This window comes from Neofelis nebulosa, chromosome 4, assembly GCF_028018385.1.
Source record: "Neofelis nebulosa isolate mNeoNeb1 chromosome 4, mNeoNeb1.pri, whole genome shotgun sequence".
In the NCBI taxonomy this organism is placed as follows: Eukaryota; Metazoa; Chordata; class Mammalia; order Carnivora; family Felidae; genus Neofelis; species Neofelis nebulosa.
In genome coordinates, this window is record NC_080785.1 from 5,963,417 (window position 1) to 6,101,684 (window position 138,268).

Genomic DNA, 138,268 nt, shown 5'->3' on the forward strand with positions numbered 1-138,268 from the left:
CCGGGGGAGTCGCACGTGGGGCGGTGGGTCCGGAGGGCCGGGTGCCGGGGTGGGGGCTGGGGCGCCGGCCGGCCGGGAAAGTGGGAGGGGACAGGTTGGGGGGTGGTCTCTGAGGAGGAGCCAGGCCGGACCGTATTGTTCCACACTCGCCGCCCCGAGCGCGCGGCGCCGGCCGGGGAGGGCGTGCGGGGCGCGGGGCGCTCGGCTTCCCGGGCTCCCCCCCCCAACCCCCGCCGCGGGACCCCGCCAAGAGGCCCGAGCCTTCCGGCCTGCCCGGGGGTCCTCGGAGGGAGGGGCCTGCCCAGGTGGGGCGCGCGGAGCGGAGGCGGCCGGCGCCGGTGGGGGCCGGGAAGTCCCAGCGGGTCGCCCCCCTGCAGCGCAGCCCCCTCCCCCCCACCGCCGGGTCCGCGGGCCCGGAAGCCGGGCGGGCGGCGCGGGAGCGGGGGCCCCCACCTCCCCTCCTCCGCACCCCGTGGCCCGCGGGGGGCCATGGCCGCGGGTCTCGGCCGCAGCGAGCCGCCGCGCGGATGCCGGGGCGCCCCTCCCTAGCGGGGCGCTGCCTCCGGGGCTCCCGGCGGGCCGGCGGCATGGGGGGCGGGGGGTCGGCCCTGAGGGTCTGCGCCGACCACCGCGGGGGCATCAACTGGCTCAGCCTGAGCCCGGACGGGCGGCGCCTGCTGACGGGCAGCGAGGACGGCACGGCCCGGCTCTGGAGCACCGCGGACGGCCAGTGCTGCGCCCTCCTGCAAGGTAGACCCGCCTCGCCGCGCCCTCCCTCGCCTCGCGCTCGCCCGCCTTCTGACCTCAGCCCTGCGGCCCCCAGACCCCCCCCCCCCGCGCCCAAGCTCCGCCCCTGCCCGGGGCGCTCGTGGGCGGGGGGAGCGCCCGCCCGGGGCCCCGCGCGCCGCGGGCTGCGCGCGCGCACAGGGCAGGGGGGCCCAGCCGGCCGTGACCCCGACGCGTGGGCCGAGGGGCGCCCGCTGCGTGGGGCTTCCGTCACCTGTCAGCCCAGTGCGGGGAAATCATTTCCGGTACCACGGCTGTCACGCCCCACCGGGAATCGCACCTCGGCGCGCTCCTGTGGCTAGGCAGCGCCTTCCCCTGCCTCTCGCTGTCCCTGGGGCGTTTGGCCGGGACATTAACTCTAGGAGCCATTGTGGTCACCACCAGGGCTTGCCAAGCCCCCCCACCCCGCCGCACGGAGCACTGCAGTGTGCAGGCCTCACGCGGCTGTTATCCCCCTCGGGCAGACGGGGAAACCGAGGCATTCCGGAAATAAGTTGCCCGGGGTCACGCAGCCTGTGGGGGAGGGAGGGGAGGGTTGAAATGTGAACCCCCCTTCCCTTCCCCATCTGACCGCCCTGCCCTGCTCTCCCTGCAGCCTCGTTTCTTCTGCTGGAGAATGAAGGGGTGTGGGAGAGGAATGGATCAAAGTTTCTCAGAAGGGGGTTAGCATATTTGGAAACACGATGCGGGGGCAGGAGGCACACGTAGTAGGTGGACATGTTGTTTTGTAGAAGTTTCACAAACGCACACGTGTTGGTTTGTATCTGTGTACTTCGTCACACCGGAGGCCGATGCGTTTCTTTCCGTGGGTCCCTGTGATGTGTCCGCACTGCAGGACTGTGAGGTCCCTCTCCAGCCCTGTCGCTGTTGTCCCGAGAGCAGGTAGTAGCCCCTTGAAGCACAAGGCTCTCCAAGCGGCGGTTGTTTATAACCGCCTGGTTTTTCCACCATAACCAGCAAGTCCCGAGTGGCCTCCCCGGGCCTTCCAAGCCATGTAGGCACAGGGAGCTTCATTAGTGGCAGATGATAACCCTGTTGGTTTTAAATAAAAGCAGTTATGGGAGATATTTCAAAGCCTGGGAGAAATGGATTTTGGATTGCCTGTTACTTGGGGGTAGGTGTGGAGACAGGAAATTCTGGTACAAACCAACACATTCCTGGCCACCCCCTGCCCCCAACATCGCACAGATTGACAGGCACTGACCCAAATCTGGAAGAGCTAAGATCTATTCAAAATGGTTTTAAATTTTTTAACGTTTATTCATTTTTGAGAGATGGAGAGAGACAGAGCGTGAGGGGGGAAGGGGCAGAGGGAGAGGGAGACACAGGATCCGAAGCAGGCTCCAGGCTTCAAGCTGTCAGCACAGAGCCCGAGGCGGGGCTCGAACCCACAAACCGCGAGATCGTGACCTGAGCTGAGGCCAGGCCGATTGAGCCACCCGGGTGCGCCAGATCTGTTCAGAATTTAAAATCTAGCTGCATTGCCCCCCAGACACGAGACTCGTCTGGAGGGCTTTCAGAAATGTACATTTCCAGGTTGCAGTTTCAGTGGGCCCATAGTGTAGGACTCTAGAATTTGCACCTCTAACAAGCTTCTGGGTGGGTCTGAGGCACACTGCCCCTGGGGAGACCTTGGGGCTGGTGCCCATGGTGGGAGTCCAGTTCGTAGGTGCGTTTCCTCCCTAGTTGAGCTCCAGGCCTTTCCAGGGTGGTTCTGGCCTGGTGGGCAGTTCCAGAGCCTGGGCCGAGCCTCCAGGGCCCGCCCTCCTGCCCAGCTCTGCCCTGTCCTCACCACCCAGCTCTGTGCCTGGCAACAACCGAAACACCCGCTTTGTGGCCCTCACAGTGGCTTGTCCCCAGAGGACCCCAACAGCCTCTGTGCCCTGGCCGAGAGCCATCCCCCTCAACAGGAAAACTCCATCAAACGGAGAAACTGCTGAGCACTTACCCGAATTGTTTCTGCTGCTATAAAGATCGGCACTTCAAGAATTTTCATGGACAGAAGGGACAGAATAACCTTGCCTTATCACGAAGTCACACTAATAGTGACTTAGAAAAGAGTCAGTTCGGATGTGCACTAGTCCTTGCTCCTAGCTTCTGACCCGCAGCAGCTCTGCTTTTTCAGAAAATGGAACTGAGGGCGCCTGGGCGGCTCAGTGGGTTAAGGGTCCGACTTTGGCTCAGGTCGTGATCTCGCCGTTCCTGGGTTCGGGCCCCACGTCGGGCTCTGCTGACAGCTCGGAGCCTGGAGCCTGCTTCCCATTGTGTCTCCCTCTCTCTCTGCCCCTCCCCCCCCCTCTCTCTCTCTTTCAAAAATAAACATTAAAAAAAAAATTTATTTTTATTTTTATTTTTTTTAATTTTTTTTTCAACGTTTTTTATTTATTTTTGGGACAGAGAGAGACAGAGCATGAACGGGGGAGGGGCAGAGAGAGAGGGAGACACAGAATCGGAAACAGGCTCCAGGCTCCGAGCCATCAGCCCAGAGCCTGACGCGGGGCTCGAACTCACGGACCGCGAGATCGTGACCTGGCTGAAGTCGGACGCTTAACCGACTGCGCCACCCAGGCGCCCCAAAAAAAATTTATTTTTAAAGAAAATAGAACTGGCTTTCAAAGGCGGTCGGTGACCTCTAAGTGAAGAAAGGCAGGTTTAAGGGGGAAAAAAGCAGGTTTAACTGACAATTATTCTGTAAAGGGAAGAATTGTATTTAATGTAATTTTCCTTTCCCCTCTTTTTCTCTTATCCATCGGGTACCTACTCATTGGCTCAATGGGGTAGGCAACATTTCCCAAAATGGCGGACCCCGCCCTGGTCTGTTCCTGCGTGGCAAGGGACCCGGCTTGAAGGTTCCAACCCATTGTGGTTGTCCCACAGCGTCCTTGTCTCCCAACAGCATCTTCTAGCAAGATAGGGGTGCTGTTGGGGCGCCTGGGTGGCGCAGTCGGTTAAGCGTCCGACTTCAGCCAGGTCACGATCTCGCGGTCCGTGAGTTCGAGCCCCGCGTCAGGCTCTGGGCTGATGGCTCGGAGCCTGGAGCCTGTTTCCGATTCTGTGTCTCCCTCTCTCTCTGCCCCTCCCCCGTTCATGCTCTGTCTCTCTCTGTCCCAAAAAAAAAAAAAAAAAAAAAAAAAAAGATAGGGGTGCTGTTTGTTTTTAATTCCATGCGAACAAACTGTACACCCCTAATTACTGGAAGCCTTGGTGGGCGTCTGCCCATCTGGTTGACCCCTACTCACCACCAGGGAGCAGGAGGATCCATTACTAGGAGGTGGCTCTGGAGCTGGGCTGCTCCTGCTCAAATCTCATTACTTCTCTTGCCTTCGTTTCTTTATCTGTGAATTGGGGGTGATACAATAGTCATCTAGCCTTATGAGGTTTTGTGTGTTTTTTGGGGGGGTGGGGATTAAAACAATGAACAAATAGTTCCTGACTCGTACTAGTTGTCTTACCTTCCATGCCTACATCAACACGCCCGAACCAAATAAGAGGGTCTCGTTGGCACTGTACCTGGCCAGCTCCAAAGCTCTTCTTCGTTTGCTTCTCACAGCCTTATTATCCCCGTTTGTGGGTGAGGAAACTGAGGCTCCAAAGGGCTAAGCAGTGCTCCCGCATTTACGCAGTCAGGGCGGCATTGGCCGGAGCCCGCACCCCTCCCTTGGCTCTACTGGGTGCCTGTGTGAGATTCGGAGATGGCTGCCCCAGAGAATTTGCAGGTTGGGTTGCTAAACTCGGGGGGCTTTGTGCACTTGAACTTCAGATAAAGCAGGAAGTCTGCACGCTGGGGTAGTCAGGGCTCGCCTCTTGGCCCAGGTGGGCCTGGAAGGGAATGGGCAATCTTACTTATTTTTATTTTTTATGTTTATCTATTTTTTTGATGTTTTATTTATTTTTGAGAGAGAGACAGAGCACAAGCGGAGGAGGGGCAGAGAGAGAGGGAGACCCAGAATCCGAAGCAGGCTCCAGGCTCTGAGCGGTCAGCACAGAGCCCGACACGGGGCTCAAACTCACAAACCACAAGCGCATGACCTGAGTGGAAGTCAAACGCTTGACTGACTGAGCCACCCAGGTGCCCCTTTTTCTTAAACTTTTTAAATGTTTATTTATTTTTGAGAGAGAGAGAGAGAGAGCGTGTGTGAGCAGGGAAGGGACACAGAGAGAGGGAGACAGGATCTGAAGCAGGCTCTGTGCTGACATCAGAGAGCCTGTCGCGGGGCTCGAACTAAGGAACCGAGAGATCATGATCTGAGCTGAGGGTGGGTGCTTAACCGACCGAGCCACCCAGGCGCCCCAATTTTTAACTATAATAGAAAACATGTAGCATCAAATTTACCATCTTGACCATTTTTAATTGTACGGTTTGAAGATACGAATCTCTCATAATGTCCTGCCATTACCACTACCCGTCTCCAGAACTTGGTCATCTTGTAAAACTGAAACTGTGTCCCCTTTGAACAATAACCCCATTTCTCCCCACCCCCCGCCCCCCACATTCATTCTGCTCTCTGCCTCCGTGGATCTGACTGCTCTGGGGACCCCGCACAGTGCAGTCATTACAGTGTTTCTCTTTTGGTGACTGGTTCATCCCACTGAGCATGATGTTTTCGAGGTTCGTCCGTGCTGTAGCAGGTGTCAGGATTTCCTTCCTTCTGAAGGCTGCGAACTGTTTTGTTGTGTGCATTTTTTTTTGCCCGTTCGCCCGTCAGGGGACACTTGGGTTCCTTTCACTTGACTATCGCGAGAGTAGCTCACTGCCGTGAACTTGGCCGTGCAAACATCTCTTCCAGGCCCTTTGTGTATATACCGAGAAGTGGGCTTTCTGAATCGTCTACGTATTTTTAAAGAAGCATGTGGGGGCACAGGGAAGGCTCTCAGACATGGATCATTAGTAACTTTGTCAAAGAAGAGTTCCATCAAAATGCGTTTTTAAGGATGGATGTGAAGGAAGCCCGGGCTGGGTGATTTCATTTCTGCAGCTCTTGGGAGACCACTGTCGGGGGGAGGGGGGGGGTGGGGAGCTCCCTGCGGGTGTGGAGTGAGGAGAGGAGGGCACAGGTCAAGGCCGCCTGGTTGAGGGCGTGGGCTGACAGAAGCCAGGCGGGACGACAGCGCCGACAACGCCGGTGGCAGCCTCAGCGACAAGAGCACCAGCCCGTCCTGGCTGGGAGCTCGGGGCAGGTGGCCCGAAGCGGACTCTTTGCTGGTTTTGTCCGACACTGTCCGTTTCAGCCACCCCTTCCGTGCTCTGGGCTCACTGCTCTGGCCCCATCGCCAGGCGGCTCCGTGAGGCGGGTCCCGGCAGGAAACAAAATGGCACCCTCAAGATGGTGGCTCAAGGAGAGGTCAATAGAGACACTTGCCAAATGTGGGCATGGCCTAGGGGAACCGCAGGACCTGTGGTTGCACCAGCAGGGGTCAAGGGGTCATCACTCCTAGCCCCGAAGGAGCAAGGCTGGGAAGTTCACCGTAGCGTAGCCCGGGAAGGCTGCTGCCGAGAGGCCTCCCTCCAGGGAGGTGAGGGCATGGCTGCAGGCCAACAGATCCTGCCCTAAAGCCTCCTGCTGGGGCTCCCAGCTGTCTGAACCCTGCGGGCAGCTGGGGTGTGGGGGAGCCACCAGGGGGTGGGGGAACCGCAGTGAGCAGCCTGGAGCCCTCCCCACACACACCCCCACACCCCCCTCTTCCCCCCCCCCCCCCCCCCCCCGGGAGATCCAAGACTTGCCAGGGACACAGAGGGGAAAGCGGATCCGCTTTTCAAGCCAAGTGAGTAGGACGCACGTTCCAGCTCCGGTGGGGCCCACACCAGCCAGCCCACCTCTGCCACCTCGGCCCCTGGGTGGCCGGTGCCCTGAGCGTTCTCTCCAGCACGTGGAGGGGCCACTTGGAGCCTCCAGCGAGTCTGAGGGGCGCTGCCAGGGAGGCGGGGAGGGCCGGACGACATTGGCAGAAACGGAAAACCCCTGGCCTCAGCCTGTCCTTTTGAACATAATAGTTGCGTCTTATCTGCATTCTTTATCCCTTCAAAAATGTTTATTTTTAGTTTGGCTTTGTTTTGCTTATTCTACACAATTCCAACAGCTCGTGGTGGTGGTGACAGCGCTGTGGACCCTGGAGATTTGATGGGCCCTCCTCCCCAGCCTCCCTCATCTTCCCCCCCCCCCCCCCCCCCCGTGACCCCGTAGGCTGGGGGCGGTGGACCCTGTCACACAGCCCGTGGGTTGCAGGCAGAGACACGCTCTGCAGCGTCTGCGGGCAGGGCTCGGAGCTGGGACTCGTTCAGTGGGTTTTCAGATGTGGGGGTGCCTGGCGCACAGGAAGGGGCTTGTCCCTGGGAGGGCCTTGACCGCCGCGGGGATCCTCAGGCAGCCCAGGGCCAGGCGCCCAAGAGGGCAGAGGGTCAGCCTGGCCCGGCTTCAGACATGAGATTTTTTTTTTTTTTTTTTTTACATCGAAGAAATTCTTTTCATTATTAACTCTTTTCTTCAAGTCTTTGTTTCTAGGTGCTTATATTTTTATTGTATATATCTTTTTTTTTTTTTTTTCTTTTCTTTTTTCTTTTGTCTTCCACGGGTCATATAATCGGTCCCACATCTCATGGCCTTCCCGTGCCTGGGCTAGTGGCTATGGCTTCATTGAGTGGAGATGCCATGGTTTACTCGCCACACTGTTTTCCAGTGCTTTTCTTGGCCTCCTGTACACTTGGCACTTTGCGTTCCTGCTGTCAGATGCTGTTGAGGCAGGACGGAAGCGGCCAGAAAGGGGCCGATGCCCCTGCGGAAGCGTCTCCTGGCTTGGCTGGCGCCGGGCTGCACGGGGTGGGTAGGAGACTGCGGGGTGTTCCCGCAGGGGTCGCCTGGCCCACGCCCGCCTGCCCTGGGGACACCGGGCTGCCTTCCAGCCACGCTGAGCAAGCCAGGTGGTTCCTCAGACGGCGCTGAGCCCTCCCCACGGCAGCTCTGGTTTCAGGGAAAGTTTGTTGACAATCTTAAAATGTTTTATAAACATTTTGGGGTTGGCAAAAAAGCTGAGCTGTGTTTTGCCAAACACATTTTGCCCTCGACTTTTAAACTGACGTGTATTTTAAGGGAAACATAATCTGCGCCCTCTTCAAGTGTTTACTTAATTCACACAAACGTCGTTCTCTTAGAGGCCTGGTATATGCTATCCAAGAAGACTGAAAAACATGTCTTCCTTTCTTTTTTTTTTTTTTTTTTTTTTAATTCTGTTTCCTAAAACCCAGGGAGTTGGGTTCTTCCAAGAGCAACTAAACTAAAACCCAGGGCCGCCCAAAAAGCGCAAATCAGCTTGAAACTGCCCAGGAGATTCTGAATCCCTAGCTGATACCATTTTATTCATTTGACAGAGAGAGAGAGAGAATCTCAAGCAGGCTCTATGCTTGGCACGGAGCCTGACACAGGGCTCGACAACCCTGAGATCATGACCTGAGCCAAAATCAAGAGTTGGACGTTCAACCGACCGAGCCACCCAGGCGCCCCTTGACCGCAATCTTCAGCGTAATTAATATAGCCCACACGTGTAGATATTTGAACTCATCAATTTCCTTCTCTGTGAAATGGATCTTAGGTCAAACATTCCTTTGATTCTGTTGGTTTTCTGGTCCCTGGATTCTTCTAAAAATACACTCAGGTTCAGTTTGCTATCAAGAGTGGTTATCCGAGGTGGAAACGTGTTGACCTGAGGGACAGGCCTCCTATGACGGGGCACCTGACAGCTTCCAGAGCTGCTCTGTGAGCCTTGATCCCACAGCCACGGTGACAGTCAAAAGACTGACAATTGCACTGTGAGCAGCTGGATGGGCAGGTGCACTTTGCCAAGACCCCAGGCTCTGTGTGGCCCTCCCTCTGCCCTAGACCTCCACCCTCGCTGTATCCGTGTGGGATCCACCATTTCTGCCAAGCACCTAAATTCTGGCCTCGGGGTTCCTTCTTGCGTTGGTATGTGACATCTGTCGCGGGACATTCTGCTCTCTCTTCCCCACATAGGCACTGCAACACCCAGGCTTCTGCTCTGTTGACCCCGTCATGCTCTGTCCAGCACGTGTCCTGTCGCTGTCTGTCCTTCGGGGCCAGCACTCTCTCCGAGGGCAGAGAAAATGCCTTAGTCGTTTCTGCTTCTGTATCAGTTCCCTGCGGCTGCTCTGACCACTGGTCACACTGGGCGCCCTAAGACACAAGTTTATTCCGGTCCGGTTCTGGAGGCCAGAGATCCAAAATCGGTGTCGCTGGGCCAAAGCTGAGGTGTTGGCAGGGCCACTGTTCCTCTGAACCCTGCAGGGGAGAGCTGGTCGCCTCTGCCAGTTTCCGGCGGCTGCTGGGTGCTCCTTGGCTTGGGTGGCATCAGCCGTGTTCAGGGCACCTCCGGTCACTGCTGTTTCCACAGTGGCTTCTCTGTGGGTTCCTCACATCTCCTTCTGCCCCTTCTTACAGGGACACTTGTGGTGGTATTTCTGGCCACCCTGAGAATCTAGGATACTGTCCTCATCTCAGAATCCTTCATTACATCTGAAAATGTGTGTCCCCCGCCCCCCCCCCCCCCCCAAGCAAGGTAACGTTTCATTTCCAAGAATCAGGGCCTGATACCTTTGGGACCAGTGTCTCTTCCCAAACATAAGAACAGCCACCATCCAGCATGCACTGCGTCTGCACAGCCGCCCCGGGAGGCGGGCACTGGTACTCTCCCCAGGGCCCATCAGGAGATGGGGGTGCGGAGGGATGAGACCGGGCCTGCGCCAGGAGCTAAGCCAGGCATTCTGGGCCCGCAGGCCAGGTGTGCCCTGGGTCTCCTTGCCTCCTGCCTCCGGGACACCAGGTTGTTCAGTGACTAAGTGAATTCAAACACCTGCAAAGTTTGAAGACTGAAAGGAACCAGTGAGGAAGGGGGAGGGAAGAAGAGGAGGGAGGAGGAAGACAGAGAGAGAGACGAAGAGGAAGGAACAGAAGGATGGGGGTAGGGGCGCCTGGGTGGCTCAGTGGGTGGCGACTCTTGATCTCAGGTCATGATCTCACGGTTTGTGGTTTGTGGGTTTTAGCCCTGCCTCAGGCTCCGTGCTGACAGGGTGAAGCCTGCTTGATACCCTCTCCTTCTCTCTCTGCCGCTTCCCTGCACTCTCTCTCTCTCAAAATAAATAAACGTTTTTTAAAAAAGATTGGGGGCAGGGAGAGTGCCCCGGAATTTCTCCTGGTGCCCCATCGCTCCCAAGACTCCCAGACTGGACTCGTCGATCGTCCCTGCAAAGGGCCAGTCGCTCCGGACTCCCCTGAGACACTCCCTGCCCCAGCGAGAGTTACCACGCCCTGGAACACTCACGTGTCCGCCTCGTCCACAGGCCACGAGAGCTACGTGACTTTCTGCCACCTGGAGGATGAGGCCGCCTTCACGTGCAGTGCTGACTGTACCATCCGGAAGTGGGACGTACGGACCGGGCAGTGCCTGCAGGTGTTCCGGGGACACACGTCCATCGTGAACAGGTCAGCGTGGCCGGGGACCCCCTGCCCCGGAGGAACTGAGCGCCGGGGAGGCCTGCCCGTGGACGTGCACGGAGGTCGTCGGGAGCGCGTGGCCACGGAGGCTCAGGACAGATGTCCCCCGGCTGCATGTGGGGGTCCGGGAAGAGGTCGGGGAAGGGATGCCCGACTTGGGGGCCCCACTGCTAGGCACGGGGAAAGGTATTGTAGGCCACGGCCCCTCCTGATGCGAACAAATTCCAGACAAAGTGGCTTAACAGGTACCTGATGGTGGACCGGGGGCTTTGCTTTGGAGCAAAACGGGTTTGGTTCTGAAGATAGAGCCCAGAGTGGTTTTAAACCTCTCCTTTCCGTGTTATGGTTGAAATATGCCACCCCCTCCTTCTCAAGGAGGTTGGAATTTTTCCTTCTTGAATTTGGGTCTGATCTGAGCCGTGAAAATTCCTTTGCTGATCAGATCAATTTGACACTATTTATGCAACTTGTGGTGGCTGTCTTAAACTCCGGAGGGAGGGCCCGGTATAACCAGGGGGGACGGGCACCTGCGCACAGGCCCTCGAGGCCTCTCTGATGGGGGTGGGGGCTTCCTGGGGGGTGTGCTGAGTCAGTCAGGGAAAGGGGTCAGGGGCTGGGCCAGGGCAGGTGGAGAGGGAGGGCTGTTCTCAGTCACAGGGTACACTGCTTGTGTGATTCACAGGCTGGGTCAGCGTGAGAAACTGGCCCAGTGGTTTAGGGCTCGGTGGGAGGGAATGGGGGGCCAGACCGACCATTAACTGACTGGGGTACCAGCTGCCTGCGGTCAGAACCTTATTACCCGGCAGGAACCAGGTAACATCTCAGTAGAAAGACCGGGGGTTGTGTTGGCTCAGGATGCTTCTGAGTGGAGAAGAAGGCCTGGAGGGAGCCCTCCTGCCTTCCAGCATCTGCATTGCTTTTTAAATTTATTTTAATTTTTTTTAATGTTTGTTTATTGTTGAGAGAGTGAGAGCACAAGCAGGGGAGGGGCACACACACACACACACACACACACACACACACACACACACACAGAATCCAAAGCAGGCTCCGAGCTGTCGGCATAAAGCCCAACGCGGGGCTCGAACCCATAAACTGGGAGATCATGACCCGAGCTGAAGTCGGACACTCAACCGACTGAGCCCCCCGGGCGCCCCCAGCATCCGGGCTTCTATTCTCCTGCCTCTTTAGCTAGAGCAAGTGAGGTCCGGACACTGAGGATCAGGGCCCAGATGACACAGGTGGCCGAGGGGGTCATACCTCCTGCTGGCCATTTCCCGAAGCTCTTCCTTGAGGAAGAAGTTAGTGACGGGGCGCCTGGGTGGCTCAATCGGTTGAGCGTCCGACCTCAGCTCAGGTCATGATCTCACACTCGGTGAGTTCGAGCCCCACATCAGGCTCTGTGCTGACAGCTCAGAGCCTGGAGCCTGCTTCGGATTCTGTGTCTCCCTCTCTCCCTGCCCCTCCCCTGCTCATGCTCTGTCTCTCTCTGTCTCAAAAATAAATAAAACATTTTTTAAAAAAGTGACTAAGGAAAAACACGGGTCTGCGGGATTCTCCCGCTGGGGCTGGGGCGGACAGGACAGGCCACATCTCAGGTGACCAGCTTGCTCTCAGGTTGTAGCTGGAAACTATTGGCTGCTCCTCAAAAGCAAACCTGGACAATGAAGGCTAGAAATTCTAGTCTGCCAGGCTTAGGCTGAGCACACACGCACCACTTTTGAGAGGTTGCTGTTCCAAACTGATAGTTCTGGGGGCGCCTGGGTGGCTCAGGTGGTTAAGCGTCTGACTCTTGGTTTCAGCTCAGGTCATGATCTCACGGTTCGTGGGTCTGAGCCCCGAGACAAGGTCTGTGCTGACAGCACGGAGCCTGCTCGGGATTCTCCCTCTCTCTCTCTTTCTCCCTCTCCTCTGCCTCTCCCCCGATCTTTCTGTCTTTCTCTCTCTCTCAAAATAAAGAAATAGACTTAAAAAAAAACAAACAAAACCTGATAGTTCTGGATAGATACTAAGTCTTAGTGTATTGCATCACGAAGTAAGTGCTCACGACTGTGCAGTATCCCTGGGGCCACCACGTGGAATTCACTTCTTCCCATGTTTTCAGAGCCTGGCCGGGTGCGTGCGTTTGGCCGGGGTTGGGGGGGCGCCGACCAGGCCTTGAGGTCCCTGTCTTCTCATGCCGGGCCGACGGGGCAGGACTCAGGCCCCCAGGGCATCACCTATGATGCCATGTGGTGTCAACTCGTCACTTTCTGTTATACGCGTGTCATGAAAACCATACCTACTGGGTGTCAGGGAAGAAGGGAGTCGGACACAGAGCGCGTGTCACGGTGTGCTCGGCCTCCCTAATGACCCGTGGGCCGTGAGGACCGCCCAGCGGAGAGAGGCGTGGGCCGCGTGCAGGCGGGACGTCTGCTCTCCTCGAGGTCCGGCCCTCCCCCTACCTGCGCCAGGCTCGCCGGCAGAGGGAGCACCGGGCGCCTCTGAGGGTGAGGCGCGGGGTCCTGACCGCTCTGCCCCCACACTGGCCACACACGCCGGTTCCAGGTGCTCCCTCAGCCGCTCCCCTGGGCGGCCTCAGGGCTTCTCCAGGCGGGTGTGCGGACAGAGCCCAGGACATCACGCGGAGCGCCGCGTGAAGACAGACGCGTATGTTCCGAGGGCTTCTTAGCATTCACCAAAATGAGACGGCGCGTCGTGGCCACCTCCCGCTCCGGGGGGCCCCTCTGCTCCTCCCACACGAGGTTCCCTGGGCTCCCTGGACACGCGGGACGGCAGACAAAGGGCCCCTGGGACGGGCCGTGGGGCCGCCCTGCACGGTGTGACCCCTGCCCTTCCCTCTTCCTTCCAGGATCCTGGTGGCCGACAACCAGCTGTTCAGCGGCTCCTACGACCGGACAGCTCGAGCCTGGAGCGTGGACAAGGGGCAGGTGTCCCAGGAGTTCCGGGGCCACCGCAACTGCGTGCTGACCCTCGCCTACTCCGCCCCCTGGGACCTGCCCGGGGCCCCCTGCGCCGAGGAGGCGGGGGGGCTGCTGGTGACGGGCAGCACGGACGGCACGGCCAGGGTGTGGCAGGTGGCCGGCGGCGGCTGCTGGCAGACGCTGCGGGGCCACACGGGCGCCGTGCTCTGCCTTGTGCTGGACACGCCCAGTCACACGGCCTTCACCGGCAGCACCGACGCCACCATCCGCGCCTGGGACATCCTGAGCGGGGAACAGCTGCGGGTGTTCAGGGAGCACCAGGGCCCCGTCATCTGTCTGGAGGTGAGATCCGCCCGGCCCTTGCCTGTCCGCCAGGGAGGCATCCTCCCAGCTGCCACGGACCGGGGGAGGGGGGTGGGGCCTAGACAACGGAGATGGAGGGTCTCACGGTTCTGGAGGCTGGAAGGCCAAGGCCAAGGTGCCAGCTTGTAGCCAGACATCTTCTCCCTGCGTCCTCACGCGGTCTCCCCTCCGCATCCAGAATTCCTCTGCTGACAAGGACGCCGGTCCGACCGGATGAGACGCCCACCCTAGTGAATCCAAGTTCACTTAGCCACCTCCTTCGAGACCCTGTCTCCAAATACAGTCACGTTCACAGATCTGGGGGTTAAGGCTGTGCTCCACACGCGAATTCTGGTCTCCTCACACGTTAGGTGAGGACTAGGTCTACCAACCCACGAGCCCCCGGTCCACGATTCCTAAATGCAAACGTTCCAAAACCTGAAACCTTCTTAAAGATTTAGGCTCGGCAGCAAAACTTAGTTGGTGGCAAAGCCTGGACAGAGAGGAGGCTCGTCGCAATTTGCTTTTGCCTGCTTCCTGGGAATATGCACCCTGTTGCTGTAGAGACAGGAGCGTGCTGCTAAAATCCAAAAGCTCCTGAAACACCGCCGGCCCCAAGATTTTGGCTCGGGGCCTCTCAGCGTGAAGTGGCGCCCACCCCCGGGGGGTTGAGAGGATCCGATGGATTCGCTGTAGGCACAGCACGGTGGCTCGTGCACGGCTTGTTCTGCTTGTTTCTGCTGCTGTTAAGCATCTAACAGACGTGCTTACGTTTTCTCATGGGGCACGTGCGAGGACAGAGGCTCAGAGAGGGTCAGCAGCTTGCCGCACGCCTCACAGCTGGTAAGGGGCAGAGGAGGATTGGGACCCGGGGCCGAACACGTCACCTGTCCTCGTGACCAGCAGCTTAGAAAGGTGCGACGGGGCCTGAACCGTGGGGCAGTCAGGGGGCCTCTTCTGGCAGTTCCGCCCAGGAGGCGGACTGTCCAGAGCCCCGCTGTACCCCGCAGCCTGGCCCGGTGGCTCCTCTAACCCCCGTGCTGGTGCACCTGCTGCTGTGAGCTGAGGGGGGAGAGGCGTGCACCCCAGGGCCTCCACGGCAGAGTCCCAGGCTCGCAAGCCTCATCCTGCCGCCTGTTTGGGTGGATCCCGTGGCAGGGGCGTGGCCCGTGAGCCCCACCCCCTCGGAGCTGTCTTGGCTGAGGGAGGTCTTGCAGGACCTGCGTCCTTTGTGATAGGCCCCCGTCAGGGTCTGTCTGCTTCCCCATCTGCGTCGGGCCTCCTCTGGCCTCCCCAAACTGCCCCGCTGTTCCCTGTGGGCGTCCCCCCGGGAAAGCAGCCCAAGGGAACGGCGAGGCCCCAGGCCGCCAAGGGCGACACGCTTGGAGGGTTTCCTTGGCCTCGGATTTGTGCTCTGAAGTTGTGCTGCTGGGTCACTTTTAAACACAGCGTGGCAGGCCCCACGTTGTTGGGACACGCTACGTGGGGAGCAGGAGATAGCTCCCCTCCGCCCCGGCAGCCGCGGGGTCTCAGCGCCTCCTCTGCCTGGGCTGAGCGGCACGCAGCCGCGGATGCTGGGGACAGCGACAGATGCCGGGGAACGGTCAGGAAACACGGGGCAGGGGGCAGGCACAGTGCGGGGGGCGGCGTGAGGAGGCATCCCGGGGGCGGCTTGCCCACAAAGAAAGAGGACAGCACAGGGGCGCTGGAACATGGGCAGGAACTGAGCCCCTGCAGGGTGCTGCAGGTAGCCAGAAGACTGAGTGACGTCCTGAGCCCTGCTGGAGCCCCTTGGGCATGTGGGTGTCACACGTGCCCCTGTTCTTGGGGAGGGGACAATAAGAGAGGCCAGAAGTCAGGCTCTGTTGGCCGGGGCGAGTCGTAAACTATCAGGACTGTAGGGCAGGGCCGGGGAGAGGGGCTGTGTCTGTGTCCCCCTTGTGTCCTCCGGAACCCAGTGGCAGCCTCCGCCTCCAGGAGGCCGAGTGTATTTCTCGAGGTCCTGTGAGTGGCCCAAAGGCAGGTCTGACCTGTGCCGTGGCCGCGGGTGGAGCTAGAACCTGGGCTAGCGAGAGTCCTGTCTTCTGGGATTTAAACTAGGAGATGACGTGGGGAAACCGGGTCAGCCGTGGGGGCCGGAGTGGAAAGCGGCCCAGAGCGGAAAGCGGCCCAGAGCGTGGCCGGGATCGGGCTCTCAAGCTAGGAGGGCCTGGGGCAGGTGGAGGAGGCCAGTGGCCAGCCTGTACGTTCTCCCGGCCAACTGCCTGCTGCCCACCCCCCACCCCCCCAAGGGCCTCATCTTTCCTACGCCCCCAGGGGTCTCTGGGCCCCAGCGCCATCAGGAAGAGCTCTCTCCAGGGCTTCTCGCCCGCCCTCCTCGCCCAACTTTCGCTTCTCTGCATCACTGCTACCCAGAGGTGTTGCGTGGGGTTTTGTCTAGAGGAATCTGCAGGGTTCTTTTAATAGTCTTTCTTTGCAGTTCCTTGGGCCAGTACACTACCTTGGCAGGGGGTGCTCCTGGGAGGGGGCCTCCCCAAGCCCCTTCCCTTCTCTCCCAGGCCCTTTCCTTACCTCCCACCACACCAAGCAGGGCTGGGAATGCCACTCTAGTGAGCCGGGGCGGGCGGGAAGTGGGGGAGCCTGTCTCCAGGGCCTCCTCCCTCCCCACCAGGGCAGCCTCAGGCGCAGGAGGTCAGGACCCAGGGACGGCCCCCGGGTGGCGAAGATCTACCTTGGACATAACTGCGGCCAGTCAGGGTACCTCTAGACCTTTCTCTTTCCTGTATGCACCTCTGCGTGCAAAGGTGCAGAGTGAGAGCCCCGCCCCGGGAGCCCTTGGAGCCGGAAACCCCTGGGGCCGGTGGATTCGCGTTAACCTTCCCAGGCACTGCCTCTTCTTCAGTAGGGAGCTGCTGAAGCCGTAATGACAGCACCGCGAACCTTTCGTGGTCCTTGCTCTTAGGGTGCCGAGCGCTGTACAGGCTCGCTCTGCACCCCCCGAGGGAGGCGCGGGCAGAGTCAGTGACTTGGCCCAGGGCAAAGCGACAGGATTCTTGGGCGCCGGAGGGAGTGGGCCGCTGGGTGGGTCCCGCAGGCCGGGCCATTTCCTGCCCATCCGGTTTCCAGGGAGACCCGGACACGCCCCTCCCCTGTTAGCCAGAGAGATTTGGAGGGGGGCCTCCGAGTCGCCTGCTGCCGCCAGCAGGACCGGAAGTCTGGTGCTGACCCGCCCTTCTCCCCCCTCCCCCCAGCTCGTGAACCGGCACGTGTACTCGGGCAGCGCGGACAGGACGGTCAAGTGCTGGCTGGCAGACACGGGGGAGCGCGTGCGCACGTTTGCAGCCCACGGACACAGTGTGAGCGCCCTCAAATACCACGCGGGCACCTGTAAGTGAGCCTTGTCCCCGGCGGTCCCCACGCCACCCCAACCTGCCTGTGCCCTCCACTCCTCACCCTACCAAGTCCTCCCTCACTCGGGGCCTCTCTGCCTCTCTACTTCTTACTTGACTGTTCCCCTCGTGAGCCTCAGCGGCCAGTCGGGAGGACCAACAGCCCACCCCCCTCCACGCACATGTGCCTGCGGCGTTATTTCCAAAGAAGGTCCAAAAGAGGGTGTGGGGATTCCTCCCCGACTGCACCCCACAAGAACGTGCAGCAGCCTGAATGGTCGGAAGTCCCAGGGTTAAGAGCACTGTCTCACGGACACATTCTAATTCTCCAAATGAGACAGAGACTACTTACTCCAGCCAGACCTGAGGGCCGCGTGCCTTTGGCTTCACCTGGCATTAGGTTTGACTACAGACAAGAGCCCAGATAACAGTGCTTTAAATGAAACCGTGGTTTATTTTTCTCAGGTAGAATTTCAGAGGCTGGCAGTCTAGACAGGAATGGATGGTTGCACCAAGTCAGTCAGGCACCCAGCCTCCTTTGATCACTTTGCACATCACCCTTAGCACATATCTTCTATCCTTTAGGGGACTTCATGGTTTAAGATAGCTGCTGGAGCTCCAGCCATCATGTCATGTTTTAGACAGGAAGAAGAGGGAAGGGCAAAAGGATGCATCTCTTAGCTGAGTAGATCCTTTTTTTTTTTTTTTTAAAGTTTATTTATTTTGAAAGAGAGACAGAGAGAGCGTGCAGGAGCAGGGGAGGGCCAGAGGAGAGAGGAAGAGAGAATCCCAAGCAGACTCCACACTGTCAGTGCGGACCCAACATGGGGCTCAAACCCACAAACCGTGATATATCATGACCTGAGCCAAGCAGCAAGAGTCAGATGCTTAACCGACTGAGCCACCAGGTGCTCCAGCTGAGGAGGTCCCTTTAAAGATTTTTCTTAGGGGCACCCGGGTGGCTCAGTCGGTTAAGCAGCCGACTTCAGCTCAGGTCATGATATTGAAGTTCATGAGTTCAAGCCCCGCATCCGGCTCTGTGCTGACAGAGCCTGGAGCCTGCTTCAGATTCTGTGTCCCCCTCTCTCTCTGGCCCTCCCCTGCTCATACTCTATCACTCTCTCAAAACAAAATAAAACAAAAAAAGATCTTTCTTGGAAGCCCTGCCCAAAGGCTCTGTGCATATACCTCTTTGACCACAGCCTGCAAGGACTAAATAATAAAATCTCTTATCTGGGATATTGCTTCCAGGATGAATCAGGGCTAGTTTGGAAAGAAAGACAGACACACTGGCTTATCGGGTAGGCAACAAGCCGTCTGGCCCCCAGGTCTCAAACTGACACACCTGAGCTTTGCTGGCTCTGTCCCGCGGGCTTGGCACATGTTCACCCCCAGACATGCCCAGAAAACAGACACTGTTCGAAGAAGCAATCGCCCTCCGCCCCCAACCTCATCACATCACACCTGCATGGGAGTGGGGCTCCCAGGTTCCTGAACGTATCTGTTTCCCCAAACAATCCCCAGCGTTATGTGTTGCCATCAGCACCCCCTTCCCCCCTCTTTTTACACACACACACACACACACACACACACACACACACAGAGGGAGCAGAGGGGTGGGAAGAGACACAGCAGAAAATTCCAGTTGATTTCACAGCACAGGTGTTTGATGAAGGCAGAATGTGGATCTCTGAAAATAGAGCCTGAGATGCCCTCAGGACTTAGGTGTCTGACACGGAAAAATTATTTTTTCCTTTTTCCTGTGTCCAAGCCTGTAAGTGTGATTATGGCTCTGCTCCCAAGTCAGAACCTCTAATGTAAAAAGATGAAAGCTGTCCAGAGCACCTCACCTTGGCAGCAGCTGGGACGGCCCCTACCTGCTGCCCGCTATTAAGGAAATTGGTCCGTGGTCTTTGCCAACAGGGTGCAGGCTGATCAGACTTAATTCCTGACCCTCTTCTCACCCACAGGGTGCCCAGCAGCCACACTGGGTTGGGGGAGGGGAAGCAGAAAGGAACAGAAGAGACCCAGGAAGGAACCCGCCCTCCCCCCAGAGCCACATTCACCAGTGGCTTTAGCAGCAAGGCTGGGAATAGGCAGGTGAAGCAGTTAGTGGGGTAAGGAATAGATCCCCGAGGCTAGGGAGGCCCCATGGCTCGCTAGGCTGCTGGGTGGGGGTAGCAGGTGCCGTGGGTAACTTCTGCTGCTGCAACTGAGGTCCTCTGTGCTAGGGTGTTTTCCTGTGAGGAGCAGGTCGGAGGAGGGCTGGTTCCTGGTACCCACAAGAGAGGCCCTCAACCAATGACTGATGGGAACTGTGGATTAGTCGTCCAGCATCCTTGTCCCCCCCCCCCCCCCCCCGCCGCCGGGGGACAACTCTTAGACATGCTCTGCACCCTCTCCCAAGGGCCCCAGCAGTCACCTGCTCACTAATACACCTGTATGGGCCTCCTTCCTTCTTGTTTCTCTCCCCACCTCGTGGAATGCGCTCACAAAGTGTTTGCACCCAGATCCTAGTGTCATGGCTCACTTCTGGGAGAACCCAGGCTAAGACAAAAAATAAACGAGGGAGTTCTTATGGTCAGTGTCCTCAGTGTGGTCCCTGACCAGCAGCAGCAGCAGCAGCACCTGGAACTGGTTAGACATGTAGGTTCCCAGACCTTTTAACACAGACACTCAGGTGGGCCCAGCAATCGGTCTTAGCCAGCCCTCCAGGTGATCACCGGAGTCTGGGAACTCTTGACCTAAGTTCTAATGTAGGAAAAGGCACAAGGAAGGCGGAATCCCGGGGCTTCCCCTGTGAGGGGTTGGGCGGGGGCACTCTAGCGAACCCCAGAGGCTCTGTTTGGAGGGCCAGGTTCATTACTGAGGAGGCGGAGGAACGAATTTCTGGCTGGTCCTTGCCCCAGTAGGCTGCTCAGATGGTGGGGGTGTATGACTGCCCCCACCCCAAGGCAGGGAGGGGCTTTGTAGCAGGGAAGCCACGCCTCACCAAAGGCTTAAAAGGCTTCCACCAAATGGTCTGAGAGGGAACGTGGGTCGAGGTGGTTGGTACTCAGGAGGAGTAGGAGCACCTGAGAGGGCGGAGCTGGCCGCGGCGCAAGGAGGGGGTGGTCACCCTGCCTTGCCAGGCACGTGGTAGGATAATGAAGGTGCCGCCTCCTTCCTTTCAAGGGGCTTCTGCTAGTTCCTATTTGGACCCTCTGGCTTCCCCGTGAGGCGGGCGGACGGGCGTCACCGTTCCCGCCCCGCCCCTCCCTGCTCCCCGCCCCGCGGCGCCCGGAGGAGGTGGAGGCAGCGTGGCCCTGTGTTCGCAGTGTTCACGGGCAGCGGGGACGCCCGCGCGCGCGCCTTCGACGCCGAGTCTGGAGCGCTGCAGAGGGTGTTCCGCGGTCACGCCTTCGTCATCAACTGCATCCAGGTAGGCGCTCCCGCCCGGCTCCCGGGCTTGGAGCAAGGGCGAGCCCGGCGGCCTCGGCGGGGAGGGGGAGGCCGCCCCCGGCGCCCCGAGGCCCGGCTCCCCCGGCGGAGTCGGCGAGGTAGGTGGCGTTCGCGCCGGCGTCCGGCGTCCGGAGCTGCGGGCCCCGCGGCGGGAGGGCTGGCCCCGCGCCCCCGCAGCGCCGCCCCACGCGCCGCCCCGCGCCCGCAGGTGCACGGCCAGGTGCTCTACACGGCCTCGCACGACGGCGCGCTGCGCCTCTGGGACGTGCGCGGCCTCCCGTGCGCGCCGCCGCGCCCCGCCGCCCCCGCGCGCGGCCGCTCCCGCCTCTTCAGCAACAAGGTGGGCTGCGCCGCCGCGCCCCTGCAGCCGGCCTGAGCGCCCGAGACCCACCCGCCGGCGGACCGACGGACCCCCGCCCGCGACCTGGGCAGTGGGCTCTGCCCGTCCTCCGTGTCCGTGGACTTTGGCAGCCCCGTCCCGTGGAGGGGGGACCGTGCTCGCCCTCGGGGACGGAGTCTCCTCCGCCCTCCCCTCCAGCCCGATCCTCCCCCCCCCCCCCCCCCCCCCGGCCGAGTGGCCCCCGCCCTCAGGTCTGCGCCTCTGGCCCGCGGGACCCTCCCGACCCAGGGTCTGCGGCCCCGCAGAGGTCCCAGAAGCCAAGCCTTTCCTGGGAGGAAACGGGGATTTCTTCAAAAAGCCACCGAGCCGCAATTGTCATTAGTTTGACAAACTGTCTGGAGGACACTCGCGAAGAACCGAAATACACGCCTTTCAAAGCGCCCTGAAATATGTCTTTTGTTCCGCAAACTCTCGGCTTCCTCTCAGGAGGAGGAGGGGTTCCCGGAACCAGGGGGCTCACGCACCCGGCCTGGGCCTGCCCCTCCTCCGGGGCGACGTGAGGGGCTGAGGCCTGATGGCCCCTACAGTGTCACTCGCGCGGGGAGGGGCCAGAGGGCGAGGACCCGGCTCTTCAGCCTGTCTAGGTGGCAACGGGGACGCGTCACCCCTGCTTCGGAGCTCCCGCTCTGCGTGAAGGGAGGAGGGTCCCTTCCCTGCGGTCTGGCGTGGGGCTCGGCGCGTTCTGCCCGCTGTGTCTGGGAGCCCTCGCTCCCTAGCCCTTCTCGGTGCCGCCGCTGCGGCTGCAGGGGCCTGCCGGCCATGGCAGCTTCCCAGGGAGCGGAGGTGCATTTCAGGGAGGACGGGGGGAGAGGGACCACCTCGAGTACCTGCGCCTGTATCTCTGCGTCGCTGGCAGAGAGAGGCCGCTCGAGTGACCAGACGCTCCCCGGTGGCACAGCCGATGCCGTGTTCCTGCGTCTACAGCTTTGGCTCCCGCGTCATCTCAGGTCCCCCGTCCCGTCCAACCACAACAGAGACTAGAACACAAGAGCTGTGATATCCCCGGAGAAACAGCCGCTGGGCGCAGATGGGAAAACAGGAGCTGCCGCATTTTTTGTTCTCCCGCCTGCCTCTCCCTCTCCGGGAAGAGAGCAGGAAACGGAAAACTGTCATTTTGTATTTACGTGGCAGAATATGCTCAAGGAATTTGTTTCTACAACACACAAGCCTTTGCTAGAGACGTTGAGGATGTAAAGACCAGATAACCAGGTATCCTCTGCCTTTGATAAATAACATTGAATAGGGAAGGACAGAGGTACTTAGGGACATGGGCAGGAAATAGGGTCAGGACCCGGATCACCAAAGCCAAGAGCGGGTGGCATTTCACTGGAGAAGGATGAGCGTCGGATGTGGTGAGGGCGGCACGTCTAGCGGACACACACCTGCACCCACTGCTGCCCGGAGTTCTCGAACCCCTAATGGCCCGCGTATTCGGCCACTCAAATCTAGACCCCCTGCCCGCCTTTCAGGGCGCTCTGTGGTTGCACTCGGCAGTCCCTCCAACCTCTCTCTGCCCCCAGTCCATCCTCTGGTGGGTCTAGAACGGCTGTAACCTCACGAATGTGGTGCACTTGGCCTGTGCTGCCTCCTCATTGGTCCCAGGTCTGGAATGTTCTCCCTTCTCCTCTGACTCTCCAGGGAGAGCCTCCTCCAAGGCCTACCTCCTCTGTGACTCAGCCTCGCCATACTCCTTAAAGACTTGGGGGCAGATTTTCATCACAAGTGTCCTTTGTGGCTTCTCTTGCCCTCCAGAGCGGGGAGTGGCACTCACTTTCTGTCTAGTTTCACACCACCAGCTGGAGGCAAAGCCAGGACCGTAGCCTGTCTCCCAAGTCCGGACGGGCCGCCCTCCTTACGTGGTATGTACCCAGGACGGTCCCTCACTCGAGAACTGGCTTCTGTGCGTCTCTTCACGAGAAAATGAAGCCGTGTCCGAGCTCTGCCCTGCTCGCGTGGCTCTGCTTCCCTAGCCTGTTTATGACCGTTAAAAGAGCCCTTGGGAAGCTAGAAGCCATGCCTGGCCCAAGTCCAGGACAGTGATTGGCTAAAAGCTGCAATTCAGACCCGAAATCCGAGTGAGACGGTCTCAGGCGAGGCTGAGAGACCCTGACAGCCCAAACTCCCCTCCCCCCTGTGTCGTCCTCTTCCGCACCGTCAGCCTCTGCCCTGCTCTGGACGTCCCATCTTTTTAGAGGACGTCGATGGCAGCAAGCACCTGGAGTCTAAAGGAAACTCCAGACCACCCAGACATTTTCAGCACATAGGGCAGCGTAGGGAGTTTGAGCAACTTATTGCAAAGTTAGGCTGACGATTTTTGAATACCTTTTCCACCTTTTATTTCCAACCGTATCATCCACTTGAAAAGAATGACAGAAAAGATTCCCACCCATCCAAACTGGACGGCTGTTGAAGCTCTGTGAAAATGATTAGTGAAACAGCTGAAGCATTTCCCCCGGCCCGTCGATGGCAGTGATGTGACCCATCTGCCCTCTGGTCACAGGCGCTTCCAGAGACTTCCGGAAGGGCAGGAAGAGAAGAGGCTCAGGAACACATCTGGCACGGCTGCTGCCAGCCGTGTCCTAGTGCTGGGACGGGTTTTCATTTAACACACATCTACAGGGGAATGTGCGGTGCACCGAGAGTGGACACGTGAGCCATTAAGAGGCCAGCTACGTACCTCTGGAAGCAGTCTTCTGTAACACAGATACACCAAAGAAACCCACAAACCCGGAGAAAATATATCTTAATAATCTCTGACAGGTATCTCAGCCGGCAGTGAGTTTAATATGACAGCACAGCATCTGAGAGTACTAATGAAAAATAAGGTGCTTTGGTCAGCATTTAAGGACTTTCCTGTTTAATAAAAGGATTTTATTTTTGTAAAGAAGAATTTTGCACGTCTATAAATTCTCAACTTCAACCTTGAATTACAAGTGCATATTTTACTAAACTAAGAGCACAGAACCCGAGCTTTCAGTCTGCCACAATGCGGTATGGCTGCTGGAGGGGATGCCTCCTCCCGAGGTCCCCAGGGCACTTGGAACGGTTGAAGACTTTAAGGATGTTTCAGCGACAGGGCAGCGAGGCTGAAGCTGAAAGGCAGAGCTGCATGGTGGGAAGACGGAAGAGAGCAGCAGTGAGCTGAGGAGGGCAGGAGAGCCGGGCAAAATGAAGAGGAAACAGATCTGGACGCTCCCCCCCACCCTCCCCCCGACCCCCACATCTCCTCTCACCTTCACGGCTGGCCCGTTCCCTGCCTGCCCCTCCTATGCCCAAGAAGGACGCACTCTTGGAGCAAAATCAGATAAAAAGAAGGAAAACAAGACGACCTGCATTGGACTTTTCATAATGACAGAATTTATAAGCAGAAACTCAGTACTTATTTCTGCCCATTATTCCGTTTTTGTTGCTGACTTTATATTTTCTACATAGGATAAGTACTCTGCGATAATAATTTCTTCATCTTCCAGCGTTGAGTCGAGATAGTCTTCTTCATGTTCTGGAATATCTTCCAATATTTCATTGACAGCTTCTGTCTCCATATCTTCATCTGTGGAGGCACTAGAGGCCCCTGCAACAGAGGGGCGTGGGAACAGCTGAGGTGGGGGGGGGAGGAGAAAAAGGAGAAAGTGCCACAGAGAGTCGCAAGGGACCCCCGGCGACTTCCACAAAGCCCGGCCGCGCCCTCCGGGCAGCCCAAGCACAGACCAGGGCCTACGCCCAGTAGGCGCGTCAGTCCCCACGACAGCTCGTCACGCCCCTCCCCCGCCGGCTTCCGGTTAGCAGGCCTCTCTCAAGTCGGCATTCGAGACCTCAGACCTACCTGCGGAGTCAGAAGGGGACGTGGATGGTGTCGACGAACAGCCTTCCAGCGAGAGATGCACGTCAGGAGGAAGGCTTCCTCCGTTGTGGGCAAGGGTCTGAGCTGCCAGCTGGACGTTCCCCCTGAACACTCTCAAGGCAGCGTCGGCTGCTGCCGCGTCAAAGCCCATGTACACCAGCTGGGGGAGGACACAGGGAGGGGGCAGCCGGCGCTGACGGGCCTCGGCTGCACACGGCCGACACCCGTCCCACACCCCTAGCCAGCCCCCGCCCCCGCCGGGACGGCCCTAGCGGGAACACGTGTTTAAACCCATGGCACGCATACAGGCTGCCCTACTGTGCGCACTGCTCTTTAGCACCAGTGTGCACACGAGGCTGCCTGGAAGGGACCGAGGAAGACACGAGCCAGACGTGCCAGTGCCCAGCCACAGCGGGCTTGTGGGCCAGCAGGGAAGTGATAACCCTCACCACCAGGACCGTTAGTCAAGCAGTCACAACATACTAGGTGTACTACCAGGGGAGGGAAGATGTGGACAGAGTCGCCAGAGTGACGTCTCTTTAGGTCACAGGCAGAGAACCGGGCTGAAAGAAGCGTGCCTGGTGTGTAAAGTACTGTATGCACACACAAGGAGAAAAGCCCAAGAACTTCCAGTTGCTTCCTGACGTCCTGTTCTTGAAGGAAATGCCTTCTACCCCACTTCCACCCGCTGCAACTGCTGCGTGCTTGGCTGGCCTCCTGGGGTGGGCCTGAGTCACGCCTGGAGCCCCGTCCTGCCGCCAACCTTGTCACCCTAGGCAATCCCACGCAAGGCTGTGCAGGCGGAGGGACGCGGATCCATCCTGACTTACTTGGTCGATGTTTTCCTGGGAAGGACTTTCTTGAGGGTTGTTGGTGTCAGGATCTGAATCATTCAACCACCACATCTGAGGATTGCTGAGAAGAATCTACAAACACACAGGGGCATGCTTTACTCATCACGAACACCTGCTCACTTAGACAAACCAAGCACCTATTCTGTGCTAGGCAGACACGGCCAGGGGACACACCAACACGCAAGTTCGCGGCACCAAGGACGCCGCGGGGGGGGCCAGGCAAAGGGTGCTGAGAAAGCAGAGAAAGGGGGCCCCGAACGCAGACACGGGGCGGGGCGGGGATGCTGGTGTTCAAAAGCTTCCTGCCCCAGGTAACATCTGCAGGATGAGCAAGGTTAGCCAGATCAAAAGATCCCTTCTGAGGACCCAGGAAGGGACGAGAGCGCCCGGTGGGAAGCTACCAAGGAGACCCCAGCTGCGTTAGGGCTCAGCCTCCGGGGCGACAGGCCACAAAAGGCTACACACGCCAGTGCTTCTCACACAGTGCAGGGCCAACCAATGTAATTTCTCTTTGGAAAGTGTCACGAGCTAGATCTCACATGTCGTTGAGACGAGCATAAGAGTTCTTTTGACCCCTGATTTTCGTATCACACGGTGCTTACTCAACCCTAAAAAAACCCTGTTGGGAATTTTCCCTTTAAACACTTCCGTACTGGTGGCACGCATTGATGCACGACTTGGTGCAGTTCAAACCTGCCGTGGTGCCCCACCGGTCCTGCACATGTTCAGAATTCCCTGCCTTTTATAGTTCTCCAATGTGAGAAGCCAAACTAGATATTCAAATTCATTTATATATATATATATATATATATATATATATATATATATATATACTTTTTAATATATTTACACATATATACGTTTTTGTACATATTTACGTATATATTTATATATATAATATATAGGTAAACATGTACTTGTGGAAACCTCTGGGGAACGGACAGGAGGTCTTGACAATAAAAGGCAAGGGCAGGGCAGGCTCCAGCAGGAACCCCTCTGCAGGGCGACAAGGGGACGCCCGCCCTTCCGGCCCCAGCCTCCGGCAAGCACAACCCCGGCAGCTCCCCGGGGCTCCCGCTCCCCTCAGGGTGCCCCACATCTGCTGGAGAGGCGCCCCCGGGGGCGTGATCCCCCACAACGCAGCTGCAGGCCCGCCCCCGACGTGCTGTGCTCGCACACGGCGGCCGCGCTCCGCTGTGTTCTGTCTCCCCAACACTCTGCGCTCCCTGAGGTCAGCGTGTACTGACTGCATCAAGAAACAACACGATATTCAAATAAAACGTTTTAATGAAAAGAAAACTATACTGCAACTTTCATCACCGTCCCCTTCCTGCGTCACTGCCAACCCCTGGTGCTGCAAACAGAAACCTCACGCAGAGTTCTGCCCCACGGACGCTGCCCAACAGTGGGCGGGCACCGAGGTGGGGTCTGTCCTTCTGGCCCCGTCACTGGGTCCGAGAACAAGAACGGACCCTGAAATCCATGCCAGGACTGGGGACAAAGGCCCTGGGAGGGGGCTCCGTGTGCCGCGGGGGGACACCGGAGAGGAGGTCAGGGGAAGAAGGGGCCCCGCGGCCACACCAGGGGCACTCAGGGCAGGCCGAGAGGCCCCGGGGGATGTGCTACCTTCAGAGCTTCATCCAGGTTCCCGCTGGCCTGATGCAGGGCCTGCTTGGCCGCGTGAGTAGAGTAGCCCATTCCTTTCAAAGAGTTTATGTTCTCCAGCCGGCGTCTTTTCTTCTCTTTTTCCTCTTTCCTTATTTGGGCCAATTCCTTTAGGAAAACAGCAAAGTCACCGAGTTGGGGACTGGGATTCCGTAGGGAGACCTCTCGGTATGCTCTGTAGGATTCTTGGGGTCGACGGGCCAAGCAAGTAACAAAAGGGGAGTGAACCGCTCTCCGCATGTCTTACCCAAGCAAGAGCATGAGGGCTGCAAGGGCAGGGGGCATGCGCTGCCCCTGGGGCAGGGCCCGTGGGGATTGGAGACCTCCCTCCAGGCCCGGAAGACAGTGCCTCTTAGTCACTGCCATCCCGACCAGAACAGGCCACTCGGAACCAGGGAGCTCATTGCCGCCAGGCCAGAGAAGCGGATGGACCCTCTCTGGGGGGCTGGTACTTCCTGGCCCCTGATTAATCCCCGGGGATCTTGTTAAAATGGTGGACTCTGAATGGGGGTTGGGGGCAGTGTCCCAGGTGACCGCAAAGCTGCAGACCCTACCCACCCCACTCCAGCAGCAGGGACTCAGATGCCTCCTAGGGCCTATTAGCCTATTTAAAACCTCCAGAATGGTCAATGTTAGGTGACAAAGGTCATCTAGTCCCACAGTTCTTGACCCCGGGTCTCGTAAGTGCCTGCTGTTGCCGCGAGAGTCTGAGAAGGGCTGTGGAGAGTTCTAGCCTCTTCTCTCCCATCCCAGCCCCACTGAAGAGAGTTCAGAATTTTTGAAAACAAATGTAATTTTTAAAAAACGGATTTTGCTGACAGAAGACAAAACAAGCTAAAACAACTCTGAAAAGCACTAGTTTAATCCAACCTCATCATTTTGCCAATGAGAAGACAGAAAATCTCTAAAGAAAGTTAAGTGGCCTGCGGACCAAGGTCACAGTTGACCGCAGAGCTGGGATGAGGGCTTCTGCACAATTCTGGACATGGCCAGTTCTCACCCGACACAGAGAGAACAGCGGAGAAGATGGCTCTTTCTCCTCTGTTAGGTCTGTTCCTACCTCCGTGGCTCACCCCAAGCACCAAGTGCCCCCCATCTTCTTGCACACGGGGGGGCCGCGGCCTCATCTCTTAGGAAGAAAGGAGTCCTCACGGCGCAGCCAGAAATTCCCGCAGAGTCAGCAGGAGGACTCACAGAACCGAGTGACTCCCCCAAACACCCCCGGGGACGAAGGCGTCCTTAGACCAAATTCCTGTTTCAAAGCGGACAAGGTGCCGGTAAGCACCTGCATCACCAGGGGCATCGCGGTGGGCCAGCCCCCTTCACCTGTGTTCATCTGGAGCGAGTCCCCCACCCCAGCACTGCCCGCGGCGCCCCGCGCAGGCCGAGGCCGAGGCCGGGCCATCTCACCCCTGCTCCGAGCCCCACCCGATCGGGTGCCGGTGCCCCTTCCTCGCTCCCCGGCCCCCACGCCCCCAAGCTGCCCCCATCCTGCCGGCGCCACAGCCACGCAGGCCAGCAGAGCGATTCCGCGGCCCTCACGTTTCCACCTTTGTTCGCGCCTCCCCGCCGCCCAAGCTGCTGCCTTCACCCTGCCCATCACCACTCCCGATTTCGGCTTCTTCCACTCGTATTTCAAAGGGCTAAAAAACATGCATGGTGTCGAACCCAGAGCAAGACGCAGCCAGCCGGGAGACACGGGGCTCACGTCACACAGACCTGAGACTGAGTTGGAGCCTCACGGAGTTCTGTTTAATTACAAATGTCTACACCAGCTCTTATTCGTATCGGTACACAAGAGGATACACAATCTTTTCTGACGTTTCTCTTTATACTAGAAACCGGAGACACAAAGCAGACCAACTGGAGGACAGTGGGCACTGCACTGTGTGCCGAGTACCCGGCCCAGCCTCCCATGCGGAGCGGGCTCGGGGGCGTCGGGGGAATGAGGACATCCGCCTCTCCCTGCCACCCAGCCCTTCAGCACTGCGGCCACCTCAGCGTCTGCTGCTTTGGCCCGAAGGGGAACCAGCCTGTACTCAGGACGAGCCCCAGGGAGGCCCCAGGAAGGGTTGTGGGGGTGGTTCTAGTGTCTTCCCTCCTCCACCCCCACAGTGACTGCTTAGAAGGCAGCCAGTCAGCGAGCAGCTCAGGGTTGCTCAGATGATTCTGAAGCTCAGACCGAGCTCCTGGGGTGAGGAGAGGACCCTGACTAGACAGTGGACAGACCCGGAAGCCAAGCTCTCCGCCCCAGGGGGAAGCCACTGGCCCAACTAACCTGAGGGAGACTCATGCTGCCTCTGAACAGCGAAGCAGGCCAGTAATTTCCTGCCCAGAGTTTAAGCCAGCTTGGATTGGGGTTTTTATTGCTCTCAACCCAAAGCACCCTGAACACGTCCACCGGGTCCAAGAGTGAACCGGATCAATCGCTCTGCATACACCATTTTGCCCTTGATTTTCTCCAAGGGCTTAGGACTTGGTTAAGTAAATGCACTATGGTAGGACTCCACTGTTCTTTAACATTTATTTTTGCTACTTATAAAGTCAGGAATGGGGCGCCTGGGTGGCGCAGTCGGTCAAGCGTCCGACTTCAGCCAGGTCACGATCTCGCGGTCCGTGAGTTCGAGCCCCGCGTCAGGCTCTGGGCTGATGGCTAGGAGCCCGGAGCCTGTTTCCGATTCTGTGTCTCCCTCTCTCTCTGCCCCTCCCCCGTTCATGCTCTGTCTCTCTCTGTCCCAAAAATAAATAAAAAACATGGAAAAAAAAATTAAAAAAAAAAAAAAAAGTCAGGAAGTGGTCATTTTTGCCCCCTCACAGTATCTCTTGGCTTTTCAGAACCTTTGGTAAAAACTCATCAGAATGCTGCTGTCAGATGGGCGTGGAAAGTGCATGAGAAAACCAGAGTCTTAGTTCAGGTTTTACCACTGATTTGACCCACAACCCCAGAAACGTCAACTGCTGAGCCCCAGTTTTCCTCATCTGTAAAACTGATAATTGTCTGCCCCAGCGGCCTCAGGCGATCACAGGCAGAACTGAGTGACATCATGACCCTGAGAATGTTTTTTATAAACTCTAAAGTATATACAAATGTAAGGAAAGATTATGAGAAATATTTTTCAGTGTCTCATTTTAAAATGCTGGCTTTCCAAATGCTAGTGAAATCTTACAATCAAAATTAACGTAACAAATGCAGTCTCAGCAATGCTTGCTTTTCTCCTAGTACTGAACTTATTTGTTTATTTATTCATCTACTTTTAACCCTTATCCCCAATGTGGGGCTTGAACTCACAACCCTGAGATCAAGAGCTGCATACCCTACCGACTGAGCCACACAGGCGCCCTAGTACTGAATAAGAACTGTGTGAAATGCAAAAACACACAAAACTTGCTTTTCCAAGTCTCTGCCTTTACCCACTCACTGACTTCTACAGCAAGACCCAACGGACCATGATCAGGAGGGCAGTCGGGCAGACTGGCAGACAGAAAGGTAGCTACCAGCTGGGGTCTTAAAAGGTGAAGCCAAAACAGCCCTTCAGACTGGCTGCTGTGTAACTGGCCCACGGATCCACTCCCGCTCCAGCACCAGGCAGGCCAGGGACCACACTGGGCTTTCCCAACCAAATACTCTTTTACTGAAAACTAGCATATTAGATGTGGTAACATGCCCCCCAACTCCAAAATCTACTTAATTATTTTTGTTAATGTTTACTTTGAGAGAGAAAGACAGAGAGAGAGAGGGAGAAAGTGGATGATGGGCAGACAGCGGGGGAGACAGAGAATCCCGAGCAGGCTCTGCACTGACAGATGTGGGGCTCGAACCCACAGACCGTGAGATCATGAGCTGAGCCGAAGTCAAGAGTTGGATGCTTAATCCACTGAGCCACCCAGGTGCCCCTGAAAATCTACTTATTTATAATTGTTCCAAATTATTACAGTTTTGTCCCTTTGCCTTCATAATGTTAACTGCTCCTATGACTTGACTCACGTTTCCAGCTAAGAATGCCATCCCAAACTACAGCTATGGCTCCAAGGGAAAACAAAGCCCCCCTTTAAACTGGTTTCCGGAATCTACCATGGTAAGCAAAGAGAGAGAAAGAGAGCAAAGACCCGCACAGACAGGCTACCTGGACAACGCACTTATGAGCTACTGCCGCCACAGCAGAAAATAAAACTGAGGAAACCACGCTGCCTGAAGATAAATTCAATTAAATGACACAAGTTTCTCCTGTTTCTTCCCAGTCCGAAGTATAAAGAGCTCCTTGTTGTTAATAACTACCACGGAATAATCTTTTTCTCTTCCTTCCAATCCAAGAGCTATAGCGTTTTGGAAACAGGCTTGCTATTGCCTCAAGTTTCACACCTACGCAAAGGCGGAGCCCCAGTGTCGCCGAGACCACGTTAAGGTACCTCTCTGCGGTTGGTAATGTGGGCAGCCGCGTGGTCCACGTTCCCGTCACATGCCCTCAGGCCAAGCCGGGCCTCCTGGGCAGTAAATCCCAACTGCAACAAATTGTGAACTTTTGATGGATCAATATATAGCTCTTTAAAGAGTTGACGTGCCTGCAGACAAGGAAAAAATACACGAATCATTAACTATAACAACATTAAAGCTGAACACAAGGCTAAAGCCTGAAAGAAATTAGCTTGTACCCTATGTGATTGAGGGGTGTGTCAGATTTTAGATAAAAACTCTTCAACTCTACCTGTCATCAACTAGCTCGAGTAGAATACAGATCCCTACAGATCCCTACAGATCCCACGCTGTGCATGTGATGTATCCTAACGTAACAGAAGGCAACAGGCCTCTGGAGTATCATGGGAGGGGCCGGTATCCACCATCTCCCCCGTTTATGTAATCAAATCCCGAGCTGGAGCTGTGCACACGGCATTTCTCACCCCCTCCTGCAACTGGGTGTAGCCAGGGGGTTAAGTCCCGGCCAGGGGCACGTAGCAGGAGTGACAGCCCCAACTTCCGGCCCTTCCCGAGGCCGCCCTGGACTCTCTCTTGCCCCCTCTGCTGGCTGGAAGGGGACTGACAGGAGCATCCTTGGCTGCCGCACACAGGCCGGCGGAGCTGCTCTACTGACCCCGCCTGCTCACCTCTCCACTGCCAGATGGCAGACAGGCATGGAAACTTCTAGCCAATTACAGCCACTGTCTTGTTGAGGTTTCCTTATCACAGCATCTCACCTACACCCTAACGGATACAAGTATGTTTGTGGTATGTACGAGGCAGAGAACACGGGAGATACATGCATGTCCTTTACAAGTCACAAACTGCTGAGTTTATGAAATACTTAACTTTGGGGGATGAAAAAAAAAAGGTAGGTGAAAACGGCCACCACTTCGGAGTATTCACTTTCTTACCTTGTTGAGATACTCACGAGCCTCTTCACCGTTTCCACTGTGATAATTTCGGATACCTTGAAGCAAGTAAAGTCTTAAAAACAGCACCTTCTCTTTCCCACAGTTCCCCTAAAATTATTGGGGAAGAAAAAAGGATAAAATGGTCTTGTTTCTAATTACAGAGCTGTAATGTTCACCCTTGTGATCCCTTTCATCCCCACAGGGGCAAAACAGCGTAACGAAAACGTTTATTCCTCCTGGAGGGGAAGGAAGTACACAAAAACCCAAACCAGGGAGGTTTTATGCTGCCCTGAGATTTCCAAGCAGAATTCTGCTGACCTGTGGAAATCACCTTAGAAAAATCCTATTCAAATCACAGTTCTCGAGCTGTGACTCATTCGTGGGAACTGTTACCATTCAAAATGTCTATTTTGTTCCTGCATTTAAATCTTCCATGAGACTCTACTGAACACAGTCACCAAGCTCTCTTGGGGTGACTATCAGCGGGGGTTTTGTGGCTGGAAAACTGTGTTCCTCTGGCTACACGCTGAGCAGCCCACCTTGTAGAACATTTAACCACCCCACCGAAAAAGCGCATAAAACGAGCACCATGCATGCGACCATCAAATCGCCTTTTGGCGGCCATCTCCAACAGGAATATTTATTTAACGGGAATAGAGCTCAAGTTCTAGACATGGGCTCGATGATACATAAACAAAGTACAGTAACATACTTTTATGTGGACCAGCCTCTGATGGTTTTCTCCGTAACAATTTTTGAAGCATTTCTGAGCCAAGTTTAGTTTTTTTTCTGCGTCATCAAGGCATTCCAGTTGTTCCAAGCGGAAGTAACACCACACTATGTCCAGCTGGAGCACTGCATAGTTATCTACCGTATCCAACAGCTCCCTGCAGCACTCACTGTGGGGGGGGGGGGGGGGGGGGGGGAAGCACACAAAGGGAGCATTAACAACCTTTTCTGAATTACTCCAAGTCTTTTCCAGGTTTCGCTGTATTTCCAAAGACCGGCTACTCTAAAGCACAGACCCCTATGTTTGTGAAAGGAGCTGTATTTATAAGCTGAATCCTCCCAATAGGGAAAAAGCAGTTAGGGCTCAGGAATAACGGTCTAATACCATCTGCCCTGGGCATAAACACACGCACAGCCTTGCTGTGCCGGGAAAGACGTTCAGCAGAAAGTGGAAATTGGGGTCACCGTGTCAAAACCCGTCAGCAAACAAGAGGAGACCATGGTTTAAAGCAAAGGTTTCCAACCCTGACTCCAAATCAGAATCACTTGGAAGTGAGAAATTTTTTTCTTTTCTTTTTTTTTTTTTTGTTTGGTTAATACTGATGCTGAGACCCCATCTACATCAAGTTGTAATAGAAACGTCTGGAGATAGGGCCTGGAAGCTAGCTGTATGTCGAGTATCTCCCTGGGTGATTCCAACATACAGCCAAAGCTAAGAACCAATGCTTTAAAGACACACCCCAAAAAAATCACTGCTTACTGGGAATGCCCCAACTGGTGAAAACAAGGTATTCATATGCAATCACAGGCAAGGTGGGAGGAAAAAGGATCCAGAAAATGCCAGGCTCTAAAAGCTTACGGATGTGGGGGCCCAGGTACAGGCTAAATGCTACTCTGTAGCTGTCGCAGCAGGGCTAAACCCAGGTCCAGAGAAAGGGAGAAAACAAGACAATGATATGTTGACAAAGATGGACATCAAGATTATTTATTTTAAATGTGATTTTTAGAAATTCATCATGCAAATCCAGACCTGAAATCTGAACCTCCTCGTCAACAAGGAAGGAAAATATTTGGAATCGTGTGTTACACCTAGACAAACTTGGGGGGTGCCTGGGTGGCTCAGTCGGTCAAGCGTCTGACTTGGGATCTCACGGTTTGTGAGTTCAAGCCCCACATCAGAATGCTTCGGATTCTATGTCTCCCTCTCTCTTTGCCCCTCCCGCTCACACTCTGTATCTCTCTCTCAAAAATAACATTAAAAACGTTTTTTTAAAAGAGAAAGGTCTTGGCTGTTTGTTTTCACGGGTATTCTATCAAAAAAATAAGACTGCTCTTGTATCAAACTGCAAAATCCACATGCCCTCAAGCTTCCCACCTTGCCCATCAAAATCTGCCTGAAGAAAAAAAGAAAAACCCATGAAATGCGACGGCGGCATTTACGCTGTAAAGCAGGAGTCTCCTAAGTGGAATGTCAGGCCTCGGGGGTGCGCCCAGGACAGTCTACACGCGTATGCAAGAGAAATATGCCAAAGCAGGCTTCTCTCTCTTTGTGAAGGTTTTGTAACATACACACCGTATCTTACACACACGCACGCGCAGCTGCATGGCTGGGCATGGGCACTTTTTTTTTGTTTTTAACTTTTTTTTTTAACATTTATTATTGAGAGACAGAGAGACACAGAGCGTGAGCAGGGGAGGGGCAGAGAGAGGGGGAGACATAGAATCTGAAGCAGGCTCCACACTCTGAGCCATCAGCACACAGCCCGACATGGGGCTTGAACTTGCGAGCCCTGAGATCATGACCTGGGCCAAGGTGGAGGCTCAACCAACTGAGCCACCCAGGCGCCCCCTCTGGGCAGGGGCACTTTCTCAGAATGCCTGCTCAGCCTGAGAACTTGCCTTTGAGGGAAGAGGAAGGATCTCATGTTCAAGGTGATCTTACTTTCTAGACTCCCTCTGTCTCTGTGACAGAAGATTATCCTGCCATCCCTAAGAAAGCGGGGGACATTCTGTCACAGTTTTCAATATCTTGTATGCTCTTGTATGAGCACAGGCTCATTCGTGTTTAATAAGCATGAAGGGCAAGGGCAGGAACTGCCTCATTTCAGGTAGGCATAGAAGCCTGTGTACGAGTTCAAGCCCGAACGCAGTACTGTGCAACATGAAAACAAACACCAGTCTCACAGCTGAGAAATACATTTCATTCTTTTAGTTTTAAAAACAACACTTTCTATTCATAGAGAGGCCTATAAGAGACCACAAAATCATTGCTTATATGTAGTAATTCTGAAACTCTTAGGCCTGTCATTGAACCTGATTGGGTCCCTCAGAAAAAAACAAAATTTTCAAAGCCTTGTATCAAATTGTACCATAGAATATATTTTTATTAATACCGCTTCAGCTTGTGGTTTTAGTGGCTTTCACAATCAGCAGTCAAAAAGTTCTCATGTTAAAAAACATTAATTGAAATACCTAAATGAGCAACGTTTATTTAAATAAAGCCTACTGAGCCTACCTTTAGAAAAATTAAATCCCATTTGGGCTGAAGTCAGTTACTTAACAGAAACTTATTCTATTTGCCTTATGAGTTCAAAATTTTTACGTAAAATAAAGATACTAGTTTCAAGAAACGTAACCTAAGCCTACGTATCTCCGTTTTCTTTCAGGGAAGGTTGGCTAAGTCTTTTTTATCACTGGCCTTAAGGAACCGGAGTACCGTATGCCCTGGGGTAGTTTTTCCATAGTTCTTTTACTTAGGATTCATTATGGTCCTTTTATCTGGGGGTTTACGGGTTTTCATCAAACTGGGAAAATTTGGGGCCATTAGTCCCAGCTGCCTTTTTCAGGGCCTACAATTAGCCACAAACAGGGTCATCTGAGGCTGCTTTATAACTTGTGGATGATGTACCTCCCCCCTCCCCCGCTTTTTTTCTTTTTTTAGTCCTTTCAGCTTCCTGTTGGATCATTTCTGTTGCCTCACCTTTACGTGTACCCATCTTTTCTTCTGTGGGGTCCGATGTACACTTAATCCCACCCGATGTTTTCCACCTCAGACATGGGGTTTTTCATCTCTGCAATTCCAATGTGGGTCTTCCAGGGGTCTATTTAACATGCTCCGTCCGTCCTTTACCTTCCTGAACATACGGAACGCAGTTCTAGTAACCGTTTCAATGTCCCCGCTTACTAATTCTGTCTTCCGAGTCTGTCTTCCAGTCCATTGACTGGCTCTTTCTCCTTAGTGTGGGGTTCTGTTTGCTTGCTTCTTTGCAGGACTGTTAGTTCTTAATTGGCAACTGGATGTTTCTGTATTGCTGGAAGTATTACTGAGCTTTGTCTGAGAGGCAGTTACTTGAAAACCACGTGATCCTTTTAAGTCTTGCTTTTAAGCTTGGTTAGGTGGGACCACAGCAGCCCTTGGAGAGAATTTTGGCCTACTGCTGAGGCAATACCCTTCTGAATTCTGTGCGACGGCCTGTGACCAAAAAGATTCCCACTGTGGCTGGCGGGAACGCAGATTATTCTCGGCCCTCCGAACTCTGAAGACTGTTCTCTGTTCCACTCGGGCAGGGTTTTCCCCTGCCTTGGGTAGTTTCCTCAAACACGTGTGCTGATCGTTACTCAACAGAATACTCCAACGAGACCCGCTGAAGCTCTCTGACATCCTCCCTCAGGCAGAGGCAGCTCTCTCCTCTCACATCTTGGCCTCCTTGGATTCCTGGCTTCGACTCCGGTGGGACCAGGAGGCTGCATCTGGGTTTCTCCTCCCTGCACTGCAGTCTAGAGATGCTCTGGGCAGCCAGCTGAAACAATCACAGGGCTCCCCTAGTCTCTTCCTCCACCTTAGCAACCGCTGTCCTGTACTGCCCGGAAACTCGAGTTTTCAGACACCTGGCCCAAATTTTCAGTTGTTCTGGGTGACAGGGTAAGTCCAGTCACTGTGACTCCATCATGGCCCAAAGCAGAACTCTCTCACTTGTAGTTTTAAACAGGGGAAGAAACTACTCGCGGTCATACTACCTACCATCCTTCCAGATGTAGAACAGCGAGCTGGGACGGGACTTTTGGCCACCGTGAAGGTGGGAAATCATCACGTGGGAAAGGAAACAACACACGCACATCCCTGACCTGTGTCAGCGCTCGTCTCCTTTACCAAGAGGAAGAACTCGCACCCAACGTATGCCAATAAGGTAGCCCGAATAAACAGAGCTTCGGGGAAAAATGTCATTCTCTGCTGAGGCACTGACAATCATTCCTGGATTAGTATACCTACTGCTTACTGAACACGTTAACGTACTGTGAACTGGAGATACGGTTATTTTCATTCAGGGGTTCCTGGAGACCCGAAAACCATTTCAAGGATTTATATGGGATAAAAAGATGAAGAAAGGCTCATGCAGCCAAATCAAGGTCAACCACGTCTTGGTAACTGCTGAAGCTGGATTAAAAGTACATAGGAATTCACTATACTAATCTTTATGTGTACTTGAAATTTTCCTAACCAAAAGTTACAAACAATTATGGAAGGAAACGAGAAACCGTATCTGAGTTTGAGGGACCTAACTTACCGCCTGCACCGTGTCTAGTCGAAGAAAATGAAACCAGCATAGAAGCAGAGACCAGCAGAGTAAGAAAACCCGAAAGGCACCAAGCCCTCGTTCTAGTTATTTTCAGATTCGCCTCCTTCTCCCAAATATTCGAAACAACAAATCCCCTTTCTTGCTTAAGTCAGTTTAAATTGGGATTTGTTCACTTAAAGCCCGAGGGTGCTAGTACGTTTGGCAAACCGTAAACATCTGTATTCATTTTCTCGACGTGTAAGATACATCTTGGGGGAATTCGTCAAAATGGGGGAAAAATTACCCGAACGTTGTTAACTTCGGACCATTCTTAAATCTCAAGTCTAATTTTCAAATGTTTCTTCCTTCAGGATTATAGTGTCTCAGTGCCTTTTCCCATTAAGAGGAACTAGGAATCCTTGGGAAACGGCTGCTTCCTGGCCTGGGGCAGGGAATGGGCAGGAGGCCTCTGGAACACCAGAGACCAAGACCGCGGGGATCAGGTCAAAAACATGAAAGACAGCCAGGACCCACTTGCTGGCCAAAGACGGTCAATTTAAAGCACTGAGGTTTAGGGGCGCCTGGGTGGCTCAGTCGGTTAAGCGTCCGACTTCGGCTCAGGTCATGATCTCGCGGTCCGTGAGTTCGAGCCCCGCATCGGGCTCTGTGCTGACCACTCAGAGCCTGGAGCCTGTTTCGGATTCTGTGTCTCCCTCTCTCTGCCCCTCCCCCGTTCATGCTTTGTCTCCCTCTGTCTCAAAAATAAATAAACGTTAAAAAAAAAACTTTTTTTAAATAAAAAAAAATAAAGCACTGAGGTCTGAAATACATCGAATGTGCTAAAGTCCATGAGTTCACACTGATACTTTAAAAAAAAAAAAAAAAAAAACCCAGTTCACTGCTGATATCCCCTTTGGAGAATTCTAGGGAAGCCGCTCATTTATTCTGAAAACAAGAGGGAAGAACCGAGCTTTTTATTCTTTCTGTACAAACTGTACCTGACTGTAACCCAATTAGCTGATGAGGAAAAATATTTCTTCCCAGGAAAATCCCGGCAATAAATGCAGCAGGTATCACTGTTTTGCAGCCCCTGATAAAACAACAGATTTGGGGAATGATCATCAACATCCACACCAAAACCAAGAGGGGAAAAGCTGATGGGGCCTGCATGACGGATGGGGCAGGCTGCCGACGCATCACAAAACCCAGACCTATGTCCCGCATGCTTGCCGTAAGGACAGTAAGTGCGTATGTCTATAAAATTCTTCACAGGGAAGACCTTCCTTAAAACCGGAAGACCTTCCTTAACTGGGAAATCTTCCTTAAAAGTGGTATTCACCAAATACAAAAGCGCCTACCAGAAATATTTGTCAGCATCCAACAGACATGGCAAGGCTATTCCATATTCTTTTCTTTTCAGGAAAGCTCTGCCCTTCTCATGATATCCCATAGCTAACATAAGGGCCTAGAAAAAAATACGGATTTAAAAAAAACATCACTTTAAACTATAATAAAACAAATTCTATTAAAAGCACATTAAGTCTAAAGAAATCAAATAAAGATTAAAAAAAACAATGACAACAAGATCACAACTGAATCTAAAAGCCGAAATCAAGAAAAATATAATCAATGCTTTCATTTCATCAAAATGCTGAGATCAAGCACTCAATTCAATGTGACTGATACAGTCACAGCCAGCACCTGCCCTCTTTGTTTCCAGCAGTTTATTTTAGTACCTGGTGACTTAGATGGATTTCTGGTAGTCTTGAAGACTGAACACATAAAGAAGTAACCAGAGATGCTTGTTTGTATCCTTTTTAGAAAACATATTCATTTCACTTCCTAGTCTTGACGAAGTTTTTTTCTGAACTGTCAACTCTAATATTTCTAAAAAAAGTTTTATTTTTTATTATTTTTTTTAAATATTTATTTATTTGGGGGAGAGTGCAAGCAGGGGAGGGGCGGAGAGAGGGGGATGGAGGATCTGAATGAAGTAGGTAGGCTCTGAGCTGACAGGCTGACAGCAGAGAGCCCCCATGTGGGGCTCGAACTCCTGAATCGTGAGATTGAGACCTAAACTGAAGTCAGATGCTCAGCTGACTGAGACACCCAGGTGCCCCTCTAAAACAATTTTTAAAAGGCAATCCAGGGGCGCCTGCCTGGTTTGGTCAGTAGAGCATGCGACTCTTGGTCTTGGAGTCATGAGTTCCTACCCCATGCTGGGCGTAGAGCTTACTTAAAAAAAAAAAAAAAAAAAAAAAAAAAAAAAAAGTAATGCAGAAAATGCTTTAAGTTCATTGATATTTAGATTTGAGTTTACAATTCAGTCTTGTAAATGTTTTGGAAAAGATCTGGATATCGTCATTTAATGTAAGAGAGCTGTGGTGAATAATCACCAACATTTAAAAACAAACACCGATCAATCCACTGATGGCTACAAAGTCCTCTTCTTAAAACGTGACTTTAATTGGGGCGCCTGGATGGCGCAGTCGGTTAAGCGTCCGACTTCAGCCAGGTCACGATCTCGCGGTCCGTGAGTTCGAGCCCCGCGTCAGGCTCTGGGCTGATGGCTCGGAGCCTGGAGCCTGTTTCCGATTCTGTGTCTCCCTCTCTTTCTGCCCCTCCCCCGTTCATGCTCTGGCTTTCTCTGTCCCAAAATAAATAAAACGTTGAAAAAAAAAAAAAACGTGACTTTAATCCTTCACTTTCAAGGGAGTAATTCATGTCGTGAGACCTACACAAACTTGTCTTTTAAAGACGGAAAAATTAGGGGGCGCCTGGGTGGCTCAGTCGGCTAAGCTCCAACTTCGGCCCAGGCCACGATCTCACGGTTGGTGACACAGAGCCCCGCATCGGCCTGTGAGCTGACGGATCCCGTCTCCCTCTCTGTCTTCCTCTCTCTCTCTGTCCCTCCCTTGCTTGTGCTTCCTCTCAAACGTAAATAAGCATTAAAAAAAAAATAAAGACAAACATTAAAATGGACTTGGCCCACCGTCGTTCTAGCTCTTCTTTCTAAGAAGGTCCTGGACTCTAGCTCTCTCATCTCGGGCTCGCAGCTGTAGAACGCTGCCATAAAAGACCGGCTTGGGCATGTTCCAGGGGACAACCACCTCCTGCCTATTCCAAGCTAGCGAACACGGAAAGGGGGACTGGGGTGAGATGGCAGAATCGCCTGTCAGACTCTTCCCAAGTTACAGAGCCCCCACCCCAGCCCCCCACTCTGATCCGTCCCTTGGGGGACATGGCCCTCTAGTGAAAACACCACATCGAAACTACCACTGCCCCGGGAAGCCACTTATGCTGAAGGCAGTGCGTCACATTACTCGGGAATGTTCCAAGTCACCGCCGCGGGACAGTGCAATCACGCCGTCCCGTTCCACTGCACTGAAAATCACAGGGTGAGTCCGCTGTACCCAGGTGCTCACCATACGGTGACATCCCGTTTGTATGCTCAACCAGAAAGCTATTTCTAATCCTTTCTAATAGTCCAAGGTAAAAGAACTAGCACACCACTTCTGTTCTGGACAGCCAGTCGAAGCGCGAGCCACAAATTTCTCTAGTCCTTACTTTTCTTTCTGAAGGGGGAATTCTGATGGATCTGCCCGTCTGGTTAGCTATGTCTAAGTACGGCGTGGCTTCTGGATCCACCACCATCTCAGCTGCAACAAAGCCAAAAGGAGCCCCGTTAGTTCGACGCTAAAAAGCAGTGATGGGGACACTGAACTACTAGACCGTGGGGCACAAGAGCCCGTAAGAATGGTGAGCCTCCCCCCCCAGGTCTGATCCGCCACCGCCTGTAAGACCCTGAGTGAAATAGAGCCCAGAGTGCTGTGTACCTCTCTCCGCCAAGATCTCCAGGCCTCTCTTGGTCCTCTGGATTCTTTTTTCTTTTAGTTCGGCTTCATTTTGCTCTTCTTCTTCAACCTGGAAGTTTTTCCTCACGTCCTCTTCAGACTGTTTCAGTTCAAGCACCATTGCTTTCACGTTGTGCGTCACTCCTTGTTCTTCGAGAGTTTTCCCTGCACAAATCGGAAATGCTCGTTACGAAAAGAGCCGCTGGAGCTGGAAAGCGGTCCATTCTCCGTGTCCCTACGTGAGCTCTTAAACCTGCCGGAGTACTTGCGAGCCACTGCGCAACGGACTCGTTGACAGCACGTGTAATTCAGCTGCTGCTAGGCAGGGGGTAAAAGCAACCGGTGAAGTTTCCTCCCCTGTAGCTGGACGAACCACAAACCGGGTTCGCAGCAACGGGCGAGAAGCCCCGGTGCAGTGGGGCACCGCGGGAGATCTACGGTGGCGGTTAAAAGCAAACCTCCTGGGTTCTATCCCTTTATAGCTCTGTGACCCTGAGTAAAGTGCGTATTTCCTAGGACCCAGGTTCTGCACACATAAAATGGAAATAAAGCTACTGGCAGAGGGACATCTGGGTGGCTCAGTCGGTTAAGCGTCCGACTCTGGGTTTCAGCTCAGGTCACGATCTCGCGAGTTCGAGCCCCACATCGGGCTCCACACTGGCAGCGCAGGGCCTGCTTGGGATTCTCGGTCTCCCTCCCCTGTTTGCGCGCTCTCTCTCTGTCTCTGTCTGTCTCTCTCAAAATAAATAAACAAACGTGGAAAAAAAAGTGGCAGAAATCAATGAACCAGAATAAAAGAGCTTATTAAACTAATCAAAACCTGGTTCCATGAAAAAGTAATCAAATACACAAACCTAACAAAAACTAAGTCAAAGATGCAAATGGACCACCATCAAAATGAAGAATAAACACACATACATACGGATTTTAAAAGAATGAAATATTATGAACTATAAACATACAAATTGGAATATTTTTCTGGAAAACTCCAGTTGGATTTTTTTCTTGAGAAACTCGGCAACCATTCTAATGTAGAAAAATAAACATACACCAATGGCCAAGTCACCTTAATAAAAAAGAGCCAAGGGGCACCTGGGTTGGCTCAGTCCAACTTCAGCTCAGGTCATGATCTCACAGTTCACGGGTTCGAGCCCCACATCAGGCTCTCTGTCAGCACAGAGCCCGCTTTGGATCCTCTGTCCCCCCCCCTCTCTCTGCCCCTCCCTGCTGGTTCTCTTTCTCTCTCCCCAAATAAACTTAAAAAAAAAAAAAAAAAAAAGAGCCAAGAAGGAGACTCCTTTTACCAGATTTTAAAACTACAACAAGGGGGGCGCCTGGGTGGCGCAGTCGGTTGGGCGTCCGACTTCAGCCAGGTCACGATCTCGCGGTCCGTGAGTTCGAGCCCCGCGTCAGGCTCTGGGCTGATGGCTCGGAGCCTGGAGCCTGTTTCCGATTCTGTGTCTCCCTCTCTCTCTGCCCCTCCCCCGTTCATGCTCTGTCTCTCTCTGTCCCAAAAATAAATAAAAAACGTTGAAAAAAAATTAAAAAAAAAAAAAAAAAAAAACTACAACAAGGGGCGCCTGGGTGGCGCAGTCGGTTAAGCGACCGACTTCAGCCAGGTCACGATCTCGCGGTCCGTGAGTTCGAGCCCCGCGTCAGGCTCTGGGCTGATGGCTCGGAGCCTGGAGCCTGTTTCCGATTCTGTGTCTCCCTCTGTCTCTGCCCCTCCCCCGTTCATGCTCTGTCTCTCTCTGTCCCAAAAATAAATAAAAAACGTTGAAAAAAAATTCTTTAAAAAAAAAAAAAAAACTACAACAAAACCACGGTAATAGAACCCTATGGGTGAAGGTGGTCAAAAGGTAGAAACTTCAGTTACAAAGTAAGTCCATCCTGGGCTGTTTGATGTGCAGCCTGGTGACTACAATGAACAATACTGTGTTTTATATTTCAATGTGGCTAAGAGAGTAAAAGTTCTTCTCACAAGAAAAAAAAAATTTAATTACGTGAGACGACAGATCATTGTGCTCGTTCCACAATATATACGAACATCAAATCATTACTCTGTACCCCTGGAACTCATATAATGTTACATGTCAATTACACCCCAACAGAAAACCCTCTATGGTTCTGGCCCAGGAATAAACCTATAGGTCAAAGGAAAGCACAGGAAGTGCAGAAACAGAGCTCTGACAAAGGGGGCACCGAAGGGCAGTGTGGCAACAGCGAGGTAAGTTCGATCTTTAGCCTTTAAATATAAACGGGGCCTCCGGACAGATTACAGACCTCACGCAGATTAAACTAATACAAGAAAATGTAGAAAACTGTGTGGCCCTGGGGTGGGGGTGGGGAAGTAACTATTAAAACACAAATGATAAGGTGGAAATTGATGGATTTGATAACGACAAAATCAAGGATTTCCAACCGATGAAGAATACCACAAACAGCAGTGTCACAGAAATGACAGTGAAAAGCTGTCTATGGCACCTGCAAGAGACAACGGGGAATAGCTCGCGGAGACGCTGGAAAGGAAGCCTAGGGCTGTGTGCAGGCTGTGCTCCATCAAGCGAGGATGTGAACCTGCTCTCTAGGCCAGAAGAACTTACTGGGAGCAGACTGCAGTGCCCGCCCAAACTGCTGCAACAGTGAACGGGTCGCCCAAGTCTATTTGTGCCTCCTTCAAGTCCATCTCCCTAGGGCAGCCAAAGGGATCTTTGAAACCCAAATTCATCGTGGCGCACTCGCCACCCCCCTCTGCCCCGCCCCAGCATCCATGGCTTCCTGCTTCTGTTAGGAAGAACATTCTAACACTGCACAAGCTCACAGGGCCCGGGGTTTCTCACAGCAGCACTACCGACATCGTGGGCCAAGTGAGTCTGTCGTGGGAGCTGTTCTGTGCCTGATCTGATGTTCAGCAGTGTCCCTGGCCTCTACTCCCTATGTGACAGGAGCACAAGCCCCCACCCGCACCGCACAACCAAGTCATGACAACCAAAATCGTCTCCAGACAGTGCCAAATGTCCTCTGGGTGGCAAAATCGCCCGGCTTGAGAACCACTGCCACCACCTTTTCGCCGTGGCCTCTGCATCTCCATTCCTTAACACTTCCTCAGACCTGTGATGAGTGTCTTTCTTCCCGCCAGCACAGAACAGATAGTAGATGCTGATTAGAAAACTTGCTTTCTGCTCTACGTGCTTATTTTAGCGAACACTACAACGATCGGTTTTAGACTGTGTGCCAGAAAGCCGCTTGAAATTTGTGAACAGAAAAAGAGGGAGAAAAAAGATGCAGCGTCATTACATGAACCCGATTTAAAATTCTGCACTTTGCCATGACATACCTAGTTGAAGCTGTTTCTTGTTGATGACAATTTTGATGTAATTTTCTTGAAATCCGAAGGTTTCAGCTATTCTGTAAAATAAACCAGTACCCGCTGCAGGCCATCAATTTGTCATGAGCCGTTAAACAGAGTTTAATCGTGACAGCTATTTCATACATTCCACTCAGAAACTCTGGTATTTCGATTTACTGACTCACAAACACCACTTCGTGGTTCCTAGGTGGTTATTTGAGACTGTGTAAGAGGCCATGTCCTTTTTAAAAATATCTCTTTCCTCATGATGTGGAGACCACTTGGGCGGGACATCCATTTGAAGAGGAGGGCCCTGGCTGCATGTCAGGAGCAAATTCATTCTCTACACCTTCTGCGGACTCCCTGGAGGAGCCCATAATAGAGGGGTGCTCCCAGCAATCTTCTGCGCATGTGTGCTGAATGAATGATGCTTCCTGAATCCATCCCTGACGGCCCTGATGTAGACCAGAGGAAATGAGAAAAATCAGCTTCACAAACAAGGACTGGCTAGCCCTGGAGGTAGTGAAGACACTTACCATTTAAAAATCGAGAAGTGGATGACCTGACCAACCGGGCCTCAAAAGGTAAATTTCACTGGCCTGTGACGGGTATTTTTTCTTTTTACAGATGGGCCGACAGCCTGAAATCGGCTAGAACACCTTGCTGAATGTCACAGCAAGTTATCAGTGCGCGAAGAAATAAAAGTCAAAGCTAGTGATCTGGTGAACATCAGGTTATTTATATCACTCGTTCGCTGATTAGGACATGTTGGCCAGTTCCCACGGACCTCAAGTTCCACCAGGAAATGAAGGCGAGTGGTGCCAGTCTTGAGTTCTTGTTTTGCCCTTAACTGGCAGTGTGAGCCTGATCAAGTTCTGCGGCCTCGAGGCCTGTTTCCCTTCCACTAAGCGAGCGTAAATAACACCTGCCCTGTCTCTCTGACGGGACTGTCACAAAGGATCAGTCGAGCTAATGTAAAAGGGCCGAGAGCAGCCGGGGCACCGGGCAAACAGATACTTACTTTGACCTCAGTTCTCTGCCACTGATGTGCAATCGGGTCTCCAACAGGTTTTTCCTATCCTGTTTTAAAAAAGGCAAATCAAAGAAAATGTACTTCAATGTGACACTTTTTGGTGCTATTACTCTGTCTATAAAATCAGGAAGGCTGGTATCAGACGATGTTAAGCCCTGAAATGACACGTGCCTAGCGAAGAAGCTACTGAACATGCTGACCCTGTGACCTAGATGCCCTCAAGGGGGTGGCAGTGTGCGGGAAGTTAGATGTTCAGAGGGGTTTGTGATGCGTCTTTACTCAAGGGAGCTGGCCTATGCGACACAAGGACCCAGCCCAGCACCTCCAGCACTGCAGCCACCCTCAGTGAACAAGACACGGTGCCCACTGAGCAGGGAGTGGCAAGACATGATCTCGGAACCTCTTCGTTCTCCACTGGCTGGGCTTATGAGGAAAAACTGCGATCAGCAGGAAAGCCTACGAGACCATGCACATCTGCTCAGGTTGTACACTCAGCTTTCTGACCGGTGAGCTGGTTTCCCCGGTGCTTGATTCTAGCAAAGAGGAGCCCTGTATGTGTGTGTATATATATGTGGATATAGATATAGATATATGTGAACTCATGAACGGGCATCCTGAGGTAGTTACATATGTCATTTTCTTTTTCTCATAAAGCTCTTCGTTTTTCCTAGAAATGTGTTAAAGCTTTAATGAGATAATTTACATTTCATAAAGCTCACCTGTTTAAAAGAGAAGTGAGGGGTTTCCAGTATGCTTGTGAAGTTATACAACCGTTACTGTAACCAAATGTCAGAACGTTTTCATCATCCCCTCCAAGAAATATCGTAATTCACACCCCCAATCCCTCCCTTTATCCCCCAAGCCCCAGGCAACCACTGATCTAGTCCCTGTCTGTATGGATTCACTCGCTCTAGACGTTTCATATGAACGGAACTGTACAACGTGTGGCCTCTGTGTCTGGCTTCTATCATGTTGCTAAGGTTCAGCCGTGTCACAGACGTGTCAGGACCTCATCCGTCTTCACGGCTGAGTAACATTCCACCGTGTGGCAACCTTCCCTCGTGGATCGTTCACCCACTGACGGACATGTGGGCTGTTTCCACCCGGGAGCAAGAGAGGGCTTTTCCGTGAACACAGCTGCTACAAACATTCACGTACAAGTTTCCGCACAGACATGGTTTTCTGGAGTAAAACTGCTGGGCCCTACGGTAGATCTGACGCTTATATATTTTCAGATCTTCTGAAAATAATTAACACTGATCAGTCCTCAGAGGCCAACAACCTTTGGGTACCCTGCCTCAAGAACCTTTCTGGACTTGCACTACTGAGGACATGGCCCTGACATGCGGTGGCCCTGCCCGCATCACTGTGGCCCTGCTGGAGCACTCAGTCCATCACACTCTAACCTCCACCAGCACAGAGAAAAGGGAGAATTCCCGATTGACGTGTCCAACTGCACACAGCTTGGCAAAAAACCTGAAGTATTCCTTTGATTCCCCATTATTTCTAAATTGTTTGTCCGAACTGCAGAAAAGGTAAGCCATGTGATGCACAGCCTTGTGACGTTTTGGAGGTCCGTGAGGGACAAACCCACCCTGTAAAAATGTTCCAGTTTGAAAAACCTACAAAATTAACTTGGAAGTTGATAAATATTCAACATGTTAAGTAACCGAAAAGAATTTTAACTGTGGATTGTAGCTTTAAAAAAAAAAAATCACAGGGCGCTGGGTGACTCAGTCAGTTAAGCATCTGACTCTTGATTTCAGCTCAGGTCATGATCTCACGGTTCGTGAGTTCGAGCCCCTCATCGGGCTCTGTGCTGGCAGTGTGGAGCCTGCTTGGGATTCTCTCCCCCTCTCTCTCTCTCTGCTCCTCCCCTGCTCACTCTCTCTCAAAATAAATAAATACACTTTTTTTTTTTTTAAATCACAATTTATCACTAAGTTAACAAAGCATTGGTACCTATGTACTCATTGAGGGAAATTACTCACTTTTCTTAGTCGGGGAGGTAAAAATATCTCAATTGTCGCAATTCCTGTTGTTTTATAATTTTCATTTCCCGTGCCACGCTCAATTGCTTTGCAACGTATTTCTTCTATTATCTTTTCCACTTCATTTTCACAGCAATCTAGCTTGTCAGAGTACTTCTTGGCAAGGTCCTGTGAAGCCAAATCAGAACACAGGTCAATGTAGCACCGACTGCAGAAAAGGGGCGTAATACAGGACAGTGTGTGAAGGGCTCTGATGAGTAGTGGTCAGCCCATCAGAGAGAAACCCAGACGGGCTTGACATCTTGAGAGGGAGAGAGGCTAGAAAGGATCCAGGTAAAAATAAAGCGAAATAGAAACAAAGGATGGATAGGACGCCTGGGTGGCTCAGTCGGTTAAGCTTCTGATTTCGGCTCAGGTCATGATCTCGGGTTAGTGAGTTCGAGCCCTGCATCCGCCTCTGTGCTGACAGCTCAGAGCCTGCAGTCTGCTTCGGATTCTGTATCTCCCTCTCTCTCTGCCTCTCCCCCACTCACTCTCTCTCAAAAATGAATAAACGTTAAAATAACAGTTAAAAAACAAAAACAAAAAACAAAGGATAGGAAAACGGGACCGAATAGAAGAAGTGTCAATTATAATGGGGATTATCCTGGGCTAAAGGAAAGGTGGGCAGTGACCTACGTGGACTGTGATACGTTATAAGTTACTTTAAGGAACAGTGAAGTGGTCAGCTCCACTGGAGGGGATAGAAAGAAAAAAAAAAAAGAAAACATTCCCATTTTTCCAACTTGTGAGAACAGGTCAGGTGAAACTTAAATAACTATCTTACCAGAAAATTCTGAATCACTGTACTGGTTGTAAAACCATAATTTGCTAGAATGACTCAACAGAACTCAGAAGAACGCTGTACTCCCAACGATAGTTGATTGTAAAGGATACAAATGAGTGTTTAGGTGAAGAGGTACAGACGGCAGAGCGTTGAAGGGTCCTGAGCGCAGGCGCCTCTAACCCTGAGGCGGTGGGGCATGCCGCCCGCACAGCACTCGGATAGGTCTGCCAATCTGGAAGCTTTCAAGGGAGTTCCCTTCTTTTTTTTTTTTCAACGTTTTTTTTAATTTATTTTTGGGAAAGAGAGAGACAGAGCATGAACGGGGGAGGGGCAGAGAGAGAGAGGGAGACACAGAATCGGAAACAGGCTCCAGGCTCCGAGCCATCAGCCCAGAGCCTGACGCGGGGCTCGAACTCACGGACCGCGAGATCGTGACCTGGCTGAAGTCGGACGCTTAACCGACTGCGCCACCCAGGCGCCCCCAAGGGAGTTCCCTTCTGAAGGCATGACTGATTACGTCATTGGCCTTTGGTAATTAACTCAATCTCCAGCCTTCTCCCCTCTCCGAGGTTGGAAAGGGGAATGGAAGTCTAAGCTTCTAATCCAAGCTTGGTCTTTTTGGCCAGCAGCCCCATCCTGAAGGTATTACCAACAGTTGCCTCATTGGAACAAATGATGCTCCTATCACCTTTATCACTGGGGACATTCCAAGGGTTTTAGGAACTCTGCGTCACGTCCTGGGGGCAAAGACCAAATAGCTTTCTTATTCTGCCATACCTAGCTTCTGAGCCAAGAGACGGTAACAAGCAAATTCAGAAAAAAGGTCAGAAAACGGGCTGCAGAAAACACAAAGTGGGGCCTGTCAGGAACAGGAAAAATAGGAAAACTCTTTTCTCCCAAGTGCATCCTTGCGTCACCACACGGGGCAATATGATGCCCTGGTGACAGTCCTCAGTCCCTGATAAACATTACATTATTTGTCTCAGGGTACTCAGACTAAGAAAGCAGAAAAGGACACGCTATATTCCAACATGACAGAGTTCTATCAGAAATGATTAATGAAGGCGCCTGGGTGGCTCAGTTGGATAAGTGTCCGTCTGTTGGTTTCGGCTCAGGTCACGATCTCGTGGCTTCATGGGTTCGAGCCCCGCACTGGGTTCTGCACCAGCAGCACGCAGCCTGCTTGGGATTCTCTCGCGCGCTGGCTCTCTGCCCCTCCCCTAAAACAATGCCATTTCTGACGTTGCCAAAGAAAGCTGAGACGTAATTCTTAGAAAAATGTCTTTTGAACAAACGAACAGATAGCCATAGTATAAAAATAGCTGGCGGAAGGGAGCAACTATTTTATAGTGAACCACGCTAGCAAGGAGAACTGAGAACCAACCCAGCCGCTCCCCCTGGCCACACAATAGAGGCATCAGTACTGCCTCACCAGCAGGTCAAAATTAGTTCCCCAATTACCACTGTTACATAACACCAAAGGTATTAAAAATAGTATGTGCCTCGCAAATTAGAGAACACTCTCCTATGAATAAAACCTTATTAAACAAAAAGAAGCTTGTCAACTCCTAGTGAAAAGTGGGTACCTGCTTATCCCTAATGCTTTTGGTTAGGCCAAAAGTTACATGGTTACACCCGGCAATTTCCGGTGACTCCAGAACCTTATTCACCAAGGAGACTTACAACATGGCTATTTATTTAGGTCTTAAAAGAAAATACCTTCAATGCCAAGCCAACTTCTTTATTTTCATCTGTATACGGAGGTTTCCAAAGTTGAATTCGGTCTTCCCTTAAAAACTGGGTCAGTTTTGCTTGGAGATATTTCTTTTGCGCCATTCTTGAAAGCAAAACAGTATATGAAGGATACTCCACACTGTATTTCAAGGCATTTTATAACTCACCTGTGTGGTAAGAAGAGCTCCCCTCCATTCCTTCCCCTCCTGTTTAATCTACATTACTTTTATACTAGGTTTTAACTAGCTCCAGATTTCTCTTAGGTATTTTATACATACACTAAAATATACAGTTGCATGTTACTGTTACATAAAGTATGTATTTCCAAGTTGCTAATATGTAGCAAGGCTTATAATACTTTTCTATTTCTTAATCTCTTATTCTCTGATCTGAAAGATAAAATGAGGGGAAGGTGAATCCCTAAAGCTGTTAACTTTCATAAACAACTCAACAGAGAGTTTATACATTCTCTTGTACTTGTATTTTGCTGAGTTTAACACAAAGACCAACCACCTTGGAAGGGTAAACATAAAAGCCAGCTTGAACTGTGAACTAGCAACATTCCCGATAACTGAATTTTTTAAATACAAAAGTTTCACTAGAAAAACTGTATATATTTTGTGATAAGCACACCACAACCCATCTATGTGCACTGTTCAAATCGAACGCTGGTTGGATCATCATTTTACAGCCGAAAACACCCAGGCCCCAGGTTTGTACAATGACTTGACCAAGGTCACAAAGTTAGGTCTGCCTACGACACTGGCCTTTGCATTCTGGCACGCAATCCTTCACTGCTTATCTGTCTCGTGTATGTAACTAGTGTTCCCCAAAGAAACACCTGCCAGCGATGGAGAGGTCCACTCACCTCTCATGAGCACAGCAATTTGAAGGGATGGCTAAGGCTGCTGGAAATGTCAACCGACCAAATTAGACAAGGAGTAAGAAAAGGAAAAAGATAATTAACGTCTGAATGACGAAGACAAGGTCCACAGAGTAAAAAAATACATATATAAGGGTTAATATAATCTTGATAAGTAACTTTCTTTTTTTATGAAAGGCCTATATTCCACACCCCCCGAAACCCAATTCACCTAATTTTAAATCAAGTCTGTTCACTTAAGTGTATTCCATAAATACATATCTTAAAGTTGAAATCTATTTTATATCAGCGTGGGGGGAAGAAAGAGGTCATCAGGATACGGAGGAGGAAAGGGAGTAAGGAATAAACACATCAAAGAGGGGCTTGTGCATCCAGGTGACCCACAGGAGAAACCCAGATTTTTAAGCATTTAAGGAACCACTTCTCACACGGAAAAGCATGCGTACTTATGAGCATTAGCTTTTCAAGCATAAATAACTCACACAACCACTGTATCTAGTTCCCTACTCAAATCTTCAGGAATTCTGAATAAAATATCAACAGGTGGGGGGGCGGGGAGTGATCATTTCATGGGCTGCTTACTAAGGGAGGCAAGCTATTTGTAAGGCCAGGTGCACAGCCCTCCGTGGCCCATCCTAGCCACTGCCTGATTAAAGGCCCAAAGGGTTTCACAAATATAGTGCGTGTCCCACAATCTGCCCACTGAGCAAATCAACAGATGGCGGTCTGTAGGCACAAGACTTAATGTTTACAAAAGAATAGTCTGCTGTTTTAAAATGTACAAAAATTTCAGTTATAGACAACAGAATCAAAGAGGATACGTACTTCACATCAAATCGTTTAATAAACCAGTTTTCAGTTTTAGCTGGAGAACTGAAAGTTTCACGCGTGCGGTACAGCGTTTCACGTTACAGCCAAAAAAGCAGTGATGTATTTCAAGTACTTCTCAAGAAAACGGGGGAGGGAAGCCCAGAAATTCATTATCACTGCTTCAAACTGAAAGTGAAACGTTTTAAACCACGCCTTTAAAATTTTCACTTTCACTTTAGTAACGATCAATCTATGCTACCTTTCCCCAGAGCTTTTCAAATACACATATGTACACGTATATTCAAAATACACTACATTTGCTCTTAGATGGAATAATAAAAGATTCTTGTCTTAAAAATTAAGAGTAAGGGAAGGAGATGAGAAACGCAGAACCAGGTCGTCAGAGAAATGAAGAATCAACCATGTTTTCTCATTAAATAGCAAAGAAAACCTAGCTGTGACTGCAAACACAACCCAACGGCTTATTTGGAATAACAGTGTTGTCTCAAGCTTTTTGTCTGGCTAATTAGATACATTTCTTTCTCTGCCCCCCGCCCCCAACAATACTCCACATATTTTTAAACACCCCCCCCCCCCCACCACCCCGGCCCAGCCCAGCGCAGACCCAGGGCCGCTCGAACCGTCGGGTCCCGAAGCCCCGGCCGGCCTCCGCGCAGGGCGCCTTCCGCCCGCCGCTGTGGCCGCGCCCCCGCCGGCCTGGGGATGCGTCGGGGTGGTGCCGGGAGCGGGGGCCGCCCGACAGCGCCGCTGAGACCCAGGTCGGGGACTGGACGCTCGACCGCCGCCGCCGCCTCACCTGCGCCACCACCGCGCCCGCCGCGACCCGCCGAGTGCCCGGATGCGGCGGCGGCCGCCGTTTGTTTTCATTCCGGGTGAGGCTGGCCCCGCCCCCGCCGCTGCGGCCCCCGCGCCACCCTCTCGAGGCCCGGAAGGAGGGTTGTGGGCGGGGTTAGCGGACGGGTCCGTGTGGGCGGAGCCAACAGGGGCGGGACCGGTATTGCTTGTGGGCGGGGCTAAGGCGTGTACGGGGTGGGCGGGGTGGGTGGGGCAGGGAGAGGGCGGGGCGGGGCTGAGGGGAGGGCGTGGGCGGGGCAGGGTGGCGGGTGAGGGGGCGGGGCCTATGGGAGGACCCTAGGCCCGGGCGTTGGAGTCTCGGGGCCGTTTCCGTCCGGGTGGAAGTGGTGTCTCGGCCCTGCCGCAGGCTCGGCCCCGTTTGCTCGACTTCAGAGGAAATTGCGCCTGGCTTCATTTCACCTAAAGCCTTGAAAAAGACCAGCGGACCTGGCAGGGAGTACCCTTTCCCCCTCGGTCTAGGCCGGACTAAACAGGTTGTCCCCCTAAACGCCAGGGTTTTCTTCCCTGTCTCCGTCGGGCCTCCGCCCAGGGTGACATTTAGGTTGCTTCACCTGAAACTTACCGGCTGGTTGCCCTGGCGCTTCCCGCGACCCTGGCCCTGCTAACCAGGTATCCATCGCACTAGCAACCTCAATGGTCGATGGAGAGCCGCTCTCTGCCCAGCAATGTGGTAAATACAAATAAAGTTTATGGTCTGGGTTCCGTCCTCATGTCTAGGTGAGAAAATAAGACAAGTGTGCATAAAAATTAACGGCAACTTGTGAAATGTTCTGGGAACGTGGGGTTGAGCACAGGCTCTGACAGAGCGTTGAGCGATGGGTAGATGAGCCTTTGATAGGAGAACCCGGAAATGAACCATAGAAGGAGTAAATCTCAGACGGCAGAAAGTTTTCTCGGTTGAGGCCCTTGGCCCTTCCTGTCCGAATCCCAAAACCATCCTTGGACTTGCTCTAGCATTGTGATGGCGTGCGGCTTGAGAGCTTCCAAAGACAAATCTCTTTGGTATATAAAGAGCTCTTAGAATTCAATAGGAAAAGGACCAAAATAGAAAACTGAGCAAAGGCTCTGACAGTATGGTTCCCTGAAGAGGAAATACAAGTGGCCCATAAACGTATGACACATTACTTAACCTCGCTCACAATGAGATAAATATAAAACTACACCAAGAAACCACCTTGTGCCTATCAGACTGGAGAATAACGTGATAGCCTGTGATGGCAAGACTGTGTTGAAATAGGTACCCTGTTTCGTACCTGCAAGGGCAATGTGGCACCGTCTATCAAAATCGAAACGCATATTCCCTTTTACCCAGTAATTCAACTTGCATCATTCTTGTTGTATTTTATTACCCTACCTCCTTTCTGTTATTCCTAACGCTGACATTTAGTGGCTTCAACTGCAATTTCGTAGGATGACGAATTCTTCCTAATTTGTGTTTGTATTTTTGTTGCCATGGGTTTCATAGTAACAAGGAATCAAGCAACTTCTGCATAAGTGATTTTACTTTTGCTGGAGTGGAATCAGAAAACCCTCAAACATCCTTAATAGGACAGTGAAATTTCATGTAAACGTTAAAAAAAAAAAGAAAGAAAACCACTTCATTCTTGATTTTTCTATTTATAAATGAGAATTTGAAGGAAGTGGTTATAAATAGGAATTTTCAGGGAATTTGAATGATGACTCACACTTTCTGTCTGGTAGGTTTTTAATTACTGATCATCTTATTTGGAGACGTGGTCATTTTATTTAGCATCCTAGCTGGATGAGAAAAACATAGAAGGACAAAGAAACCAAGCAGGTGGGGAGGGAGACATAGAAGGACAAAGAAACCAAGCAGGTGGGGAGGGAGATTTTGTTCCCACCTGATTGAAAATACATCATTTCAATCCCCCTGGAAGATGAGAGAAACTGAAAGAAATTTTGAAAATGTAAAATAGGAGAGTTACTCTGATTCCCTGTGAAACGTGGAGGCTGGGTCTCAGTCACTGCCAGAAGGGGTTTGGTGGCCCACCCGACTCAGGTAGAATCATTCTGAAAGCATGTAGTCCACAAGTTCTGCATCCTGGTTTCGAATTTCTAGCATGTTCTGCTCCCAAATGTTTAACCCAGGTACCTCTGATCATCCCAAGAGGTGGGTAGGTGATGTTCCAGCTCTGAAAAGATAAAGGAGGAAAGGCAGAGGTGATGAATAAAGCCGACCATGGTAGTTATACTATTGAACTAAGTTCACAACAATCTGTGTTTTGTCGTTTAACCTATTATTAACGTCAAAGAGAACTTGATCTACAATATTAGTTTTGTGATTTTAAGTCCAAGGATGAATGAAAACTAAAAGCAAACACGGAGACCGGAGAGTAGGTAGTCATTGCTGTAGGCTTATGGTTTGAGACACTTCCACGGAATGCTAAACTACCTTTTTTTTTTTTTTTTTTTTACTTGATTCCAGAAAATCATTACAAATCGATAGGATGCATGGCAGTTAAAAAGGTAAAATCAGACCTCTCTACCATCCTGTTTTCTAAATAAAGCCTATTGTCTAAAACTTTGGGGAAGTTTTAATCCGACGGGTGTGTTTTCTTTCAGCACGTTAAAGATGCCCTTCCATTATCTTCCGGCTTGTTTCTGAAGTCAGCTGACGATCTGGGGTGACGTCTGACGCTTCCATCTGGCTTTTCCAGTTGTTGTGAGTGGGAACCTTGATCTGCCTGCAAGCGGCTCCATCGCACCCGAGAGCGGACACTCCCGTCTGTTGATGGACTACTGGCGAAATAAGAAAGAAAGGCAAAACCAGGTATCTTTGTTATTCGCCTCAGAGAAAGCCCTCAGAAATACCGTTACATCTGAAAAGACTGTCCTTGTCATCCCTCTACCTTGCTGCGGTTATTTCATATCACCTGTAGTTTCCCAAGGATTAGGATTCTTGGCATTTTCCTAATAACTGAATTGTGTTAAATTCGGCTGAATCTGTCAGCATTGTGGCCAGGTGCATTTAGCAGAAACTAACTGTCACTTAAGCAAATAGGGTTTTGTTTTTCTCGCTTAGAAGGGGTCTAGGGGCGTCTGGGTGGCTCAGTCGGTTGAGCGTCTGACTTCGGCTCAGGGCACGATCTTGTGGTTCGTGGGTTCAAGCGCCGCGTCGGGCTCTGAGCTCAGAGCCTGGAGCCTGCTTTGGGTCCTCTGTCTCCCTCTCTCTCTGCCTCTCCCTCGCTCGTGCTCTGTCTCTCCCTCTCTCAAAAAATAAATAAACATTAAAAAAAAAAAAAGGAGTCCAGAGGTCTGTAGTCCAGAGCTGATGTCACTGGAGGAAAAACGTGCACTCTGATGGAAGACTGCACTACCCGTGGCACAGTCTTCCAGCTGATAAGACTGATTCCATGCCGCTCCTTCCCAGCTGTAATCGAAGGTCACGAATAGCATCGCGAACTTCTTGTCTGTAACGAAGCAAATTCTACCCTTTCAGGTAGAAGTTGCACTGTCTCACCTCCCACCCTGCGGGGGACCAGTTTCACCTCTACGTCCCATTCACCTTCACCTTCCTTTATTTCATAGGAGTGTGTGCTTCTTGGCTCCTCTTTTGAGCTGGTTATAACATCTGCCTTGTTCCCTGTTTTGTTGTCGAGTTCGACAAAATCTTGAACACGTGCTCATTTGTGTCTCTCTGCGTGGGAATCGTGATTTTACTTTTATCCTGAAACTTACCTTGTAACACTTTTTATGCCCTGGAAGAAGATGGCGGCCGCACCTCCAGACACTGTGTCTGTGGTCCAGACAAGGAGAAGGGGGAGCGCAAAGAATGAAAAGCGTGTGTCAGCTAAGTCTGCTTTTAGTGGGAAAACAATAACTTTTCCAGAAGCCCCACCCCTTCCATTTCTGGCTAGACTGGAAAAGAATGTCACTAGAAAGTCACTAGACTTGGAGCGCCTGGGTGGCTCTGCCGGTTAAGCGGCCGACTTCGGCTCAGGTCATGATCTCATGGTTTGTGGGATTGAGCCCCACATCGGGCTCTGTGCTGACAGCTCGGAGCCTAGAGCCTGCTTTGGATTCTGTGTCTCCCTCTTATTCTGCCCTTCCCCAACCCCAAAATACAATAAACATGGAAACTTTTTAAAAACAGAAAGTCGGGGCGCCTGGGTGGCTCAGTCGGTTGAGTGTCCAACTTCAGCTCAGGTCATGATCTCACGGTTCGTGAGTTCAAGTCACGCGTTGGGCTCTGTGCTAGCAGCTCAGAGCCTGGAGCCTGCTTCGGATTCTGTGTCTCCCCGCCCCCCCAGCCCACCCCTGCTTGTGCTCTGTCTCTCTCTGTCTTTCCAAAATTGAATAAACACCAAAAAAAACTTTTTTAAAACAGAGAGTCACCTTTCTGCCCGTGGACGCCGCCGAGTAAGCATCGTGAAAGTCTCCCCTCCCACCGCCGTCATGTCTAAGTCAGAGTCTCCCAAAGAGCCTGAACAGCTGCGGAAGCTTTTCATTGGAGGTTTGAGCTTTGAAACAACCGATGAGAGTCTGAGGAGCCATTTTGAGCAATGGGGAACGCTTACGGACTGTGTGGTAATGAGAGATCCAAACACCAAGCGCTCCAGAGGCTTTGGGTTTGTCACCTATGCCACTGTGGAAGAGGTGGATGCAGCCATGAATGCAAGGCCACACAAGGTGGGTGGAAGAGTTGTGGAACCAAAGAGGGCTGTCTCGAGAGAAGATTCTCAAAGACCTGGTGCCCACTTAACTGTGAAAAAGATTTTTGTCGGTGGCATTAAAGAAGACACTGAAGAACATCATCTAAGAGATTATTTTGAACAGTATGGGAAAATTGAAGTGATTGAAATCATGACTGACCGAGGCAGTGGCAAAAAGAGAGGCTTTGCTTTTGTGACCTTTGACGACCATGACTCTGTAGACAAGATTGTCATTCAAAAATACCATACTGTGAACGGCCGCAACTGTGAAGTAAGGAAAGCTTTATCTAAGCAAGAGATGGCTAGTGCTTCTTCCAGCCAAAGAGGTCGAAGTGGTTCTGGGAACTTCGGTGGTGGTCGCGGAGGTGGTTTTGGTGGGAATGACAACTTTGGCCGCGGAGGAAACTTCAGTGGGCGAGGTGGCTTTGGCGGCAGTCGAGGTGGCGGGGGACATGGTGGCAGTGGGGGTGGCTATAACGCATTTGGTAACGACGGAGGCAACTTTGGAGGTGATGGAAGCTATAATGATTTTGGCAATTACAGCAATCAATCTTCAAATTTTGGACCCACGAAAGGAGGACATTTTGGAGGCAGAAGCTCTGGCCCCTATGGCGGTGGAGGCCAATACTTTGCCAAACCACGAAACCAAGGTGGCTGTGGCGGTTCCAGTAGCTATGGCAGTGGCAGAAGGTTTTAATTACTGCCAGGAAACAAAGCTTAGCAGGAGAGGCGAGCCAGAGAAGTGACAGGGAAGCTACAGGTTGCAACAGATTTGTGAACTCAGCCAAGCACAGTGGTGGCAGGGCCTAGCTGCTACAAAGAAGACACGTTTTAGACAATACTCATGTGTATGGGCAAAAAACTCGAGGACTGTATTTGTGACTAATTGTATAACAGGTTATTTTAGTTTCTGCTCTGTGGAAAGTGTAAAGCATTCCAGCAAAGGGTTTTAATGTAGATTTTTTTTTTTTGCACCCATGCTGTTGATTGCTAAATGTAATAGTCTGATCATGACGCTGAATAAATGTGTCTTTAAAAAAAAAAAAAAAAAAAAAAAAAACAGAGAGTCATTCGACTAGAAAAAAATAGCCACTACCTGCAAGGCATGTTGGGGAATCATTCCTCACCCCTCAAAAAAAAAAAAAAAAATTGGTCATCAGGAAGAAGAGGAGAGTGGACGTTGAGTAGACAGCAGCATCTGGCTCAATGACTCATTTAGGCAAAGCTTTAGGTTGATGATACTACCTTTTGCTGTTCCCTACCCACCCCTTCTTTGCCCTCCTACCTCCACCCCTCCACCCATGCCCACCTCCTCACAGGCACGAATTACGAATCTGCTCCAGCCTAAGTGATTCATCCTAATGCGTCAGATACTTAGTGTGTTACCCCCAAAGGAGGGATTGGATAGCCGCCATAGAGGTTAATAGTGAAGAGATGTTAGTAATGGAATTGCTGTCATCAGGAATAATCTTGCAAGGGAGCCTGTGGGGGGAGCCGGAAGAGAGGAGCCCTTCTCCTCCTTCCCTGTTCCACTTGCTGATGCCTATGTTACCTGCACAAAAAGCCAAGCCTGGGGGCAGCCAGTCCCGGGAGAAGAGAAGACTGGCTGAATAGTTTAGGAGTACCACTTAACAAATTTTTCTTATTTTTCTCTTATTAGAAAATTTTAAATCATAAAGTGAGGGAAGAATAAATATAAATCTCCTGATGTTTCATTACCTACACTATAACCATTGTTGACATTTCAGTGTAAATATTTCCAGTATCTTTTTCTTTTTTCTTAACTTTTTTCAATGTTTATTTATTTATTTTTGTAACTTTTTTTAATGTTTTATTGATTTTTGAGAGAGAGAGAGAGAGAGAGAGAGAGACCGAGTACGAGTGGAGGAGGGACAGAGAGAGAGAGAGGGAGACACAGAATCCTAAGCAGGCTCCAGGCTCCAAGCCCTCAGCACAGAGCCTGACGTGGGCCCAAACTCGTGAACTGCAAGATCATGACCTGAGTCCAAGTCAGAGGCTTAACAGACTGAGCCACCCAGGCGCCCCAGTATCTGTTTCTTAATAAGAGCCTTTCCTCAATATATTAAGAATCCACGTATGCAATTTTTAAAAAAAAATTTTTTTAATGTTTTATTTATTTTTGAGACAGAGAGAGACACAGCATGAACGGGGGAGGGGCAGAGAGAGAGGGAGACACAGAATCGGAAGCAGGCTCCAGGCTCTGAGCCATCAGCCCAGAGCCCGACGCAGGGCTCGAACTCACGGACCGTGAGATCGTGACCTGAGCCGAAGTCGGACGCCCAACCGACTGAGCCACCCAGGCGCCCCTCCACGTATGCAATTTTTAACCGTACTTTTATTTTTTTTTTATTTTATTTTATTTTTTTAATTTTTTTTTTCAACGTTTTTTATTTATTTTTGGGACAGAGAGAGACAGAGCATGAACGGGGGAGGGGCAGAGAGAGAGGGAGACACAGAATCGGAAACAGGCTCCAGGCTCCGAGCCATCAGCCCAGAGCCTGACGCGGGGCTCGAACTCACGGACCGCGAGATCGTGACCTGGCTGAAGTCGGACGCTTAACCGACTGCGCCACCCAGGCGCCCCTTAACCGTACTTTTAAAAATTAATATGGCTTAGGGTGCCTGGGTGGCTCAGTCAGTTAAGCGTCCAACTTCAGCTCAGGTCATGATCTCGCGGTTTGTGAGTTCGAGCCCCGCGTCAGGCTCTGTGCTGACGGCTCAGAGCCTGGAGCCTGTTTCCGATTCTGTGTCTCCCTCTCTCGCTGACCCTCCCCGTTCATACTCTGTTTCTCTCTGTCTCAAAAACAAATAAACATTAAAAAAAAATAATAAAAATTAATATAGTTTAAGAGTTTTAATTATTATTTCATACCTTCATAAATATAATTTCAACAGCTACCTAATATCTCAGCAAGTAGAAATACAACAGGTCAGCCCATCATCTCCTATTGTGGGTCATTTGCATGTGTATCAGGATACAGACTTGCCAGCTGGAACAGACTCAAGAGAAATTGAAATTTTGTTTGCTTGTCTAACAGCCCAGAGCGGATACGGTGGCTCCGTGGCTCAGCGACGCAGGCTCGCTCCATGTCGTTGCTCTGACATCTGCAAGATCCTGCCCACCTCTGCGGAGTACCTGGTCGCTCATGACTACGTCCACATTCTAGGCAGAGAGAAGGGAAAAGGTGAAGGGGGCTGCAATCAGAAGTCACATGCTTCCCGCCTTACATCTCCATTGGCCCCGTGCTTGGTCACATGGTTGCACCTGCGCAAAGGAGGCTGGGAAATGTAGAACTCCATCTGGATAGCCTTGCGCCACGTACGTCAGGGAAGGATTCCATTACAATGAGAGAGAAAGAAAAAAAAAAAAATAGATCTTGACTCGGGAAGACTAGCCACAAGGTTGTTTCTAATTATTCGTTATTTATAATGGTGAAGGTCATCTCTGATGTAAATCTTTTTCTATATTTAGGGTGTTCTGTTGTGGTTGTTAGTAGTTGTTTGTTTTGTTTTCTTTTGTTCAGTGATATTCCTGTAGAGTACTCCATAAAAGGTACAAATTCTAGACTTCCTATACTTACTGATAAATTTATGGCTTTACCTTTTCAACAGAATTAGATATTATGGTTTTTGAAATTTGCCCTTTTTCAAGGGAAAATGAAAGAAGAACAGGGGAAAGAGGAGGCGAGATGAGGAGGAGGGGAAAGGAGGCATCTTATAGTTCTTATGATGTTCATTATGCTCACCAGGGGAGTGAACGCCTTCCCATGCTTGCTTCCTGGTTATTTACATATTTTTGTTTATAAAACGGTTTGTTTATGTCTGAGTTAGACCTGTTGGGGTCAAGGATCAGACGCACACAGGAATCTCAAAATATGAGGATTTATTGTCATGGTTCATATGGGAATAAGAACAACGGAAACTTCAGCCTCTCCCTGGTCTCTGGATGACACTGATGGAATTTGATGTGGAGTTTGTCAGCAAACGCTAAGAAAGAATTCTAGAGACTCTTTTGGTTTTTGTTCGCTTGTTTTTTTGTTTGTTTTTTTTTTTTTATTTTGGTGCAAAAAGCTGATTTTATTAAAGCACAGGGACAGGACCCATGGGCAGAAAAAGCAGCTGCGGGTGTGGGAAAGACTTATTGTATATTTTGAGTTTGTGGAGGGGAGTTATAGATAACATAGGTCTCCAAAGAATTTCTGGATGCTGAAAGCAAGGTGTCAAAGGACCCTGAAGATTTAGCTACTGTCAAAATAAGGTTGCTTTTAATTTTTGAGGAACTGTAAATACTAAGGCATTAAGGCAGCCATAAACTTCTTGGGGAGTGTTACACGCTACAAGTCTCTGGCGTCTATTAGCGGGCTGCAGGCTGTAAGGGAATTTAATTTAAACCACATATTTCTTGCCTTTGTTTCCCTCATCATCACCACTGGTCTCCTGGTGACACCACCAGACCTCATAGAAGCTGGACTGGAGGGATGTGCAGTGGCCCCAAGTGCTGATAGCTTTACTGCCCCTTTAGTGACAGAGTCTGTTCCTGCTTTTCCAGGTCGTTCTGCCAGAGAACCGCTTCAGCCTTGTGGGGAAGGGCCACCCTTCCCCAGAACTGGTGGGTGCAAGCCTGGCCTCATAAGCACTGTTACCAGGGAGACCCGAAGCGCTAGACAGGCTTAGCCCAATGTCTCTGGGTCCACGAAAGCACATCCACAAAAATGCCTTTAAGTTTTGTTACGTCGCAAGTCTCACGATTTAGAGGGACCGTTCGGATTGTTTGTAATCGTACTATTGCCTGGCTCAAAAGCTAAGTCGAAAAGAAAAGAGGACAGGGGCTTCTTCCAGTGGCAGAGTCTGGAAAAGATGGGCCGAAATGGCACCTGGCAAGGGGAAGGAAAGGAAGGAAGAGCAGGTCCTCAGCCTTGGACCTCAGGGGGCCGTAGGGGAAAACATATTTGGTGCCCGCCACATCTTTGCGTCCTTCAGTGACACTTCTGTCCGTGTCGCCAATCTTTCTGGCAAGGAAATGGAAATGAGGCCTCTCTGTATGCTGCCATGTTGGCTGCCCAGGATGTGGCCACAGCGGGATACAGGACCGAGACCTTGGACATGGGGCTAGAGGTGAGTCCTGGTCCGCTCAGGAATGAAGATCGGGCAGATTGAGGACGTCACCCACATCCCCTCTGATAGTACCTGCAGGCAGGGAGGTTGCCATTGTCTCTGTCCGTGAACAGCACTCCTCAAATTACTGTTTTCTGTTAATAAATTTACGTTGTGTAAGATAAAAAAAATAAAATAAAATAAAAATAAAATAAGCAAAGGGAACAGGGCCTAACTTGGACTCTCTGCCATATTTCGCAGTGTCTCTTGAGCTGCAAATGGAATAATATAGATGCATCCCATTCCCTTCTTTTAGCCAGAATAACTTTTATTTTTTTTTTAATTTTTTTTTTTTTTTTAATTTACTTTTGGGACAGAGAGAGACAGAGCATGAACGGGGGAGGGGCAGAGAGAGAGGGAGACACAGAATCGGAAACAGGCTCCAGGCTCCGAGCCATCAGCCCAGAGCCTGACGCGGGGCTCGAACTCACGGACCGCGAGATCGTGACCTGGCTGAAGTCGGACGCTTAACCGACTGCGCCACCCAGGCGCCCCTAGCCAGAATAACTTTTAAATAATGGTAAACTGGGGCGCCTGGGTGGCTCAGTCGGTTGGGCATCCGACTTCAGCTCAGGTCATGATCTCACAGTCTGTGAGTTCGAGCCCCGCATCGGGCTCTGTGCTGACAGCTTGGAGCCTGGAGCCTGCTTCGGATTCTGTGTCTCTCTCTCTGTCCCTCCCCTGCTCATGCTCTGTCTCTCTCTGTCTCAAAAATAAATTAAAACATTTTAAAAAATTAAAAAAAATAATGGTAAACTATTTGTGACTTGTAGCTATATTTAATAAGTTTTCCTCTAGCTCATCTACTCTGTATCTCTCTCTCTCTCTCTCTCTCTCTCTCTCTCTCTCTCTCTCTCTCTCTCTCTCTTAAGATATTGTTTGTCAGTAATCTCTGCACCCAACTTGGGGCTTGAATTTAATAGCCCCGATATCGAGAGTTGTGTTCTCTACTGACTGAGCCAGCCAGACACACCCTACTATGTATATCTTAACAATAATAATAATAGAATAATAGTTAACTTTTATTAAGCACTCACTCTGTGCCAAGAAAGAACTGTTCTAAATATCTTGCACACATTAGCTCCTTTAATCCGTATTAGAACCTTTAATCCGTATTAGAACCTTATAGATGAGATTAGAACCGTATTAGATGAGATAAACACGGTTATAACCTCCATTTTCTAAATGAGGAAAGTGAGGCTCAGAGACGTTAAGGAACTTGCCCAAGATCACACAGCTAATAAGTGGCAGATAAGGGTTTGAACCCAAGAAGTCTGGTTCCAGAGTTTACATTCTTGACTAATGCTTACTCATTGTTTTTATTGCTTCCTTGTTCCTGTGTTTGTTTTTGTTTTTTGCAGAACACATATGGATGAATTTGCACGATTTTGAATACAATGTAACTCTAATAAGGAAAAATTAAAACTAAACCAAATGTTCATCAATAGAAGGCAAGGAGAAATAAATAGGATGTTCTTGCTATGGAACACGATAGCAGCCATTAGAAACAACAGAGTTGGGGCTCCTGGGTGGCTCAGTCGGTTGGGCATCTGACTTCAGCTCTGGTCATGATCCACGGTTCATGGATTCAGGTTTGGGGTCGGGCCCCGCGTCGGGCTCTGTGCTGATGGCTCAGAGCCTGGAGCCTGCTTTGGATTCTGTGTCTCCCTCTCTCGCTGACCCTCCCCCACTCACACTCTGTCTCTCTCTCTCTCAAAAATCAATAAACATTAAAAAAAAGAAGAAGAAAGAAAGAAAGAAAGAAAGAAAGAAAGAAAGAAAGAAAGAAAGAAAGAAAGAAAGAAAAGAAAAGAAAAGAAAAGAAAGAAAAGAAACAACAGAGTAGTGGAGAGCCTGGCTGGCTCAATCAGTTGAGCATCCCACTCTTGGTTTCAGCTCGGGTCATGATCCCAGGGGCATGAGATCAAGCCCCACATTGGGCTCTGCCACTGAGTGTGAAACCTGCTTGGGATTCTCTCTCTCCCTGGCTTGTGCACTCTCTCTGCCTCTAAAAGAAAAAAATAATTAAAAAAAAAAAAAAGAACAGAGTAGATTTGCACATATGTAGGACAGGGGAAGGTATAAAATTGAAAGAATAAGTTGCAGAACAATATGTCTATGATGACACTATTCAAAATACTGTGTATGTGTATATATGCATTTACATATGTATATTTATCTATAAGACCATTGAGAACAGTCTAGAAGGGTATTCACCAAGAAGGATTGAGAAGGGAGTGAATAGGGACTTTCACTTTTACTCTTTATACTTCAAAACATTTCATTTTGACAAGTATGTGTTACTTTTGTTTTAAAATTTTTAAAGTGAAAATATAGGAAAATAGTTTATCACAAATGATAACAGGTTCGTTTTGCATTTGGTTCTGTACTATTTTATTTGCCACTGTTAATGTGTGGAATTCTTGTCTCCCCAAGTAAATGATCAGCTCTTTGAGGGAAGATAGACTATGATGAGGTTTGGGGTGATGAATGTTCAGAGCTGACGGCCAAGAAAATTCTAGAAGACGTCTTTGCAAAAAGGTGCTTTTATTAGAGCACAGGGACAGGACCCGTGGGCAGAAAGAGCTGCACTGGGCTTGTGAAGAGTGGTTATATACTATGGGGTTAGGGGAGGTAAAGTGAAGAGGAAGTTCCTTTTTAAAATTGATTTTTTAATGTTTATTTTTAAGAGAGAGAGAGAGAGGCAGAGCACAAGTGGAGGAGGGACAGAGAAGGAGACATGAGACACAATCTGAAAGGCTCTAGGCTCCAAGCTATCAGCACAGAGCCCAATGTGGTGCTCAAACTCACGAACCATGAGATCATGGCCTGAGCCTAAATCAGAGGCTTAACAGACTGAGCCACCCAGGCGCCCCTAAGAGGAAGTTTCTTAACGTGGTTTCCATTTGCTATTAAAGACTCATAGATTACTGGAGGTTTAGCTATTGTCAAGCTAAGGTTGTTTTTCCCTCTAGCAACGCATTAACATTGAGACAGCGGGGAGTTCCTGGACATGAGGCTATTGATAAGATTGCCTTTTTCTTGTAATTTACTAAGACATTTGTAAACAGGTAAAGACTCAGGTCCTGCGGGCCTGTGATCCCTGTCAGTTAACCGTTTGTTTTCTTTCCTTTCCTTTGTTCTTGGATAGCCTGAGGAATATCACACAGATCCCAAGAGGCGGGAGGGGGTTGTGCTAGCTTGAGCTTAGCCCTCAGCTTGCCTTACGGTCCCTCATCAGACTGGATCTTAAATTTCTATTTCTGTCACCAGTGCCTAGTACAGTGGTAAACACAGCAGATGCTTAGTAAACATTCTTAATATATAATAATTCCCTAGGAACGTTATTTGAAATCTCTATTCTCTGATTGCTCCACAAGTATCAGGATGAATCTATTTCTGGCACACCGCGTGAGCAAAGAAATACCTTGTCTCATGCCCTTCCCCTTACATGAAGACAGGGGCAGACCAGAAGGAACCAACTCTCCTGGAGAGGACCTGACCAAGAGGGACTTCCCATTGGTCCAAAGAAACTGCAATTTGTGAGATCATCATGGTGAGGGAGGCCCACCAGACTGGGAGAGGATACTGGAAGAGAACGGGCTGTGACGTTCAAGAGGGCAGAAATGGACATCCCAGGGAGCCCTGAATGACAGCCACAGAAGTCTAGACTTCATATTCTAGGAGATAAGACAGTTTGTTTTGTTTTGTTGGCAAAAGAGAGGTAGGATACAAGAGGCATAAGGAGGACCAGTCTGATCACCATGTGCAGGAAGGACTAGAGGGGTCTGGACGTCATTGCCATGGTTCAGGTAGAAAGAGGTACACACCTGGCTAAAGGCAGTTAAGGGTGAGAAAAAAATGGATGCAAACACTAACGTAATTTATGCAGATTGAGGACTACCTAGACGAGGGATGAAGGAGCAAGTCAAGTTTTATTTTAGCCACTTGAAAATTTTGTCCTAGTGTGCTTTCACACGTAGACAATGTAACCGAATTCACGTGCGCAGGGGACATTGCTCAGAGGCTTTCATCCAGGCTTTAATCAGTGTCTCCACACTGTCACTCTCATGCCAGTGTTGGCTGCAGAGCCCAAAATCCATTCCAAGCCGTGGAAATAGGAGTGTATTTGGTTAGCAATGTGACTTATTCCAGCAGATTGGAAAATACAAACGACCTCATTCACCTCATTAAGAGGGGCATTTCCAATAACAATTGACTTTTTAGGGGCGCCTAGGTGGCTCAGTCTGTTAAGTGTTTGACATTGGCTCAGGTCATGATCTCGTGGCTGGTGGGTTCGAGCCCCACATCAGGCATCTGTGCTGATGGCTCGGAGCCTGAGCCTGCTTCAGATTCTGTGTCTCCCTCTCTGTCTCTGCCCCTCCCTCGCTTGCACTCTGTCTCTCTCTCTCTCTCTCTCAAAAATAAACATTTTAAAAAATTACTTTTTCTGTTTAACAATTAGTTATCAAATTGGCAACATATTTATGTTGATTTAATGAAATACACATGATAACAATGATACTCTGACCAGAAGAAACTTCTCAGTACTTAGAGACTCATGATCATAGGATATAAAATTTTTAAAATATTTTTATTTATATCTTTGTTGCTGAGAAGTATGATAGGGACAATCCATAAAAGAAGACTCCCTAAATAACATATATTCTATTAGGATAAAACTAGATGAGGGAATTTCTTCATTATTGGAAAAATTAAGGAAAAAAATTAGATGAGGAGGGAGGTGATGGAAAGACAAGTTTATGAAGAAAAATGAATAGTTAAAAGAGAACTTTATGTATTTAAAATTTTTAAAAAAAATATTTACTTATTTTTGAGAGACAGAGTGAGAATGGGGGAGGGGCAGAGAGAGGGGAAAACACAGAATCTGAAGCAGGCTCCAGGCACCGAGCTTTCAGCACAGAGCCCGATGCGGGGCTCGAACTCATGAACCTCAAGATCATGACCTGAGCTGAAGTCAGATGCTTCACGAACTGACCCACCCAGGTGCCCCAAACTTTGTGTATTTTTTAAATTGTGGATATCAGGGGCGCCTGGGTGGCGCAGTCGGTTAAGCGACCGACTTCAGCCAGGTCACGATCTCGCGGTCCGTGAGTTCGAGCCCCGCGTCAGGCTCTGGGCTGATGGCTCGGAGCCTGGAGCCTGTTTCCGATTCTGTGTCTCCCTCTCTCTCTGCCCCTCCCCCGTTCATGCTCTGTCTCTCTCTGTCCCAAAAATAAATAAAAAACGTTGAAAAAAAAAATAAATTGTGGATATCAAATTGCTGATATTTACATATCACTGAATATATAGCCAAGAGTTTTTAAAAATAGGTATAACTACGCTAGACAGGCAGTTGCATTTCTTGCAGCCACTTAAACTTGTGAGGAAATATTTTAGGTGGAAAATCAGAATTTCTGAGGGATAACTTTGAAGACAGCACCTGACCAAACTTCAGAATCATCCTGAGTTTAGGGCCCCCTCTCGTGGTGAGATTCAGATTTGTGTTGGCTCGCAGCTCAAGAGAAGTATCTAGCAAGAGCTGAAAGGGCCAGGTTCTACAAGCCAAACCCTTCCCGGTGTGTTTTCTGGAATCATCGCTACAAAACTTGAGCCGGGTAGGATTAGCACACCTGTTCATGTTGGGCCATTGTGTCCTATCTCCACCTTGGCTCCCCTCCCCACCAAAGCAGGAAGAGATTTCATTCCCCTACCCAAGCCCGGCATAAATCGGGAGAGAAAAAGCAGGGCAGAATGGTACCCCTCACATCTCACCAAGCAGGATCCTTGATGATGGTCCATTAATCTGCTACGTGTTTATTGCGTACCTGCTATGTGTAAGCATGATTCTCCATGATCTACTGGGAGGCGGCCATCCACTAGTAGAATCCACCCTCTACTTCTCTCCTTCATTTAGTTTTATGTATTAATTTTTTAAATGTTTATTTATTTTGGGAGAGAGAGAGAGATAGCACAAGTGGGGGAGGGGCAGAGAGAGAGGGGTCAGAGGATCCAAGCAGGCTCTGTGCTAACAGCCAAGAGCCCAATGTGGGGCTCAAACTCATGACCTTTGAGATCATGACCTGAGCCAAAGTTGGATGCTTAACCCATGGAGCCACCCAGGTGCCCCTACTTCTCTCTTTTAAAAAATTTAAAGAAGGGGGCACCTGGGTGGCTCCGTGGGTCAAGCATCCAACTTCAGCTCAGGTCATGATCTCGAGGCTCGGGAGTTCAAGCCCCATGTCAGACTCTGTGCTGACATCTCAGAGCCCGGAGCCTGCTTCAAATTCTGTGTCTCCCTCTCTATCTGCCCCTCCCCTGCTCATGCTCTGTCTGCCTGTCTCTCTCTCTCAAAATAAACATTAAACATTTTTCGGGGCGCCTGGGTGGCGCAGTCGGTTAAGCGTCCGACTTCAGCCAGGTCACGATCTCGCGGTCCGTGAGTTCGAGCCCCGCGTCAGGCTCTGGGCTGATGGCTCGGAGCCTGGAGCCTGTTTCTGATTCTGTGTCTCCCTCTCTCTTCCCCTCCCCCGTTCAGCTCTGTCTCTCTCTGTCCCAAAAATAAATTAAAAACGTTGAAAAAAAAAAAAGTTTTAAACATTAAACATTTTTCATTTAAAATGTACTCCATTGAATTATTGTTATTAAGCACCAACAATAACAACCAACCACAGGATTTTCCCAAAAAGTATTCAGAGGACCCACAAACATTTAAAAAGATGTTCAACCCACCCAGTAACTAAAGAAACGCAAATTAACCATGTTAAGAAATGATTGGCTTGCTGTTAGACTGGCATTTGTTTGATAATATCTAAGCTGAGAAGAGTGGGCACATCTGAGAAATACACACCTCTTCATACTCTGTTCATGAAACTGTAAGTCCGAACAACAATTTGAGAGAAAATGAAGAATATTAAGTTTTTTTTCTCTAAGTTTCTGCTTCTTCACCCATTAATTCCCCCTTTTAAGAACTATCGCTAGGGGGCGCCTGGGTGGCTCAGGTGGTTAAGTGTTCGATTCGGCTCAGGTCATGATCTCACCGCTGGTGAGTTCGAGCCTCGTATCTGGCTCTGTGCTGACAGCTCGGAGCCTCCTTCGGATTCTGTGTCTCCCTTTCTCTCTGCACCTCCCGAGTTCGTGTTCTGTCTCCGTCTCTTTCTCTCAAAAATAAATAAAAATGTGAAACAAAATTGAAAAAAAAAAAAAAGAACTATCGCTAAGACCCAGGCCCCAGCCTGCTACTGAAATTGTCATGAATTTTGGAAGATTTTGATTACATGTCCCTAACCGCTCCCATTTTTATGTTTTATTTTGTTTAAGATTTTATTTTTAAGTAATCTCTACCCCCAAAGTGGCACTCGAACTCAATCCTGAGATCAAGAGTTACATGCTCCGTTGACTGAGACAAATAGGTGCCCCCACTCCCCTGTTTAAACAATAGACTCTCGGGGTTCTGTTCCCGACACACTTACCTGTGCCAAGAATGGGGAGGACAGATGCCTGACTCAGCCACTGGGGCCCGGGGGGTTTTTAGCTCCACTTGTCTCTCCATCTCTGCCCTCCTACCCCATCTCACTCACACACACACACACACACACACACACACACCATGAAGGATAGAAAGAACACTGAAATTGAAGATGATACCGTGTGGCCTTGCCCTCAGGGTCTCAAGGATGTGCCCTATTACGGGCCTCATTTCCCCACCCTGTACCCAGGGGTTAGACTGGATGACCTCTCTGAGTTCCCTCATCTTTAATCCTAGCCCTGTCCTCAAGAAGCTTATAATCTAATAAAGGAGGCAAGAGGACTCTCTTACTTCATGCAACTGACATTTATTGAATGCTGCTACAAGTTCAAGTTCACATATATAAATAAAATGACCTCTTCCCTCTACGAGTTTACAATCCAAAGTAGGAAGTGACCGTTGCTGTGAAGGAGATCGAGAATTCTCTGCACATCCCAGGAAAAGGAGACACATTTGTGTGAAGCTAGAAAGAAATTTTAGTTAAATAAAAATAGACAGTGGCGTGGGCTAGGTACCCAATGAACATACAGATAAAAAAGTGCCTTTGACATAATAAGAAATATATATTTGGTCTCTGCCCCACTTCCTGGTAGGCACCTTCCAAAACCTTGGAATCTCTGAAGTGACAAGTGCTTTTTCGTATGTGAAGGAGATGGCTGGGCCTGGGGGGGGTTCCAGGATGAACCTCAGGATGGAGTCTGGTTGCCAAGGGAACCAACCTCCTGATTAGAAGGTTGGCCCTTCAGCCACACATAACGCACACACACACACACACACACACACCCTCCAGGAGGGAGGGGAGAGGGGCTGGAAGTTGAGTTAATCACTAATGGCCAGTGCTTTCATCAATGGAGCCTATGACATGAGGCCTCCATTAACAACAATAACAACAACCCAATTGAAGGGGTTCATAGAGCCTCTGAGTTACTGAGCATGTGGAGGTGCTGGGGAGTTAGTTTCTTTAGTTGTCTGGAGAGGGCGTGGAAGCCCAGTTCCTCTTCCCTGTAGCCCCACCCATCTCTTCAATCTGGCTGTTCTGAGTTCACCCCTTTTTAATAAACTGGTAATCTAGTAAGTACACTCTTTTCCTGACTTCTCTCACTCATCCTACCAAGTTATCCAACCTGAGGAAAGGGTGGTAGGAACCTCTGATTTATTTTTTTATTCTTTATTTATTTTTTTTTTTTTTAACGTTTATTTATTTTTGAGACAGAGAGAGACAGAGCATGAACGGGGAAGGGGCAGAGAGAGAGGGAGACACAGAATCGGAGCAGGCTCCGGGCCCTGAGCCATCAGCCCAGAGCCCGACGTGGGGCTCGAACCCGCGGACCGCGAGATCGTGACCTGAGCCGAAGTCGGACGCTTAACCGACTGAGCCACCCAGGCGCCCCAGGAACCTCTGATTTAAAGCCAGTCAGTCTCAAACAGGTGGCAACCTGGAGTGGGGCTGGTGCGTGCAGTAGGGTGGGCACAGTCCTGTGGGACGGAGCCCTTCATCCGTGGGAGGTGATGCTCCATCCAGGGAGATAGGGCCCGCGTTGGATTGAACTGTAGGACACCCGCTTGGTGTGGCAGAGAACTGGAGAATTGCATGGTGTGGACAACCCACACCTCTGGTTTCAGAAGTGTTGCATGTAGAGTATAGAAAAACCAGCATTTCCCCCTTTAGCGCCATAGCAATTTACCGAGAGGCCAAGTTATCAGTTTAAAGTATTCAAAGGAAGCTGAGATCTGACATGGGTCTTGATGAGCAACGCTTATAAAAACAGCTTGGAAGTTTTCCCCATGGGCAAGGGCAGATCCAGTCTGGGGGGCCCTGAAACTAATGTAACTTGGGAAGGCCCTTTATGAAAAAAAAAAAAGACAATTATTACAAATACAATATTAGGAATGAAAGTACTTACTCAGAATGAAAAAAATAATGTTACAAATTTTTAATTTTTTTTTTACATTTTATTTATTTTTGAGAGAGAGAGACAGAGCACAAGTAAGGGAGAGGCAGTGAGAGAGGGAGACACAGAATCCGAAGCAGGCTCCAGGCTCTGAGCTGTCAGCACAGAGCCCATCGCCGGGCTCGAACCCACAAACCGTGAGATCATGACCTGAGCCGAAGTCGGACGCTCAACCGACTGAGCCACGCAGGCCTCCCTAACATTACAAATTTTTAAAAGTTGAAAGATACCACAAGACATCATAAAATCCAGAAAACGAAAACATCTTTATTAACCATCTACACCTCTCGAAGATTTTTTTCTAAACAGTTTTTGGCTAGAAGTCCTTTGGCTAACTCTTCAAATGAAGACACTCTTACCAGAGAAATTGGATTGCATTTCAGCTCCTGACACCCCTTCGCGGTCCGCTTTCTGATAATTAGAGGCGGGGGGCGGGGGGGGGGGGTGTCCTGGAAAAATTTTGTTCGCCAACTGTTGGGTGTTAACCTTTGTCAGGAGAGGGCGCTAGAGGGCCGCTGGAGGAGAAGGGTTTCTCTCCTGGTTCCCGTAGCACGTGAGGCTCCTCCCGCGACTAGCAGCTTCCGAAGTGTCTGGGTGTCTGCGTTCCAACAGCCTGTGTGGTGTGTGCAGCGCCCAGCTCTAAAATTTCCCCGCAGCCAGGAGCTTCCCTTGGCGTCCCCGGGGGGGGCCAGCTTCCCCTGGTGGCGGGGGTGGGGGTTGTAGCCCGTGATCAGCGTCCCCTGGCGTCCTCTCCTGTGGCTTTGGGGCGAGTTCTGAGATAGGACGCCTCCCTGTGGAGGGTCCTCTGGCACCCCGGGCAGCGGATCTCCAGCAAGTGCGGCCAACCTGGCACCTCAGTGACTTCTCTGCGGGGAAGCGAGCCACGCTGTCTCCAGTCAAGGCCTGGATCTCAGTCCTGCAGAGGGACGTCTTCGTGGGTGCTTCGTCTCACCCTGGGTGATGGACACTCGCTGGGTCTCCCCAGCCTGCGTTCTTCAAGAACCCTCTTTACTTCTTCTTCTTCTTTTTAATATTTATTTATTTTTGAGAGAGGGAGAGAGAGAGAGAGAGAGAGAGAGAGAGAGAGAGAGAGAGATCCAAAGCAGGCTCCAGGCTCCAAGCTGTCGGCACAGAGCCCAATATGGGACTGGAACTCAGGAACCAGGAGATCATGACCCCAGCTGCAGTCAGACGCTTAACTGACTGAGCCACCCAGGCGCCCCAAGAACCCTCTTTACTTCTTCCTAGCCAATCCCTTATTACTCCAACCCCATTAATTAAAATTAATTAATTAAATTAATTAATTAATTAATTAAAATTAATTCTTTATGTTAAACTTCCCTTGTGCAAGTTGCTGTGCGGTTTCTGTCTCCTGATTGGACCCTTAGCAATACAACTTTGCAGTGCGTTGCTGATAGTAATTATTATAAATTTTAAGGATTTTTTTTTTCCACATTCAAGGAAATCTCTATCAAGTTTCACATATGAGTTTTAAGGTTTCAGTGCATTTCAAGTTATTTTTTGCTCAGGGACTAATCTGTTTTGTTGTTGTTGTTATTTTTTTAATGCTTATTTATTTAATTTGAGAGAGAGAGAGAGAGAAAGAGAGAGAGAATACGGCCACAAGTAGGGAGAGGAGTAGAGAGACAGAGAGAAAGAATCCCAAGCAGGTTCCTTGCTGTCAGCCAGGAGGTGCTCAGGGATTAATCTTAAAATTAAAATTTTGAATTGGGGCACCTGGGTGGTTCAGTCGGTTGAGTGTCCGACTCTTGATCTTGGCTTAGGTCATGATCTCATGGTTTGTGAGTTTGAGCCCCACTTCGGGGCTCTGTCAGTGCAGAGCCTATGTGGGATTGTGTCTCTCCCTCCCTCTGCCCCTCCCCTCCTCTCTCTCTCTCTCTCTCTCTCTCTCAAAAATAATAAACAAACAAACAAACAAACAAACAAATTAGGGGCCCCTGGGTGGCTCAGTCGGTTGAGCGTCCGACTTCAGCTCAGGTCATGATCTCACTGTGAGTTCCAGCCCTGCTTCTGGCCCTGTGCTGACAGCTCAGAGCCTGGAGCCTGCTTCGGATTCTGTGTCTCCCTCTCTCTCTCCCCCTCCCCTGCTCGCTCACTCTCTTTCTCAAAAATAAATATTGGGGCACCTGGGTGGCTTAGTCGATTAAGCGTCCGACTTCAGCTCAGGTGATGATCTCACAGCTCTCGTGAATTCGAGCCCCGCGTGGGGCTCTGTGCTGACGGCTCAGAGCCTGGAGCCTGCTTCGGATTCTGTGTCTCCCTCTCTCTCTGTTCCTCCCCTGCTGATTCCCTGTCTCTCAGAAATAAATAAACGTTAAAAACAAAATAAAATAAAAAAAAAAAAACCTAAAAAAAACCCTTTGAATTAATGACAGTTATTAATCAGGGCGTCATGGACAGCCTCTTTGAAGTGGTGCTGTACGAGTTTTATCTTTGTCAATGTCGGCATTTCTTGTCAAATTAGCAAAGAAGTTACATCCTTTTCCAGTGTATGTGTTCATGTGATTCATTAACTGGATTATCAAACAATCCCCAAACCTATTCATAGCTTCTATTCAAAATTTATCCCTTTGCCTGGGTCCATTATTGCTTTTTATGTGATCTGAAAGTGTTTTGTTACAATTTGCTTCTCAATGTCAGAATAATTTACATAGACCTTATCTCACTTTTATCGCTTTTGTTTCAGGTTCCACCGATTTTAAGTTGAATTTAAAGATGACAGAAGAAGGTGTCCTTTATATACATCCAAACTCTGGAGTCTGTAATTGCTCGCTCACTTTATTAAAATGTTCCACAGCAGTTTTTGAAATTGCAGTTAAAATTTTATCGCAGATGCCATTCCCATCAAAAAAGGGGAGAAATGTATACTGCATTTAATTGTAGATTCTGCTGAAGGAGCCCAGAGAGGGCACACTCCGACATCGTTTCCGGGGACACGTCAGAAGTGACTTTTCTCTGGGTCCCAGGACCAAGCAGACGTCTCTTGGATTCAGTAACCCCTCAGCATCTAAAGTTCTTCATCTACCTTAATATGTTTTTTACTCATACATCTAGGGAACCCCTTTTATGGGGCAAAAATCCCCCCGACTCTCGAAGCAGAAAATGCCAGACACTCATCGTCCCAGCTTCCCTGGCAGCCGCAGGGCACACACACAGAGATCTTCTGCCAGTTCGCTGTACCCTCCCGGGCCTCGGTGGGGAAGCTAGTGACTGAGGGTCGGAAGGGCCGTGTGGACCCTTCCAGCCCCAAGTACAGCCACATCCGCTTTCCAGAGCCGGCTTCAGGAGCAGAGCCGCCTGCGGGGAACAGGTAACGCCGTGTGACTTCCGAGGCAAGATCATTCAAATGCCGGGGACTTGTACTGTGCTCTCCTGGGAGCTAGCCCGAGCCAGCTTGCGCAGAGCGACCAGATGAAGAGACCATGTGTAGGAGTTCTGGCTGACAGCCAGTCTCAGCTGTTAGACCTTATGTGAGCAAGGAAGCTTCCAGATGATTCCAGATGACTGGGCTGCCAAGTCGTCCAGCCTTCCAGTCGTCCTGGCTGAGGAGCAGAGACTACTTGCCTCTCTTTGCCTTGTCTGAGTTCCTGACTCCCAGGACCCAGGACACGCATCAAAGTGATCACTTTCTGTCACTAAGTTTGATGAGGTTTGTTTTGCAACAACCAGAACAGAAGGGAACTTGCAGAGGCCAGGGGCAGATAAGGTAACAACTGCCCCCAAAGTAGGCACAACAGAACCTCGACCCTCCTGGGCCTGAAGAAGGACAATCTATCCATCTATCTGCCTATCTGTCTATCTATTTATCTATCTAGTAGGCTCCATGCCCAACGTGGGGCTTGAACTCATCACCCTGAGATTAAGAGCCCCATGCTCTACCAACCGAGCCAGCCAGGCACCCCAGGAAGAAAATCTTATTAGTAGAGCCCAGTGGGGTTGGGGAGGGGCCTCCCTGTAGGAACAGTTGTCCTGAGGCACCCAGATGAGTCCCCCTCTGAGCTCCTGCTGGGGGTACAGCCTTCGGGGCCAGCCCCTGAGACACAGAGCAGGACCAGAAAGGATGGGGGATGAATCTGGGGGTGGGGTGGGGACCCGGGGGGGGACACCTGCCGGGTGTGTGTGGAGTTGAGAAGTGTGACCCATGTGAAATACCCCACGGAGGACTGAGATGCCGGACGGCAGGTGCCCCCCCAGCAGGGCTGTACCAGTGCATGAGGACCTGCATTTATGGACACTCCGTGGAAAAGACCCGTGGGGCACAGAGCTCAGCGACAACCCCTTTGTGCCCCTCTTTGCTCTTAGAGCCTGGGCACAGCGCTCGCTGGGGGACCTGTCAAGCCGCAGCCTCCAGACAGGAGGCTGGAGGGCTTTCTGGCTGCTCTGATGGCGGCTGAGCCCACACATCTTGGAAGGAGGTGCACGGAATACTAAAAAATTTAAGTGCTGCAATCAGGGCCTAAAGTAACGGAGCTGGAATTATTGAGGGAAATTTACAAGTTAAATCACCTAAAAGGCTGCACATGCAAATGACGCTAAATTAGCAAGAACTTGGGGGGCACGAGAATGACTCATCCTTTCTCAAAAGGAAAGTGGTCAGAGAGCACATCACAAACCGGGAAGGACGGGGACTGAGGCCATCGTTCCCCAGGCGGCGTCCGCGCGCTACAGGGTGCTTCGCACCCGGCGCCCCAAACGCCAGAAGCTCCCCGGTTCTCGTGGCGCCCAAAAATATCCTGTGCGCGTGAGCGTGCCCCTGGGACCTGCGATTGGGAAGCATGAAGAACCCGTTTCGCAGGTGGGAGCCTGAGTGGTGGCAGCTCTCGCCGCGGCTACGTGACACAACTGGATGGACCCGCGAGCTTCCCAGGCCCTGGGCCAGACGCCCTCTTCGGCTAGCTGCAGCTCCACGGGCCAGCGGTTTGTGTCGGGGCCTCAGCCGAGCTGGTCCCTCGGTACCTCTCCTGATGCCCTCGTGCGGGAGGGCCCAATGGTGTCCGGAGGCCGGCCGAGGGCTTCAATCCCACGAGCAAGGGGTCTGAGACCCCGGCCTTGCTGACGTCACCACCAGCCTCTGATGGCCAGGCTGGGAAACAGCCATGGCAGGCGGCAGACAGACAGACAGACTGGCCTGGCAGGCAGGAGGCAGAAACCAGCGGATGCTTTGGGCAACGCATTAGTTTCCTGGGGCCACCTTTTTTTTTTTTTTTTTTTTTTTTAAATGCTCATTCATTTTTGAGACAGAGACAGAGCATGAGTGCGGGAGGGGCAGAGAGAGAGGGAGACACAGAATCCAAAGCAGGCTCCAGGCTCCGAGCCGTCAGCACAGAGCCCGACACGGGGCTCGAACCCACGGACTGTGAGCTCACGACCTGAGCTGAAGTTGGATGCTTAACCAACTGAGCCACCCAGGCGCCCCACCTAAACGTGGACCACGAACCTAGGTGGCCTAAACAGCAGAGATCTATTGTCCCCTGCTTCTGGAGGCCAGAAGTCTGAGCTCCAGGCATCAGCACAGCCATGCTCCCTCGAAAGCTGCTAGGGGAGGATGTGTTCCAGGGCTGTGTCCCGGCATCTAGTCGTCCCTGGGCTCGGGGCCTCAAATTCATGTCTTCAATGTGGTGTTCTCCCTGTGCGTCTGTCTTTCCTCCTTTTTATTACGGCACCCGCCATTGGATTGGAGCTCACCCTAATGACCTCATCCCAACTTAATCATCTGCAGAAACCTTTTTCCAAATAAGGTCACACAAGTACTGGGGGTGAGGACTTCGCGGTCTTTGGGGAACACAATTCAACCTATGACAGACGTCAACTCACAAGTGTATTGGGCAAGTTCCCTGTAAAAGGCACCGTGCCGGCCACTGAAGAGACATGGCCCCAGCCCTTAAGGAGCTGCCCACCCCCCTGCCCGGAGGGTAAGCACCGCCACATCTCGCTTACCAGCAACCTCGATGCAAAACCGAGTGCCTGAGTCATTTCTCAACTCAATTCATATTTTATTTGGCTCCAGTTCCCTCTGGGGTCCGGCTGCCTGCCAATGCTGCTCTGGGGCTCTCGGGCAGGGAGGCACCCCGAGGACCTTGACCCGGGGAATACGATAGTGAATGTGCAGAGCAGTAAGGATATTGAAACACATGCAGAACGGACATCATCGTCCTTGGCGCTTATGTGAACTTAAATGCAGATCCTAAATCCAACAGCAAACTCCGCTCTGGCCCCTCCTCCACCCCCCCCCCACCCCCCGCTGGACACCCTGTGATTCCCCCAGGGCTGAATAGCTGAGTGTAGCCTTCAGATGAAAAGCTGCCTCTCCTGATGTGAGCACAGGCGGGGGTGGGAAGGTGCCCTGGATGGGGGGGTGGGTGGGGGGGGGGCAGAGATCTGGGTTCTAAACCCAGTTCTGTCACCAACAAGCAGCATGACCTTGGGCAAATCCTGAACCCTGTGTGGCCTCTGCTCAGTGGCTAGGAGGCTCTAAGATCCCTCCCAGTGCCAAGATTCCAACTCCAGGGAGAGGGCAGGAGGGTCGTGGAGAATCCTCCCAAGGAGACTTACAAGACGCAGGACCCACTTGCCTTCAGTTCCCAAGGGGAAATTTTACCTGCTTATCGGGCCTCAGCTGCCCAGGGCCTCTGGGCGTGATTGGGCTCAGGTTGAACACAGCGAGGGCATTGTTTTCTCTGTGGGAAGTTTCAGATAAGGAGCGGGGCTCCACTAAGCCAGATCAGGACTCGGGTCCCACCTCACCTTATCTTGAGGCTCCAGCCAGCCCGGTCTCCACCCCCCCACCCCCCCACCCCCCGCCCAGGGGTTCATTACAAGCTCAATATTTCCCTCCCGTGGAACATCTAGCCCTCCTCTCTGCCCACCCATCCCTTACAAACCAATTCAAGTTCCACCTCTTCCATGAAGCCTTCCCGGATACAACTCTATGTGGCAAATCAGTATCAGTTCTTCATTTCAGTCATAGAACACGTCGCCTGGATCGTATATTGAGGTCCAAATAACTTCTATGTCACATTTAAATGCAGCTTCAAATATGCAAACCAAGAGATGTCACCAGCGCATTGCCTTGCATTGAGTCTCTTGTCATGCGTCACACTGAGTGGTCCCTAGGACTTTTCAATCTGTAGACTTACGATACTCAGTTCTGGAAAAATTTTGTGTATTTTTACGAATTAGGAAGGAAGTTAACCTTCCTATTACGTTCTTTGTTCCTTACTTCCAAAACTTCAATTTGAACATCCTGGATTTGTTTTCTCTCTCTCTCTCTCTCTTTTTTTTTTTTCTCTCCGAAATTCCCAGAACTGGAGGTCATGAAATACATATTGAAAGGATACTTCAAATCCCTGTACATTGTCAAAGTAGATCCACTCCAAAGCACATCATCATGAATTTTCAGGATACTGACGATAAAGAGAAGACTCTAAAAACTTTCAGAAAGGGGGCAACATTTAATAAGACGGATCACGGATCAGAATGGCCTCAGACTTCTCATTAATAACACTAGATGGTAGCAGTGCCTTCAAAACTCTGAGGGACAGCGGTTCCCAAGCAACAGTTCTATACCCAGTGAAACCGCTAAGACATTAGGGCAAAATAGGCGTGTTTAGATACGCACAGTCTCAAGCGTTCACCCCTTAAGCATCCTTTCTCAGGAAGCTGCTGGAAGGGAGACTCGATCAAAACAGGAGAACGAAGCAAGAAATGAGAAGGAAAGGGGCCCAAGAAATGGGCTTCCATCCAAGACAGAGTCTGTGGAGGGCACCTCCGGGATGCCCCTGCCCTGCTGGGGGGGGGGGGGGGGGTTGGGCAGCAGATATCAGTCCCCTTACATGGGAGGGGCCAGAAGGCCCTGGGGAAGAGTTTTTCCCAGACGCCGAAATTAATAGGATATCTAACATATCTGAATCTACACAACTTGTAAACCGGGAAGAATTGGGGGATAAAACAGTAACGAGTACATAGAGAGCTCGGCAAAAGCAAATGCAAGGCAATGACGAAATCCAGAGAAAACGAAAAGTTACAGCAGAAGGAAAAATTAATCATGGCTCATCCGTGAATAGTAGTTAACTGTTACCCGAAACTCCGAAAATTACTCTAACCCAGAAGAAGTCACAACTGGGAGGATGAAGGGCCAGAAAGTCTAGGGTGCCAAGGGTGAAGAGACCAGAAGTGGAGGGGTGAAGGGTGAAGGAGACAGGAAGTCTAAGGGGGTGGAAAGTGATGAGATGATGGGTGCGTGCGTGCGTGCGTGCGTGTGTGTGTGTGTGTAGGAGACCAGAAGTGGAAGGGTGAAGGGTGAAGAGTGAAGGAGACCGGAAAGGTAAGGGGGTGGAAGGTGAGAGGTGAAGGAGACCGGAAGTAAAGGGGGTGAAAGGTGTACGAAGACAGGAAGTGTCAGGGGGTGAAGAGTGAAAAATGTAGAAGAGCCAAACTGTCACGGGTTATCCTCAGTTGCAAACACCCAGAGTGGAAAAAGCTAGAAATATAAGCCTGTTCTTTGGTGATAGGGAGGTAAGAATCAGCTAGAAGAGTTGAGCGCTCCCACTGTGGAGAGCAGGAAGTAGGGAGGGGGGAAATGCTCTTGTAAGTATTTGCCTTTAAACTGTGACGTTTCGGTACAAACCACAGAAAGGGAGACCCCGAGGAGTCGACTGGATGTGCCGTGTGCGGCGGCCGGGCCTACTCGCCACCCTCGGGAGGGCCCCCAGCGAGCGTGGAGGACGGAACCCCCGCAATCACCGGTCAGTCTCGTCATTCACGCCCCATGACTGCTGTGGCTCGGGGAGTGGGGAGTGAGGGGCAGAGGTGGGCCCTGGGAGGCCAAGGTTGGGCTGGGGTGCCGAGGGGCCTTCCGGGGGTCAGGGCAGCACCGGGTGGGCCCGCGCGTTCCGCGCTGTGGGGTCCGGCTCGGGTTTGGAGAGCCCCAGCGCCCGGGGCCCCCCCGGGGCCCAGGGAACCTCAGAGGCTGTCGGTCCCGCGACGGCCGCCAGGTGGCGCCAGAGCCCGCGCCAGCTCGCAGCCTCCGAGCCCGGCCTCCCGGGCGCCCAGGCCAAAGCCGGCGGGTGGAGCGGGGGGGGCCGGGTCTCCCGGTGAGCGTCTCCCTCGCCCCCACCCCCACCCCCACCTCGGCATCTCCGGGGGAGATTTTTTCCCCACCCGAAAATTTCAAATACCTGCAAAAATAGACCGAACGGTATTACGAAAAGCTGATTCCGTTTCTCTTACTCCTCCGCCCGTGTCCCCACCACCCTGTTTGTTTCTAAAAGCGAATCTCAGACATCCCATGATTTCATCTGTAAATATCTCAGCTGGCAACTCTAGCAAAAAGGACGCAAAACAGATCATAGTCGCATCATTGCCACCAACGTTGAACAAACGGAAGGCCTGGGTCAGGAATGCGGGGAATGGGGAAGGGGGCAGGCATCTTCAGGATCAGGTAGGGAGCCAGGAGCTCCAGACATGACACGGGGTGGCTTGTTTGCGGGAGAGGAAGCCCCCCTCCCCGGTGCTCTCCGTGGACTCCTGCAGCGCTGGGTCAGATGGACGATGTGAGGAGCAGGTTGAGGGGCCCTGGTCCTGCCCACCCCTCCCCACCCCTGGACACTCTCTTCTGCCACCAAACATTTTCAGTTCAGCTGGACAGTGAGGGGAATGCGAAGGAGAACTAGGAATGCGGATCGCCAGTCCCTTCCGGGGCTTTTCTGTCTCGTCCCATAAATTCTATGCTTTTCTTTTCTTTCTTTCTTTCTTTTTTTTTACCTTTATGTTGAGACAGAGAGCCCACCAGCGGGGGAGGGGCAGAGAGGGAGAAAGAGAACCCCAAGCAGGCTCACGCTGGCTGCCAGCCCAGAGCCCGACGTGGGGCTTGCTTGAACCCACGAATCCTGAGATTGTCATGACCTGAGCCGAAATCGAGTCGGACGCTTAGCCAACCGAGCCACCCAGGTGCCCCAATTCAGTGCTATTCTTAAGGCTTAAATCCTGGGCGCCTCTCTCTACTCAGCTGGTCCAATGTGCCTGAAGGACCGCCCAGCCCATCTCTCCTACCCCTCCTGACTCCCTCCTGGAGCTGATCCTCCCCTGGGTGACTGAAGCCGAGGACCTGGGCCCCTCTGCTCCTCCCTTGTGTCTTTTTACATCTCTGCATTTTATGGCCAGCCACTTCCAGGAGCAGGGGGCGGGGGGGGGGGGGGGTAGGAGGTGTGTGTGTGGGGGTGACAGCAAGCACATGAGGCCCGTTGTCAAGACTTGAATTTCCCCTGATCTCCAGCAGAAGGCTGCACGGAGCTCTAAGGCGGGTCTCGGGGTCACGGACCCAGGCTGAGGCCTAGCTCTGCCCGACAAGCTGGCTGACCTTGAACAGGCTCCTTCACCTTGCCCGGGTGCATGGCGGAGACAGGGGTACCAATAGTAGTTCTGAAGCTCCGAGGGACAATCTTCAGTGCTGAACTCAGTGCACGGCCCTCGGCGACGTTCTCATTAAATCGGCCGCTCCCAGAGCCCCTTCTCCGACTGGCCGCTCGTTCCAGGATCTTTCTGCTCATTCATTCCTCCCTCTCGACAAGCGTGTGTTGAGCACCTACTGTGTGCTAAGCGCTAGGGATGCTGCGATGAGCAAAACGGAGCTGATGCCTGCCCCCGTCCAGTGCTGGGTTTGAGAAGACACAGTCCAGCAGGGGCCATGCAGGTCGCGAGCGGGCAGTGTGGGTTGGGGGGGGGGTACGGCCTTCTGGAGGAGCAGGGCTTTCCCAGGTGAGATGTGCTGGCGGGTGGCCCCGAGGTGGGCTCACCTGACCTGTTCAGGCTAACCTGGGGAAGGCCCGGGCTCTCTCCTGACCGCCCCCCCCCAGGCCCCGCCCCCCCCCCCAGGGGAAAGGGTGGCCCTGCTGGTTCCCTGACACCGTGCCCAGCATGGACCCCTCTCTCTCCTTGGTGTGATGCCGCTCTCTTCTCCCAGCTCAGGTGGTGGAAAACGGGGCCCCGGAAGCTTGAGGAAGCTCGTTGCAGCCCAGCCCCCCGGGGAGACACTGAGTCCATCAGAATTCCCCTCTGCCACCCTCGACTGGTCATCGGTGGCCCGTTGGGCCACGGGGCCCCCCTGCAACCGTAAGGACGCAGGGAGAGGTGGGCGAGTGCGGAGGGCCTGGCTCCCCCGGTGCTCCTCCGAGCCCACCAGCAGGACTTTCTCTTCCCCCACCCAAGGGGGCCCACTGCGCTTTTCGTAGATAAGGAAAACCGAGGCACGGGGAGGTGGGTTCGTTTCCTGCGGCTGCCGTCACATGTCACCACACACTTAGCAGTTTAGAAGCACAGAGACGTGTTCTCTCTCCGAGGCTGACATGGCAGGGCCGTGCTCCCGCCGGAGGCTCCAGGGGCGAGGCTCCTCCGTGCCTCTTGTAGCTTCTGGCGGCTGCCGGCTCTCCTTGGCTCGTGGTCACGGTCACTCCAGTCTGCAAGGCCGGCATCTACACGTCCCTCTCAGCTCCACCGTCGTGGCGCCTTCTGCCCTGGGTGTGCGTCAGGTCCCCCCCCCCCCCCCCCCCCCGCCTCTCTCTTCTGAGGACATTTGTGATTACATTTGGGGCCACCAGATATAACCCGGAACAGGCTCTCCATTGTCAGCATCCTTAATTTAGTCCCAACAGCAAAGGCCCTTTTCCAAATAAGGTAACATTTACAGTTCGCACTCGTTAGGACCTGGTGTCTTTGGGAGCCTCTGTCAGTCCCCGATGGGGAGTCCGTAACTTGCTCAATGTCACACAGCGGATTAAGTGGTGAAGCTGATAGCTAAACCCCAGTCTGCCAGCCAGACTGAAAACCCCCTGCTCTTAATACATTCTTATTCCCTTGTGCTCCGGAAACTTCTTTGGTTTCTTCTTTTTCAATGTTTATTTGTTTTTGAGAGAGAGAGAGTATGCGTGCATGCTAGTGGGGGCAGGGCAGAGAGTGAGGGGACAGAGGATCTGAAGCGGGCTCCTTTGCTGACAGCAGCTAGCCCCACGGCAGTGGGGGGAGGGGGGGCTCGAACTCATGACCTCAGGAGCCGTGAGATCGTGACCTGAGCCGAAGTTGGATGCTCAACCGACTGAGCCACCCAGGCGCCCCGTGCTCCAGAAGTTTCTATTCAGAGGCCACCTTCAGAACAATGTGTTCCCTCCTCAGCCCTGGTCGCCGACCGGTCACGTGGGTTGAGGGATACCGTCAAAGCTTGCCTGCCATAAGGCATTTCCTCTCCTGGCCTTTCCCAGCCCAAGTCCGTAACCCTGCTGAGAGCTCAGGGTACTCGCAGGGACAACCTGTGGAGCAGTGGAGGCCGTCATCCCGTTCATTCACTCATTCCTTCGCGCCACAGGTATTTGGCATCACCTGTCAGGAGTGCCGGGATCAGGAAACATCCTGGCTGACCCACGGTGGGCAGGGCCGGGGAAACCACAGTGGAGTTTGGGGAGAGCGGAGCCTGAGGACGCTGAGGACCGCGTCTCATCCTTCTCTTGTATCTCCAAAACCAGAACCAGAAAGGGGGAGCCACGTAAAATCAAGCGCTGAATTAATGAAACTCACGTTGATCGTCAGCTGCTGTTACTGTTAGCAAAAGAGATAACCGGTGTGTTATCTCCTGATGGAAGAACACAGCAGGGCCTCCCCGTGGTGCAACCAGCAAGATCCGGGCTGGGAGGGGCGCCTGGGGGGCCCAGTCGGGTAAGCATCGAACCTCGGGCTCAGGTCAGGATCTCATGAGCCCCGCGCCGGGCTCTGTGCCGACAGCTCGGAGCCCGGAGCCTGCTTCGGATTCCGTGTCTCCCTCGCTCTCTGCCCCTCCCCCACTCATGCTCTGCCTCTTTTCTCTCTCAAAAATAAACATGAAAAAACTGAAAAAAAAAAAAAAAAAGAGAGAGAGAGAGAGAGAGAGAAAGACCCAGGCTGGGAGACACCCTACAGGGCAAATGACCCAGTTCCTTCGCAGGTGCATGTGCTCGTGCATGCACACACACAAACACACATACCCAGAGTCAAGAAACCTACGGGGTAAAAGAAGCCTGACAGACGTACCCAGCGATTTCAGCACGTGAACTTATTTGAATCCTGATTCCGGGGCATCTGGGTGGCTCGGTCGATGAAGCGTCCAGCTTTGGCTCAGCTCATGATCTCACGCTTCATGGGTTCGAGCCCCGTGTCTCAGGCTCTCTGCTCTCAGCCCAGAACCTGCTCCATATCCTCTGTCCCCCTCTCTGCCCCTCCCCTGCTGGCTCTCTCTCTCTCTCTCTCTCTCTCAAAAATGGATAAACTTAAAAAAAAAAATACTTAGAGGGGCGCCTGGGTGGCGCAGTCGGTTAAGCGTCCGACTTCGGCCAGGTCACGATCTCGCGGTCCGTGAGTTCGAGCCCCGCGTCAGGCTCTGGGCTGATGGCTCGGAGCCTGGAGCCTGTTTCCGATTCTGTGTCTCCCTCTCTCTCTGCCCCTCCCCCGTTCATGCTCTGTCTCTCTCTGTCCCAAAAATAAATAAATTAAAAAAATTAAAAAAAAAAATACTTTGATTCCTGATCCAAACAAACAAGATATTTTTAAAATGACATTTGTCAATTAGATATTTAAATACTGAGTATTTGCTGAAATTAAGAAAGTGTTAATTTTTTACGTGTGATGATGGTATTAAGGTTTTATATTTTAAAAACTTTTATTTTATATTTATATATTCTATTTGTGTAATAAATATTTATAGATTTTATAATTTTATGTACTAGGTGCACTTAAATACATTTATATAAAATATTTTAATTTTTATTAAATATTTTATATGTGTCTATATCTTCATGTTTTATATTTTTATATTATTTTCAAATATTTAAAATATTTTGTATTTTTATAATTTTAGTTTTTAAAACTTTTAATGTTTTATAAAATAGATGTTTAAGGTTTTTCATAAAATCTTTATATACTGGGGCACCTGGGTGGCTCAGTCGGTTGAGCGTCCAACTTCAGCTCAGGTCATGATCTCGCAGCTCATGAGTTCAGGCCCTAGGTCAGGCTCTATGCTGACAGCTCAGAGTCCGGAGCCTGCTTCAGATCCTGTGTCTCCTTTTCTCTCTTCACCTCCCCTGCTTGCACTGTCTCTCTCTTTCTTTCTCTCTCTCAAAAATAAAATTAAAATTTTAAAAAAAAACTTTATATATTAAGTTAAAAACATTTTTTAAATTATTTTTTTTTAATTTTTTTTTAACGTTTATTTATTTTTGGGACAGAGAGAGACAGAGCATGAACGGGGGAGGGGCAAAGAGAGAGGGAGACACAGAATCCGAAGCAGGCTCCAGGCTCTGAGCCATCAGCCCAGAGCCTGATGCGGGGCTCGAACTCACGAACGGCGAGATCGTGACCTGAGCCGAAGTCGGACGCTCAACCGACTGAGCCACCCAGGCGCCCCTTTTTTTAAAATTATTTTTAAATTACATATTAAATTAAAAGGCAAACCTTTACTTTTTAGAGCTACACACTGAAACATTTACAGATGAAATAATATGAAGTCAAGGATTTTCTTTAAGAAAATATAAGGAGGGGCTCCTGGCTGGCTCAGCCGGTGAAGCATGCGACTCTTGATCTTGGCTAGTAAGTTTGAGCCCAGGTAGGGTGTCAAGTTTACTTAAAAAGAAAATCCAGGGGCACCTGGGTGGCTCAGTCAGTCAAGCATCTGACTTTGGCTCAGGTCATGATCTCGCGGTATGTGGGTTCAAGCCCCGAGTTGGGCTCTGGGCTGGCAGCTCGGAGCCTGGAGCCTGCTTCGGATTCTGTCTCCCTCCCTCTGTTTCCCTCTCTCTCTGCCCCTCTGTGTCTCTTGCCCTCTCAAAAAAAAAAATAAATAAATAAAATATATATATATATGTATATATATACATTAAAAAACACTAAAAAGAAAAAAAGAAAAAAATCCAAGGAAGGGGAGTGCTTAGGAGCATAGATGAAACAGAACCAGCAGTGAGTGCAAGCTGAGCAATGGCTCCCGGCGGGGGGCGGGGTTCATTAAACCAGCCAGTCTACTTGTATGTAGGCTAATTTTTTGATACAAAAAAGTTAAAGGTTTTTTTAAAAAGACAAAAGCACAAGGGCATTCAAGGGCTGTTTAAAGAGGTTTCCTGTTCAATTCTTTTTTTTTTTTTAATTTAAAAAAATGTGTATTTTTGAGAGAGACACAGTGTGAGTGAGGGAGGGGCAGAGAGAGCCACAGGATCCAAAGCAGGCTCCAGGCCCCGAGCTGTCAGCCCAGAGCCTGACGCGGGACTAGAACTCACCAGCAGTGACATCATGACCTGAGCCAAAGTCCGACACTTAACTGACTGAGCCACCCAGGTGCCCCTCCTGTTCAATTTTTTTACTGAAACTCCCCGCCCCGCCCCCCCTCCTGCCAGCATCCACAGCTGAGCTCGCGGTCATCTTCCCGCGGGGGCCACTAGGGGGCGCGTGTCCGCCCCCACCCCAGCAAGACCTGCTCAGGTAGAGCAGCAGGTAAAAATCTGCCAAGCCAGCCAGGTTCCTCTTATTGAGAGGATAGCTCTAGACTGAAAGGGCAGGGAGGGTGGTAAAGCCCCTCGTCGCTATCCTGCCACCAGCACACTCTGCCGCGTCCCTGTCCCTTCTCGGGCACCTTCCCGGTAGGATCCCTACTGTTAGAAGAGCAAGGAACATCCCGATCGAGGCAGGACGCCTGTGTGGGCCAGACGGACTCCAGTGGGAGGAGCCAGCTGCCCTCCACAGGTGCTTTCGAAGTTAGAAGTGGGGGCTTCCACAGACTCGCCAGAAGTCTCCTAAAATGCTAGAGAGTTGGAAGGCTCGGGAAGGAAGGTTGTGACACCCCTGGAGCGGAGAGCCCCCCCCTCCCCGCCCCCGCTTGTGGCCACACCCACAAGTCTCCTGGGCCTTCTGGAACAAGATGATGAGAAATGAAACAGAAAGCATCTGTCTCGAGGCTTAAAAGCAGTCATTTCAGCAATCTCAGCAGGTGGGGGAGACAGAACAGGGGGGCTCTGTGCCCACCAGGAGAGAACACGGAGGACACAGGACACCCCCAGCTTGCCCGGCACGATGCTGAAGGCCTGTGCTGCGCGACTGGCAATGTACCAAAAGCAGGCCACGGCTCAAAGCGGAAGCCCATCCTTCCCTGGATCAGGGTGGTTTGCCTACATTGTATCTGGCTGCCAGTAAAAAACTGAAACATAAAACCCACAGCCTCTTTTTCAAATCCAATGTCCAGAATTCAATAAAAACTACCAGGTGTGTGCTCCAAACAAATGAACAAAACATCTGAATGAACACCTGGCCAAAGAAGATAGACAGATGGCAAATGAGCCCATGGAAAGGTGCTCACCATCAGTAGTCCCTAAGAAACATAAACGCACATTAAAACGAGATACCACTACACGCCCACGGAAATGGCTACAATAAAAACACTGACTGTATCAAGTGTTGGTGAAGAAGGGGAACCCCGAAAACTCACCCTGCTCAATAACCACTTGGGAACACGGTTGCTAGTTGATTTAAAAATGAGACATGTGTCCCAGCCATTCCTCATTTAGGTATTTGCCCAAGAGAAATAAAAACATGTGTCTTTGAAGAGACTTACACAAGAATGTCCAGACCAGTTTTTTTTTTGTTTTGTTTTGTTTTTTAAATAGCCCCGGGGCGGGTGCCTGGGTGGCTCAGTTGGTTAAGCCTCCGACTTGGGCTCAGGTCATGATCTCATGGTCTGTGGGTTCCATCCGGCGTCGGGCTCTGTGCTGATGGCTCAGAGCCTGGAGCCTGCTTCATGTTCTATGTCTCCCTCTCTCGCTGCCCCTCCCACACTCATGCTGTCTCTCTCTGTCTCTCAAAAATAAATAAACATTAAAGAAAAAAAAATAGCCCCAGGGCACCTGGGTGGCTCGGTTAACTGTCTGACTCTTGGTTTCAGCTCAGGTCATGATCTCACAGTTTTGTGGGTTCGAGCCTTGCATCGGGCTCTGTGCTGATGGTGTGGAACCTGCTTGGGATTCTCTCTCTCCCTCTCTCTCTGTCACTCTCCTACTCACGCTGTCTCTGTCTCTCACAATAAATAAACTTAAAAAAAAATAGCCCCAAACTGGAAACAACTCAAATGTTCACCAACAAGTGTATCTCCTGGAATACTACTCAGCAATAAAAAGGAACAAGCTATTGATTCATACAACTACACAAATGAATCTCAAAATAATTGTGCTGAGTGATAGAAGCCAGACCAAAAAAGAGCACATAGCATATGATCTGATTTATATAAAATTGTAGAAAATGAAAACTGAGCTGTAATGATAGTGGTTGCCTGGGGATGGGGGGAAGGAGATAGGGAGGGATGTATCCCCTAAGGGACACAAGGAAATTTGGGGAAGTATATGAGTCAGGGTCCTCCAGAAAAACAGAACCAACATATTATGTTCACACGTGAATATATATTCACATACAGTAAAACCTTGGTTTGCGAGCATAATTCGTTCCAGAAACATGCTTGTAATCCAAAGCACTTGTATACCAAAGCAAATTTCCCCATAAGAAATAATGGAAACTCAGATGATTCGTTCTACAACCCAAAATATTCATATAAGAATGATTACAGTACTATAACATAATACAAAAGAATAAAGAAAATACAAAATATAAAGAACAACAAACAACCTGCACTTCCCTTTGAAAGCCTTCGTGGCTGGTATGAGGGAAAGAGAGGAGGGTTATTGTGTAGGACGACTTTCACTATCACGAAAGGAATCACCGCTCTCTATTGGCTCAATGGAACCTTTTTCTTCTCCTGCAACCTTATCCAATGGCCCCTGCTTTTGCCTTTTTTTGAGGATTTTGCAGAACCGTGACATCGCATTGGCGATCACCCACAATCCCGCAGCCGGAGAGAGAGAAGAACCATTGGCTCAGTGGTAATCGTGTGACATCTGGCATCACGTAGTACTCGGATTGCAAGGCATCTCTTGTTTTTCAAGTTAAGATTGATTAGAAATGTTTGCTCGTCTTGGGGAACACTCGCAGAACGAGCTGGTCGAAATCCAAGGTTTTACTGTATTTTGTGTTCACCACGGGAGGTGATAACCGCTACAGGGAGGAACGGCCCTGAAAGACAGTGGTGAAGGGAAAGCCTCCCAGTAGACACATTTTGGCCAATCTGGTTGTGTGCTTCGGAGGAAAGGTGGTTTGGGGTCAAGGTCTACACTGACTGATGAGTCATGGGTCATAGATTCGCTGGCTGGTCAGGAACCCTGGATGGTCGAGATCGGAAGGCTTGTGAGCAGGAAGTCTGGGAACGAGTTACATGGAGGTGGAAGCCCCTGGGTGAGCATCATGTGACACTACAAGGTATGGAAGTTCCCGGCTGGGGCCCCCACTGCAGAGCACCCCAGCAGGGGTGCTTGCTAATCACGCTAATGAAGGGATCGATCTTTCCCGCAAATGTCGGTCAGCGCGTTTCCCCTCTCACCGCAGTGCATCCTCAGTAACTACCCTTCGCTAGGACCCACACGGGTATCATCTCCATTGAGGTCTCAAACTGCTAAACACTAGCAAAGACCAACCCCGAATCCCCGAGGTTGCACCTTCCGGAAGCTGGGGGACCAGGCCGGTAACTTGTACTGCTTCTTCATGGAGAAATCTGCTCTCTTAGGAGCAGGGTCCTGTTCCGGGTCCAGACTTGCTTTTCTTTACTGGCAGCGTGCCAGCACCACCACTTGGAGATTTTCAGAGTGCCCTGCTCATTGTCATGGTAACCCACACAACATCATCTCCAGCCAAGAAACTCATTATACGGCAAAAGGCATGTGGCACTGAGTTCATGCCCGTGGAATTCACTGGCCTGTGCACGGCTCCCGAGATACTCAGTGGCACTTGTGTGGATGGACTGAGGAAATGGCCTGCTGAGGGCTCAGCTGGGGCACCAGCGGGAGTATGTGGGATCTCTCCGGGAGACACCACGTGTATTCGGTGCCGTTTCCCCCATGGCCCGAATACGCAGGTTCTGTACTTTGACAGGCTGCCCCTGGAGTCTCGAACTGGTCTGGAGCGTAGCCCGGGGAGGAAATTTTGGAGATCTGAAGAGAAGACGTGACATAGTCACATAGGTGTGTTAGATGTGCGCAAGGACCAGGGTGGAGGCCGAAGGGGCCCCCGTCGCTTTTTCACCAACCAGTCCTCTTACAGAACGTTCGTTACAGAATGTTCGCTGGAGAACATTCCCGGGAGAGCAGTCTTGATCCCGTTAAACTGGAAGGTCAGGTTGGTGACTTGTGGGCTTCTTGACCGAGCCCGCATCAAATGGGGTTCGCTGTACTGGCCGGGATAAGGAGGACTGTACCTGAGCCAGAGGACTCGCCAGAGCGCGGCAGGGTCTCCCCGTCCAGAAACCGGCCAATAGGAAACCGCGGTGACTCAGGGAGGACAGGACAGCTAAGAATTTGGATTCCGTGGGAATGAAGATTTGCACCACCCCGAGAAGTGAAACCCAGAGGGCCGCAGTGCTGCCGAGAGGTAGGGAAGTCGGTGCAGGCAGCGAGAGGAGGGAGCCAAGAGTGCCACCCCAGGGCTGGAAGCAGCAGCAAGTGGGCTCTTTCCCCCCCCCTTTCCCTGCTGCCCTCCGTGAAGAACAATGTTGGCCACTAACGCCGTCGTTTGGATTCGCATTGCAAGTATGACACAGTTGACACTACCCACCGCAGTCGATGCCTGATGGGACTTGGTGTTTCCCCAGGGTGGGGGCCACAGGATCCAGTCGTCGAAATAAAGGACAAGGACTCTCTCTGCCCCTCCGGATTCATTTTCCATCCTTTTCTCGCCTGCTGGGTGTCCAGGAGGCTGACCGCTATAGAATCCACTCTCCAGACCCTCTCATCTTCTGGCCTCCAGTTGGATTTGACCAATGGAGGCATGAGCAGGAGATCGTAGGTTTGGAGGAAACATAGATCAGGGGATTTGTCACGGTTTTGACAGTGCTCGCTTGGCCCTGAAGCCCCGGGGCGGGCAGACCCTCTTCCACAGCCCTGACCCCCACATGGTAATGGGAGCATCATCCCTTCTTTGTCCCCTTGGTCCCCGTTTGGTGCTTGTATCTGGGTGTCTTATTATCATTATTTTCCCTTAGCCCTGCCCGTGTCTCATAAAGAGGCCCTTCATTAACTTTCTTCAATTAAACCTTCTTTCTGTGCCATATACTTCCTGCTGGTGGCCTCACTGATCCTGGGACCTTTAAGTAATTCACCTTCACTGAAGCATAAAGTTCGTGGTGGGAGGAAATGGTGAGAAATGAAGTTGTACAGGGAGGGTGGTCAATTATGAGAAGCTTTGTGCACTGGGATCCTGTAAGCTTCACGAGGCATTGAGCAAACTATCTAACCTCTTTGTGCCTCTGTTTCACCGCCTATAAAATAAGGACAATGACAGGATGTATCTTTCGGATGACCATGAAACATTGAAAAGAGTGCCTGGCACAGAAAGTGATCAACAGCATCAGGGACAGTGATGCACTGCAAGGTTTTAAGCAAGGAAGTGACCGGGTCAGATGTGGTGATCCAAAAAACTGTTCTGGGGGAAATGTGGAGAAGACATGGGGTTTGTAAGTGACCAGGTGGAGTGGAGCAAGACTGGAGGCAAGAACACCAGTAACGAGACTACTGCAATGGTCTTAGCAAAATACATACATACATACATACATAATAAAATTGAGAAGATGTACCATCCAAAAAAGAGACCAAGAAAGAAAAAGATACAGAATACAAAAAATGGGACTTCTGGCACAATATCCGGGACCTTTAGGTAGTTCAGTTTTGCGAAAGCATAATGCGCAAGGTGAGGGTGCTAGTAGAGATGTACCCCCTCCCTCTCCAGACCGACAGCGACTGAGTTTCAGAGAGAATCCTCCTAGCTTGCTGTCACTCTCTCCAGCAGCCCTGAAGTCTTCATTCTTGATACCTTGGATGTCCACATAGAGGAAACTTCCAGCACCCTGGCCTCCGTTTCTTACGCTTCTCCTCCTCCGGTGACTCTGTCCTCTATCCCCTGCCTCAGCCACTCATTTTCATAGTCTTACCCTAGGCCTCGTTGTTACCAATAACTGCAGCCTTCCCGTGCCTCAGTCAGCATCCATATCTTCTTCTCTGCTCACTCCTCCAAAGTTTTCTCCCCCGTCCTCAACATCAGCTGATGAGCGTGCCCCCTACGTCACCGAGGAAATAGCAGCAGTGAGCAGAGAGCTCCCGTCGGCCCCCGCAACTGCCTGGCCCCCGCAACTACCAGCCTCTGGGCCTCTATGCTCCTTCTCCCCTTCCGTTCTCTGCCGGCTCGTCCCAGAGACCCCGATTTAATGTGCTGAGCGCGGCCTAGGTCTGGGGACCTTGAAACGCTCCCCGGATGATTTTAACGTATATCCCACATTGAAAACTGCCACTGAGGATGAATGGCCCGTGCTCTCCCCCTTGAGCTGCTCGAGCAGATTGCTCCAGGAGTCTTTCTCTCCCTCCGAGCATCATTGGTTCCCCCCCCCCCCCCTTGCTCTTTCCTCCCAGCTACAAACATGTTGCTGATTCCTCCAATTTAGGGAAAAACTTCTCCACCTCACTTCTTCCTCCAATTACTGCCCCACTTTTCTACTCCCCTACGCGGCGCATTTCTCTAAAGGGTTGTCTGTATTTGTGTCTGTAATTCCTTTTCTCCCGTTGGCTCTCCAGGCTTTGCCCTGCGGGCCCACCAAAGCTCTTGTCATCAAGTTCGCCAATGGCTGCTTCACTGCTGTAGCCTATGGCCGATTCCCAGGCTTCCACTTGAGAGGTCATCCACGATATCCGACCCAACCGATCACTCCTTTCGCCCTAGAATGCTTCCTCGACTCGGCTTCCAGGACACCACATGCTTCCTGCTTTCCTCCTGATTCGTGATGAATGCATCTCAGCATCCTTCCGGCTCACCCCTCACGGGGGTTGCTCGGCATGGCAGCCACATGGTCCATCCTGTCTGTCCTTGCTCAAATCCTCCAGCGGTTTCCCATCTCATTCAGAGTAGGACACAAAGTCCTCAAAATAGCCCACAAGGCCCTGCATGCCTCACCCTCCCCCATACACGCAGACGCCAGGACCTCCGGGACCTCGCCACCCTCCAGCTACATTGCAGCCTCCTCTAACACACCAGACCCGTAAATCCAGGGACTGTTCACTTGGTGTCCCCCTCCCTTCAAGGCAAACTTCTCATCTCCCTTCTCTGCTGTTTTTTTTTTTTTTAATTAACCTTTTTTTATTTTAAGTAAGCCGTACGCCCAATGTGGGGCTCGAACTCACAACCCCAAGGTCAAGAGTCGCATGCTCTCCCAAGTGAGTCAGCCAGGCGCCCCTGAACTTTTTATTTTGGGATAATTGTACATTCACATGAAGTTGTAAGCAATAAGGCAGAGAGGCCCCGTGTATTCCTCCTCCGGTTTTCCCCGATGGTAACATCTTGCACGACAGGTACAATGTGACCATGAGGCTATCACTGTGGTAGGGTTGTATTCGTTGCCAGTGGCTACTGTAACAATTATCACCAACTGGGTGACTTAAAACAATAGCGATTTGTTCTCCCACAGTTCCGGAGGCCAGAACTTCTAAATCGAGGTTTAGGCAGCGCCCTACTCCCTCCAGAGGCTCTAGGGGAGAATCCGTCCCTTGCTTTGTCCAGCTTCTGGTGGCCGCTCTGCTCCATCTCTCTCTCTCCAGCTTCACGTCACTTTCTCCTGTGTGTGCGTGCAGTCTCCTGCCTCCCTCTTATAAGGTCACTTGTGATGACGTTTAGAGCTCACAGGATAATCCTGGATAATCTCCCCATCTCAAGATCCTTAATCTAATTACCTCCGCAAAGGTCTTTTCTCCTAATAAGGTAACACTGACGAGTCCTGAGCGTTAGGGTATGGACATGTCTGGGAGCTGCCATCAGCCTAGCCCGACCGTGCAGATGTGGAACATTCCTGGCATCTCAGAACTCCTCAAATTGCCTTTTGAGTGTTGAATTTTGTCAAATGCTTTTTCTTTCCTTTTTTTTTTTTCATTTTTCAAAAATGTTTATTTATGTATTTTGAGAGAGAGAGAGAGAGAGAGAGAGAGAGCCAGTGTGTGCATGAGCAGGGGAGGAGCAGAGAGAGAGAGAGAGAGAAAATCCCAAGCAAGCTCCCCATGTCAGCACAGATCCCAACTCGGGGCTCGATTTCGTGAACCATGAGATCATGACTTGAGCCAAAATCCAGAGTCAGACACTTAACCAACTGAACCACCCAGGCGCCCCATTAAAAGCTTTTTCTGCATCAATTGATGTGATTATGTGATTTTTTTTTCTTCTTTAGCTTGTTAATAGGGTAGATTACATTGATTGATCTCTGAATATTGAACCAGCCCCAGAGGCCTGGGATGAACATCCCACGTACTTTTCTTCCCTGTGGTCCATTTCTCCCACTTGAAGGTAAACTCTAAATGGGGACAAACCTTCTGGTTCCTTCTGTTCATTGCAGTCTCCTGGTACCTGAACAATGCCAGGCATGGGGTAAGCACTCAGTACCTGTTCGGTGAGTGAATAAAAGAACAGTAGCGAGGTGAAGGGAATTCCCCAGATTATATTCAAAGGAGATCCCAAGATAACAGCTGCAGGCAGCCGGCCCAGACCCAAATAGGTCAGAAGGCTCCAGAAGAGCCTGTTGAATCTGATGCCCTGAGAGGGCATTTAGATAGTCAGCAGAGACTTGGGCTGGGTTTATAAGTACACAGAAAGCTAAGGAAACAAACAAACAAGAATTCTTTTTTAAAGAGATCATTATTACCGTCGTATATCCATACCATGGAATACTATTCCCAACAGCAGTAAGCCATCAAGCCACAAGAAGAAGATATGAATGGGGGAACCTTAAGTGGATATTAATCTGTGAAAGAAGCCAGTCTGAAAAGGCTACATATTGTACGCTTCTACGTACGTGGCATTCTGGAAAAGACAAAACTGTGGCGATCAGGGGTCGTGGGGAGGGAGAGAGGGAAGACAGCACCCCGAGGATTCTCGGGGCAGTAAAATTATTCTGTCTGACAGCATAATGGTAGATACGTGTCGTTACACATTTGTCCAAATCCATAGAATGTACGACACTGAAAGCGAGCCCTAACGTAGGCAGTGGACTTGGGTGATAATGACATGTCAGTGTAGGTTTGTTGACTATAACAAATGTACCGCTCTGGTAGGGGGGTGGATTGGGGGGAGGAGACTGGGGTATAGGGGAGTTCTCTGTACTTTCCACTCAATTTTACTGTGAAACTAAAATCACTCTAAGAAATAGTCTGTTTTTTTTTCATTAAAAAAATTTTTTTTAATGTTTATTTATTTTTGAGAGAGAGAGACAGAGTGAGCGGAGGAGGGGCAGAGAGAGAGGGAGACGCAGAATCCAAAGCAGCCTCCAGGCTCTGAGATACTCGCACAGAGCCTGATGCGGGGCTTGAACTCACGAACCGTGAGATCGTGACCTGAGCCGAAGTCGGACGCCTAACCGACTGAGCCACCCAGGCGCCCTAGGAGGACTCTTTAAGAAAAGAAAAACACTGGGGTGGCTGGGTGACTCAGTCGGTCGGGCACCCGACTTCGGCTCCAGTCATGATCTCACGGTTTGTGGGTTCAAGCCCACATTAGGCTCCTTGCTGACAGCTCGAGCCTGGAGCCTGCTTTAGATTCTGTGTCTCCCTCTCTCTCTGTCCCTCCCCCACTTGTGCTCTGTCTCTCAAAAATAAATAAAAATATTAAAAAAAAAAAAAGAAAGAAAAGAAAAGAAAAAAGGAAAGAAAAGCACCAAATCAGAAATAAATCTGAGTCAATCTTAGAGCCATTTCTGCACTCTTTGCACCTTCCCTGTCCTGAGCTGAGGGTATGGGGGACACTGAAAGGGGGAGGTGAAAACCTGTGTCCTGAAAACCTGCGAGGAGAGCCTGGGAGCTCGAGGACATGCAGTCGTCCTTGCTGGCACCTACCGGCCCCGGGACACAGCCCAGACTCCCGGGCAAGCTTGTTCCTTTGCGGCCTTGTCTTTCAGCTCACCCGGGCTCCGGGTCAGTCCACGGGCATGCCTTGCGCACTCACTCTGCCAGGCTGGGGCTCCGGCTGCTCCTTGCCTGGCGGGGCCCTCTTCTCCCTTGCTGTTCACAGGTAAACGACTGGATGGCCCGGCCAAACTCCACCCCCTGGCTGCCTGCTCCGTGAAATGTCCACAAACCCTCCGGTTTCTGCCCTGCTTCCCCAGAGCCGCCTGCAGGGGCAGGAAGAAGCCCGAAGGACATGCGTTCGAATCCCAGCTCAGACATGTCTCTTGACCTCCCTGAGCTCCGTGTTATATATAGTGTAAATCTGAATAATTGTTTCCTTCTTGCAGGGCTGCTGGAAACTCAAACACCCTATGTAGTTTTTTTTTTTTTAATTTTTTTTTTTTAACGTTTATTTATTTTTGGGACAGAGAGAGACAGAGCATGAACGGGGGAGGGGCAGAGAGAGAGGGAGACACAGAATCGGAAGCAGGCTCCAGGCTCTGAGCCATCAGCCCAGAGCCTGACGTGGGGCTCGAACTCACGGACCGGGAGATCGTGACCTGAGCCGAAGTCGGACGCTCAACCGACTGAGCCACCCAGGGGCCCCACCCTATGTGGTTTTAAGAGGGAGGGGCGCCAGCGGGGGAGAGAGGCAGAGGGAGAGGGAAAGAGAATCTTAAGCAGGTTCCACGCTGCTCGGCGTGCAGCCCATCCCACAGCCCTGGGGTCATGACCTGAGCCCACATCAAGAGTCCGACGCTCAACGGACTGAGCCACCCAGGCACCCCTATTTTTTTTTTAATTTTTAAAAATGATTTTATTTTTGAGACAGAGAGAGGCAGAGCATGAGCAGGGGAGGGGCAGAGAGAGAGGGAGACACAGAATCCTGGACTCAGGCTCCAGGCTCTGAGCTGTCAGCACAGAGCCCGTCGCAGGGCTCGAACCCATGAACCGTGAGATCATGACCTGAGCTGAAGCCGGGCGCCCAACCGACTGAGCCACCCAGGCGTCCCCAGGCACCCCTATTTTTATTCTTATTTATCTATTTGTAATTGGGGTATAACCGACAATAACATTATCTTAGTTTCATTGTATAATGTAATGATCGGATAAGGATCGCCATGATGAGTGTAGTTAACGCCGATCACCTCACATCCTTACAAACCTTGTCTTTCTTGAGATGAGACTTTTTTTTTTTTTAATTTTTTTTTTAATGTTTTTATTTATTTTTGAGACAGAGAGAGGCAGAGCATGAGCAGGGGAGGGGCAGAGAGAGAGGGAGACACAGAATCAGAAGCAGGCTCCAGGCTCTGAGCTGTCAGCCCAGAGCCCGACGCGGGGCTCGAACTCACAGACTGTGAGATCATGACCTGAGCCGAAGCCGGACGCTCAACCGACTGAGCCACCCAGGCGCCCCGAGATGAGACTTTTAAGATCTACTCTCTTAACAAGTTTCAAATATGCAATACAGTATTTTTAACTATGGTCCATCCCCGGAACTCTTGTCATCTGGAAAAACAGAGACTCAGTCCCCATGAAATACTAACTCCCCAGCCCCCTGTCCCCACCCCCCCCCCAATCTCCATTCTTCTTTCTGTCCCCTCCAGCGTTGGGAGTGGCCCCTGTGATTGCATTTATGCCTCGCATCTGGTTTAGCGAATTGTTCACCTGGATTAATCCCCTCTTTCATCCCTGTCCCGCAGAGCCTCACACAGTGCTGGGCACGCCCAAGGACAAGCTCGAGGCAGAAATGCAAAACAAGTAACAGAAATGAACAGATAAAGAGTCCCACACAGGCTCATGATCCAAGGCACACAGATTTGTGGCCTGATTTCACACAGTGGGTGCTCAAGTCTAATTTGAAAGTACGAATGATGATAGAGGTGATTTTTGTAAACTTTCACTTCCGAATTCCAGAGCCGCAAAAGAACACACAGTGGAGAGTAAGTCTTCCTCTACCCATCCCGCCCCCCCCACCTCCTCACCAGGGACCAGTTCCTTTTGTACCCTTTCCGGAGGACTGTGTGTGTGTGTGCGCACGCACGCACACACACACACACACACACACAGCTTGCTTTACACACTGTTCTGCACGTCTCGATTTTTTTCACTCACCTTATCTCTGAGATCCTGCTCTATCGGTATATGGAGTGCTTCCCCATTGTTTGATAGCATTTCACGGAATGATGTATTTATCTTGTCACCTGTTTATCCTGTCTCTTATCGCCTGTTTACACCTGTCACACAATTTATTTAATCTGTCGCCTATTGGCTAGCATTTAGGTAGTTCCAAATTCTTGCTATACAGGCAATGCCGCAGGGACGGCCGGGCCTCACAAATGGCTGGCTTTCACCCCTTACCTCTAGCGCTGTCTAAGCCAGCCTCTGGCTCAGTCTCCCCCCGGCCTCCCAGGTCCCCAGTGTCAGCCCCTTCTGCAGCCATAGACCTGTCGGCCTGAAGCCTCCTCCAAACATTTGCTGGACCTTCCTCTGCACCAGGCCTGGGTTGGGCCAACGAGTACCAGTCCCACCCTCCTGGAGCTCACCGTCCAGAAGGAGGGATGGACAAGGGCCCAGTGACTTAAGAACAAGGTGCTAAGCACTGGGATAGAGACATACCCTGCCCACCTGGGAAGTCAGAAAGAAGGGCCATGGGCTTGACTTTTGATGACTTTATCCCCCACGGACAGACTGTGAGTGGGAGGAGGAAAGGGGGAGGTGCAGGGGTGGGTACAGGGCCAGAAGAGGCGGGACCATCCACCTGGCTCCTCTGCCTGTCCCCTCTGGCCAGGCCTAGGCCAGTGCTCCGCCTGCCTGCCCGATGCTTCCCCTATTTGTGTCCTGGTTGCCTGCCCTCCCTCTGGGGGCCTCCTCTGGTGACCCCCTCCCCCAACACACATACCCTCATGTCAGGACCTGGTCACCTTGCCTGACCTTCAGAACGAACTACCTACCCCATCAGAAGGGCTTCTTCTTCTTCTTCTTCTTTTTCTTCTTCAGTTTATTTATTTTGAGAGAGAGCAAGAGAGAATAGGGGAGGGGCAGAGAGAGAGGGAGGAAGACAGAGAGAGAGAGAGAAAGAGAATCCCAAGCAGGCTCCATGCCATTAGCACAGAGCCCGACGTGGAGCTCGAACCCACAAACTGTGAGATCATGACTGGAGCCGAGATCAAGAGTCGGATGCTCAACCGATTGAGCCGTCCAGGACCCCTCAGAAGGGTTTATTCTGCCAAGTTAGTAGCTGGTGTTGGTGGGAGAGGAGAGAGCTGGAGGGCAGGCGGATGTGTACTGCCTCTAAATAGACTCCTGTCTGCCCAAGGGGGTGAAGTCTGGGTCATGGGAAGTCTTTCAGGCCCCCTCAGATCCCACTATCCAGACAGCTTTCCATCCCTCCCAACCCCAAGTCATTGGGCAAATCCTCCCCACCTCAAACTATCCCCTCCTCTCCTTTCCCTGCATTTCCAAGCGTCCCTTGTTAAGAGATAAATGTTCCTAGGAAGGACAGCATGGAGTTGTCAGCAGGAATACGTTTGATCGAGAGCATTAAGTAAGCAAATTTGGGTAAGAAGGCCACCACGGGTCCTTTAGCAGCCAAAGATCTGAGGTGCTCTGGGGAAGGGTCTTGAAAATAGAGTCACAGGGGCTGGGGAGGACCAAGCATGGCTTTCCAGGGCTGAGCTGGAGTATGTTTCTGTCCAGTTTAGTATCGACATGGTTTGTTTATTTTTTTAAATGTTCATTTGTTTATCTAGAGAGAGAACGCTAGCAGGAAAGGGGCAGAGAGAGAGAGGGAGACAAGAGAATCCCAAGTCTGGGCTGTCAGCGTGGAGCCCAATGCACGGCTCATTCCCATGAACCCATGAACCGAGAGATCATGACCTGAGCCGAAATCGAGAATTGGACGCTTAACAAATTGAGCCACCAGGCACCCTTAATGGCAACACGTTTTAAAGGGGGTGTAAAAGCAACATTATTCACAGTAGTCAAAAGTGGAAGCAACCAAATTATCCATGGGCAGATGAATGGATACACAAAATGTGGTTGATACACATATACGGTGTATATATTGTGTATATATCCATACAGCAGAGTCTCATTCAGCCGGAAAAGGAAGGAAATTTTGACACCTTGAGGGGTCAGCCTTGAGGACGTTATGCCCAGTGAAATAAGCCAGGCACAAAAGGGCAAATACCGTATGAAGGTTTTTATACGATGGGCCTTGAGCCATCAGATTCATAGAAAGAGAACGCAGAACGGCGGGTGCCCAAGGGCCGGGATAGAGAATGGAGAGTCATTGCTTAATGCGTAGAGTTTCAGTTTTCTAAGTGAAAAAGTTCAGAGATCGTCTGCACAGCAAAGTGAAAACACTTTACAGCTTTGAACGATATACTTCAAAGCGGTTAAGATGGCAAATTTTGTGTTTTAACATAATTGGGAAAAAAGTTTTAAGTAAAAAAGGAAAACATAACAACAACAACAACAACAACAACAACAACAACGACAACAAAGTGGAGGTGGAAAAGCCTCCAAGCCCGCTCCTCTCCGGGGCGGTGCAGGCCCCTGCAGCCCTGGGGGCCCCGGATCCCCAAATGCCCACAGTGTGAGAGGAGTGGCCCCGATGGGCCCAGGCTAGGCATCTGGGGAAGAGGCGAGACTCTGAGGGGACAGGTCTCCACTTCCACCTGGGCCTCAATCACAGCTCTTCCTGGTAGGCGGGTGGGCAGGACCCTGACCCCAAAAGTCCCTACCTGCTGGCTCCGCCACGCAGAGGCTCCCACTGCCTCGGACCTTGGCTCAGGCTCTCTGAGGCTCATCCCTCTCAGCAGGGAAGAGTTGAGCCCCTACCGTAGTAGGCCAGGCACTGTGCTAGCTGCCACTGGTGGTTCGAGGACGACTCCTGGGAGACCCCACGGGGTGACGAGAGTCTGCTCATCTGAGTGGATGTGGGGCGAGGACTTGTGCATAAAGGTAGGCGGAGGTGTCATCAGTCAGTGTCCGGCCCTGAACCTTGAGTGGAACCGAACCACCACTCCCCGCTCGCCGCGCCCCCACCTCCCCCTTCCAGGGAGGTGTTTGTGTGTGTGCAAATGTGTCTGTGAGCCTGTATGACCCAGAGCAGGTAATGTCTGCCGTCACTAAGGCTGCTGACCGTCTGTGTCAATCCGCGGGCGCGTAGGTGCATCTACAGACCTAAGGCTGCTCTGTGCACAGGCTGAGAATCACAATGAACTTGGCCGGAGCGCGAGCGTGGCGATCGCACGTTCGCCTGGATGGGGCGACGCTGCCTGCTCTGATCCCTAACTCATTATTAAGCTCCTCGCTCTTTGCAGACGCTCCCTGCGCCTCCCCCGCTCCGGGCTGCAGCGGCGCAGGCGCCGGGCCGAGCCGAGCGCCGAGCGGGGAGCGGGCGGCTGTGCTCCGGGCCGGGGTCCCGGGGGAGCAGGTGAGCGACCCGCGCCGCGCGGCCCCCAGGCCCTTGCGGAGACGCCGCCCGGCCGCGCTGCGCCGGCGCCCCCGCCTTCCCTGCCTGGCAGCACCCGTCCTGCCTCTGTTGGCATCACCCCTCCTCCCCCCTGCCTGGCATCCCTCCTCCCCCCTGCCTGGTATCTCCTCTGCTCCCGCCTGCCTGGCATCCCTCCTCCTCCCTGCCTGGCATCCTCCTCCCCCCTGTCTGGCGTCTCCCCCTGTCTGACAGCCCCCTCCACCCCCACCCCCCCCGGCCTCTCCCCATTCTCCTCCCTGCCTGGCATCTCTCTGGTCTCCCCCCCTGCCTGGCATCTTCCTTCTTATCCCTGCCTGGCACCTTCCCCTTACCTGGCGCCTTCCCCTTACCTGGCACTCCCCCTCCCTGCCTGGCATCGTCATCCCCTCCTCCTTTCCTGATCTCTCCCCCCACCCCTGACTCTCTTCCTCCCCCTGCCTGGCACCTCCCCCACCCCGAGTCGGGTATCTGTCTCTTCCTCCTCCCCCCTTCCTTGCACCTCTCCCATGGCTCCCATCTTACCTCCTCTCTAATACTCCCCCCCCCCCCCCGCCCCGCCTGGCATCTTTCCCTCCTTCTGTACCTGGTTCCTTCCCATCCTCCCTCCACCTGCATGCCCCCTCCTTCTCTTTGCCTGGCACTCTCCTGCCTGGTACCTTCCTCTCCTCCCTCATGTCTGGCACCTACTCCTCCCCCTCGCCTGTCACCTCCTCCCTGCCGAGCATGTTGCCATCCTGCTCCTGCCTGGCACCCTCTCCCTCCTACCCACTCCCCTGCCTGGCACCTTCCCTCCTTCCCCTCTGCCTGGCACCTCCCCACCTCTCCCCTGCCTGGCACCTCCCCACCTCTCCCCTGCCTGGTACCTCCCCTCTTCCCCCCTGCCTGGCATCTTCCCTCCTTCCCCTCTGCCTGGCACCTCCCCTCCTTCCCCTGCCTGGCACCTCCCCTGTCTCCACTTGGATCCCGCCTGGACACCCCTCTCCCACCCAGGCTGTCCCTCTGTCTTCAGCCTTCCTGTAAGGCACCTCCCCCCAGCCCTGAGCCGGTAACCTCTCTCCCAGGGGCATCTTCCTCCTCTCATGACTTGTCCTGCCGCCTCACACTTGTCAGAGTCGCCTCCTGGCCAACACCACCTACGTGTGACCCTGAACCGCTCTCAAGCCCCCCGACCCCATACCTATAGCACTGCCTTTTCCTCGTTCCCCACACCCCCCCTGCTCAAGGACTCCAGTTCACAAAGTGGGTTCCGATGCCAGCCTGTGGCCTTCCTGCTTGTGCAGGAGGGTGGGACCAGGAAAGCTGTGCACCCGGGGAGAGGCCGGCATGAGCAGAGCGGGCAGGTCACGAACAGGCCTTCTCTACCTGCCCACCACCCTCGGACTCCCTCAGATGTCCCTGGGCTCCAGAAGCCATCCAGGTCCCATCCGGGCCTCCGGGTCGTGCCCTATGCCTCCGATGCCTGGCTCCCCCACTTCCCGTTCGCTGCCTGTGGCCACCCTGTTGTCCCCCAAACTGGCCTCCCCTGCCGGGCCTGGGTCTTGCCTGGGTTCTCTGCTCTGCTCTGTCCTAGCTCAGTCCTGCAAAACCTGGTCTCTGCCAACTGCTTCTTGCTCTCACACTGCTCCCACTTGCCTGTCACCTCCGTCCTGGTCCCTTTCTGCACACCTCCTGTTCTCTTTCTCAGACCTCCTTGTCACAGACTGTGCTCCACCCAGCTGGCCCCCTCAGACTCCCTCATCAGCCCTCAGAGGTCCATTTGGACTCTGCCTTTGGGGCTCAGGGTCTGGGCCACCCCTCCCACTGCCCTCTCCTTTCAGATTCTCCTCACAATGGCCCTTGGTGCTGCAGGTGCAGTGGGCTCTGGGCCCGGGCACCGAGGGGGCACTGGATGACTCCCCCGCTGCAGGACCCCGCCACCTATGACTCCAGGCCTTCAGCACCCACCCGCCGTGGTACAGGTAGGCGTTGCCCCCTCCAAACCCAGGAGCAGGAGCCCTGGGACCCCCCTGAGAGGTGTTGGCTCTTGGCCTCCAGTCTTACCCCGAGGCCGCCTCTTGGCACTTTGGCCCCGAGCCAGACCCGTGACAGTGCTTCTTGTCACCCCCTCCCACTGCTGCGGCCACTCCCCAGACCCTGGTGACATCTCCTTCCACCCTTCCGCCGCCTCTTCTGAGAGCCCTCACTTCCTGACTCCCCGCTCCTGCCTTTCAAAGCCAGTCTGAGCCAGGAACCAGTGAGCCTGAAACCAGCTTTTGGTTCAGGTGAAAGTGGTCTGGGGCTCTGGTTTCTTTCACTTCCTCCTCACCCACAGGCACGCTGCCCCACCTCCTCTGTGCTCAGCCGTGTGTGTGCTCGTGCACGCACATGCACACCATGTGCACACACGCTCTCTGCTAGCTGGGAGGGGCCTGCTTCTGCCCGACACGCCGGGGCTATAGAAAACGAATTCCGGACATGCGGTGGCCACCCTCTACACGGCTTCCAGAACCCCAGCGGGGGTTTGTTCCTGGCGGGAGGGGGTGGCTGCGGCAGCCTGTGGCGTGGCCTCAGTAGGCGGGCCTCAAGCGCACAGGGACTCCAGGCCCCTTGCGCGTGAGTTGGACCTTCTTGAGCCTCCTCTTGGCAGAGCGCGAGGAGGCTGGCCTGGCTCCTGGTCCGGGAGGCCTGCGGTTCTGGTCTGAGTCCTTCCCGCCCAGCCCCCACCCGCCATTCTGGCCACCTCACCAGTGGGAGTCCCCTGTGACAGCCTGGGCACCGTGGGGCCCTGGGAGTGTTAGGGACTTAGTCCCCCGGCCCTCAGGAACCATAATCCGGCAGGAGGAATGGACTTAGGGGGTCCCGAGGGAAGTGCCCAGCAGACAGCTCAGGCCTCAGGCCCGTGAGGAGGGGGAAGGCCTTGAAAGGAACAATTTGAAGTGGGCTTTCAGAGATCCTGGGGGGTGGGTGTAATGAGGGTGCCTTCCTCAGCTCCTCCTTCCTCAGAAGCAGCGGACGAACTTACTCTCCTGCCTGGGCTGTTCTGAAGGTCAGGGCAGCCCGTTCCCCTCCCCCCTTCCCCCCCTTTGCCGCAGGCCCAGAACGGTGCCGTCACCGGCTGCCGGGGGAGCCTGGTGCTGTCACCCAGTGCTGGTCACTGTGGAAACAAATGCAATGCTGTGCAGGAAAGTCAAGCCCCCAAACAAAGGTCCTGCCCCCTGCCCCACAACCTAACCACTGCCTTGTGTTAAGCGTGGGCCTGTTCCCCCAGCTAGCAGGGCTTGGCTTTTTCATGCAGAATCCTAAAGAAAAGGTGAACCCTGGTGCGGTTTCGGGGCAACTCTAAAGTTGTCTGAGGCTGTCTGAGGGTGGAGGCCTGCCTAGTAGATGGGGCTGATGGGGGGGGGCAGCTGGGGTCCCCGGGAGGTACACCACAGCCAGGTCCCCGCGTGGTGAGTCCTTGTACATCATGGCTGGTCTGGGGTACGCTGAGCTAAGCCCTAACGGGGCTCTCCAACAGAGAGAGCTGGGTTGTTCTAGACCCAGCCTGAAGGAGGTGATCACCCTGAAGGATGGGCCGTTGAAGAGGGGAGGCCTGAGAAGCTGGTGGGGGGGGAGGGTGGGAGGCTGAGTGCTCTGGGTACATCCTAGCAACACGTGGTCCTGGAGCAGCCCGGTCACAAGGAGAATTGAGGGTCCACCCTGAGATTCCTAGGGACTCGGGAGTCCCAACCTGTCTAGGTGACAAAGGGGGTAAGGAGGGAGGTGCTGTGGGAAGTTTCTGGCGTTTTGTTTTAGAGTCACATTCAGCATGTGCTGTCCCAGACAAGGAGCCGGCTTTGACGCTTGGCGGCTTGGGCACGTGCTGTCATTTGGATGCTGACAGGCCCCGTGCTACCGTCTAGACAGCACGGTCGGCACGAGCCCAGGCGTGCAAGCAGCTGGAGGCTGTCTTTGCCCCGAGCGCTGGCAGCGTGATTGCAGGCGAGAGCTCGTTATTAGCGAGCGTTAAGTGGCGGAGGTAATGAGCTGGAGGTGTCACCGGGAGGGGGTGTCCCGGGAGGAGGTGTCACAAGAGAAGGCTGGGTTACAGACACCCAGGATGAGTGAATGGCCCTCGGGTTTGGCAGGATTCGGAGGCCTCTCAGATCACCGCATCTGGTGGGCGCGCAGCTGAGGGATGCCTGGTGGGGGCCACGGCCGTGTCCCTGGTGTCCCCGTGCGGGTGAGGGGTGTGCAGACCCCCGGTCGCGGATGAGGACCCCGTGGGAGAACAGTTGCCCACCTCAGCCAGGCCCACTCCTTCGTTTGCTTCCCAAGCTGTGAAACCCATTTCTTTGTTACCTAAACTTACGTCCGGGAGATCCGAGAACGTGTCTTACGAGCATGTGTCCCCGCTCATGCCTTTCCCGGAATTTGCACACTTGGATCATCTCCCGTGTCAGCCTTCTTTCCAGACTGAAGAACGTTCTGGGGCCCGGAGTGAGGAGCAGCATGCTGTGGGGAGGGGAGAAAGGCGGGGACAGGAGGACGCCAGAAGGTGGGCCTGTGTTCCACCCCACCCCAGAAAGGGTTGGAGGCAGTTTGCAAAGACATGCGTGGTGAGGAAGGCAGGACGTGGGGACGCGAGGGGCGGGAAAATGTGCTGCAGCCGCAGATAAGGTTAGCGGGCGAGACACAAGCCGTGAGGCCCTGAGGCCCCTTCCGCGGTGGGAAAACAGGAGCACGGGTGTCATTCACGCTGCCCAGAGAACCAAACGCCACCAGCTCAGAGACACTGTGATTTGGGGCCGTGAGACCCCAGGAAGTCTCTCCTGTGTGATGGCACGAGGGGGACACTGGGTGACCAGAGCTAAGCGATGTCCTCAGCAATACCGCAGGTTTCCCCGGGGCCCAGGCAAAGAGCGACACAATAGCGGGCCGCCATGTAAACATCGCTGATCGTGCTCCATCCCAACCCGAAGCTAGCACACCCGGAGAAGTGCACTGCACACCTTCAGGTTACACGCTAATGGTCACAACATTTCTGAGAAGCATCCAGCAGCGGGGAGGTCTGTTTAAAATCGGGAATTAAGTCCAGTCACGTTCTTGGGGGAAGCGTAGTATCCTTGCAGGAAAACAGAGACCTCCGTCCGCACATATGCCCAGCAGGTGAGTTTGGGTACAGGGTGAGACCAGCCACACACCTTACGCCCTAGGTCGCGAACCCACCGAGAAGTAGGCACGCGTGTCTGTTGCGGGCTAGAGAAGGAAGCTTGAACCTGAGGCCTGCCTGGATGTAGCGGGCGGACCCTACGCCCTAACTTGGGTTTGCTTACCTAGGGCATAGGAAGGTGCAGACGGGCTCCCTCGGGCCAGCGAATGCACCCACAAGGGAAGGACAGGCTGCAGGGGACGGCCCTGTTGTCACCACCCCCGATCCAGGAGAGGAGCTTGTCCAGTAGATGTCAGGCCCCCACCTCATCAGGCAGGGAGCCCCTCCCAAGGAGAAGAGGCCTGGGAGAAGGGGTAAGATTGTTCCAGAGTCTTCTCTCCAGGAGAACAGAGTAGAAGTTTCCTGGTGAACACAAGAAGACAAGAACACAGGGTCCCCTCCACAGTGGGGGTGGGGCCGGCCATATTGCTGGAGCCCTCACCTGGGAGTGACATTTGACCCTCCCCCTTCCTTCTCTCTCTGTTGGAGCGATCACCTCATTTTATTTTATTTTATTTTATTTTACTTTATTTTATTTATTTTATTTTATTTTATGTCCTAGACACATCTCAGTTCTGCCCACCCATTTCTCATGTCGCCACCCTAGTGGAGCCGCTGCTGTCTTCTGCCCGAACCACGGAGATAGACGCCTCAGTAGCGCCCGCCCCCCCCCCCCCCCCCCCCCCCCCCGCTCAGTCTGGGCCCCTCCTCCCAGCCCCAACCCACCAAGGTGGCCAGAGCTTCCTGCAGCGCGGACCTGATCTCTTCTGTCTTCTGTCTTCATGGGCTTCCGGCACCTGCTGGCACTCAGGGCCTTCGCACATGCTGTTCTCTTTGCCTGCAACACCCTTCCAGCTCCCTTCACCTGCCTGGTTCTGTCCATCCTGCAAGTCTCCACTGGAATGCCACTTCTTCCAGGGAGACTTTCAACCCCCTTCCCCCAATTAGGCATCAAGTCCCACCTCCTTACATCTTCTAGCGTGTACCCCAAATTTAAATGATCCCTGGTAGTGCTCCTTCAAGGCACAGCCTGCATCTGTCTTGTTCAGCACAACGCAGAAAAACACTGTGTGAATGAATGAGGTGGGGACGTGGCGGGGAGGCGGCTCTGACCCGCTGATCTTGACATGACCCTGAGACCCCTTTGTACCGTTAGCCCTGCCCTCTCTGCACCCCCACAACGCAAGGGTGGGCCTTTCTAGCCTCCCCACCCTGAGCTGCCGACACCTGAGCCGCTCTTGGCCCACAGCTGGGCAGTCCGTCTCCGAAAGGACCTGCTCGCCATGCTCGCAGACACCCCCCCATCTTTAGTGGTTCTTAAAGTGAGGAGAATCTTCCTGCCTGTGAACCTGGCCTTCCCCTTTGGAGTTACAGAGAATAAACCCCTTTCTGCCTCCGTGACTTTTGGAGGCAGTTGTCCACACTCCCTGGGTCTGCTGTCAGGAACATTCAGGTCTGGCTTCTTCAAACGTCCCAGACTTGGGGGCTGGGCTCTGCCCCTTGCCAGCTGGGCTGATGTGGGCAGAGGCACTTAGTTCTCCGAGCCTCAGTGTCTCCTCTGTAAGGTAGGACCTGACTCCCCTTCTATAGAGATTCGGTGGGATGCTAAGTACTGAGCACTCGGGTCAAGATCCAGAACGCCGTGAATGCCAGAGAGCCCCTTGTCACCCTCTGGGTTAAAATGTGATGCTCAGTGCTGCCCTCCCCACCAGCACGTCTATGTGTCCTCTGTAGACCCTGTGACCATGTCTCCCTTGGTTCCAGGCCCAGCTGGCCATTCTCGCTGCTGTTACACTGTTGGTTCAGAAAGGCCTGGAGCCAGTGAGAAGCCCCTGGGCCTTTCCTCCTGTCCGCTGAGAACCCCGTTCTCCCTGCTCCTGTATCTTGAACTCAGACGCAGAGTTCTCTGGTTAGCCTTAGCCCGGCTTCCCAGCCAGCAGCCCTCCATCCAGCCTGATGCCGTCTGCGTATTTGAGAAGCCTGCCTTCTTTACCTTTACGAAAGTTTTGAGCTGGAAATTTAAAAAAGTGAGCCGGCAGGTGGAGGAGAGAGCGCTGTGGTCCTCTGACTCTCCCGAGCTGTGAGCAGATTTCTGATTTCCTCCCGGGTCAGCAGCTGAAGTCACAGTAGGGGCCCAAGGGGGTGGGCTTGGAGGAGGGCCCCTCCACCCCCCGCAGGGGGAGGGCAGCGTAGGGAGAGGGGAAGCGGAGCTCCAGCTCGGTCTCCAGATCCCACACCCCACCCAGCAGGAAGCATTATTTTGCTTTTGCCTTCTCTTGCCTCAGTTTCCTCTCTGAGCCCCTACTCTGCCACCCCACCCCTATGTTACTCTCACCCCTTCCTTTGAGAAAAAACCATCTTAGATACCCTTTCGAAAAATGCCCATTGTGGGGAGGTGCCTGGGTGGCTCAGTTGTTTCAGTGACTGACTCTTCCTGGTTCATGGGTTTGAGCCCCCCATCGGGCTCTGCACTGACAGCACAGAGCCTGCTTGGGATTCTCTCCCTCCCTCTCTCTCTGCCCCTCTCCCCGCTCTTTCTCTCTCAAAATAGATGAACGTTTTTAAAAATGCCCTTTGGGTGGACCACAGCCCCACCAGTCCAGACTCCCCCGCCGCACCCCCCCCAACAGCCCCGCCCCCCACTTCTGTCGCCTGAGACCCCAGAGCAGCTCCCACAGGACAGAGGAGAGCCAAGCACACGAGCACAGAATACTTGCAACCGGTGTCGACTGAGAGCCTCTTGCAAGTTTTAGGAACTGTGGAGGATTTTTCGTGGTTCAGCTGATCGGTCCTCACAAGAGTGTGAGAAACTGAAACACAGTTTCATCGTGTTGGTGCAAGAGTCCCAGTTGGGGTCCGCCTGGCAGCGTCCCATGGGGGAGGAACAGCGAGGTGTGGCGTGACCCAAACCACAGTGACCCTGAAGGAGGCAAAGCAGCCAGCCCTTTCTATAGGCCCAGCACTGAGGCCCAAGGTCAAGGCTAGTTGTCCTGGTGCACAAAGCTCCCGCCCCTCATTTACATTAATTGCTGGGCCCCTGGGCGTTTAGAGTTTGCAACCCCTAAAATTGGGGGGGGGGGCTTGGTGAATTGGAGAAACCCTGCCTCTTCAAAAAGGGACAGCGCCTGTTAGCATTCTCTGTTTCCAATCAGAAACAATCGGTGCATCAGTGGGCTTGTGTTGCCAGATTTCCAGTTTTTTGAGAGATTTTGGAAATCTGGCTGTTGGTGTGAAATCTCTCAATTTTTAAGATTTTAAAGAGCGTTTTTAAAATTTTTTTTAATGTTTATTTTTTTTTAATTTTTTTTCAACGTTTTTTTATTTATTTTTGGGACAGAGAGAGACAGAGCATGAACGGGGGAGGGGCAGAAAGAGAGGGAGACACAGAATCGGAAACAGGCTCCAGGCTCTGAGCCATCAGCCCAGAGCCTGACGCGGGGCTCGAACTCACGGACCGCGAGATCGTGACCTGGCTGAAGTCGGACGCTTAACTGACTGCGCCACCCAGGCGCCCCAATATTTATTTATTTTTGAGAGACAGAGCGTGAGCAGAGGAGGGGCAGAGAGAGAGAGAGAGAGAGAGAGAGAGAGAGACACAATCCAAAACAGGCCCCGGGCTGTGAGCTGTCAGAACAGAGCCCGATGCGGGGCTCGAACCCAGAAACCGTGAGATCATGACCTGAGTCAAAGTCAGACACTTAACTGACTGAGCCACGCAGGCGCCCCTTAAAAAGTGTTGAAGACACCTGTCTGCCTGCCCACTCTTCAACTTCCTCCCTGGGCTCCCCTCCTGCGGTCACCACCCACCTGGTACCTCTTCTAGCCCTCTGGCCCAGAGCCCTGAGTCAGCTTTCCAGCCCTGAGAACTCCATCGAGGGTCCCACCCTGAGAGACACTGCATTGAGCTGCAGTCACTTTAGACAACCTCTTGTCAACGATGAATTTTAAGCAAAATGCAAAGACGTTTGTTGAAAACTTGAGGGTTCTCCCCCAGGTAGAAACAGGGATCCCAATGACGTGTTGTGAACGGGAAGGACCACGGGTAGAATCCCCCTCACAGTTTGTCTGTGTTTTAAGCCCAGAGCAGTGGCTGGTGAGGGCATTCAGGGCAACTTTGACAACCAACGGTGGCGGCTGGGGTGGGGGTGGGGGGCATTTGGTGAGCCGAAAAGAACACGACCTTGAGATCAGGACATGGCGGGTTTGAGCCCACCTTTGACTAGTTCTCTGTCTGGCTCTGAATCAGTCATTAACCTTGTGTTCCTCATCTTTAAAATGGGTATAGGGGCGCCTGGGTGGCGCAGTCGGTTAAGCGTCCGACTTCAGCCAGGTCACGATCTCACGGTCTGTGAGTTCGAGCCCCGCGTCAGGCTCTGGGCTGATGGCTCAGAGCCTGGAGCCTGTTTCCGATTCTGTGTCTCCCTCTCTCTCTGTCCCTCCCCCGTTCATGCTCTGTCTCTCTCTGTCCCAAAAAAATAAAATAAACGTTGAAAAAAAAAAAAAAATTTAAAAAAAAAAAAAATAAATAAAAAAAAAAAAAATAAAATGGGTATAGTAGTGGCTCAGTTGGTTAAGCGTCCGATTTCGGCTCAGGTCATGATCTCAGGGTTCGTGAGTTCGAGCCCCGCATTGGGCTCTGTGCTGACAGCTCCGAGCCTGGAGCCTGCTTCGGATTCTGTGTCTCCCTCTCTCTCTCTGCCCCTCCCCACCTTGCACTCTGTTTCTCTCTCTCTCTCTCTCTCTCTCTCGAAAATAAACATTAAAAAAAATAAAAAATAAAATGGGTATAGTAATATCCAGCCCTTTAACTCCCTGGGATGTGGAAAGAACCAAATTAAATAACGCATACCGAACTATTTTGTAGGCTATGGAGCTCCGTAAAGATGTACGTGTTCATTTGAAGGGGTTTGACAAAGTCTCTCCCAATATCTGGAGCGTGACACATAGACGTGGGCTGGACGCAGTAGTGTGCTGGTAAATATTTAACAGCCGGCTCCTGACAGGGTGGGAAGGGGGAGCTGAAATCTGATTTGTACTATTTGCCAATTTCCATGGCATAAATACTCCTACCGCGGCCGATTTTAAACCAGCAACGTGACACTGTGGCACGTCACTGGATGTTACTATGATTGAGCCCCTTTGCTGCCAATTGAAGACTAGCCTCAGAGGTTGTAGGCTGTCTGGAGAGAGGGCTTTGTCCTGGTGCCTGTCCTTTTCCTGAATAGTCAGCACAGACCCAGGTGAAGAGGGAAGGTCATGTTCAGGGATTTGTGAATGACACACAGCTGGACAGGATGACAGATACAGCGGATAACAGAACAGGGATTCGAAAGATCACGAGCTAGAATAATGGGCTAATTCTTATAAGACGGAATAAATATAAGTATCTGTTCTTGAGTCCAAATAGGCAGTTTTACCAGCAGGGAATGGGAGACGTGCTTTGGCACAATGAGAGTAGGAAGAGAATTGGGGGTGGGGGGCACCTGGCTGGTCCCGTCGGTGGAGCCAGCGGCTCTTGATCTCGGGATTGTAGGTTCGAGCCCCACGTTGCAAGGCCCCAAGCTTGGCATGGCGTCGGCCAAGCCAGGGGACGTAAGGGGAGAGACCGGTGGCAGTTGGGACTGGCAGGCAGGCCACAGGAGGGCCCACACAGGAGTACTGAAAGCAGTGTTAGGGGGTGGATTCGTTTCCTAGGCTGTAACAAAGTACCGGGCTGGGCGGCTTAAACAATGGAAACGTATTTTCTGGAGGCGGGATGTTGAGATCCAGGCGTCAATAGGGTTTCGGGTCCTTCTGAGGCCGTGAGGGAAGATCTGGCCCGGGCCTCGCTCCTCGGCTTACAGATGGCTGTCTCCCCTGCGTCAGTCTTCCCTCTGTGTGTATCTGTCCCCGTGTCCCAGTTTCCCCTATTTTATGACACCAGTCATACTGGATTAGGGTCACCCTAATGACCCCATTTTAACTTGATTACCTCCGTAAAGACCCCATCGCCCAATAAGAACATATTCTGAAGGTGGGGGGATTAGGACTCCAGCAAATGAGTTCTGCTGGGGGAGACACAACTCAACTTGTGCCCGGGGGGAGGGGACCGTGAGGGCTGCCTTCAGAGTTTGGAGCTGCGTCTCATGGAAGAGAAAGAAGATGAGCTCTAGGTAGCCAGAGCATCCGGGTGGTGACCCAGGGTCGTGTCCACCGTAGGAGGAGCCAAGGTGTAATCCATTGGGCCCCGTGGCCACCGGGACGTCAGCTCCTCGCCTGGCTCTAGCTTTCCTCGCGTGGGGACGGGCAGAGCCAAAGGGGGCCTCGAGCCCCTTGTCCCCGCAGGTACTGCAGGCACTCACTGGCGCAACCCACAGCTGGCTCCACGGCCCCCTCCGCCAGGACCAGGATCACCCTCGGGCATGGCTGCTGCTGCTGGCTTCCCCGCCCCTGCCACAGGCCAGCCACCTGCGAGCCACGGCCCCTCTGCAGGGCCAGCTGGTGGGAGCTGAATGCCTCTCTTCCCCGTAAGGAAGCCCAGGGCTCTGGCGTGGGGCGTGCTGCTCCTGCACGCCCCCGACCCCTTGCCAGAGTGGCCGCTGTCCTGCGTGCAGGGGTGGACGTGAGCTTCTCACCATATGGATGCCGGCAGCCCCTCCAGCCCCGGGCCAGTCCTCCTTGTGTCCCGAGGACCGAGGCTGCGTCTAGTGTCTATTGTGTGGCTGAGCCGCCCTTTGCACTGAACAGTCACACAGGAGATGCCCGCCAAGTGAGCGGCAGGACGGCAGACGAGGAAGGGGACAGGCGTGCGAGGAGGCCCTCCCTGCTTTTCTTCCAGATGCTTCCCTTGGCAGCTCTTAAACCTCAGCTTCTCCTGGCCCAGTGGTCTCCAGTAGAATTCTTCTTAGGTGTGAATGCAGGTGCTTTGCTCCGTCTGGTGGCTTCAGGATGTTTCCCTGCCCTCCTTTCCTGCAGCCCTTTACCAAGTTTCTGGGCTGCACACACAGGCTTCCCGTGTAAGACCCACCCTGCAGACTAATGCCACTTTCTGTGCTCAAGGAAGCTTCCGGTGGTTTGGGTGGAACCCAGACCCTTCACGGGCTCCCAGAGCCACCAGAATTAGCCACTGTGAATAATTGACTGGCTGACTCCTCAGAGGTACCCTCCATGGTATGTGGGACGGTCCCACAGCTGGGGGGCTGTGGGGGCTCCCTGTTTTCACTACTCTCCCAACTGGGGGCTGTTCGACAGCAGGACCGCTAGGACCCAGAGATAAGGCAGAGCAGAGGCAGCCAAGCCCCGCAGGCTCGGGCCAGCTTAGCATCAGGAATCCAGTAATGGCAGCGATTACTTGTTAAGTGTGTCCTCTGTGGCAGGCGCCGTGCTGAATTCTGCACGTAACACGACCTCGTCTGAATCCTCACATCTACCAGTGAGTCAGGCGTAGAGCTCCCTGTCTTCAAGACAGGGAAAATGGAGCTCAGACGGGTCGAGTAACCTGTACAAAGTTACGGCCACCCAGTGGCTGAGCTGAGTGTGAACCCAAGACCATCCAGCTCAAGAGCACGGCTTCTCAACCCCGGGGCAACTTCACCCTCCAGGGACAAAGGCCGATGTTGGGAGATATTTTTGTTTGTTGCACTGGAGGGGGGCGGGGGGAGTGCTTTTAGAATTTATTGGATAGAGGCCAGGGATGCTACTGACATCGTATGATACATGAGACGGCCCCCACAATAAAGAATCATCCAGCCCCAAATGTCAATGGTGCTAAGGCTGAGAAGCCCTGTTCTTGGGTCTAAGCTCAGAGTAATCACACTTTGGTGCCTGCAGAGACCCCACCCAGGGCAGTGGGTTCAGGGCCTGGGGGAGGACGGGACCCCCGAAGAACGGGGACAATGGGTAGGGCAGTAAGGCCTCCCTGTCCCAGCCCTGTCCCAGGACAGACTAGGTGGCAATGGCCAAAACAAAGCCCAGATCTGGGAGCAAGGGCAAGGGCATCAGGGCTGGCTGAGGGGCTACCCGGAGGGGGTTCATTATATGGGTGGGCTGGGCACCAGCTGGCCTTAATTACAAAGGATCCTCCTGGAAACGAGGCGTGGGCACCAAGAAGGTTCTGAGACCACTCCTTCCCTTTCCTCCCTTCTGCCCACTCCCTGGTAAGTGTTCATGAGGCCTCTCAGCCATCTCCAAGCTATTCAAGCCCAAGAGTAAAGAGGGTACCCTGTGTGGGATCACGAGAGAGGCTGAGTCTAGCTTGGACTATGAAATCCTTGATCATAGACCAGCCTCAAAGACCATCTCCTGGTTTTAAAATTTTTTAAAATTTATTATTGTTTTAATGCTTATTTATTTATTTATTTATTTATTTATTTATTTATTATTTTCTGTATTTAGAGAGAGACAGAGACAGCACGAGCAAGGCAGGGGCAGAGAGAGGGAGAGCATCCCAAGCAGGCTCCGCATGGTCAGCGCAGAGCCCAGTGTGGGGCCCGAACCCACAAACCACAACATCATGACCCAAGCGGAAACCAAGAGTCGGACACCCAACCGACTGAGCCACCCAGATGCCCCAGTGCTTATTTTTGAGACACAGAGAGAGAGAAAGCATGAGCGGGTTCGGGGCAGAGGGAGGGCGCTGACAGCAGAGAGCCTGATGCGGGGTTCGAACTCACAAACTATGAGATCCTGCCCTGAGCCAAAGTTGGATGCTTTAACCGACTGGAAGCATGCCCTGAGGTGGCTAGGTGAAAGTTCTTTAGAAGCTTCCGTGTCTCCGTGAGGTGAGAAGCCAGGGCCTCAACTGGGAGCAGGAGCGGGGGAGGAGCTGGAGGTTGGAGGGGAGAAGATGTGGAGACTCTTGTAGGAAGCGGAGTGGGAAGGGGTGTGCGTGGACGAGGGACAGGGGGACGGCTGGGCAGCAGGAGGCCAGGTGAAGTTGGTGCTCCTGAACTGACAGCGGGACCTGGTCAGGGTGGCTGTGTGTCTTTCTCCAGCCACTTTCAGGTCCCGGGAACAGGGGAGGAGTTAGCAAAACTGGACTAAACACTTAAGTAAAAGAGTCAAGAATATGTATGTGCAAAGGATGTTAAAATGGTAAATTTTATGTTATGTGTTTTATCATTTAAAAAAAAAAAGGATCATATGTAGCAGTCTCATTGTGATGAGGGGTGCAGGTCAGAGAAATGGACCAGCGGTTCCAGTGGAGTCACAGGCTTTGGGCATCAGGGAGCTGGGCGGAGTGAGCTGGAAGGAGACAGGGTGGCAGTCAGAGTGAGCTGCTTCGGACTGATAAGGGGGTGAGGGGCCACTGGAGTGACCAGACCCAGGAGGTGACCCTGGAGCAGGTGGCTGAGGGAGGGTGGAGAATTTCCAGAGGAGAGGTGGCCACGGAGCGAGAGACCAGAGGTGTGGAAAGACCCCCCGTGAAGATCCCCAGAAAGCAGCAAGAACAGGACAGAGTCCGTGAGTGTCTCCGAGTGTCAGGGAGGGACAGCGAGCCAGGGGCTAGAGCCCTCGAGAAATGGGCACCAGACGTGGGGCAGATGCAGAGCCAGGGCTCTGGAAGCAGCTGCGAGGGGCAAGGAGGGTCCCTACCCACCCCGAGGCCAGTGGTAGGGGTGCTCTGGGAAAAATTCTGCCACCACAGTGGCAGTTTGGGGGGGAGTGGGTCCTGGAGGGCTTCTGTTACAAGAAAGCAAAAGCGATGTTCACAGAAGCGGCCAAGTGTATTGGAAAGTTTTATCTGTGACAGACCGCGCAGTGGAAGGGTTCAGGTCGGGAACTGGGAGAAGAGGGGCTACACAGAGCCTTATGCAGCTGAGGGTACCGGTGAGGGGAGTCTGGGGCCTTCTGTGGTGCCTGACACGAGCAGGGAGAACACATCATGGCAGGAAGGCAGGTGCACTCAAGGCAGACCATGGGAGAGACAGAGTGTCGTGTGAGGAGGGGAGGGCATGGCTTTCTCAGCCCCCTCAGCCCCTGCACGGCCCACCCTTGACTCCTAATGGAGTTGAAGATACCTGGGAGACCAGGTCTGCGTGTGGCTTCTAGGCATGTTTTATCTACACAGTCCATGCACGGTGGCATTTGGTTTAATTTCCCTGAAAAATTCTTTAAGGACATGAAGTTTTGTTTTGTTTTTGTTTTTGTTTTTGTTTTTGTTTTATTCTACTCAGTTTTCTTCACTCAGGTGACATCCTAGACTGCAAAATGCAGCGGTTCGCAGAAATCCCTCTGACCACCTGGGCAGAGTAGTAGCTGAGGCCTCAGAAGCTCCTCTGGCGGGGGGGGGGGGGGGCGGTAAGGGGCAGGACATTAAGCCACCAGGAGACTGTCCTGACACTGGGGTCATGAGGAAGCACTGAGTTCCAGGAGAGCGAGGAGAGGAGTCAGAGGTGCTGGGATGGGGCTCTTGTCTGTCAAGGAAAAGGAGGGCAGGAGCCTGGGAGCCATGGGGGTGTGAACAGGGCAGGAGTGATGGCTTCGGCCAGGCAGAGGGCACAGTGGGATGGGTGCGTTCCCAGGCCCTGGCTGGGATGGGCAGCTCAGGAGGCCGGCGGAGGCAGGAAAGGCTCGCCACTACCTGGAGTCTTAACAGCCTGCGAGTCCCGAGAACATGAATCCCTTGTTTTTGCCCCTGAATCTACTAGACAGGCCAGTGTTGGTCCAGAGGGAGCTGGCTGGGGAGTGAGGATGCACCTCCCTACCACCTCACCAGGCAGAGCTGGCCCCATGTGGCACCCGCTAGGCTGCAGGGGAGTTACAGCACACCTCAGGATCCCGTATAGATACCTCCCCATCCTCCCCAAGATGGAGAGCAGGCCAGTGTGGCTCGTTTTTTTTTTGTTTGTTTGTTTGTTTGTTTTTTTGTGTTGTTTTTTGCACAGTGCTATAAGCTGTTGGGCGTGGATGGCCCCAAGGGACCAATTTATGGCGGTCGGTTGTGAGGGGAGAGTGCAAAGCTGTCACAGATCCAAAATGTGCCTCCCTTCTGGGCTGGTGGGTGCTCAGGCCCCCGTGACCCATCTCTCCACCCCTCCTGTGGCCGGCAGTTTCAACATGCTGATGTTTGCAGTTATCGTGTGTGAGGTGTAGGTGGGGGTCAGGGAGGGGGCCGCAGAGCACCCCATTAGACTGACGAAACCCCCCCACGTAACAAGAGAGGAAGGACTCAATCATGCCACTTACCTTTCTCGTACACCTGCTAACTGAGCAGGACCCTGGGGACCCGGGCAAGGCCTTGCCCTGCTCCCAGGAGGCTGACTGCACAGTGGTAAAGGCTCAATGGCAGTGTGAGTGACAAGGACCAGGTCTCACCTCGGGTTAACACCTTTGGTTAAATGGTGTGGGCCTATTTCTCTCTGTTTCTGTCTCCCTCTCCTTCCCGCCTGGTCTGCCTTGGTTCCTGTCTCTGTCTTACAGAATCCTTGGATTTCAGGGCAGGAAGGCCCTAGGAATCATCTGCCTACGCCCCTCCTTTTACTCCCGAGAAAGCTGAGGGGCAGGGAGGTAGAACAACTTGCCCAAGGTCACACAATTATCTTGGTGTCCTCGTTTATCTTTGTTTTTTTGTGTGTGTTATGTTTTTTGCTTCTTTCTATCATATTTGTCTTTCTTGCGTGTGTTTGCGAAACTGACACGGAAAGGCAAAGTCACACAAAGAGACAGAGGGCCCCCTTGATAGTAGCAGGGGGTGTCCAGCCACAGAAACATTCTCGCACAAAGGGAGAGGCACCCAGCGCTGCTCTGGCCTGGGAAGAGTAGTGGGGGCAGCCTGGAGGAGGAGGATTGTGCCACGAGACATCCCGGGCCTGGTCCGCCCCTGTCCGGTCTGCTGGCTGGGAGAAGTTCCTCACCAGAGGTGGGGGGTTAAGGTGCAGGCTCCCCTCCACCCGTCTCTGGGGACTGGGCCTGGCCCCAAGGTCTAGCAGGGGTTCCTTGGGGGCCCGGGATTGAGGCCAGGCAGGTAGGCTGGGTCAGAGCCCCCTCTGGGACCCCTGCATGTCCTGGGTTTAGTGACCAGAGGAGAAGGTGGGAGCTGGTTAGCAATGGGCCAGAACACAGAGATCAGAGGTCCTTAGCCTGAGAGCTCCAGGTGGGCACTTTCCGTCTGTCTGTCTGTCTGTCTGTCTCTCTCTCTCTCTCTCTCTCTCTCTCTCACACACACACACACACACACACACACACACACACACACACACAGGCTCATGCCCCAATCAGTAAGGGTAATATTGCTGGGGGTATACAGAAAAGGGGGCAGCGGAAAGAGGTCTCTCCCTTCAGTCTGATTTCCTTTGTTCCTCCCTCGCCTTCCTCCCTCTCCCCTTCCCAGCTCCCCTCCTCTCCTCCTAGCCTCCTTCTTCCATCCTCCCTCCCCGGCCCCTCCTCCCCCTCCCCCCAGAGCCGGGTCCCCGTAACAGGACTTCCACTGAAGGCGGGGAGGGTGGGACCAGCGGGCTCCGGCCTCAGCCTCGCCGCCCATCTTCCCGCAGGGAAGGAGTTAAGTCTCTCCGCTGCATCCCTCCTCCCTCCTCCGCCTCCCCCGCCGCCACCGAGTCCTGCAGCCAGGCCCTGGGCTGACCTTCACCGGGAGGGAGGCCGCAGTGCGCATGCCCGGGCCGGCTCCCGTCCGGCTCCCGCCGCTGCCCGGGCCCGGGGCGGGCGAGGGCGAGGGCGGGCGGCCGCGGGCCGGGACGTGCCCCCCGCGCCCGGCCGCCCTCCGCTCCGGCGCGGTGGAGGGGGGCCGCCGAGCCCGTCCCGCCGGCCGCGGCGCATCTCTCCCTGAGCGGGGAGAGGCGCTTTGCCATTTGGTGCTGGTGGTGCTTCGGAGGGAAGGAGAGATGGGGGGACGGCAGGGGGGACTCCGGCTCCGCGCCGCAGGGCGGCCGCCCTCTGCCCGGACACGCGCACGGTCTGCCCGGAGCACGGCCTGGGCCGGTCGGGCCGGCGCTAGGGGCCGGGTTGGGCTGGGAGGAAGGCCCCCTGCCAGCTGGAATCGGGGCTCTCCCGGGGCCTCCACCTCCCCCGGGCCGGGCCAGAGGCTGTGGCCGTGGCCGTGGCGCTGCTGAGCGCTCTTCTGGGGCTGAGCAGCTGGGGATCCTGGCCTTTGTGAGATGCGAGTCGGGGCTCCGGGCACCCACACCTGCGCCTCTGCTGTCTGGTCTGAAGGCTCCCCGCCCCGGGTCCGCACACCTAGGGTCGCCTCCGTAAAAGCAGTAGGCCAACGTGCCCGCTGGCCCGCGCCTGGGCAATCACATCTTGTGAGTGGGCTGGGAGGAGGTCAAGATGTGCCTGTGCGTGCAAATCCGTGTGGTTCCTTGTCCCTCCAGCGTTTGCACTCATGTGTGTGCCCAAGGGGCCTGTATGCATTATGTATCTGCTGTCTGTGCTGGCATAAGGGTGTCTCCCAGCGAAGCGGCTGGGGGAGCCGGGGCTGGTGCTGGGGTGGCTCAGGAGGGAGTCATCTTTGGACTTGGGTGACACTCACCACTTCTTGGGTGCCACCAGGGCCCTTGGTCTGACCACCTCCTGCAGTCTCCCCCACCACCAAGACCAGTCCCCTCCCCAATGCTGGGCATTCCCTCTGTCCTTCATATCCCCCTCAAACTTAGCTGCCCGAGCTGGGGTGCCTGTCAGCCTCTTTGCTATCTTCTTGCCCCAGAAGGCCTCTCTGAGAGTTGAGAACTCTGAGCTTTACACAGAGCCTAAAGGTGACTGCGCCTGCCCCAGTCCCCCAGAACCTCTAAGGTCTGGGGTCTCACATGCCCATGCGGGAAGCACCCACAGTGGGTGGGGGTGCCCATGGAGGCTCACACCTTCAGGTAGGTGGCAGAGTGTGAGCTCCATTCACTGGCCCACTGGGCTTCGGGTGGTTGCAAGAGTTAGCAGGCATTTGATCATGAGCCCCTGTGTCCCAGCATGGGGGAAGGTAGCAGGACGTAAAGACTGGATCCTGATGTCAGGGGACCACATTTGGGAAGCCAAACCTACCGTCTCAGACGCTGGTCAGGCAGGTGCCAATTCACAGCATAGCATCGATGGCAATGGGCATTCAAAGAAGAGAAAGGTTGGTGCGCAGGAGTGGAACTAGGGAAGGCTTCCTGGAGGAGGTGGGGCCCATGCTCAGCTTTAAAGGATGAATGTGATCTGGACAGGCAGAGGAGCAGTAGAGGGATTCTGGGCAAAAGAACAGTGTGGGAGCAGAGGCTTAGAAATGGGAATGAGTGAGGGGTTTTGGACATTAGTGGACAGACTGGTGAGTCTATGGGGGAGGCTGGGTAGAGATTTGGTAGGAAGGGATATCTAGGTCCCTTGTTAAGCCAGCGGTAAAGGAAGGTTATCCTGGACCACTCTGGCCTTTCAGGAGATTGACAGTGGGCACCTGAGTGGACAGTGACAGGCAGGAGCACAACCAGGGTCCTAGGAAATCAGGCTGCAGGCAAAAGGGCTCTCCGGGCAGAACACTCCCTTGGTTCTTCGTCTGACCTCTGAAGGCATTTTGAAGGGGTTGAGGATGCCTGAGTGTAATTCTGGGCCTTTAGGGTGTAACTTCAAATAAGTTGTCCAACAAATTCCCCCCCCCCCCCCCCCCCCCGCATTTCCCTGCCCTCACCTGGCTTCTGGCAGTGCAGCCCCTAGAGGCACATAAACTTGACCCACTGTCATCCCAAAGCCCTTGGGCTCTTTCTCCAGAAGGAGGAGAGAGGGGCGTGGCCTTTGGGGGCAAGGGTGGTGCTGTGGTTCCCAGCCTGGTGAGCTCAGGATTTGTCCCTCCTGTTTCCTGTCCCTCCTTCGCCCCAGGGACTGCCAGCTCCCTCCACACTGCCTCTTCTAGGGCTCCCTCAGAATCCCACACTCCCCGGGCTTTCTTTGGGGCCTGGAGGCTGGCCCTGCCATACCCAGTAGCCCCAGCGCCTCTGGGTCCCCTACCCCCACCTCATGCCCCATTCCAAAGCCACGAGGCCCACCTCGCCTCGTTCTCTCTGCCCATCCACCCAAGCACCCACCCCAGCTCCTAGCCTCCCCTCTCATTCTCTCTTCCTGGTCTCATGAGTCCCATCCACCTCCCTTTTCCGAAATCCTTCCCCCATTGCCCTCGCTTTCTCACATAGAGACAAACAAAGACTCACATCCCCAGAAATAGACTCACACGGAGCTGGAAGGCACAGGCCATGTCCTGCCACACACGCACCCACAAGCGCGCACACGCACCAGAGGCTCCCGAGGAGGGAGGCACACAGAGAAGGCGTTTGTCTGTGCACGCACGTAAACAATCACACCCACAGCCACCGAGCCGTGCCCACACAAGGGTGCAGACACACACACACACAGCGGGCGAGACAAGGGCGCACACATCTGTGGACGCGAGGGGACACCGCCTCCCCGGGCACACCCACCACTGACGGCCTGGTGCAGGAGGAAGGCCTCCTCCGGGCTCCGGTCTCTCCCCCCCCCCCCACCCCCCACCCCCGGATTCCTTCCAGCGAAATGTTTCCCTACTTGGCCTGCCAGGTCTCTGGGGAAAGGGCCTCAGAAATGCAGCAGGAGCCACTTGGGGGAAAGTTGGAACTGACTGTTCCCTGCCTGGCCGTGCCGGCGAATTCCCTAACCGAGAAACTATTTGTGGCGAGAGCCCGGGTGGCCGGCGAGCCCCCCGCCACCTCCCCTCGCGTCCCCTCCCCGCGCCGCCTCCCCGCGGGCCCTCGGGCGGCCTCGGGCTGCAGTGCCGCTGCCCAGCGCCCGCGAGCCGGGCTTGCCGGCGTGCCTCGCCGCTTATCTGCGCTGTTTGGACAGCGAGGGTTGGAAAGGCAGGCGTTTCTGTCCCCGCCGAGTCAACAGGCAGACCCCGGGCCGCCGGACTATTTCTGTCTTATCAGTGCAGGAATGCGGCAGCCGCGGCGGCGGCGGCGGCGGCGGCGGCGGGCGGGCGGCGGCGGCGTGGGCCGTGGGCCGTCAGGGCAGCCCTGAAGGGGCCCCCTCCCCACTCCGCTCGAGTAGAAGTGTGAGAGAGCCCAGCAGGACTCAGAGGGGAGAGTTGGAGGAAAAAAAAAGGCAGAAAAGGGAAAGAAAGAGGAAGAGAGAGAGAGAGTGAGAGGAGCCGCTGAGCCCACCCCGATGGCCGCGGACGAAGTTGCCGGAGGGGCGCGCAAAGCCACGAAAAGCAAACTTTTTGAGTTTCTGGTCCATGGGGTGGTGAGTGGGGGAAAGTTAGCGGGGGAGGGTGAGCGAGCTGGCTCGGGCTGAATGGAGGGATGATCGGGAGGGGCCGGGAGGGGGCTCCCGCTCTCCCACCCCTCCGGCAGGGGCGCCGCGGCCCCGCGGCCCAGCCCCGGGACTGTGCCGGCGCCCTGGCACTCGAACACGTCGTCAGGCGGCGGGCCGGGGATGGGTGCCCGGGCGGGGACTGGAGGCGTTTGCATGGGTCCTTGTCAGGGGCTGGGGGTGGGACTTGGGGACTGTCCCCCCCCCAAGTGGGGGGGTCCCCTCCGTACCAGACGTGTTGTCTTCGGTTCTCTGCCTGGTGGGCCCAGGTGTTCCCCTGCCCCCCCCCCGGGTGGGGGTGGGGGACATGGCATCGGGTAGGCTGGGTTGTCTGCCCATCCGTTGGGACAGTGTCTCTCTGTGTCTCTGAGAGCAAGGAGCAGGTGACCCTGGAGGCACCGTGAGCGGGAAGCTCTCTAGCTGAACAACCTCTGCATCCTGGCAGGAGGGCTCTGGGGCTTTGCTGGTTGGCCTCTGCCCACGGGGGTCAGAGAGAGACCCTCTCTAGGGACAGACCCCAAGTTAAGGGGTCTGAGGACCCCCTTGGCAGACTCAGCCACCAGAAGCTCATGTCCTTAATGCCTCAAAGGTGTGAAGGAAGGGCTGGTGTCAAGGATGTGAGGCCTAGAGACCAAAGGGGCGGGCCAGCACGGTCCTGCCACCAGCCGACTTGGAAGGCACACAGGGAACCTGAGGAAGCCCAGGGTGACCTGAGGGATGGGACCTCAGGCTGAGGCAGCAGGAGCCAGGTTGGGAGCCATGTGGAGGGCGGTGGAATGGGAGAGGTAGGGGCTGTAAGACTTGGGATGGCTACCGGGGTTGGGTTGGAGTTGGGTACAGAGGAGTCAGTCAGGTTGCCTATGGCCAAATTTGGTTGTGACCCGAAAGAAGGCACATTCTCAGTGAGGAAGGCCAGAGTCCCTAGGGTCTTGGCCCTTTGTTGGGTGGCCCTGGTAGCTAGTGCAGCCCTCTGGGGGCTCTGGAAGTTTCCCTCTCAGGGCCTCTTCAGCAGATCAGCAAGTATCGCTGGCCTTGAAGAATGGGAGAGCAGCTGATTGGGTGAAGGGGGTTTCGCTGGGGCCGCCTGTCCTCCAGTCCCAGAGATCCCTGGGGCAACTTCCCAGGGGGGCCTGTGTCTCTCAGCTGAGTGCCAGTCCAGTTTTGCTGCTTGGGGGAGTCCCTTTAAAACAGGCCCATCCAGGAGAGAGAGGGGATATACATGTGGATTTTTTTATTTGGCCAACTTAGAGCTTCAGTTCTTGGGTGGCTGTGAGTCCCTCTGCTCCACTCCCTGTAGTCCATCTATGCTGGTGGGGCTGGGCCTAGGCTCCATTCTGGGCCACCCACTCTGGAGATATGAGTGACAGGGTCAGGTGGGGTGGGGGAGGCAGACACATGGACAGGCAGTTTGCACTGTGGGAGAGACGGACAGGGACAGCTGGCTGGCCGGGCGTTAGGGTTAGACACGGAGAGGGCACGGCGCAGGGCAAGAGGGACAGAAGGGAGAGTTGGCAGTTAGAAGGAATTCACCCAGCTGGGGCCTAGGGCTCCTCCTTGTGCCTGGAGGCGGGGGGAGGGGGGGACATCTGCACGCCAGGGGGCAAAGTGCGTGGCAAGTAAATGGTAACGGGCACGGGCACGGGCACAGGGGCCGCATCCCTAGTTCCCTCGTCTTCCTGCTCGCTTGGTCCCCATCATGCCCACCCGCCATTTGACAGCCCCTCTGGCCTTCCCCAATCCCTCTTCTGGAATCGGGACAAGTGGGATTTAAAAAGTCTGTAAAACACTTCACTTAATGAACTTGGATCTCATCTACATCCCATCTGAGGTGGCAGGGGAATACACCTGCCTCATCTTGGCTCTCCGTGGCTTCCTTGGAGCCCTGACCCCTTCCTACCTCACTGGGGAAGGGGGAGAAGCAGAGGTGTTCTATAGGATGGAAACATCTCAGGCGGACAGGAAGGGGGAGATGGGTGTAAGAGGAAATGCCAGTGCCTTTGAGCTATCCAAGCCCTCTGGGCAGCCCACCTCCAGCCCAGCTGCCTCCTGTCCTCTCCTAGAATCCTGGCAGGGTGTGACCTCACTGCCTCCGGTGGCCTCCAGCCTTCACCTTGGGAGCAAATTATGGGGGGTGGGGGTGGGGGTGGGGGTGGGCTAAGCCTTCCAAGCCCCTGGGTGTGGAGGCTTGGAACCAGCCAAAGGGGGTGTGGGTTGAGGCTGAGGGGCCAAAAGCAGGGGCCCAGAGAGAAGAGCTGGCTTCGATGGGGAGGGCGAGTGCGAGGCAGGACAGCCCAGGGGGTGGACGAGAAGCAGAGTGGAAAGGGGGGCCAGAGGTCCCAGCAGGGAGCCGGGCCTCGAACCCAGACGAGGCTGCGGAGAGCGAGCCGCCCCGGCCCCCCGCGGGAAACGGCAGTTCAGCGCCGCCTTTGCCGGGAGGAGCTGCGTGACCTTGGCTAGGTCGCTTTTCTCCTTGAGCCACGGTTGCCTCATCCGTCAAGTGGGGATGGAAGGACCCCCCTCAGTCTGTCTTGCAGAGGAGCGCGTGGATGTGAACATCCGCTGAAAAGGTTGAGAGGCGCCATTAATATTCATTTTCGCGGCACCTTCCGCAAATCCGAGGCTGGCGATGCCCGGTGCCGTTGCCTGGCTTCAGTTAGCTTCCTGCAGCGAGACGCAAAGCCCCCTCCGCCGAGCCGCGCGGTGGCGGCGCCCCTGCCCCTCCCACCCCTCGCTCACGCTGGCGGCATCAGGGTCACCGGCCGGGGGGCTCGGGGTGGGAGAGACGCGGCTCACCGCGCCTGGAACCGGGGCCCTGGTCCGAGCGGCGGGCGCCCGTTTCTGCTTCACCTCCGTCCCCACCCCACCCCCAGCGCCCCGGGATGCCGTCTGGAGCCCGGATGCCCCACCAGGGGGCGCCCATGGGCCCCCCGGGCTCCCCGTACATGGGCAGCCCCGCCGTGCGACCCGGCCTGGCCCCCGCGGGCATGGAGCCCGCCCGCAAGCGAGCAGCGCCCCCGCCCGGCCAGAGCCAGGCCCAGAGCCAGGGCCAGCCGGTGCCCACCGCCCCCGCGCGGAGCCGCAGGTGAGTGGGGCCCAGCGCGGAGGGGGCGGGCCACGGGACCCCAGGGACGGGGTGGGTGAGGCGCGAGGCTGGAAGGAGCGAGGAAGAACGGGCAGCGAGGGACGGGCCGTCCTCGGTGGGATGCCCTCTGGGGAGGTGGGCTGAGGGGGCACTGGTCTGGTTCCTTTGTGTGCCCACCGCAGGCGCGGAGGCCGCGGCCGTCGCGCCCTCCGCCGTGTCACCTGCTCGGTCCCTCTCTCCACCCCTCGTCCCCAGGTTCTGGGAGATGCTTCTGTCTCCGGGGTGGGGGTGGGGCTGGCGGCAGGACTGAGGGCTGAGCTTCAGGGACTGTGTTCCTCCAAGTGTGGCTGTCCAGGGCACCTTCCTCAGTCCCCCGGCTGGACTGTTTAAAAAGCCCCACTCCAGATATTGTGAATGCGACTCTCTGGCCAGGGGGGTGGAGCCTGGGGATTTGTCCTGTGGGTGGGTGGTCTTCCCACAGTCCTGCTCTCAGGTGATTCTTAGGGCCTCAGAGGCTAAAGGGCTGCCCCGATCCGTCGTCTGGACCAGGTCTACCTCTTCATCGCCAGGGGCCAGCCCATTTCCCCGTCTGAGCCAGCTGGTGTCACCCCAAAAGCCCCTGCTGGTGTCTGGCAAGAGAGATGCCCCTCTGGGTTTCACTATTTAACCAAACACACATGCTTCCCTTTGCACACCAGATGGAGTCCTATAAAAGGAGTAATACGGATCTTACCTCATTATTAAATATTTTTTACACATCAAGGAGAATTCACCATTTATAGGAATCCCATGATGAATTCTTTTGCAACGTGAATCATGCTCTTACACAGTACGCGCGTTCCTGGTTTGTCTTGTATGAACGGAGAATTTCACGTAGACCGTTTCTTCAAAACAAATCAGACCTTTTGTGAAAGGTGCTTACCTGGCCTTAGAAGAGGTTTTTGGACAGGAGGAGGCAGCGATGAACAAACACCACGCAAGGGCAGTACGGAGCCGTCCTCCGGGCTGAGTTCTAATCTCAACTCGCCAAGGATTTCCTGGGGTGCTCTTGGGAATCAGAAGCAGCTAGCGGGTCAGGAAGAGTCCGTGTCCCCGCTGCCACCCCAGGTTCAGCCCGCAGTCGCACCCCACAAGAGAGCACTCTCTCTCTCCGGATCCCTATGGGGCTGTTTCTGGAGCCTGTTGGCAGGTGATCCAAGGGCATGAGCACTCCCTGCCCGTCAAGCCCCTTCCAAGCCCAGGGTGCCGGGGTACAAGTCCCCCCCCCCCCCCAGCTCAGCCTTCACCTCCTGTTTCAGGGATGCGGGAGCATGTCGGGGGTCCCCTCCCTCCGAGCTCAGGCCACCTTGGACTGTGCACCCCTGCTTCACAGAAAGGGAAAGTCCTCAGAATCCCTCCTCCCTCTCCTCTGTCCTCCCCCTCTCTAGCTTTTCTCAAACACTTTTGCAGCTCCCCCACCCCCACCCCTCCTAAGTCTAAATTTCTCTGGCCTGCGGGTGTGGTGGGGTGGAAAGGGGCTCCCGGGCTAGAGAAGGGACGGGACGGCGTCTGCTCCCCGCAAGAGGACTTAGCGCCATGCCAGACCCACTGCCGTCGCCCCTTGGGCGGGCGGACAAGCGGGCTGTGGGAACCCCAGCTAGGCGGGTGGAGATGTCGGGATAATTTAGCAGGTGGCCTCGTTACTCCCAGATCTGTCGCCATGGTAACCTGGTTTTTTCTTTAAAAAATGTACAGTGCCAAGAGGAGGAAGATGGCTGACAAAATCCTCCCTCAAAGGGTGAGTGCCTTTCACAGCAGCCCCCAGCCCACCCCCCCCCCCCCGCCGCCCTTTGCTGCTCTGCCTCCTCTCCCCCCACCGCCCCCCTCCCCACCCTGGGCCGCTTCCCCTCCCCCCTCAGGAGCAGAGCTGCAGCGGCCCAGTCACTTCCACTGTTTGTTTAAAAAGCTCATTAAGAAGTGGGGCTCCCTGGCCAGAGGGAGGGGGTGGGGCGGAGGGAAGGGGCGGAGCCATGGAGGGGAGGGGGGGGCAGCGTCCTGGGCCCCGGGGCGCAGTGGACTGAATTCCAGCGGGTCCCCAGACATAAAGGTGTGGGACAAAGAGGGCACAAGAGCTAGGGGACCAAAGGCTGGCAGAGGAGTGGAGGGAGCGGAAGCATCAGAAGTGAACCCAAGCCAAGCTAGGTGGGGGGGGGGGTTATCGTTGAGACGCCAGGTGGAGTGACAAGGTGAGGCACCAGGGCAGAGGCAAGCAGCCACGTCCTCTGTCCCAAGGACCCCAGGGTTCTAGCCACTTTGCAGACACCCAAGGAAGGCCCAGAGGCCATGTGAGAAGGGAAAGGATGAGGAGGTGAGGCCCTAGTGGCTGGGCTCCGTGGCCGCTCTGGCCTCCCCTAGTGAAGAAATGCAGGGACCTCTCTAGAGGGAGAAGCTGTTTTTTTATGCTTAGATGTCCAGGTCCTTTCTGCTGGATGTGCAGTCCCGGGGAGAAGTCCCCGTTTGCACTCTCAAAGTTCCGTGCCCTGAGCCTGGCCAGCTCTCCTCGACGACGCTCTTTGCTCTTCGTACCCTGGGACCACGTGACAAGCACGGTCAGCCTCCAAGTTTGGCTGAGCCCCTCGCTCCTTCTCTTCCAGATCCGGGAGCTGGTCCCCGAGTCCCAGGCTTATATGGACCTCCTGGCATTTGAGAGGAAACTAGATCAAACCATCATGCGGAAGCGGGTGGACATCCAAGAGGCTCTGAAGAGGCCGATGAAGGTGTCTTGATTTGGGGGCAGGAAGAGGGCTTTAGGCCCTGTTGTAAGAACGGAGAGCGGGACTGCCCCGGGAGTGGGAACACGCGGCGTTTGCTCTGTACTACAGTCTTTATTTCTACAGCAAAAGCGGAAGCTGCGTCTTTATATCTCCAATACGTTTAACCCTGCGAAGCCCGATGCTGAAGATTCCGATGGCAGCATCGCCTCCTGGGAGCTGCGGGTGGAGGGGAAGCTCCTGGATGACGTACGTCCTGGCCCAGGTCTCTCCAGGTGTCCTGGGGTGGGTATGGGGCCGAGCTGAGGACAGAACGAGCTGTGGGCACTATGGGTTAGGGAGTCAGCCCTGGCCAGGGGTGGGTGGCCTAAAGAGCCATTCTGGGGCAGAGGCCCGCTTCTAACCATGCCGCCCTACCCGACCAGCCCCACCCGCTCCCAACGCATCCTGCCCCCACAGTCCCTGTCCTGCCCCCACGGTCCCTGTTCCTCTCCCACAGCCCAGCAAGCAGAAGCGGAAGTTCTCTTCCTTCTTCAAGAGTTTGGTCATTGAGCTGGACAAAGACCTTTATGGCCCTGACAACCACCTAGTTGAGGTAAGACCCAGACCTCTTTTGCCCTGGAACTGCCACCTTTCCACAGACAACGGTCTCACCGGCCGCACAGATGTGGGCCACGGACCACCCTGGAACCCCTGGCCCCCCCAGCCCAGATGGGCCTGAGAGGTGACCCAGCTCTCCCCCCTCTCGCCCCCTCCACCCCGGGCAGTGGCATCGCACACCCACGACCCAGGAGACGGACGGCTTCCAGGTGAAGAGGCCGGGGGACCTGAGCGTACGATGCACGCTGCTTCTCATGCTGGACTACCAGGTCTGTGCCCCCACCCCACCCTCCCGGCCATGAGGCCCTCGGGCCCCCCACGCCCTTTGAATTCGGAGCGTTCCCTGGGAGACCCCGTTCTCTTCCTAGTTCTCTTCCTCTGTTCTTCTCCAGAAACATCCTTCCTAGGGCCCAATCACCACGTCCCCACCGGCCCCAGGCTGCCTGGCCTTGAGCTTTTTCCACTCCCTCTCTCTCATTTAATTTTCACGGCCATCTTTTCTCAGCCTCCCCAATTCAAACTGGATCCCCGCTTGGCCCGGCTGCTGGGGTTGCACACACAGAGCCGCTCCGCCATCGTGCAGGCCCTGTGGCAGTATGTGAAAACCAACAGGCTGCAGGACTCACATGACAAAGAATACATCAATGGGGACAAATATTTCCAGCAGGTACCCTCTCTCCTGACCCCAGGGGTGTGGGGAGCAGGCAGAGGCACCAGTAGGGGAAGTGCCTTTACTAAGGCAACGCCCGCACACACTTCTAGATTTAGCCAAGCCAGGAACGTTAAGAGGCCAACAGTTTGGGGAACATGATAGTCTTGGCACTTGGAGTTAGGAGCCCTGGGTTCTAGTCCCGGATCCAGGCTCTACCAAAGTAGAGATTATTGTTAATAATACTTTTTGAATAAACACAGCAGATAAACTCGAGGAGCAAAGTAACAGTTGGTGTTTATTGAGCACTCGCCATGTGCCAGGCATGCTCGCGGGCACTTAACGTGGATCACATTTGGTCCTCAGAGCCGCCCTGGCAGACAGGTACCATGGCCATACCCGCTTTAGAGATGAAGACACCGAGGCCCCCGAATTTAGGGGACGGGCTCAAGGTTGCACTGTTAATGGGAAGAGGCAGGATTTGCACCACGGCCCCCGGCCCAGGGCCCATGCTTCCAACCACTGCACGGCCCCCACCCACCTCTGTGTCCGCACTCCACCCCCCAGACACCTTAGTCCCGGCCCCAGGAGAGGAGTTAGACTGGCTCATGGCGTCACCTTCCCAGAACGGAAGGCTCTAGGACTGCAGTTCTGCTCTTTTCAAGCAGACGAGAGTGGTGTCTCTCTCTCTCTCCCTCTCTCTCCTACTTCAGATTTTTGATTGCCCCCGGCTGAAGTTTTCGGAGATTCCCCAGCGCCTCACAGCTCTGCTGTTGCCCCCTGACCCAATTGTCATCAACCACGTCATCAGGTGAGGCCCCAGCTTGCTCCTCAGCCCAGGGAGTCATTGCCGTTCTGCCCTCCCTCTCCCCACCCCCACCCCCCACCAGTCTGCCCCTGGGGCCCCTGGCCTCTGTGGCAGCAGCAGGGACACCAAGGCCTGGACTTCCCTGGCAGCGTGGACCCGTCGGACCAGAAGAAGACGGCGTGCTATGACATTGATGTGGAGGTGGAGGAGCCCCTGAAGGGACAGATGAGCAGCTTCCTTCTGTCCACGGCCAACCAGCAGGAGATCAGCGCTCTGGACAGTAAGGTGGGGCCCGAGCCCAGAGCTGGAGTGGGACATTAACCCAGAAATGACAAAATACAGACAACAGACGAGAGCATAGGCCCGCGGAGAGATGGGGAGGGGGGCACGTGGCCCTCCCCTCGCTACTCGGAGCTCTGCCCATCCCCCATCCTCTGGGGCTGCAGAGGCGGCGGGGACCTGAGGGACTGTCCTTCAAAGGGACGCAGCAAATCCCTCCCCCCCTTCCCGCCTCCCCCACATCCCCATGGCCAGGTGAAAGCGTCTGTCTTTCTACCTGCAGATCCATGAGACGATTGAGTCCATAAACCAGCTCAAGATCCAGAGGGACTTCATGCTAAGCTTCTCCAGAGACCCCAAAGGCTACATCCAAGACCTGCTCCGCTCCCAGAGCCGGGACCTCAAGGTGAAGGGGACTCAGGGAGCACTGGATGGAAGACAAGCATATTGGGAAGACGATAAATGTTGTCACACGCGGGCCGGAGCGGGTCCGGGCTCAGGGCTGACCCCGTCGCTTCCTCCCAGGTGATGACGGATGTGGCAGGCAACCCTGAGGAGGAGCGCCGGGCTGAGTTTTACCACCAGCCCTGGTCCCAGGAAGCCGTCAGCCGCTATTTCTACTGCAAGGTGTGGAGGGGCCCGTGTCCCTCAGGCCTCCCCCTCTCACTGCAAGGGAAGTCCCGCTTCTCAGCCACTTCTACCAACCCCCTCACCACAGAGGAGCCCTCCCTGCTCCCAGAGGCTCTTCCAGGGTGGCTGGGTGGCTGGGACTGTCCTGTCACTCACCAGCAACAGCGTAACCTGCCAGTACTCTTATTTCTCTAAAGATCCAGCAGCGCCGGCAGGAGCTGGAGCAGTCGCTGGTCGTGCGCACCACCTAGGAGCCCCTGCGGAGGAGCACCAGGAGCACCACCGAGGGCCTCCGGGCCGGGCCTGCCCCGCCCCCGGGCTCTGCCATCGCCCCTCTGACGCCTTCCGGGTGAGGCAGGGGAATGATTAAAGCTCATGCATCTGAGAGCAGCCTCGTGTGTCATTGGCAACCGGGGAGGAAGGACAAGGGGGAAGGCGGCGGGTCCCTCTGGGAAGCCTCCCTACCCCCTCCCTCAGATTCTCCTCCTGACTCCATTTCCCCTAGACCTAAAAACAGTTTGGCAGAAGACACTTTTAATAACGTTTTCTTATTAAAAAAAAAAAAAAAAATACAGCAACAAGCTCTCCATCTGTCCGTCCATCTTGCCTTGCCCTTCCCGGGGCTGCGGCAGAGAGGGGAACTCCACGGAGGGGCCGGGCCCGGGGCGCGCTAGGTGCTGTTGGCCTGCTCCTGCTCGAACAGAGCCATGGCGAGCTGGGCACGGCCCCCCAGCCCCTCCAGGTTGCTGAGGCGGCAGCGGTGATAGAGCTCCTCGCTGAGCCGGGGGCTGCAGTCTCGCAGAGAGAACTTCTGCACCAGCCCTGGCTCCACGGCCCGGAAGAGGTGGAGCCCTGAGAACCGGAGGAAAACATCCATCACCTCCAGCCCCTCCAGGGCTTCCTCCTCTTCCTGGCCTGCCAGTTCCCCGGCCAGGCGGGCTCGGGCCGCCAGGTAGTCGGCGTTGTAGAAGCAACCCTCCGCGGAAGCCTGCCGGTCAAACCTGCCTCCCACGGGAGCCCCCCGGGAAGAGTCGGCACCGGGAGGGGACGGGGGGTCGGGGCCAGCCCCCGGGGGCCCCGCGGGAGATCTCTGTGGTGCCAGGGCAGGGTTGAACTCCTGGAAATGCACTGGGAAGAAGGCCTGCCAGCCGGAGATAGCATTCATGCGGCAGCGGTTGAGGACTTCGGGCCCCGGCCTGGTCCACACGGTGGTGAGGAAGAAAAGCGTGTCCACGGGGTGCTTCTTAGAGACCACGTCCATGAGCCGCACCTGGGAAGGGGCCTCCGCGCGCACGGCGAGCCAGGCCAGCCTCGTCCCGGGGTGCCGTCGCTCTAACTCGGCCGCCGCGGCCTTCACCCCGAGAAATGGGTCCGGGGCCCCCCGGCCACCGTCCCGAGGTCCGTAGACCAGCAACAGGGTGAGCAGCGCGTGCTCTCGCGGCTCCAGAACACTGGCTGCAAAGGCCTCGAGGAAAGCGAGGGCGGCGGCGGCTTCGGCCACCGGGAGTGGCAGCACCAGCTGCACGCGGGTGGCCTCGGTGACGTAGGGCATGGGCAGGATTTCCACCCGGCTCAGGGGCCGCAGCAGGCTGACCCTGCGGGCCAGGGCCCGCCGGTGCCCGCGCTGCGTCACGGCCTCCAGCAGCAGGTCCAGGGTGTACTCCATGCCCCGCGCCGGGTCGAAGCGCCGGTACCCGTTGAGCAGCCGCTGCTTCTGGAAGCGCAGGCGGGGCTGATAGCGCCGATTCAGCTGCTCCAGGGCCGTCTCCACGGCGTCACCCACGTCCGCCCTGCTCGCCCCCTGCAGCGGGCACTTGGGGGACCCATCTGCGCAGGAGAAGGTATGCTGCTCCGTGAAGTAGTCCCAGCCCAGCACCTCAAATCGAGAGTGTGGGGTGAAAGGGGCCGGGAGCCCGATGGGCCAGCTCAGCCCTGCCTCGCCCTCGGGGGTCAGCACGGTCAGGTTCTGGATCTGAGCCTAGGGTGGGAGGGATGCACAGTTAGTGCCCTCTAGGTCGTCAGGACCCGACCAGGCTCCAGCGTCCTGGCTTCAGAGCTCTGTCCTGACTCTGTCAACACTTAGTGAGGTGCCCCCTTGGCTAATCGCTCAATTCCTCGTTCTTTCCGTCCTTGTCTGTGAAACGCAGAAAGCACAGGGATCATAACACACCTTACACAGCTGCTGTGAGAAGGAAGCGGTGGGAAATGTGCTTTTGCAGAGATTAAAGCTCGCAGCCTTTCTCTCCAGGCCCAGGTCCTCTTCGTAATGGAACCTTGGCTTTCACCTGTATGCCACCTCTGACACCCCCCACTCCCCACGATCAACTGGAGGGTTCTTCCACATCTACCCTTGGGCTTTTGAAGGACAGTGCTAGAGATTTAGGGCTTCCTGGGCTTCCGCTCCTCCGGTGGAGAGAAGCTGAAGTGATCGTGTCTAAGTGCTATACTGAGCCCTGCTCCTCATAGTTCGCCTGCGAACACTTTTAACCACATCCAAGTCGAGCCAGGGGCTTATCTCACGAGTGACCTGGGTCCCCGAGGGTCCTTTCTCTTTGGAGTTGTTTCACGCTTCCACCCCGCCAGCCTCCCCTCTCACTCAGCTGCCCGCTCACTGTGACCCTGGACGCCTGAAGCCCCCCCTGACCTCCAGCCGTGGGCCCGGGCTCACCTGCAGTTGCTCTATTTCGCTGTACGCCCGCTCCAGCTCCAGAGCGCTGAAGCGTTTATGGAGCCTGTACATGAGGGTTCCCTCGGAGACAGGGTGCACTGCAAAGGCACTCAGGAAAGCCGAGCTCCCCTCCTTCTCAGGGTCCCTATTTTTGGCCAGCTCAAAGGAACGATACTGCTGCCCCTAAAGGGACCAATCAGACCAATCAGTGCCACACACGGAGGGCTGCTCGTCCCAACCACGCTTAACCGAACTCAGCATTCGTGCTTTTTACCGCCGCCATCACGACGGAGGAGAGCAGGAGCTCATTCCGGTGTTCCCTGAAACTTGGCCTTAGTCTTGCTACTGGATTCGGGAAAAAAGAATGTTAGGTAGGCAATTAAAGAAGGACCCCACTGCTTCCAGGGAACGAAGGGCATGAGCCAGCAAGGACTCCCACTACTCTGGTTTACTGTACTCCCCGTGACAGTGGCCATCTCTAGGACATTCCCAGATCGTTTACGACTGTGCATGTGTCAGAGGAGGGGGCGAAGGGCGGGGTGGGGTGGGGGGGGCGATGGGAGGAGCTGGCGAGCAGGGGCACCTTTCTACCTTGCTCAGAGGGTCCCCGGCAAGATGCCACTTTTGACGGCTCCGGGGTTCTAGCCAGGGTCGGCGGCTAGGAAGGACGAAACCCCAAGGTGCTGCTGGGAAGGAGCCAGCCGCAGCCACCCCGGAGACCAATCGCTCAGCCACTACCAACTGTCAGGGGCCAAGATTGACTCGAAAGGGCTGTCACCTGGTGCTGCGAGACACAGCCGATGCCTAGAGAGTCGATGAGGCAGCGGCCGAGCCACTCATCAGGACGGGCACTGAGAATGTCTCCTCGGCAGCCATCCAGATGTGGCCGCAATCGGAGCAGGAGACTCCGTGACAACAGGTAGCCAAAGCCCCCATGGCAGTACCGAGCCTGCTCGCCGGCGCCGATAAACTCCTCCGCTCGGCCCAAGTACAGGTCTTGGTTGATGCTGAGGTGGCCAGCAAGGGCTGCCAGGCGGGGGGCCTGGACATACGTGTCATCCTGCATGATGAAGAACCAGTCGTAGTCGGCCCCAAAGTGTGTGTGAAGGTGGCGCAGGGTCTCTGACATGAGCCAGGCCGGCCGTTCGTCCCCGTGAGATACCACCTGCATGCCCGCAGGAGTCCGGGCCCCCCGCTGCCCCGTGAAGTACAATAATCGAGGGAAGTGGTGGGCCACCGTGCGGTTGACGGCCACAGCCAGAGTGGACAGGGTGGCCCGGGAAGTCAGGACAGCCACCAGCAACCGCTCCCGAGAGCCCAGCTCCGTCTGGATGTACCGAGTCCTGCGGAGGGACCAGCATGCCAGGGGTCAACTCCTTATATCTTTAGGAGCCCAGTCTGCCCAGCATACACATCCCTCTAGAAATGAGTGGGTTGGGGTTGAGAAAAGAGAAGAGAGACACCTCCTCACTAATATTAATGAGCTACTACAGTGAGCGTCCGCTGACACTGGAATTCATTTGGGGACGGGTCTAAGGATGGATTAGATGGCTAGACGTGATTCCTGCCCCGTTTAAAAAACATCCAACACTAACTTAACACCAATGAGTGAGACCTTCTTAGACCTGAGAAGGGAAAAACAGAAACACATTGTGATGGGTAATAAGGCAAAGAATTGCTCTGGGAGCCTAACAGTGATTACCAGCGAAGGCAGAGACAAGGACTTAGAGCAGCACTCAAGTGGGGTCTGGGGGCTACGTACACACATAGCTCTCACCTGAGCACCTTCTTGTAGGGCTTGTTGGGATCCCTGTAGTAAGGGACAATCCGGGGTTTGAAGTCTTCATCACTTTGGTCGAGTCCAGTTCTGGAGTCTGGATTATGTGGCACTCCTGGTTCCCCCACGGCCTCTACACAGGGATCTTCTCCCTCACCCTGGATCCAGGAAACCCGCAAGAGGCTCAGGCTGCACCCCAGAGACAGCCCGAGGATGAGGGGCAGCGCTGGTCGCAGCAGAGCCAACAGGGAACTCAGGCGCATGGTGGCAGGCCCTGCCACGTGCATGCCCCGGAGGGGACCTCCTCAAGGATCAGTCAGTAGGTTGATGGGTGTCAGGCCAGTAGTAGGCCTATGGTTTTATCCAGGAAGCCTGGGGTCAATGAGGTCAACGACACAGCAAGGTTGCCAGGCCTGCTGCCAGGCCCAGCATCCCCAGGAAGCATATGCCTGGGCTTCAGTCCTCAAGGTGCCAGATTTAACCCTTCGTCTAAATGGTAGTAAGTATTAGAGTTGATTTCACCCACTAATGTGCTTATGGTCTGTCTTCCAGAATGACGAGGAAACAAAACTCA

The 138,268-nt window shown here is 53.3% G+C and overlaps 5 protein-coding genes and 3 long non-coding RNA genes across 20 annotated transcripts in view; 6 read left to right on the forward strand and 2 right to left on the reverse strand.

The window, feature by feature from the left end:
- The first annotated feature begins 270 nt into the window (after window positions 1-270).
- Window positions 271-33,409, forward strand: WDR86 (WD repeat domain 86). Of its 4 annotated transcripts, none has more exons than XM_058723764.1 (6): window positions 271-750; window positions 10,133-10,274; window positions 13,138-13,552; window positions 16,804-16,939; window positions 20,259-20,362; window positions 31,136-33,409. In XM_058723764.1, exons 1-6 carry the CDS (start codon window positions 528-530, stop codon window positions 31,193-31,195), a joined length of 1,080 nt encoding a protein of 359 aa, XP_058579747.1. In that variant the 5' UTR covers window positions 271-527; the 3' UTR covers window positions 31,196-33,409. The 4 variants fall into 4 exon arrangements, with proteins under 4 accessions (XP_058579747.1, XP_058579749.1, XP_058579746.1 ...); XM_058723766.1 differs by lacking the exon at window positions 31,136-33,409 and adding an exon at window positions 27,257-28,595; XM_058723763.1 differs by lacking the exon at window positions 31,136-33,409 and adding an exon at window positions 20,591-20,866.
- Window positions 23,623-53,238, reverse strand: NUB1 (negative regulator of ubiquitin like proteins 1). Its single transcript, XM_058723762.1, has 15 exons — window positions 53,092-53,238; window positions 50,567-50,684; window positions 48,022-48,189; window positions 46,019-46,077; window positions 44,986-45,056; window positions 41,631-41,813; window positions 41,362-41,453; window positions 39,153-39,259; window positions 33,222-33,408; window positions 32,510-32,617; window positions 31,550-31,702; window positions 27,104-27,250; window positions 25,454-25,549; window positions 24,606-24,783; window positions 23,623-24,353 (listed from the first exon to the last, which is right to left on the reverse strand). The coding sequence occupies exons 1-15, from the start codon at window positions 53,160-53,162 to the stop codon at window positions 24,175-24,177; spliced, it is 1,917 nt and encodes a 638-aa protein (XP_058579745.1). The 5' UTR covers window positions 53,163-53,238; the 3' UTR covers window positions 23,623-24,174.
- A 181-nt stretch (window positions 53,239-53,419) lies between these two features.
- LOC131508716 (uncharacterized) lies at window positions 53,420-75,298 on the forward strand. Of its 2 annotated transcripts, none has more exons than XR_009260118.1 (4): window positions 53,420-53,867; window positions 55,597-55,637; window positions 55,734-55,941; window positions 75,186-75,298. It is a non-coding gene; the product is annotated as an uncharacterized LOC131508716 (long non-coding RNA). The 2 variants fall into 2 exon arrangements; XR_009260117.1 differs by having other exon boundaries at window positions 53,420-53,820.
- On the forward strand, window positions 57,508-58,535 carry LOC131508715 (heterogeneous nuclear ribonucleoprotein A1-like). Its single transcript, XM_058723768.1, has one exon. The coding sequence runs from the start codon at window positions 57,567-57,569 to the stop codon at window positions 58,518-58,520; it is 954 nt and encodes a 317-aa protein (XP_058579751.1). The 5' UTR covers window positions 57,508-57,566; the 3' UTR covers window positions 58,521-58,535.
- Window positions 75,299-80,779: 5,481 nt separating the features above from the next.
- Window positions 80,780-85,770, forward strand: LOC131508717 (uncharacterized). 3 transcript variants are annotated; one of them, XR_009260121.1, is made up of 4 exons: window positions 80,780-81,013; window positions 81,131-81,243; window positions 83,460-84,854; window positions 85,012-85,770. It is a non-coding gene; the product is annotated as an uncharacterized LOC131508717 (long non-coding RNA). The 3 variants fall into 3 exon arrangements; XR_009260122.1 differs by lacking the exon at window positions 83,460-84,854 and having other exon boundaries at window positions 80,790-81,013; window positions 84,855-85,770; XR_009260120.1 differs by lacking the exon at window positions 85,012-85,770 and having other exon boundaries at window positions 80,794-81,013; window positions 83,465-84,363.
- Window positions 85,771-89,153: 3,383 nt separating this feature from the next.
- LOC131508718 (uncharacterized) lies at window positions 89,154-92,703 on the forward strand. The gene is made up of 2 exons (XR_009260123.1): window positions 89,154-90,859; window positions 91,164-92,703. It is a non-coding gene; the product is annotated as an uncharacterized LOC131508718 (long non-coding RNA).
- Window positions 92,704-102,906: 10,203 nt separating this feature from the next.
- On the forward strand, window positions 102,907-133,634 carry SMARCD3 (SWI/SNF related, matrix associated, actin dependent regulator of chromatin, subfamily d, member 3). Of its 7 annotated transcripts, none has more exons than XM_058723772.1 (14): window positions 102,907-103,003; window positions 104,860-105,000; window positions 127,322-127,533; window positions 129,268-129,310; window positions 130,167-130,289; window positions 130,410-130,548; window positions 130,709-130,878; window positions 131,051-131,152; window positions 131,389-131,550; window positions 132,246-132,343; window positions 132,490-132,625; window positions 132,903-133,025; window positions 133,145-133,246; window positions 133,447-133,634. In XM_058723772.1, the coding sequence occupies exons 2-14, from the start codon at window positions 104,962-104,964 to the stop codon at window positions 133,498-133,500; spliced, it is 1,503 nt and encodes a 500-aa protein (XP_058579755.1). In that variant the 5' UTR covers window positions 102,907-103,003; window positions 104,860-104,961; the 3' UTR covers window positions 133,501-133,634. The 7 variants fall into 7 exon arrangements, with proteins under 7 accessions (XP_058579755.1, XP_058579756.1, XP_058579760.1 ...); XM_058723773.1 differs by having other exon boundaries at window positions 102,914-103,003; window positions 104,891-105,000; XM_058723771.1 differs by lacking the exons at window positions 102,907-103,003; window positions 104,860-105,000 and adding an exon at window positions 124,148-124,382.
- CHPF2 (chondroitin polymerizing factor 2) overlaps window positions 131,812-138,268 on the reverse strand; it is a 7,721-nt gene continuing 1,264 nt past the window's right edge. The window contains exons 1-6 of the mRNA XM_058723769.1: window positions 137,695-138,268; window positions 136,696-137,260; window positions 135,918-136,100; window positions 133,406-135,227; window positions 132,897-133,046; window positions 131,812-132,644 (exon numbers count right to left, since the gene is read on the reverse strand). The exon at window positions 137,695-138,268 is cut by the window's right edge and continues 1,264 nt beyond it. Coding sequence (XP_058579752.1) covers window positions 133,920-135,227; window positions 135,918-136,100; window positions 136,696-137,260; window positions 137,695-137,981 — 2,343 coding nt within the window. The 5' untranslated portion in view covers window positions 137,982-138,268 and the 3' untranslated portion in view covers window positions 131,812-132,644; window positions 132,897-133,046; window positions 133,406-133,919. The remainder of the gene's footprint in view (window positions 132,645-132,896; window positions 133,047-133,405; window positions 135,228-135,917; window positions 136,101-136,695; window positions 137,261-137,694) is intronic.

Coding starts and splice junctions, on each gene's coding strand:
- LOC131508715 (XM_058723768.1), top strand. CDS start 57,567: ATGTCTAAGTCAGAGTCTCCCAAAGAGCCTGAACAGCTGCGGAAGCTT.
- SMARCD3 (XM_058723771.1), top strand. CDS start 124,305: ATGGCCGCGGACGAAGTTGCCGGAGGGGCGCGCAAAGCCACGAAAAGC. Junction 131,153..131,388: donor TTCTCATGCTGGACTACCAG/GTCTGTGCCCCC, acceptor ATCTTTTCTCAG/CCTCCCCAATTCAAACTGGA. Junction 133,247..133,446: donor GCCGCTATTTCTACTGCAAG/GTGTGGAGGGGC, acceptor ATTTCTCTAAAG/ATCCAGCAGCGCCGGCAGGA.
- WDR86 (XM_058723763.1), top strand. CDS start 528: ATGCCGGGGCGCCCCTCCCTAGCGGGGCGCTGCCTCCGGGGCTCCCGG. Junction 13,553..16,803: donor GCCCCGTCATCTGTCTGGAG/GTGAGATCCGCC, acceptor CCCTCCCCCCAG/CTCGTGAACCGGCACGTGTA. Junction 20,363..20,590: donor TCGTCATCAACTGCATCCAG/GTAGGCGCTCCC, acceptor CCGCGCCCGCAG/GTGCACGGCCAGGTGCTCTA.
- NUB1 (XM_058723762.1), bottom strand. CDS start 53,162: ATGAAAACAAACGGCGGCCGCCGCCGCATCCGGGCACTCGGCGGGTCG. Junction 46,078..48,021: donor TACCTCCCCGACTAAGAAAA/GTGAGTAATTTC, acceptor TTTTTAAAACAG/GATAGGAAAAACCTGTTGGA. Junction 39,260..41,361: donor TTCCCCCTTCAGAAAGAAAA/GTAAGGACTAGA, acceptor ATTTTTTTCTAG/GCCCTTATGTTAGCTATGGG.